The following is a 144,118-nucleotide window of genomic DNA, read 5'->3' as shown; positions in this document are numbered from 1 at the left end:
TTGGAACGGGGCCGGCGGCGTCCTCGTGCACGTGCGCGGTGCACACATGCGTACTAGCATCTGCGCGACGCTCCAGCTGCTCCTGGAGGATCGCGCAGGCACTGTATGCATCCTGCGCAAGCGTAGAAGCACAGAACTCGTCAAAACCGGGTAAGGACCATGGGCGGGCGGGCACGCCCTTCGCCGTTCCCGGAAGTTACTTACTTCCGGGTTCGCCGACCAACCGGTTCGCAGGGACCGCCGCGAACCGGTTGAAACCCACCCCTGGTTGGAGCCATGACAATTCGCTTCAGCCAACTCACTACGGGGAGGGGGGACTCACCCCAGGACAAGCGTTAACACTAATATCAAAGAAATAGTGGAATAGACTCATTTAAAGAAAGGATGCCAAAGGAGGGACAAAATGAAATGCGAGGGACAAAAATCAAAATAATGTTTACATCATTTTAAATAATTAAACTGGATTGTTGAATTGTCCCACAGCGAGGTGGCGAGTGGTGAGTTGGCCATAGCAAGTTGTCCCATAGCGACTTGGCCGTATTGAGTTGTCCGCAGCAAATTGGCCATGGCCAAGTTAACCATGACAAGTTGGCCGTGGTGAATTGGTTACAGTGAGTTGCCCCCACCCCCACCCCGGCTTGCCTCACCAATCTCTGCATTTAGGTTAGATGGCTACTGGGGATTTTCCCCACATCAGCCCCATGGAAGTGACTGGAGTCTATACAGGATTCCCTTTCTTTGCATTAGATTTGCAACAGACATTTTTGCCAATTTAGGCCTCTGAATTCATATACCTAATATTTTAGGTATTGGATCTATCTCTTTTCTCCTTTTTTAACGTATGACAATGTATTTTTTATTTCTTCAGAGCGTCTTTATATTATTTAATTTTATATAAAAGAGAGGAAAAAAATAATAGTGTGTGTTCTAGTGTAGCCTTTTTACACCTCTTCTCTATTGTGTCCCCCTTTTCCCCTTAACACAACTACCTCATGCTTGTTTTTTGTTTTTTTTTTAATGAAAATAAAATAGTAGATTTTGCTCTTTGGTCCCTCTTTCTTCTTTCTTTCTCTCTTCCACTTTAAATGTTTGTAGAATTCACTGACACATTATGATCAATGTTGCTAAATGATATCAGAAATGGCTTGTATTTTTAAAAAAATAATAATTGAAAGGCAATTACGGTAGTTAATAGGAAGACATTTAGATTACAGAGAAGATGGTTTTGTGACGTTGGGATAATTGCCTACTCTGTTTCAGTAGGTTATTCCTGGCTATGAATCATGGTTTGTTCATTCTTCATCTGTCATGTTTAGGTCTAATGCAGAAAGGATATGGAATGGATATTTGAAAGCCATATACTTTGGCAAGAGAATGCTGTTTTGTAGCTATCTGGAATCCCTCCAAGTGTCTAGACTGCAAGGACAGAAGATTTGATAGTAATTCCCTTTTCATATCTAAACTGTATCAAATAAGAGGGGTATGTTCATCCCTGGATTCCAGGTTACCAATACTTGGTACTCTATGAAATCTTCTCAGGCCACTTAACATACATGCTCTTGTTGTTTAGCTGGACTTAAATACAAGTTTACTGTAGGAAGAGAACTGTGTTTCATCATAAACAGAAATCTGAAGTCTGCTATCACTTTTTCAGAGTAACACACTGTGTATAGCTAATAGAACCTAAGGGACGCTGTGGCTCAATGGCTAAGACACTGAGCTTGTCAATCAGAAAGGTCCGCAGTTCGGCGGTTCAAATCCCTAGTGCCACATAATGGAGTGAGCTCCAGGTACTTGTCCCAGCTTCTGCCAACCTAGCAGTTTGAAAGCATGTAAAAAAAGCAAGTAGAAAAATAGGAACCAACTTTGGTGGGAAGGTAACAGCATTCCATGCGCCTTCGGCATTTAGTCATGCTGGCCACAGGACCATGGAGATGTCTTCAGACAGTTCTGGCTCTTCAGCTTTGCAACGGAGATGAGCACCGCCCCCTAGAGTCAGGAATGATTAGCACATGTGCAAGGGGAACCTTTACCTTTACCTTTAATAGAATCTAAAGCCTTTTAATAAATTCAGAGCATATCAAAAGATGTTACCAAACTCCTTAATTATGAATATTCTATTTCAGTTTTTCCTCCATCTCCCAAAAAATTAAAGTCATCTGAAGAGACTGCCACTTTTAACTCACTTCTGTTATGGGTTTTGTTTTGGTTTTTGATTAAGGAAACTGAACATTGGACAAATGTTTTAAAAAAATATAGAGAACAAGAAGTCATGTACCCAGAACAAAAACAAATTTCTAAAAAGTTTAAAATGTGTGGAATTTCCATTTACACACACACATACACACACACACACACCACACACACACACACAGAGAGAAATGGATACATCTATAGTGTTAGGGAGAAATACAGCTCCTTTAATATCCATATTCAATATTTCTACACACCATGGCTTTTGCATAGCAAAAATAAATTTCTTGGTGAAAAAATGCCAATTGGATTTGAATAAATCATGAATCTTTAAAGATTTTATACTTTAATACATCCTGTACTCTTAGTTGTAGGGGTTATCAATGTTTCTAAATTTGACCAATCCCATTACATGCACTTTTTTCGATTTCCAGTCTTCTACAATGACAAAGTTTTCAGGCAGCACAGAAACAAATCAGTTTCTCCCATCGTACACATAAAAATGCATTTGAAAATAGGAACAATAAACCAATAGAATTAACTGTGAAATACAATTTTCCAATTTCTTGAAATCCTCTGAACCGAAAGGAATGACTTGGGCTTTGACACACCCAAGTGTTTGCTTACAACTCTGACAATGACAGTTAGAGAGGCTGCAATTTATACAGGGTATTTCATAGTTTGATGCCCCTGTGTGATCTTTATGGCCAGATCATGAAACTCACTGAAGCAGATTTTAAAAGCGTGCTATGCTATAATTCGTTCCAATGAGATTCGTTGAGTTCAAATCTCAGTTCATTCTCTAAAAGTTTTATAGGGCTTCATCGTAACATCATACTGTTTGCCATCCAGAGTTCATTTAGTGGATGGGTGGTGATATAAGCAACAGAAAGAGAGAGAAAATTGATAATAGCAAGAGAGATTATATATGATAGAGATGTGAGATAGATGATAGATAGATGATAGATAGATAGATAGATAGATAGATAGATAGATAGATAGATAGATAGATGGATGGATGGATGGATGGATGGATGGATGGATGGATGGATGGATGGATGGATGGACGGACGGACGGACGGACGATAGATAATTGATAGCGGAAGAGATGATAAATGACAGATGATAAACAGATGATAGAAAGGAAGATTATAAAATTGATGATAGAAATGATAGAAATAGTGTAGTTAGATATGCAGATGGGGATGGATGGATGGATGGATGGATGGATGGGTGGGTAGGTAGGTAGGTAGGTAGGTAGGTAGGTAGGTAGGTAGGTAGATAGATAGATAGATAGATAGATAGATAGATAGATAGATAGATAGATAGATAGATAGATAGATAGATAGATAGATAGATAGATAGATAGATGATAGATAGAAGGTAGGTATTCAGCAGGTTCTGACCAGTTCTGGAGAACTGGTAGTGCAATGTTTGAGTAGTTCAGTGAACCGGTAAATACTACCTCTAACTGGCGTCACTCCCAGCTATTCCCTGCCTCTCGATTGGGAGGAAATGAGGATTTTGCAGTATCCTTCCCCCTGCCATGCCCACCAAATCATGCCATGCCCACCAAACCACACCCACAGAACCGGTAGTAAAAAAAATTTGAATTCCACCACTGGATGGATGGATGGATGACAGATAGACAGATGATAGATAATTGATAGCGGAAGAGATGATAAATGACAGGTGATAAACATGATAGAAAGTCAGATGATAAATAATTGATGATAGAAATTGGGTGGGTAGGTAGGCAAATAGATAGTTAGAATTGATGATTGATTGATAACATTTAAAGGAATTCCATTGAATTTAATTAGATATATCCCTGCCTTCAAACTCTGTACTGGTCAAAATAAACAAGATCTAATTAACATACAAAGGAATTATTTATCAAATTGTTTGAAAACAAGTTAAATAAAGTTACAGATCATTTTGCAACATGGATTCAGCTGTGACCTATTTCTAGCAATAATCATGTCTTAATTGTATAACATCCTTTATCTTCCGGTTGCTTGTATTAACCACATAAATATCCACATTTACAAAGATGATGTCAAGAAACAGGAATATCAAGAGTCAAAAATCATTTCACTTGAGATAATTGGTTGGGTTTGCATTGCTATTATCTATTCAGCCACAATTTAAGGTCTAATTCACGCTAGACTACCATGCCTAGCATTATACCATACCACAAATGCCCATAAACCACAAACAAATTGGACCCAGCTAATGCCTCCATTATTAAATTACTCCTTTAAAAAGAAATTGATGAAATGTAGAACTCATGCTAAGCAACTGCCTCTCGGGCTTTTCACATCTTCTCTAAGCCATTCCTCCAAGATTATACAAAGCATGACTTATCCCCATGTATGAAGCCTTAGGTGTAGTTCACACAAGTCAAAAAGCCAATAGGGGTGACGTGGTTTGGATATGTGTGTTGTGCTTACACAGTTGTTAAGGTTTCAGATTAGGGGTTCCCAGACTTGTAATGTTAAGATGTGTGGACCTCAATTCCCAGAATTGCTGACTGGGGAATTCTGGGAGTTGAAGTCCTAAAGTTGGCAAGTTTGGGAAGTCCTGCTTTAGGACATGCTTTGTGGTCCAGATGCTAAAACTGTAGCCCGCTGATATCCTGGTGGCTCAGTGGCTAAGACGCTGAGCTTGTCAATCAAAAAGGTCAGCAGTTCAGTGGTTTGAATCCCTAGCGCCCTAGAGCTCCCGTGACTTGTCCCAGCTTCTGCCAACCTAGCAGTCTGAAAGCACTTAAAAATGCAAGTAGAAAAATAGGGACCACCTTTGGTGTGAAGGTAGCAGCGTTCCATGCGCCTTCGTCGTTTATTCATGCCAGCCACATGACCACAGAGATGTCTTTGTACACCTCTGGCTCTTTGGCTTTGAAAACGGAGATGAACACTGGCCCCTAGAGTCAGGAACGACTAGCACATATGTGTGAGGGGAACTTTTACCTTACCTTAATATTTCTTGTATTTTAGTTGAGTAGATCTAAAAAGCTCTTTTTGGAGATCCACCAGGATCAGTTGCTTAAGGTCCCCTCTTCACTTTCTCATCCCACATACATTAAAAACCTTGATCTCTTCCAATAAGCTCTCAGAATCTATTTCATTTCAACGTCTACTGTCTTGTCAGTCAAAGTTGTACTGTCAAAGCATCCTTGTAGGAACAAGGACCATAAATCTACTTATTTCCATCAGGTTTTCTACACAAATCGAGTTTGGAATTTTTTTAAAAAAAAATCCAGTTAGAGTCCATTTAGGCTTGGCTATCATTTACTTGTGCAGATTTATTTGTTTGTTTGTCAAACACATAAAAGATAACAAGTATACGTATGTGTTAGGAAAGCTCCCCGTTGGGAGAGCAAGTACGTTCAGAGAAGCGTTGTGAGAGTGTTGTTGGAGAACACACAAACCAGCATACAGAGACACTGCAGTTTAAACAGACTTTTACTTTTGTGGAAATAGAGGTATCAGACTCCATCATACAGTCCAAGTCATACACGGATAAGACAGTCAGTCATCAATGTCTTTCAGTTAAGGGATAATCCAAATAACATAGTCCAGTATCATATAATCAGTTCAGTACTCAAAGTTTGCTAGCAGTTGCAAAACTTAAAATTGCTTACGGCACTTTCTAACAGCCAGCTTCCAAAACACTCAGATCAGATCAGCCCAGCATCTAACAAACAGAGAGCTAACAGTCATTCTGGCTCTCTCTTATGACCGATTGAGGAAAACAGCAATCACATTTTACAGTATGATTTAAAGAAACAGGTATAGCATTGCTATATGATTTATATATTGCAAACCCAACCGTTAGACTATATTCCTAACAGTATGAACATAAACATGAAGAAACGAAGTACATACAGATAAATGGGGACAGTAAGACAGGGACGATAGACATGCTTGTGCGTTTATGCACGCCCCCCTTACGGACCTCTTAAGAATGCGGTGAGATAACATAGTTCCCAGCTAATATTTTTGTAAATTGTAAATAAGTGCCGTCTTGGTCTGGGATTATAAAAGCAGAAACTTTACACATCTGGAGTCCCCAGCTGTTTTATGAAGTAGTGTGTACAGCTGGCAAATACTTTCCTACATTATGGTGAGCCATGTGTTTTATTCAGTTAGGGTTTGCATGTGATAGAAACCTATCTATTGTGATTTGTAAATCACGATTATAGCTTACAATGTAGCTAGTTATGATTTATTTAACTAGCCACTATTGGCAAAACAATGGCTTACTGTGATGCAAGAACTCACAACTGGGGGTTCCTCTCCATCTGTCAGGCGCAAAGAATCAGGGACCATCCATTAAGTTGCAGTTCAAAATGTTTATTGCTCAAGCCTACATCATCATTGTTGTCTTCTAATGACCCCATAATCCCTGGCGGGGTGGAGTCTGGGCAACTGAATGGAGCTGAGTGTTTACTGGCCAGATGCCTTTCCTGTCGTCAATGCGGAGTTATATTCAGCATTGATCTCAAGGTGCCCAGAGAGAGAAATATTGCTCAAGCTTACATATAGGAACCTATTCAACTAAAGTTCAACACTAAATGGGTACCAGATAAAGGTCAACAGATTCCAAGAGGGACCGTTTGTGGGAATGTAATGATTCTAGGCTTATGGCTTGTTTAACTCCCCCCTATCCTCAGCTCTCCCTGCTCTTCTCCTACACCATCTCCATTAAGCAGGTTGTTAATATTGGCACTGTACCCAAAAGTAGCCTATCATATTTTGGTGGAATGTATTTGTAGCCTCATGCAAGATTAGTACTTCCAACCCGCACACATCCAAAAGCAGCAACTGTTGCATTTTCTGCATTTTATTCCCTTTTCATTTGTTTTTGGGCTAATTATCCATCAAAGTACCTCTAATGCAGTTGGAATGGTTATTACCAGCTTGGGTCTAATCTGTTAGTGACGGGGGAGTGGAATTCAGTAGCCGTTCTGTGAAGCGAATTGTTTTCCTTGGCTATCTCCATCAAGGGAAGGAATCTGGTTTCAATGTTTGGTAATCTCCCCTCCCGCTAGGAAGGAATAGTATTGTATGTCCTCTCCTTAAGACGTTGGCACCTTTATAACGAGAACTGAGGCTGAAGCTAGAGGACCAAAGAAAATAACCCACAAATGTGTCATTTTCCGTATGAATACTTAAAATATTCTGATTGAAAGAAATTGGGCTATATCTGGAAACTCTTTTATATAGATCATGCAAATAGGCTCAACCACCAAATGACATTAAGTGGAAGCTTGTGCAAGAGAAAATCCTTTGCAGATTTTCTGTTCATAGAATTACAAGGTTTGGAAGGGACCCTAGAGGTCTTCTAGTCCAGCCTTCTGATCCCCATCCCTATCGTCAATCTTGATTTCATTGAAGGCCAAATCAGGGTTGTGTTTGTCCTCGGGTGGGGTGTGGCCAGGTTAGGGTGTGGGGGTAAACGACATTCAAATGTGGCTGATTCCTAGACTGTTTAGACAAACCACAGATTAAAACTGCCCTCTGATGCTGGCTTAGCTGGGAAGAAGTCCCACTGAAGAAAATGAAATTGACAGTATTTTGGAAGCAAAATGCCCAGGATTGGTTCAAAGCAATGCCTTATTGATTGGAAGATCTTCAAAGTAACCCCTGGGCTCAGAAAGTGTATTTGGTCGTTTGGAACATTCTCAGAAGTGGCAATAAAAAAAAAGTCAATTTATGTATAGGGAAGAAAATGTTCCTCCCTTAACTGCCAATTTCCAACTCTTAGGATTCTGCATGAATTAACTCTCAGCAAATGCTGGTCTCCACAGATCTCAGGAGTTTGAAAGGAGTGGGGGGGAAGGGATCCTGAAAGGAACTTTGCATGCCAAGGAGGTAGTAATGCCTAAGAAAATGCCAACATGCAACCTGAGCAGGGAGAAGGAAAAGCAGGCTACAGGTATACCTCGATTTGCAACAGTTCTTTCAGTGACGGTTCAAAGCAGGGGTGGGTTCCGGCCAGCTTTACTGCTGGTTCACTCGTGCGCGTGTATGCGTACTTCAATTAAAGTTGTTCTGCGCATGTGCAAAACTTAAAAACAAGATGGTGCTGCCGATGGGAGAACTGGTTCAGGTGCGTGGCAGGCCTGGGTCGCTGCCGAACTGGGCCGAACCGGTAGGAACCGTTCCTGATTGGACTGAGACTAATTCTTGAAAGTTGTTAAGCCGCTGCCTCTATTGCTAGACACCCAGCTTTCGGCAAAGTTATATTGCTTAGACTTGATGTGTCATATGCCGCCCATTGGTGTGATGTCTGCTGTCTTGTTCTGTGTTAAAGTCTAAGAAAGAGTGCAGAGAAGAGCAACAAAGAGGATTAGGGGACTGGACACTAAAACATATGAAGAACCGTTGCAGGTATGTTTAGTTTAATGAAAAGAAGGACTAGGGGAGACATGATAGCAGTCTTCCAATATCTCAGGGGTTGCCCAAAGAAGAAGGAGTCCAGCTATTCTCTGACGCATCTGAAAGCAGGACAAGAAGCAATGGGTGGAAACTAATCAAGGAGAGAAGCAACTTAGAACTGAGAAGAAATTCCCTGACAGAGGACAATTCATCGGTGGAACAACTTGCCTCCAGAAGTTGTGAATGCCCCAACACTGGAAGTCTTTAAGATGATGTTAGAAAACACTTTAACAGAGTACAAATAATAAAGGACAGACAAGACCACGTATGTCTAAGCAAAATATACTTACATATCTTGCAAAAACACACACAAATCGGGCTTCCCCATTACTCTCCCCCAAGGTGTGGGCGAACAGCCAGGTTTAAAAAATAACAACTTATGGTTCAACCATCAAGGTGAAAATCACGTGGAAAAAGTTAATACATTTAACCTTATTAACTGTATCCAATCTGTTCAAAGAGAAAGAGTGCAGAGAAGAGCAACAAAGATGATTAGGGGACTGGAGGCTAAAATATATGAAGAACGTTGCTGGAACTGGGTAGGTCTAGTTGAATGAAAAGAAGGACTAGGGGAGACATGATAGCAGTGTTCCAGGGGCTGCCGCAAAGAAGAGGGAGTCAAACTATTTTCCAAAGCCCCTGAGGGCAGGACAAGAAACAATGGGTGGAAACTAATCAAGGAGAGAAGCAATCTAGAACTAAGGAGAAATTCCCTGACAGTTAGAACAATTCATCCGTGGAACAACTTGTCTCCAGAGGTTGTGAATGCCCCAACACTGGAAGTCTTCCAAGAAGATGTTGGATAGCCATTTGTCTGAAATGGTATAAGGTTTCCTGCCTAGGCAGGGGGTTGGACTAGAAGACCTCCAAGGTCCCTTCCAGCTCTGTTATTATATTGTATTATGTGTAATAAAGTCTGTAAATCACTTGCCCTCATGAATTCGAGGACCAGCCTCTGACAGGGTGGGGATGGATGCTATCTCTACCTCCTGAGAAAACATGTAACAGGTGATACAAATCCTCTTCTCCAATGAGGTGGACATAACATTCCAGGCATGGGAAGTACCAAAGGGTAGGAACTGGTAGGAACCCACCTCTGGTTCAAAGTTACAGCGACACTGAAAAATGCGACTTTTGGCCGCTTTGTACAGTTATGACCTTTGCAGCATCTCCATGGATCATGTGATCAAAATCCAGAGGCCTGGCAACTGTTTCCTCTTTATGACCATTGCTGCTTCCCAAGATCACGCTTGGGAAAGTCACAGAAAGTCATCTTTTGCTACTTTCTGACCAGCAAAGTCAATTGGGGAGCCAGATTCACTTAACAACTGAGTTACTTACTTATCCACTGCAATGATTCACTTAAACAGCTGTGGCAAGAAAGGTCACAAAATGAGGCAAAACCTGCTTAAGAATAAAAAATATCCCACTTAATAACCTCCCTGGGCAGCTTACAAATATTAAAGACCCAAAGGTGCTTTTTTTCAAAAGGCAACTGGACTTTGTTTTTCCTTGAAGACCTTTCGCCTCTCATCCAAGAAGCTTCTTCAGTTCTGACTGAATGGTGGAGGATGGAAGGATTTCTCTTCCTTGCAGTCTCCAAAGATCTCCCTGGGAAGGCAGGGACCTCCCTCTAAGTTTGGGGGAGGGGGCTCACCTGGGCCACAATCTGGCCAAACCAAGTGCAGGCTTGCAACTCCCATAATCCCTACCCAACACAGGCACATGGGAACAGGAGTCCTGGCAAACAGCCACTCCAGCTCTTTCAGTTTTTCCCCCCCTCAGGTGCTTGCTGGGTTTTTTGGCCTCTTCGGAGCAGGGGCGATGGCTTTGCAATCTTGCGCAGCATTGCCCACCTCCCCAAATTGGCGAACAGAGTGGTCATCGCCTGGAATTGCACTACCCGACTCTGTGGTTTCTTCCCCAAACCCCCAAAACTTTAACCTTAAGATTGTCTACCTCCTCACTCCATTCCTAAGAGGGTGGGGAGTGCATAAGCGCACCAGCGTGCCCACCGTCCCTCTCCTAATGTTCCCCTTTTATTCGTATCGCTTTCATGTGTACAAAATCATGTTTATACATACCGGTACATATATATATGTTGTCTAACACATGCTTGCCGAAATAAATAAATAACTAAAATAAAATATAAAATAACTAAAATAACTAAAATAACTAAATAAAATAACTAAAATAACTAAAATAACTAAAATAACTAAAATAACTAAAATAAATGAAATAAATGAAATAAATGAAATAAATAAAATAAATAAAATAAATAAAATAAATAAAATAAATAATAAAATAAAATAAATAATCCAGGTATTTCAACTCCCCAGTTTCCAAGGACCGCCCCCCCCCGCAAGGAGGAGGAGGGCGAGGGAGTCCAGGGAGTATCCCATGCCCGGCTGCTGCACGTGCCCGCGGAAGGGTTGTGGGGAGGGGGGTCTCCGTTTTCGTTTGCGCCGCCTTTCGCCCCCCACAACCTCCCCCCCTCACTCGGAGTCCAGGAGCGCGGGCGCGCCGTTCGGCTTGTCCAGGAGCCCCTATAGCGCGGTGGGGGGGAGAGGAAAGAAGGGGGGTCACTTGCCCCTCCGGCCGTTGCTCGCCTTTGTTCTGCCCCTTCGCGGGCCTCCCGAGGGAGGGGCTTGGGCCGGGGGGCAGCGCGGGCGGGAGCGAGAGGCCAGGCTGGGCGAAGCAGCAGCAGCAGCCGGAGCGCACCACGCGAGGATGCTGCTGCCGCCGCCGCCCGGCAAGATGGCGCAAGGCGACCCCGGCCCTTCTTTGAGGAGGGGGCTCTAGCTCGGCCTTCGGGAGCCAAGCCCCGGACCCCCCTCCCCTTCCCGGCCGGCTTCTCTCCCCCTCCCCATCCCTGCGCTCGCAGCCTCGGACGGGCGCTTTGTCCGCAGCCTCGCCGGAGCCAGGCGCGCCCCACCCAGCCCCGCCGCCGCTCCTTCGGCCTCCGGGAGGTGCTGGGGTGGGGTGGGGGTGAATGGACCGCCGCCCTCCCCGCCCGGAGCCAATGGCTTCTCCGCGGCCGCCGGCTTGCTCGCTCGCCTTCCTGCTGCTGCTGCTGGCGCTGGGAGCAGGTAAGCGAGCGCCCCGGGGCGGAGGGTGGGAAGGGCGAGGCGCCCGGAGGAGCGGAGAGGGGGGGAGGTCAGGGGGCCGGTGGGAGTAAGGGCCCTCTATCATCCGCCCGAGGCTTTCTTTGAAGTTGGGGACTTGGATCAGGAGAGGGTTTCTTTCTTTCCTTCCTTTCTTCTTTCTTTCTTCCTTTCTTCTTTCTCTTTCTTTCTTTCTTTCTCGCTCTTTTCCTTCCTCCTTCTCTTACTCTCCCCTTTCACACCTTTCCTTGCTCCCTTCACTTCTTTCCTCTGTTCCCGTCCCTTCCCTCTTCCCTTCCTTCCTTCCCTCCCTCCGTTCGTTCGTTCGTTCATTCATTCATTCCTCTCTTGTTCTCCCCTTTCACAACTCTTTCCTTGCTTCCTTCGCCCGTCTCTTTCCTCTTTCCTTCCTTCTTTCCCTCCCTCTCACCCTCCTTCCCTCTCTTGCTCTCCTCTTCTACACCTCCTTCCTTCATTCCTTCCTTCCTCTCTTACTCTCCCCTTTCACACCTTTCCTTGCTTCCTTCACTTCCCATCCCTCCCCCTTCCTTCTCTCTCTCTCTTGCTCTCCTCTTCTACCCTTCCATCCCCCTCCTTTCCTAGCTCTTGCCTTTCTTCCCTTCCTTCCCTCCCTCTCACCCTCCCTCCCTCTCTTGCTCTCCCATTCTCCCCTTCCTTCCTTCCTTCCTTCCTTTCCTAGCTCTTTCTCGCCTTCCTTCCCTCCCTCTCACACCCCCTTCTTCCTTTTCTTGCTCTCCTCTTCTACACATCCTTCCTTCTTCCCTCCCTCCCTCCCTTCCTTTCCTAGCTTTTTCTCGCCTTCCTTCCCTCCCTCTCACCCTCCCTTCTTCCTTCTCTTGCTCTCCTCTTCTACACCTCATTCCTTCCTTCCCTAGCTCTTTCTCGCCTTTCTTCCCTTCCTTCCAGATCGGGGGTGGGGGTGGGCACCCACTCAGACACCCGCTCCACAGCCTGCCCGGCTGGTGCCCTGCTTCTCTCCCCCCCCCCCCCCCGCTCCTTTCCCGCTCCTCGTTGGTGGCTGCCGGGTTTGGGATCCCCCTCCCCTCCCCTTGCTAGAAAGCACATGGTTCTGTCAACAAGGCCTCTTTCCAAGGAGGGAAAAGTGCCAAGGAGCCGTAAATAATCCGCCTTCTGCGCTCCGCTTGGGCGCTGCCGGCAGGCTGGGCGCGCGTTGCTGACGCGCCTTTGGCGGCTCCGCTCTTGCCCTCGCCGGCCGCTCCTGCTTCTTCCCTCCACGGACGAGTTCACACAATCCGCTTAACCCAGTTCCCGGAATAGCCTGTGTTGCCTCGCTTGGCATAACGCGGGAAAGGCGTGAAATTAAGGGGCGGCGTGGCTCTGCGACTCAGGCTAAGCTGCAAAACCAGCCACGCTTAACGTGGAGGAAAAGTTCGCCTTTCGCTGTGGTTAAAAGCTGCCAGGTTTGCAGTGCGGAGTCCGGAATGCCTTCCCTGCTGGGCAAGTCAGCATTTGGGCAGTGCCCAGCCAGATCCAGATGTTTCCTTAGAGGCAGCTGGCAAGCAGATGCGCCAGGAGCACCTCAACCCTGGCAATGTAGCTGAAGAGATATATCCTCCTTTTGGACAAAGAAGATGGGATGAGCAGCTACTCATGGCTCCCTACTGCTGCTTCTCCTTGGATTATAAACGGGGCCTGTAGTAGTGGCACAGCCTTTGTTTTTTTGCCAATCCCCCCCATCCTTTGATCCCAAAGGGCTTTTCCCCAAAGCCAGCTGGGTTTTCTTGTTTTTTTTTTCTTTGAAAAAGTTTCCCTTCTCACCCAAGAAGCTTGTTCAGAACTGAAGAAGCTTCTTGGATGGGAAGCGAAACATTTTCAAAGAAGAGGGGCAAAACACAAGAAAATTCAGTTGTCTTTTTTTTGGGGGGGGGACTTACTTTGGAACAAGCTGGACTTGGATGATTTTAGAATCTCCATAGACATTCTTCTATCTCTTCTGTTCTTGGGACCTTCAGTAGCCCTGAGCATGTTAAGAGTTCCTCTCCCCTCCCGTCCCCTTCCCTTCCTTTTCCTTCTCTTCTCTCCTCTCTTCTTCCCTCCCCTCCTCTTCCCTTCTCCTCTCCTCTCTTCTTCCCTCCTCTCCACTTCTCTTCTTTCCTCTCCTCTTTTATTCCCTCACCTCCATCCTCTCTCCCTCTTTCTCGTTCTCATGCTTTGCTTACTTGAAGTTTATTGTGGAGTACAAATAAAAATAATCTAGATATTCCTGTAAATCCAGGAGATCCGATTCACACTCTTGCCTTTTAAGACAAATCAAGGAAACAGATCCAGCGGGGCCAATCCCAGTGGGTTGGTTATAGAACTGGCTTCTTTAGGGAAAAGGTGGAATCGGCTCCCCCCTCCAAAGGCCGATGAATTAGATTTTCCAATTCATGCTTTAGATAAGAAAAGGAGTGATTAATGGCACCCCTCACTGTCCTTTGGGTAATGGTGAATTAATTAATCCAGAATAAAAGGACACGAGGAGGAGGAGGAGGAGGAGGAGGTGGTGTATGCACGCATGCGTGTAAGGAAAAGGCGATTGGTGGTGATGGCCAAAGGGGGGAGGGCCATTCTCCCCCTCCCATCCCCGCTAGGCAGATTTTGGGGGGGAGGCATCTGGGCAACTTCTGTTGAAAACAGGATGGTGGACAGCACAGATTGTGTCTTGGTTTTGCAAGAAATCTTTAGGGTTGAACGGTACAGAATTTGGGAAGAAGATTGGGAAAATAATTCCAATCAAATGGACTTTGTTTGTTAAAAAGCCACTATTTTCTAAGGATATTTTTGGATGTGTGGATGTTTCGTTTTACGGTCTGTATATCATCCCGGTGGATGGTTGAACATTCAGTCAAATGGTGGATTTTTAATCATTTGTGCCCTGGAGAGTTTGTGAGTTGTATTCTTCAGTGTGCTCAGAGGCAGTCTCTTTTTCTCCATGATTACTTTGGGGTCTTACTTTATACAGGTGGTCTTCGACATATGACCACAATGGAGCCCAAAATTTATGTTGCTAAGTGAGACAAGTGAGTTTTGCCCCATTTTACAGCTTTCCTCGCCGCATGTGTTAAGTGAATCACTGCAGTTATTAAATTAGTCACATGGTTGTTAAGTGAATCTGGATTCCCCCATTGACTTTGCTTGACAGAAGGTCACAAAAAGTGATGATATTACACCAGCGTCATAAATGTGAGTCAACTGTCAAATATCTGAATGTGAATCACATAATCATGTGAATGCTGCAATGTTCCTAAGTGTGAAAATAGAATAGAAATAGAATAGAACAGAGAATAGAATAGAATAAAAAAACATAGAATAGAATATTGGAATGCAGAATAGAATAGAATAAGAAAGAATAGAATAGAATATTGGAATGCAGAATAGAATGGAATAGAATAGAATAAGAAAGAATAGAATAGAATAGAATAAAAAAGCATAGAATAGAATATTGAAATGCAGAATAGAATAGAATAAGAAAGAATAGAATAGAATATTGGAATGCAGAATAGAATGGAATAGAATAGAATAAGAAAGAATAGAATAGAATAAAAAAGAATAGAATAGAATATTGGAATGCAGAATAGAATAGAATAGAATATTGGAATGCAGAATAGAATAGAATGGAATAAAATAGAATAAGAAAGAATAGAATAGAATATTGGAATGCAGAATAGAATGGAATAGAATAGAATAAGAAAGAATAGAATAGAATAAAAAAGAATAGAATAGAATATTGGAATGCAGAATAGAATAGAATAGGAAAGAATAGAATAGAATATTGGAATGCAGAATAGAATAGAATGGAATAAAATAGAATAAGAAAGAATAGAATAGAATAAAAAAGAATAGAATAGAATATTGGAATTCAGAATAGAATAGAATAAGAAATAATAGAATAGAATAGAATAAGAAATAATAGAATAGGAATAGGAATAGAATAGAATTCTTTATTGGCCAAGTGTGATTGGACAATCAAAGAATTTGTCTTTTGTGCAGATGCTCTCAGTGTACACAAAAGACAAGATACATTCGTCAAGAATCATAAGGTTACAACACTTAATGATAGTCATAGGGTACAAATAAGCAATCAGGAAACAATATCAATATAAATTGTAAGGATACAAGCAACAAAGTTACAGTCCTGCAGTCTTAAGTGGGAGGAGATGGGTGTTAGGAAGATTAATAGTAATGCAGCCTTAGTGAATAGTTTGACAGTGTTGAGGGAATTATTTGTTTAGCAGAGTGATGGTATTCGGGGGGAAAACTCTCCTTGTGTTTAGTTGTCTTGGTGTGCAATGCTCTATAGTGTCATTTTGAGGGTAGAGTAGTTTATGTCCAGGATGTGAGGGGTCAGTAGATCTTTTCCCAGCCCTCTTTGTGGCTCATGCAGTGTGCAGGTCTTTAATGGAAGGCAGGTTGGCAATGATTGTTTTTTCTGCAGTCATTTTTTTCAATGCTGTTGTAACTTTCAATGGTCATTAAACGGACTGTTGTAAATCGAAGGCTACCTGGTACCTAAAAGGCTGCTGTCTTTTGGGGGAAAGAGCTTCGATCACAACCAAGGTGGTTTTAGTCTATGGTTCAGTCTTGCCAATCCATCCAGTGGTTTTTATCCGATTTAAGCTTTGATTCTAAACCAGGGATCTATAAAAAAGCATCTCGGGCAAACATAATTTAGGAAAGGCGAAAAGACAAAAGCTGCCAATGATGCCTTGCTCAGCTGAAAAGGAACTGAATTCAGCTGAGGTCCTGGCCGTCGGGGCCGTTAAGCCGGTGAACGTGTGAAAGTGGTAGAGTCCTAAGTAGCTAAACTAACATAATTGGGTGAAATGATGGCTTAAACTCTCCCTGGGAAAAGCAGACATTGAAAAGCTGCGTAGGAGATTACGATGTTTCCCCCACCCCACCCCAGCCCAGCCTGATCCTTGAAAGGGCCATGCTTTATATTGCAGGGCTGAGAATTATTCGGGACAAACGTAAGAGTTCTTTTTCCGATCCCCACCCACCAAAGCCCCCCACCCCAACACACACATACACACACACACACACACACACACAACAGCAGAGCATTAAAAAGGTTTTTCCTAGGAAACACTGAACAGAAAACTGGCTTGTTTTACAGCTGTTTGTTTGTTTGTTTGCTTATTTGTTTGCTCTGCCAATCGTTGCTGTTATCCAGCTTCTAAATATGTCGCCAATAGAAGTTTAACGGCAACAATGGAGCCCCAAAATTTTTGTCTCACATCTTTGGGAAAAGCAAAAATCAGATTTTTTTGGACAAAATGCCAAATCCATTCTAAACACCTGGCTGGCTGTGTGCCGAACCATTAACAAAAAAGAAAAAAAATAAGGATTGCCATCTGTCAGAAATGGTGTACAGTCTCCTGCTTGGGCGGAAGGGGTTGGACTAGATGACCTACAAAGTCCCTTCCAACTCTGTTAATCTGTTAAAATCCTAAAGCCTCCTAAAGGGCAATCGAGCCCGGCTCTTTCTTTTGCAATCCATCTGGCTAAGAATGATGGAAACATTTGTGCAGCCACGTCCTTGACTTATCACTGCAATCGAGCCCAAATTTGACTTTTGTTAAGCAAGGCAGTGGTTCAGTAAGCCACACCCCATTTTATGATCTTGTTTGCCATGTTGTTAAGTGATTCATGCAGCCGGTAAGTGAATCCGGCTCCCCACACTTGACTTTGCTTGTCAGAAGGTTCGCCAAAAGGGAACACATGAACCCAGGACACTGCAACTGTCATAAATGCAAAAGGTAAAGGCTCTCCTCGCACATATGTGCTAGTTGTTCCCAACTCTAGGGGGCGGTACTCATCTCCGTTTCAAAGCCAAAGAGCCAGCACTGTCCAAAGACGTCTCTGTGGTCATATGGCCTGCATGACTCAGTGCCGAAGACACACGGAACACTGTTCCCCAATCAGTATTTTGAGAGGGGAGCCCAGAGTTTCCCCCATAAGTATCACACCTTTCCCTCTAAGGTCAGTCTGGTTGATAGTGAGTTTATATATGTTCTCTTCTCTGTATAAAAGTGTATTGACACTGCATAAAGTAAAGGTAAAGGTTCCCCTCGCACATCTGTGCTAGTCGTTCCCAACTCCAGAGCTGTCCTAAGTATGGCTTTTCATTAGCCTAATCCAAAATCTTGGCTCATTCTTGAAAAAGGTAAAGAATTAAACAAAATAATGATGGGTGGTTTAGCTGAGTCCTCATTCCAGGAATCTAACACTAATGTTTTTTTTTGTTTTTATAGGTTGTTTATTTTGTGGTTTTAAAAAAGCTTTTGTATTGTAAGAGGACTATTATTTTATCAGTAAGGTAAAGGTAAAGGTTCCCCTCACGCATCTGTGCTAGTCGTTCCCGACTCCAGGGGGCAGTGCTCATCTCTGTTTCAAAGCCAAAGAGCCAGCGCTGTCCGAAGACGTCTCCGTGGTCATGTGGCCTGGATGACTAAACGCTGAAGGTGCACGGAACACTGTTACCTTCTCACCAAAGGTGGTTCCTATTTTTTCTACTCGCATTTTTTACATGCTTTCGAACTGCTAGGTTGGCAGAAGCTGGGGCAAGTAACGGGAGCTCACTCTGTTACGTAGCACTAGGGATTTAAATGTATGTATGTTAGTTGCCAAGTGCCTGGATTTTGATCACGTGACCATGGGGATGCTGCAACGGTCATAAAGTGTGAAAAATGGCCATACCTCACTTTTTTCCATTGCCATTGTAACTTTGTTTGCTAAACTAGATGGTTGTAAGTTGAGGAGTGGGTGAGGATGACCACAAAGGCATTCAAGGCAACAACCAGAAACTGTTCTCCATCAAATACATGTAGTCCTCGACTTACAACAGTTCATTTAGTGACCGTTTAAAGTTAAAACGGCACTGAAAAATGGGACGTATGACCGTTTTTCACAGTTACGACCTTCACAGGATTTCTCCACCATCACGAGATTAAAATTTGGATGCTTGGCAAATGGCTCACACTTATGATGGTGGCAGCATCCCAGATAATGTGATCCCCTTTTGCGACCTTCTGACCAGGGGGGAAGCCAGATTCACTTAACAACCCGCTTAGTAACTTATCAACGGTGTGGCAAGACAGATCGTAAAATGGAGCACAACCCACTTCACAGATGTCTCATTTAACCAGAGAAATATTGGGCTCAATGGAGGTCGTAAGTCGAGGACTACCTGTAATTCCTTCTTTTCCTCCTATGCTCCTTCATTATTCAGCCAATGGCATCCGAGAAATGGCGATCATACAGCCAATAGGCAGACCTTAATTTTATAGGCGTGAAGCTATTCTCGGGCCTTAAGAGGATTGGAGGTGCAAATGACCAGTTCGCCCACTAGAATGGACATGACACAGGTTGAGGTTGTCAACTCTTTTGACACAACAGTTGTGTGGGCAAGCTATTTTTGTAAGTTTTCAGCAAATCAAAACAAAAAACACCAGGTTGGCTACAATCACAGCAACAGCTAAGAGAAAAGGGCCAGTGAGGAAGATGAAAAGAAGGGAGCGATTAAGAGAGGCAGAGAAAAGAAACATACAGGGACCTTATGAAGTGGAGATCAGGGGCCTCCTGGAAAATAAACAATTAAAGGGGCCAGGGAGCTGATTTCAGCAAAATTAAATTCCTGAGGCTTGTACCTTTAGCCAACAAAGGTAGAAGGAGCATTTATGCTGGGTCCTGGCGAGGTATAAAGCACTGGTAATAATTAGGCAACTCTTGATTGTTAGCACCGGCCTGTCACCATGTCAGGGGAGATAATAGCATGCAATTAAGATGATTGAAATAATGCTGATCTCTCTCCCTCTCTCCCTGACAAACTCTCAAAAGCCAAAGCCTTCATAAATGTGAAGCACCAGACAGCTAGAATAGAATAGAATAGAATAGAATAGAATAGAATAGAATAGAATAGGGAATGGAATAGAATAGGGAATGGAATAGAATAGAATATGGAATGTAATGGAATAGAATAGAATAGAACAGAACAGAGTAGAATAGAATTCTTTATTGGCCAAGTGTGATTGGACACACAAGGAATTCGTCTTTGATGCAGATGCTTTCTGTACATAAAAAGACAAGATACCTTCGTCATGAATCATAAGGAACAACACTTAATGATAGTCAAAGGGTACAAATAAGCAATCAAATCATACTAGGAAACAATCAATATAAATCGTAAGGATAGACGCAACAAAGTTACAGTCATACAGTCGTAAGTGGGAGGAGATGGGTGATAGGAACGATGAGAAGATTAATAATAGTGCAAATTTATTAAATAGTTTGACAGTGTTGAGGGAATTATTTGTTTAGCAGAGTGATGGCATTTGGGGGAAACTGTCCTTGTGTCCAGTTATTCTGGTGTGCAGTGCTCTATAGCGCCCTTTTGAGGGTTGAAACAATTTATGTCCAGGTATTAGAACTGGTATTAGAAAGAATAATAACAGAATAATAGAGTTGAAAGGGATCTGGGAGGTCTTCTAGTCACAAGAGACCATCCAGACAGAAAGCCCAATATTTTACTGTTGCCTTTGTTACATTTGTGTAGTATTTGTGCTGATAAATAAATAAAGGGAGACTAGTATAGATCTATTTCAAGCTATTTAGCTCTCATCAGCTAGCCATACCCTTACTGGGATTCTAACCTGGGCTATATTACATATTAGGCAGAAGTGTTAACCACTATGTTAACCAGATGTGTTAACCACATTGGTGATGAGCCGATGGACAGAGAATGGAAGCAGTTAGCTTCCTCCCATAATTGGGGCATACCAGGGGTTGTGACTTTAAATATATACCTTTCTCCCTGGCTCAGCTGATAACAGATCAGAGCCTGTGGCTTGGTGGTTAACACATCTGCCTAATATGTAATATAGCTCAGGTTCGAATCCCAGTAAGGGTATGGCTAGCTGATGAGAGCTAAATAGCTTGAAATAGATCTATACTAGTTTCCCTGTATTTATTTATCAGCACAAATACTACACACACACACACACACACACACACACACACACACACACACACACAGATATAGATATAGATATAGAGGACAAGACTTTATTTCTGTTTTGGATTTTGTCTTCTGTTCCAGCATCAGGTTTCAGGCAAGAGTTTTCCCCACCACCCTGACGTAGTTCCAGCCTCGGAATTAAATGGTGTCATTTATATTTAAGTAGGGCCTCACTTTTTAAATTATTCAAAGGTTTTAGCTTTCATTAATTCCTCTGTCTATATAGGCTGAGTTTTGTTTTTTTCATGTTGAATGGGATTGCTTTCCTTTAAACTGATGTAATAAGCCATTATATGCTGCTTGGTTCTTCTGTCTCTTGCTTAAAATACAGTCAGGGTATCGTTTCACCAATAAATATGTTGACATGATATATGAAATTCAACCTGGCCTTCTGCGCAGAGTTTAAAAGGGCCAGGATTGGATCCGCTCTCGTTTCTAATCCAAACAGCCGAACAAACAAGGAGATTGGTTTACTAGGGTGCAAGCAGCTCTTGAATGAATGCTGAGGAGAAGGTATTAAAGAGTTCAGCTAGTTCTCCAGGATTTTCACCGATTATTTACACATTCAAACCCTGGCAGCCTTTGCAGATTCTCCCAGCCCACTAAGGACTACTGTCTCTGCAGTGAGTTTCTGCAACCTGGCGCCCTTCGGATAGGTAGGTAGGTAGGTAGACAGACAGACAGACAGATAAGATAGACAGACAATCTAGATGAGAGACACAGAGAGACAGAAAGTGGATGGATGGATGGATGGATGGATGGATGACAAACAAGGTAGATTAGATAGATAGATAGATAGATAGATAGATAGATAGATAGATAGATAGATAGATAGATAGATAGATGATAGATAGATAGATAGATAGATAGATAGATAGATAGATAGATAGATAGATAGATAGATAGATGATAGATAGATGATAGATAAATAGATAGATAAGCACCAGGTTGGAGAAGCTCACTGCAGACACACACTCGGACAAAACCATTGAGTCCCAAATTTCTGTTGAGACATTTGCAGCAAAAGTGTGAGAAATGATCATAACTCACTTTTTTCAGGATTACAGTGTTCTCATGGTCACGTGATTAAAATTCAGTCCTTTGACAACTGACTCACATTTATGGCGGTTGCTGTGTTCCAAGGTCATGTGATCCCTTCTTGTGATCTTACAACAAAGTCAATGGGGAAGCCACGCTGTCTTAACAACCGTGTCCCTAACTTAACAAACTGCAGTGATTCACAAAACAACTGTGGCATGAAAAGCCATGAAATGGGACACATTTCCCTTAACATATGACTCGCTTAGCAACATACATTGTATTTATTTATTTATTAGTAAAACTTGTATGCCGCCCACTCTCGGAAGACTCCGGGCGGCTGGGCCCAATTGCATCTTAATCTGAGGACTACCTGTACTCTCTTGTGTAAGGTAAGGTAAAGGTTCTCCCACACATATGTGCTAGTTGTTCCCGACTCTAGGGGGCGGTGCTCATCTCCGTTTCGAAGCCGAAGAGCCAGCACTGTCCAAAGACATCTCCGTGGTCATGTGACCAGTATAACTAAATGCCGAAGGCACCCAGAACGCTGTTATTTTCCCACCAAAAGTGGTTCCTATTTTCCTACTTACATTTTAAAGTGCTTTTGAACTGCTAGATTGGCAGAAGTTGGGACAAGTAACAGGAGCTCACTCTGTTACAGGGCGCTAGGGATTCGAACCGGCAAATTGCCGACCTTCTGATCAACAAGCTCAATGTCTTAGCCACTGAGCCACCGTGTCCCTGTACTCCCTTCTGTAGGTTACTTCAATTACCTAAATAATTAGGAGAACTTCCTTCTTACCCTCTTCCCTTGGTTAAACCCTTGGCAAGTCAGAAAGCAAGCTGATATATCGATGACCTGGACATCTGCCACCAGCCCAGGCAGAGAAGTGCAGGATCTTCAAGTCCTGAGCAACCCCAACCCTGAGCAACCCCAGCTTGTCAGCTCATTCACTTAAGAAGTCATCAAGTTGGGCTATTTATGGTGTCCCTGGTTGGCAGGGATGGGGAGCTGGGTTACGTCTCCTCCAGATGGTGCCAAGATAAGAAAGGCTGAGCCAAAGCCTTAAAAATACAAATTCAGCTCTCTTAAGATCCCAAGTTACACTGTAGATAGGTCAGATAAGGGGAATCCCAGTCTCTTTACAGTAGCAGTGAATAGTTTTCTTATGATAAAACCTCCTTCTGCACCTTCTGGAATCCCAGGTCAAGTCTTTGCAAATAGAAAGGTCAGAGCTGGCGGGTAAAAACCTTAGATATTGTTCTCTCTCTGTCTCTCTGTCTCTCTCTCTTCTCTGTCTCTGTCTGTCTCTCTGTCTCTTTTTCTCTGTCTCTCTCTGTCTCTGTCTCTCTTCTTTGTCTGTCTGTCTGTCTCTGTCTGTCTCTCTGTCTCTGTCCCCCCCACTCTCTCTCTCTCGTGTCTGGACTAGAAGACCACCAAGGTCCCTTCCAGCTTCCATTCCATTCTATTCTATTCTATTCTCCTATCCCATCCTATCCTAATCCTATACTTCCCATCTCACCTTGATTTTATTTGAAATAAAGTGGAGTAAGAGAAACTCTTAACAGGCTTTTAAAATTCACCCTCTCCCGTTTCGTGACTTGACCTACTTTAAAAGGCTTACAGATGTTCCAGTTTCCCATTTAATTTATCATTTTATTCGTAGTTATGAATGGAGCTGCGGTGCTTTCCACTTTCCATGCCCCTCCTCCTAAGTATCTTAAATATTAAGTGTGTCTCTGTGGTTAGGATGGAAGCATTGCAGGCAAACTCCGCCCCCTGCCAGCAGTTCGATTCTGACCAGCTCAAGGTTGACTCAGTCTTCTAGCCTTCCGAGGTGGATAACATGAGGATCCAGACTGTTGAGGGCAAGATGCAATTAAGGCTGATGTTGTAAACCACCAATGGTTGGTCGCAAGGAAGGTAATGAAATGCAGCCAAAAAAAAATCATTTAACAATTGTCTTGCTTATTAATGGGAATTTTGAGCTCAATCGAGGTTGCAATCGTAGGATTACCTGTTTTCTCTTAACGAAGACCAGTTGGTGATGAGAAAACTTGCACCTAACTGATTGCTGAAGAAATGGCCAAATATTTAAGAAATGCTAAGGGCTAAAGGGACGCAGTGCCTCAGTGGCTAAGATGCTGAGCTTGTCAATCAGAATAGTTGGCAGTTCAGTGGTTCGAACCCCTAGCGCCATGTAATGGAGCGAGCTTCACTTACTTGTCCCCGCTTCTGCCAACCTAGCAGTTTGAAAACAAGTAAAAATGCAAGTAGAAAAATAGGAACCACCTTTGGTGGGAAGGTAACAGCGTTCCGTGCCCCTTCGGCATTGAGTCATCCCGGCCACATGACCACAGAGACGTCTTCAGGCAGCGCTGGCTGTTCACCTTTGAAATGGAGATGAGCACCGCCTCCTAGAGTCGGGAACGACTAGCATATATGTGTGAGGGGAACCTTTACCTTTACCTTAAGGGCTGCAAGGCTGGCTGACTATTGAACTTGTTTCGGAATAAATGTGTGTAGACACGACATGTCATCCTTTCAACGTTGCAATGTGCTTTGATTTGAAAGGTATCATCTTGGCCAATCCGAGATGTTTTTCTCCCCTAGGCAGCTTAAGTAATATACAGCCAATAAGTGACTTATTAGGAAATGAGTGGCAATTCTCAATTAATCGTTTCATTGAATTTGTTTCCATTCGCTAGAAGAGGAAGCGGAGCCAACTCAATTTCATTTCTTCTTTTTATGGTTCTGGCGGTTTGACCTGGAGCTGTTTTTCGGGTCTTTGAGGAGAATTTCAGGTCTTTTTTTTTTTTCGTCTTTTTTAAAAAGCCAAACAGGGAAAGAATCCGTGTTTCCAGCTTGTCTCTTTGTGATGTTTCAGGCGTATTCCGCTGGGTCTGGGCTGGCCTCTCATGCAAACATTCTTCTGATTTTCCAAAGTGGCTTTCCCACCCCAGTGAGGTCCAGGTCAAAGGCCAAAGGTCTGCAGGGTTGCCTGCCCAGGAATGCTTTCTCTAACATTCCTCCTTCCTATAATTTGGAGTGTCAAACAACCTGAGTGGTTAAGATTCTGGAATCCGATAAGTAAGGCAGAATAATTGAGCCCAGAGCATTCTCTTGACGGGATGGTAGACCCCCTTCTTTTGACTCGCTGCTTAATTGTTTGTTGGATTGACTTGGGGAATTTCTGCCCCCCCCCCCCAATCAAGAGTTCAGAGGAGTCTTCTTAGCATCTCTTTCTCCAGTTTGCCGTCATCTCCCCCTGCCCTTTCCCCAAACAACCCTGTGAGGTAGTCTGGATTGAAAGAGGGTCATTGGTGTCCACTTGTTTTCCAAGGCATCCGAAGGCAAGACAACGGATAATGGATGGAAACTGAACAAGGAGAGATTCAACCCGGAAATAAGGAGGAACTTTCTGACAGTGAGAACAGTCAACCCATGGAACAGAAGTTGCCTTGGGAAGTTGTGGGAGCTTCAACACTGGAAGCTTTCAAGGAGAGATTGGACTGCAAACTTTCAGAAACGGTGTAGGGTCTTCTGCTTGGGCAGGGGGTGGGTTGGACTAGATAGCCTACAAGGTACCTTCCAATTGGATTAATCTGTGAAGGGGAGAACGGGAGAGAGGGTGGGGGAGGTCCTGATCTTTTGGGTCACAGATCAGTGAAGGGCAAATTCAGGTGTTTTCCAGATTCCTCCTCCTGCTTTTGATGGCAACCCAAGTTGGATTAAGAGGGGATCAATTTGGAGTGTAACCTGAGATGTGGCAGATGGAGAAATTGAGCAGGAAGGCAGGGATGATGAGTTGTGGGTCAAAAGTAAAGGCAAAACTTTTCCAAACTCAGAGACTCAGTTTACCTTTTGCAGTCGAGCTGAGAATAAACACACGTCTGCAGCTTTTATTAACCCATTAATAAGCATTTTAAAACATTGTCTTCCCCCAGCTATGGCAAATCTCCTGGCCTCTCTTATTTTGAAGAGCAGTATAAGTATATAAATATGAAGGAAAGAACTGGCATTTGACTGTGTCGACCTTTTACAGCAATACCTTGGTACTCATTGTTAATTGATTCTGGAAAGGCACAATGAGTACCAAAAATGATGAGTACCAGATAGGTTTTTCCCATAAGGAATGAAAAAAACAACACTTTTGGGATAAGCACCCAGTCCAGAACATTTTGCAAAACGGTTTGATTTTTCTTGGCAACGCCGAGGGCTAGAAATATGTTTTCTTTTTAGAGCCCGACAGTTTAAGACTTCAGATCCTTCAGGAAGCCTCTCTGGATTGCTTGTTTGATCTCCCATCTTCTGAACAGAAGCTCCTTGGCAAGTTTCCCCCAGCACAAACATTGTAGCTCCCCGCTCTCGTTGTTTCTTTTCTCCTGGGGGCTTCAAAAGAGCTTCTTCTCTTTCTCGGTAATACTGGAAATATAAACATAAAGGAGGGATTTTTTTAAAATCATTTATGCTAAATGATAAAGCAAAGCAAAGAAATATTGGTGTAGGATTCATATTCCAATACAGAAAATTCTTCAAAGTGAATATAAATATAAAACCAGAGACTTTTCTTTCGGGGTTAACGGAAAAAGACTTGGAAAATGAAATGGAACTTTGATGCTATATACTGTATATATGTGGGATGCAGTGGCTCAGTGGCTAAGACGCGGAGCTTGTCGATCAGAAAGGTTGGCAGTTTGGCGGTTCGAATCCCTAGCGCCGCATAACGGAGTGAGCTCCCATTACTTGTCCCAGCTTCTGCCAACCTAGCAGTTCGAAAGCACGTAAAAAATGCAAGTAGAAAAATAGGAACCACCTTTGGTGGAAAGGTAACATCATTCTGTGCTTTTTTGGCGGGAATGACTAGCACATATGTGTGAAGGGAACCTTTACCTTAGTGTGTGTGTGTGTGTGTGTGTGTGTGTGTGTGTGTGTGTTGACAACAGCAAGATTACGCTAAAAAAAATGGAAGGACACTTCAACCCTGACAACAGACAAATGGCTGCAAAAGTTGATGGAATTAGCAGACATGACTAAATTGAGTGCTTTGGTCAAAGAAAAAAGAAATACCTTTGTTTCTATCTGGAAACCGCTTCTGGACTTTGTGCTTGAGGTAGAAACCAAATGAAACTTTGATTTTGGGGCTTTACCGGTTAGATCAGGGGTGTCAAACTCAAGGCCTGCGGGGTCCTTAGATCTGGCCCATGGGGCTGCCCTGGAAACAGCGAAGGACCAGCCTGCAGTGCTTCTGCCAGCCAAAACGGAGCTCTGGAGGGCTGTGTATGGCTTTCCCAAGCTTCCTTTTTGGCTGGCAGTGGGTTGCAGGAGGCTCACAAGCCCTTTCTTGCTGGCACAGAGCTCAAACCGCCCTAGATGCTCCTGACACGAGTGACATTGAGCTTACCATGCCCCTCCCAGGCCCCCCGAGATCAGAAACAACCCTGATGTGGCCCTCAATGAAATCGAGTTTGACACCCCTAGATTAGATAGATAGGGTGTTACAGAAGTGGGCTAGTTTAAACTATTGTGTAAAACTAAAAAGTTGTGGTTTGGTGTTATTACCCTATCTTACTGCACCAAAGGGAGTCAGAAGGCAATGCCTTTTCTTTCTTTCTCTTTCTTTCTTTCTTTCTTTCTTTCTTTCTTTCTTTCTTTCTTTCTTCCTTCCTTCCTTCCTTCCTTCCTTCCTTCCTTTCTTTCTTTTTTTCTTTTTCCTTCTCTTCCACACTTTTCTCTTCCCCTTTTCCTTCCCGTTTTTTTGCTTTTGTATTGGTTTTTTTTTTTTGGTATGTCATAAATTAATAAAATTGTAACAGTCTATAAAAGGACATCTTCGCTTCTCTTTTATTCCAGATTTCGGCTTTGCCACTGAGCTGGCGTTCACCGTAGAGCCCAGCGACCAGATAGCTGTGCAGGAACAGCCCCTGGTCTTGGATTGCCAAGTGGAAGGGATTCCACCCATCAGCATCACGTGGCGAAAGAACGGGCTGCTGGTGGCGGAGGGCGAGGAGCCCTTGACGCTGGCCAATGGCTCCCTCTACTTCTCCCACTTCCGGAAGCGGAAGGAGGACGGCATTTCCGACGAAGGGGAATACGGCTGTGTGGCTCGGAACCGCTTCGGTTTGTTGGTGAGCCGGAAAGCTCGGATTCAGGCAGCAAGTAAGTTTTCCTTCATTCCCATCCTGAGGGACGTGTCCATGGAAAAGTTCAGTCATCCAGATATTCATGATTATCCCAAAGGTGCTTTTTCATGAGGCAACTGGACTTACCATATTTTTTGGAGTATAAGACGCAGCTTCCCCCCCAAAAGAGCATGGAAATGTTGGTGCGTCTTATATACCAAATACAGCCATTTTTGGCCTCCTGAAGCTCTGCCCCCACATCCCATTCTTGTGAAAAATGGGGTATTTTTCAGAAAAATGGGGGTGTTTTTGCCTTTCCCCATCCCCCAGAAGCACTCTGCAGGCTTCAGCAGGTCTGGGGGAAGGGGAAAATGCCCCCGTTTTGGTGAAAACAGCCTGTTTTTGCCTTCCCCCCAGCCCTGCTGAAGCCTGCAGAGTTCTCCTGAGGGCCGGGGAGGACAAAACGTTTTTTTTCTTACTTACGTCTTCAAAATCTTGGTGCGTCTTATAGTCCGAAAAATACGATACATTGTTTTTCCTTGAAGACGTTTCTCTTCTCATCCAAGAAGCTTCTTCAGCTCTGACTGGATGATGGTGGATGGAAGGTTTTATACTCCCTGCAGACAGCTGGTCATTGAAAGAGGGATCAAAGTGGCCATCTAGGTCAAAATTGAACAGCTCTCTCTCACGAGAGGAGGGCGGGATATGACACCTTTCTCTCCAGTCTACAAAATGGTCCTTTCATCAGTGGCTCCACACCCATTTGCACTACTCAGGACACAGACAAACCTCCAAGTAGCCTCAACGACTCTCTAAAAGGAATGCAAACAACCAGCTGTCTGCAAGGAGTATAAATCCTTACATTTCCTACCATCCAGTCAGAGCTGAAGAAGCTTCTTGGATGAGGGGCGAAATGTCTTCAAAGAAAAAAAGATGTGGAGACTCTAGAAAGAGAGCAGAGAAGAACAACAAGGATGATTAGGCGACTGGAGGCTAAAGGATATGAAGAACAGTTGCAGGAATTGGGTAGGTCTACTTTTGTTGAAAAGAAAAACTAGGGGATACATGATAGCAGTTTTCCAATATCTCAGGGGTTGCTAAAAAGAAGAGGGAGTCAAGCTATTCTCCAAAGCACCTGAGTGTAGAACAACAAGCAGTGGGTGGAAACTAATCAAGGAGAGAAGCAACTTAGAACTAAGGAGAAATTTCGTGACAGTTAGAACAATTAATCAGTGGAACAGAAGTTGCCTCCAGAAGTTGTGAATGCTCCAACACTGGAAGTTTTTAAGAAGATGTTGGATAGCCATTTGTCTGGAATGGTATAGGATTTCCTGCCTAGGCAGGGGGTTGGACTAGAAGACCTTCAAGGTCCCTTCCAACTCTGCTGTTCTATTCTATTTTATTTTAAAAACCAAAAAGTCCAGTTGCCTCTTGAAAAAAAGCACCCCGAGGGACAGTGGATGAATCCTGATGTCCACTTCTGACTGACAAGGTTTCCAGGTTTTCCATATACCATTCTGGACCAGTGGCTCTCTAGTCTCTTCTTAAAAGCCTCCAGTGATGCAAGACGTTCTACTGGTCAATTGTTCTCACTATTAGGAAATTTATCCTAATTCCAGGTTGCTTCTCTCCTTGATTAGTTTCCACCCACTGCTTCTTGTCCTGCCCTCGGGTGCTTTGAAGAATAGCTTAACTGCCTCTTCTTTCTAGCAGCCCCTGAGGTATTGGAACGCTGCCATCATGTCACCCCTAGTCCTTCTTTTCATTAAATTGGACATACCCAATTCCCGCAACTGTCCTTTATATGCTTCATCCTCCAGTCCCCTTACAGGGACACGGTGGCTCAGTGGCTAAGATGCTGAGTTTGTTGATCAGAAAGGTCAGCAGTTCGGCAGTTTGAATCCCAAGCGCCACGTAACAGAGTGAGCTCCCGTTCCTTGTCCCAGCTTCTGCCAACCTAGCAGTTCGAAAGCACGTACAAATGCAAGTAGAAAAGTAGGGACCATTTGAATGGGAAGGTAGCAGTGCTCCGTGCGCCTTTGACATTTAGTCATGCCAGCCACATGACCACGGAGACGTCTTCGGACAGCACTGGCTCTTCGACTTTGAAATGGTGATGAGCACCGCCCCCTAGAGTCAGGAACGGCTAACACATATGTGCGAGGGGAAGCGTTAGCTTTACCAGTCACCTAATCATTTTCTTTGCCCTTCTCTGTACTCTTTTCAGAGTCCCAACATCTTTTTTTTTATTCCTGAGTCAAAGGGTGTGAACTGGGGTATGTCTTCTTGCAATCTAAATGCGATGCCTTCAGATGACCTACTGCGGTAACTCAGTTTGTCTTCTAAATCTATCAACCGGCAAAAACGTACCCTGATTCTGTAATGTAAGAACATCTCGGCTTCTAACGGGATAGCAAAACAAGTGTCTGATCTTTGCGAGAGCAAAGGGATATGGAGAGATGTGTGAACAAGGCCTCTGGCAATCCCAGAACTCGTGTTAGCGTTAAAAGCAGCTTAGTGTTTGAAGATAAACGCTTCAATTTCTCAGGTACCTTCTCATGCATGATAAAATAGGCAAAAAGGAAAAGAGAAATTAGAAAAATCAGAAATGTAACTAGGTCATGGTTTCTGGAGAGCATAAGTACAGCTGCACATTTATATATGTAAAAATAGGCACGCTTCACTAACATTTCTTTTAATCCATTAACCACTCGGAATTCTGGGAGTTGAAGTCCGGACATCTTCAAGTTGCCAAGGTTGAGAAACACTGGTTTAGAATGACTGAATTAGCTGTCGGTCAACTTCCAATCTAAACTAACGTTATGAGACCATTGTTAATTCTTTTCTTCATCATTTCTGCATGGATCTACATTTTTAAAAAATCTGCATCAAACGTGCCTCTTAATACACAATATTCTGTTTCTTTTAAATCTCCATTTATAATGTATATGCTGACTGGGATTAAGGATGGGATTGGAACAAGGAGAGGTGTTATGGCCCGCCAGCGGAGCAGCAGATTCGGACAGTGAGGAGATTGGGGAGGAGCATGGGCCAGTCCTGGAGTCTGGGTAAGGCTCTGATGAGGGCTCTGTGTCGGAGGCAGAGAGGGGGCCAGAGCCGTCCGATAATCCTCAGCTGCCTTTAGAGTCAGACATCTGTGAGGCAGACGAACAGCTGGAGCTGTTCCCAGTGTACGTATGCACAGAGTTGGCTGACGAAGGGAACAGCTAAAGAACAGGGGTGACTTGGGAGTAAGGCCAGAGGTGGACAATGATTGGCCTCTCCCAGAGGAAATAAAAGAGGAGCGAAAGGAGTGGAGTTTGCAGGAGACTATTAGTTCATTTAATTGGTTCATGACTCTTCGAGACTCCTTGCCAAGTTTTGCAGATATCGGCCTGTCAGCTGTCCAAGTCAGATCAGGTCTGTGACTGTAAATCCTCCCTTGAAAGACTTTGCTGGATGCGAATGAGCAGAATTCACAGTCAATTAATAAAAGATGTTTTTGTCAGGACAAGGAGCTTGCGTCATGCTCTCGGGAAGCCTAGGTCAGAACAAGAGAAGTATAAAATCAGTGGCCAACAATATAGGGAGATGCAAATCTACTCTGCTGAACACTTTATTCCCCCAGCTGTTTTAGGCCTAAGAAATTTACCCAGCTAGTAGGCTATCATCATGTTTCTCATCTTCTCCTCTTTCCTACTATCTTCACCTATTGGTATCTTATAATTTGTCACTTGTTGTTTATGTTTAATGATTGCAACTGTGATTTATGATCTATGACCTATCATTTTGTTGCTGTATGTCTGTACACTGAAGAGCTTATATACCAAAGAAAAATTTCTTGTGTGTCCAATCATGCCAGGCTAATAAAGAATATTCTATTCTATTCTATTCTATTCTACTCTATTCTACTCTACTCTATTCTACCCTACTCTACTCTACTCTACTCTACTCTATACTACACTACATTCTACTTTCTATTCTACTCTATCTACTCTACTCTCTATTCTATTCTGCTCTGCTCTGCTCTGCTCTGCTCTGCTCTGCTCTGCTCTGCTCTGCTCTGCTCTACTCTCTGTTCTGTTCCGTTCCATTCCGTTCCATAGTAAAACTTCTATGAGGGTATGGCAGTGGTATATATGGTTGTTCAATTCAGCTATCCAGGCAATCACCTCTGGAATTGCTTCATTCAGAACTTCTAGGGGAACAGAGAATGCATCAATGATGTTGCTTAGTTGGGTAGCAAAACATCTGCAAGCAAACTCAGAGAACTCCAAGAACGTCACAAATCAACTCCGAACCACAACAATTCTCTTCTATTGGTACATGATAATCTTTGCAGTTCTTAATGTTCTCTGAACTTGGTTGTTGGTTTACCCTCATGGTACACTGATGATGTTTCCTAGTCTGGTAATAAAATGTCCGCAAGCTCAGAGAGCCCCCAGGTATCCCACTACTTGCTCTTCTCCTACTACAGGGATGGTAACAGTGGTGAAATTCATTTTTTTTTACTACTGGTTCTGTGGGTGTGGCTTGGTGGGTGTGGTGTAGCTTGCTGGGTGTGGCAGGGGAAGGATGCTGCAAAATCTCTATTCCCACCCCACTCGGGGGCCAGCCAGAGGTGGCATTTGCTGGTTCTCTGAACTACTCAAAATTTCCACTACCAGTTCTCCAAACTACTCAAAATTTCTGCTACCGGTTCTCTGAACTACTCAAAATTTCCCCTACCAATTCTCCAAACTACTCAAAATTTCTGTTACCGGTTCTCTGAACTACTCAAGATTTCCACTACTGGTTCTCCAGAAAGTGTCAGAACCTGCTGGATTTCACCCCTGGATGGTAGTGATCTCACCACCCCAGCATCATCTCTCTCTCTCTGGAGAACTCAATCAAAATTGCTTCTTTTTGGAAATCAGTTTCCAAGGCAAGTTCTCTTTCACCCAGCCAAATTGAAAACAGGTCCGGGGGTGGGGGAGCTAGGGGAATGCCAGATAATGTTTTCGCAGGGCACTAGGCTGCCCATGAGCAGATTGGGGGACAGGTTCTCCTCCTCTCCGTGGCCTGTTTGCCAACGAGAGAGGCAAGTGCTTGAAACTTAATTTTTTAACAGTTGGGTTGCTGTTGCCTGGGGAGAGGGAGGGAAGGGGGGAGGGGTCAGCGTCCCTTGCTAAATAGCCCCGATTAAGCCTGAACCTGGGATCTTCCCTTTGGTTCCTCCCTCCCCACCCTCTCCGCCCCTCTCCGCTGTCTTGGCAGGAGCAGATGGCCTCTTGAATGCAGCTCGGAGACGGCACAGTTTCCTCTGTTCCTTTGTGTCCCCCCCCCCATTCTTCGCAGCTGAATAGAGCCCTGCCAGAGGAGAGGCAAATTCTGCTCCCCGGGGCCCAGCCTGAGAGACGGTGACGCACCAAAGGATGCTGAGGCTCTGGAGAGGACTGAGAAAAAAAGAGGCCTCCTTCCATCCTTAAGAGGAGAGGGAAAATTCCCCAGAACACACACACACACACAAACACAAAAGTAGTATGTCATTTCATTGTCTCCACACACACCCATCCCACCTCCCTGCCCCTTCCTTTTCATTTTCCCCTGCTTAGAAAAGGTGTACAGGGCAGGATATTCTCCCCGCTTGCTCTTTCCCATGGCATTGATCGCTTCTGTAGCTCAGGGGAGAGGGCGGAGGGGGCAGACGGACACAGGAAGGTTGCAATGTAAACCAGATGTAGGTAGTTTTCTCTCCCGTCCCCTTCTGCTGCTCCAATCATGAGAAGGTGCAAACTGTAGGTTTATTTGTTTATTATATCAGGCGATGCCCCCCCCCCCCGCCAAAATCAGGCTGCCCTGAGTGAACAATAAAAATCAGGACAGAAAATGGAAGGGAGGAGGAGGAACTGCATGCATCTAGGAATAATGTTGATTTAGTTCAGAACCCTAAAGATGCTTCCACCCCTCACCCCCCCAAAAATACAACTGACTTTCGTTGGGTTTATCTCTGGAAACATCTCACTTCTCCTCCAAGAAGCTTCTTCAGGACTGAAGCGACTTCTTGGGTGAGAAGCGAAATGTTTTCAAAGGAAAAACCCCCCAAGAAAATCCAGTTTCCTTTTGGAAGATTGTGGGGGGGGGGAAGCATCTTTGGGATAACCATGACCTGGATGGCAGAGAATCCCCGTAGAGATTTAGCTCAGAAAATTTGCAGAAAAAGAAGATCTCCATCCGGTTCCTGACGGTGGAAAGAGAAAGAGGAGAATGTCAGGAGTCTTTCATAATTTGGAAGCAGTGCGGAGAGAAAAAAAGGGTTCTTCCCCTTGGCTGCAGATCAGCCTCAGACAGTAGCGGGGAATTTTGATAAGAGTTTCTTCCCCTGAATGTAGCGCTTGAAGAGTTTTCTAAGGAGCCTTCAGAGCAAAGTTAGACCCGAATTTTGTGCTGCTGGGAAGCAGAAATACGCCCCTCAATTCCCTGGTCCAAAGTCCCTCCCCTGCATTGTTTGGTTCCATTCCATTGTGTTGTGTTCTGAAGATGTGTTGAATTAAAATAATGAAATAGGATGCGGTGCCAGCAAAGCACCAACCCCTAGCAGGCATGGCTTATATAGCAGACTTTCTGCGCCTTAGGCCAGGATGTGTTCAACCAAGTCAAGATGCTGATCACACACACCTAAAAAGAGGCAAAACCTGATTAGACTTTTGTGATTGCCTTCTTGATTTATATGTCCACACTCCAAAGGGACGCAGTGGATAAGAGGCTGAGCTTCTCGATCAGAAAGGTCGGTAGTTCGCCGGTTCGAATCCCTAGCGCTGCATAATGGAGTGAGCTCCCGTGACTTGTCCCAGCTTCTGCCAACCTAGCAGTTCGAAAGCATGTAAAAATGCAAGTAAAAAAATAGGGACCATCTTTGGTGGGAAGGTAACAGCATTCCATGCGCCTTCGGCATTTAGTCATGCCGGCCACTTGACCACAGAGACATCTTCGGACAGCGCTGGATCTTCGGCTTAGAAGCGGAGATGAGCACCACCCCCTTGAGTCGGGAACGACTAGCACATACGTACGAGGGGAACCTTTGCCTTTACTCCAAAGACATCCCTGTGGCAGCTAGAGTACTAATGTGAGCCTAATCCTTTCAGCATTCATTAATTACCAACAGGAAGAACCCATGAAATTGATCGTAAAGTCAGAGGTTTCTGGTGAACCATGGTTAAGCGTGGCATTTTGCAGCCACATTTTGGGAGTTAAGGATCCTAACCATAACTTGAGTTTTCTGGCGAGACCAGTTACTTTCCCAGCGCTTAAGCCAGATGAAAAAAAAGAGCAGTTAAGCAGGGAAAGGACAGCGAATTCGATGTAGTGGTTTAAGCACAGGATTACAAATGGGGAGACCATGAATTCTAGTTGCATCTTAGATCGGAAGCCAGCTGGGTGACTTCCGACCTGTCCGTCTCTCTTCTAAGCCTTAGGCAGAAGCAGGGATGGGCATATCACTTCCAGAAAAATCTAGTCAAGAAGATAGTGTGGATTTGTACAGACAATCACCAGGAAGCAAGATCAAAAATAAAAGAAGGGAGGGAAGGAAGGGAGGGAGGGAGAGAGGGAGGGAAAAAGGAAGGGAAGGAAGGAGACAAATGTGGAAGGGAAGGAAAGAGGGGGAGAGAAGGAAGGAAAGCAGGGAGGCAGGGAAGGAGAAAGGAAGGGAAGGAAGGAGATAGGTGTGGAAGGGGGAGAGAGAGGGAAGGAAGGAAGGGAAGGAGGGAGGGAGAAGGAAAGGAAAGGAAGGAGGGAGGGAGAAGGAAAGGAAAGGAAGGAAGGAAGGAGGGAGGTGTGGGAGAGAGGGACGGCAGGAGGGCTAGTTGGGAATTTTAGTTTCTAGAGTTTCTAGTTTCTTTTACATTTATGTCACCCAGAGTCACCTTCTAGGGGAGAAGGACAGCATAATAATTTAATAAATAAAACTAAAAGGTACATTTGACCTAGAATTCACTTCATATCGAATTCCATCCCTATTTTAAAACTGAAGCCACACCACAACCAAAATATGGTCTTCCGTGTGTAGAAAGCTTAATATGACTGGGTATTGAAGACAAAACAGGTTCTTAGTAATACGTCTCATCGGGGCTGTCGTGATTGTTTAAAACATCTGGAGGGCATCCGTTTTGTGAGCCCCGACCTACGAAGGCCAGTGAGAAAACTTTTTCATGGTGCTGCAAACTGGAAGCTCCCTTTATCTGTTCCTCTGGAACCAGAAGCATCTTGGGAGGGGGAAGAATATTTTATTCTTCCGTGCTTTTAGACACTAATAAAAGGTACCTGGCAAATTTGAAGGGGGGGCAACCGTCAACTTTCAACGGCACATAATTTCTACCATATCTGGCTTTCCGCCAGCAGCAATAAATCCCTCGGTGTTGGAATAACAGACAAAGCGCATTTTCTGAGGCTCCCTGGCATAATTGCCAGAGGCTTTTTTTTATGGCAGCCCTTTTCTCTTGCAAATGCCACCTCACTTGCCAAAGTCAATCTCTCCCCCCTCCCTCCCCCCAAACATAATCATTGTGAGGGAGGGAGGGGGACAGATTAGTTGCCTGCGTTTCTTTATTGGGGGGGGGGAAACATGAGTGACATTTTGACAAGAAAGTACTTTCCTCAAAATGTAAAGTCCTTCATTTGAATCCCATTTAGGGCTTTTCAACGGGCCCTAAATAGAGGACCCTCTTTTTAAGGGTGACTTTTAAAACAGGACTTACATCCCCCCACCCAACTTCCCAGCTATTGAGCAGGGGAGGGGCGGGCACAGAATAATTCTCAGCCTCCCTCCCGATTCCCAGGACTTCCCCACTGCATCTGGGAGCTCTGAATGCTCCATTGAAAAGCTGCCATTTTTCTGACTCTTGTGTCGAAAAGGCAGTTGACGGAATTCCTTGTTAATCCCCCAAAGCTTAATTTAAAAAGAAAAGAGAAAGAGAAAGAGAAGTCATTTGAAGTCCCTCCTTCCTTTGGGTCTGAAAGTGACACTGCTTTTCAAAATAAAATGTTTTGCAGGAACGCAATGATGATGGTTTCGGCCTCATCACAGCAGCAGTCGCTGATATCATTTGCGTTCTGCAAAATTTGGCTTAGTTGTGTTTTGAGTCCTTCAGAAAATGACATCTCCATCTTCTTGTCTGTGGCGATTCTCTTGTCCTCCAGTTCTCCATGGTTGTCCCAAAGGTGCTCCTTTTTTTTTTCAGGAAGCAACTGGACTTTCTTGTTTTTTCCTTTCAAAGACGTTTCGCTTCCATTCCAAGAAGCTTCTTCAGTTCTGACAGAAAGGTGGGGAATGGAAGGACTGATGCTCCTTGCAGACAGCTAGTCATTTGCATCCTTTTAGAGGGTGGTTGAAGCACTTGGAGGTTTATCTCTGTCCTCAGGGTCACCTGAGTTAGTCCTCCTGGTTCCTGTCATCTGCAATTTCCTCCCCTCTGGGACTCCATTCCTACTCCCACACCGTTCCAAGGCTGTTCATCAGTTCAGCTGAATAGGTAGTAACTTGGCGGCCTGGGTCACTGGAACTGGTAGCAATGGGTTCTCCTATGGCGCCGCCATCTTGATTTTCGATCCTGTGCATGCGCAGAACAATTTTCATTGCAGAAATGTATTTCCCCCCTTTTTAATCTTTTGCACATGCGCAGACATTTTAGATGCAAATGCATGCATGCGCAGAGTGAACTGGCAGCAACCCACCCCTGGTGTTCATCCCAAATTGTACAGCTAAACCTCCGTAGAGATTCTCCGTCATCCAGGTCCTGGTTGTCCCAAAGGTGCTTTTTTGGCAGGAGGCAACTGGACTTTCTTGGTTTTTCTTTGAAGACGTTTCGCTTCTCACCCAAGAAGCTTCTTCAGCTTTGACTGCCACCACCACTCCACCCATACTTCCCACATCAGAGTCATTTATTGGAGTTTTCAATCCGATGGATAGATCTCTGGCTTCAACAGTGGAGGCAGAGTGCGGTCACCTCAACTCCTATGGTGAGCAGAAGGCCATCGGGGTGAAGGATGGAACATCTGCAGCCCCTGGTCAGCTGAGATCTCGGTTCTCTCGGATGGATACTAGGATGCAGGAGATCTTTGGGTTTGAAGGGGAAAAAATTGCACCAAATGCGTTTCTGAGCAGATATGTAGACCGTGCCTACAAGTCAGTGGTGAAATTCAATTTTTGTTTACTACCGTTTCTGTGGGCATGGCTTGGTGGGTGTGGTGCAGCTTGGTGGGTGTGCAGTGGAAGGATACTGTAAAATCTCCATTCCTTCCCCACTCCAGGGGAAGGATACTGCAAAATCCCCATTCCTTCCCCACTCCAGGGGAAGGATATTGCAAAATCCCCATTCCTACCCATTCCAGGAGAAGGATACTGCAAAATCCCCATTCCTTCCCCACTCCAGGGGAAGGATACTGTAAAATCCCCATTCCTACCCGTTCCAGGGGAAGGATACTTCAAAATCCCCATTCCAGGGGAAGGATACTGTAAAAATCCCAATTCCTACCCATTCCAGGGGAAGGATACTTCAAAATCCCCATTCTAGGGGAAGGATACTGTAAAAATCCCAATTCCTACCCATTCCAGGGACAGGATACTGCAAAATCTCCATTCCTTCCACACTCCAGGGAAGGATACTGCAAAATCTCTATTCCTTCCACACTCCAGGGTAAGGATACTGCAAAATCCCCATTGCTACCCATTCCAGGGGAAGGATACTGTAAAATCTCTGTTTCTTCCCCACTCCACGGAAGGATACTGCAAAATCTCCATTCCCACCCCAGTCTGGGGCCAGCCAGATTGCCGGTTCTCGGAACTACTCAAAATTTCTGCTAGCGGTTCTCCAGAACCTGTCAGAAGCTGCTGGATTTCACCCCTGCTACAAGTCTCCCCTGCTGGGATTGCACTGTAGCTGTGGACCAGTGTTTCTCAACCTGAGTAACTTTTAAGATGTTTGGATTAACCCAGGTAGCAGGAATTCAGGGAGTTAGGACATAGAATATAAAATAGTAGGATTGGAAGGGACTAAATCCAAGCCTTTACCCATGGCAGGACACCCTATAACTGTGATGGCGAACCTATAGCACATGTGCCACAGGTGGCAAGCAGAGTCTTCTTTGCAGCCATGCTAGCCGTTGCCGCAGCTCAGCTCCACTGTGTATGTGCACGTGTGTCCTGCCGGCAGCTGGTTTTTGTGTCTCTGCTGCGCATGTGTGGGTACGGGCTGCAGGTGGAACGGGGTTGCATGTGCATTGCATTATGGGTGCATGTGCGCATGTACTTTCGCCACATGACAACAAGCAGGTTAATTATCACTGCCCTATGTGATTTCCGAGAAATGTTTGTCCAATCTCTTCTCTTTCAGAAAAGTTTTTTTTATTTTTGTTCTCTTACATAGGTATACATTCACATCGTTATTCTTTTTTACATTCATCATTCTTAAGCATTTGTCGTTCCATTTACAGGATTATAACATGCCATTTGGTTTGCTTTGTTACCATCCCTCGCCTGTTTTGACACCATCTTTTTTTCCCTTTCTTTTCTCCCTCCCTCCCTTCTCTACTTCCTTCCTTCCTCCTCTCCTTTCCCTTCCTTCTTCCCTTACCTCTCCCCTACTCCTCTTTCTCTTCCCTTTCCTACCCTCTCTCTTCTCATTCTCCCTTCCATCTTCCTCTCTTTCACTCTATCTTCCTTCCCTCCTCTTCCTCTCCTCTCCTCCAACCTCTTCCTAAAATCCTCCAGTGATGGAGTAACCATAACTTTCAGAGGCAAACTTTTCCACTGATTAATTGTCCTCACTGTCAGTTAAATTTCTCCTTAGTTCCAGGTTGCTTCTCTCTTTAATCACTATCCACACATTACTTCTTATCCTGCCCTTTGGAGCATAAGTTGATCCCTTTTTCTCAGTAACAGCCCCTCAAGTATTGAAAGACTGCTATCATATCACCCCTAGTTCTGAGAATTGAAGTCTCTAAATTCTGGGGTGGAATGAAGTCCATGCACCTGAAAGATTTCAGATTTCAGATTTAATTTATTTGTATGCCGCCCTTCTCCAGGAGGGACTCAGGGCGGCGAACAACTCAAAAGGGGAAAGGGGATACAAACACAATACATATAGTTAAAATACACAAGAGTCATACAGCCATACAAGTTGAGAGGGGAGGGGAACTCATCAACCCCAGGCCTGCCGGCACAACCAGGTTTTGACGGCTTTCCGGAAGGCCTGGAGAGGGGTGAGGGTCCGGATCTCCGCGGGGAGTTCATTCCAAAGGGCCGGAGCTGCAACAGAGAAGGCCCTCCCCTGGGTAGTAGCCAGATGGCATTGGCTGGTAGACGGAACCCGGAGGAGGCCGACCCTGTGCGATCTAACGGGTCTGTGGGAGGTAATTGGCAGAAGGCGGTCTCTCAAGTACCCAGGTCCAGAAAGTTTCTGGGGATGGAAGAACACTGCTGTGGATGGTTCCTACGACTTCTACGGGAGCTGAATAACACAATATCTCAGATTAACAAACTTGGGTCCAGTTGCCACGATTTAACCTTTTTAGATACTTTTGGCCTGGAGGATTGAGTCTTCATTGACAATATTGCAATACATTTTGGGGAGAACCACATGCAGTGGGTATGGCAAGAGTTACTACGAGTTAGAAAGCAGAAGCAGTATGCTCCGTCCCATATTTGGGTAGACCCGGTACAAAAAACACTTAGTCTCTTCCCTGGTATAGCTGACAAAGCAAGGAGAACCTGTGGCTTAGAGGTTAATACATTTACCTAATATGCAAGCAGCCCAGGTTTGAATCCCAGAAGGATATGGCTAGTTGGCGAGAGCTAAATAGCTTGAAATAGATCTATACTAGTCTGCCTTTATTTCTTTGTAGGTAAATATAAATTCAACATAAGAGTTTAGTACATTCCAACAACTCTCCGCCAAACTATATTTTTTTAATATTTTGACTGATGAAGTTACTTGGATGAGTAATAAAATATCTCAGTTTAACAAACTTTTGCCCAGTTGCCCTGAGTTAACTCAACAAAGGAATTCTCAAAGCTTCCAGCTTTGATTTTAGTTTCCTTTTTTAGGTGGCCAAGCTTGTGTGAACTCACCTCTTGAGTTGGTTTATGGTTGATGGGTGTCCCTGGAAAAGCAGGGGATTCACTTAACGGAGAAGTGGGTTGTGTGAACTTGGGCGGTGTGTCCCTCTATCCTTCTTGCCAACTATCGTGGTCTCATCCACCTTCACATATGGCTTCACACATCCCCCTTTTGTTCTTGAAACTTCTCTCCTCTTACTCTTGCAAGGATCTCCTCAACCATGATGAAAGCCAGCCAACCATGTCTAAAAAGAGCATCTCCTTTTCTCCCTCCCCCTCCCCACAAATCCCCTTCTCCTCCCCCTCAAAAAAAAATGGTACCCCTGGAAACCTGCTGAAGAGGAGAACTCTTTTCAGTTTTATAATGTAGATGAGCCTCATCCCCCCCTCCCCTTAAAATCGAAGGCTGGGAAAAGGAAAGCAGCAGATTCACAAAGCTTTGAAGAGCTTTTGGGACGAGAGGGGGATTTGCAATATTAAACCAGGAAAGGCTCAAGAGGATCACCGTAATTTTAGGAATGAGGAAAGGGAGGGTGGGGTGGGGGAAAGGGTCCTTTCCTCCCAAATGAGCTGCTTTAGGGGGGGTGGAGGTTGGCAAAGGGGGGGTCCGGATGCTTCAGACCACCCTGCCCTGTGCAAATAAATGAACTGGTGCATAAATGGTCCATAATTACAAGGCTGCCTTTTAAGGATTCCTCTGGAGGGTTTCTGCATAATGGGATCACGTAAGGTCAACGGAGGAGCACCAGAGAATAAATGTGAAAGCACTAAGTCTCCCCCTCCCCTTTTAGAGCTCGGCATAAAAGGTTTATTTGTAGAAGGGCAGCTTGGGAACGGCACCTTCGCCGCCACTACACACACACACACACACACACATACACACACCCCTGACAGGCAAGTCGAGAGAATAAATAGCCGGAGGATCAGGCATGCAGCTTGTTGAAACCGTCGTCTTGAGGATGAGGAGAAAGAGCATGGTACAGGGGGTCCTCATCTTGGAGCCAAAACTTTCTTGATGCTGAGCATAACGGAGTGAGCTCCCATGACTTGTCCCAGCTTCTGCCAACCTAGCAGTTCGAAAGCACGTAAAAATGCAAGTAGGAAAATAGGGACTATTTTGGTGGGAAGGTAACAGCTCTCCATGCGCCTTCAACGTTTAGTCATACCGGCCACATAACCATGGAGACATCTTTGGACAGCGCTGGCTCTTCCGCTTTGAAACAGAGAGGAGCACCGCCCCCTAGAGTTGGGAACAACTAGTACGTATGTGCGAGGGAAAGCTTTACCTTTACCTTTTACAGCCATGCAGCTTGTTGAAACCATTATCTTGAGGATGAAGAGAAAGAGCATAGTACGTGGAATCCTCATCTTACAACCACAAACTATCTGTTGCTAAGCAAGACATTTGAAATGTGAATCTTCGCCCCGTTTTAGGAATTTTCTTAGTCAGGTGGTTAAGTTAGCCAACGCTGTTGGGAATCCCTACCCACTGGATTGGCTGCAGGAGGGAATCGCACGACGCTGCAACCATCCAAAATACAAGTCGGTGGCCAAGCGTGTAGGCTTATCACGTGACCATGAGGAGGCTGCAGTGGGTTGTAAGTGGGAACGACGGTTTTAAGACACTTTTTTCCAAGTACCATTGTAACTGAACAATCACTAAGCAAACTTTTTTGTAAACCAGTAGCAATGGCAGCCAGAACCCACCCCTGGATCCAACCGGTCAGTCCTAGAGGAGATCAACCCTGACTGCTCTTTAGAAGGCCAGATCCTGAAGAGGAAACTCAAGTACTTTGGCCACCTAATGAGAAGGAAGGACTTCCTGGAGAAGAGCCCAATGCTGGGAACGATTGAGGGCCAAAGAAGAAGGGATGGCAGAGAATGAGGTAGTTGGATGGAGTCACTGAAGCAGTAGAGCTTAAACGGACTCCAGAGGATGGTAGAGGACGTTGTCCATGGGGTTGCGATGGGTTGGACATGACTTTGCAACTACGTAACAACAACAACAACAATGATCTTGCCTTTTTTTAAAAAAAAATTAAAAGTTCAGATTCCAATATTTAATTTAAAAAATGACAAAAACTTTGCAGTTACATAGAGAGCCAATGGAGTAAAGAATTCTAGACTCTAATCGAAATGCCTTTGCTGTAATTCACTGTAGATGAACTAAGGAAAAGAGAATACCTTAATCCATTGCAAGTGTGCAAGACCGCAGGGTGGCCAAAGTTTGCAACTCAAGCGATGAAAAGATAGAGCGGTAGCATTCACACCCCCGTGCACACACCAAATCCGCCCACTTTCATATTTCAGTGGCATCTTACCAAAGCAGATGAAAACTCCTTTTCATTTCGCTTCAATCTTCTCTAAAGATAGATATTGTTATGAAGATTATGATCAAGGTATGTGTTTAATAATCTGCCAGTCCAGCTGAACATTGAAAGGTTCCCAAACAGTTTTGGAGGGCTCAGATTGTAATCTCTGTGATGGAAAAGTTGCAGTCAGTGTGTTGTCATTTGAAGAGCAAGAAAAACTCAGTTTAATTGTGCAAAAATTAAATACATACATACATACATACATACATACATACATACATACATACATACATACTTACTTACTTACTTACTTACTATTCTCCAAACCATTTGAGGACATAACACAGGGGGTTACAATCAAAAGCCTAACCACCTGTCCCTCCCCCCCCCCACACCACCTCAGGTTGACCCTTTGGCCCAATCCACAAATCTTGCTAAAGAAAATTCTGCAGGAATCGGGCTTGGAGAAGAGTTATGTTGGGTTTAGAGAGATGCTGCAAAGCCTGATCAGAGACTAGGAAAGATTTTTCTCTCTGGAACCATGAAGAAATCGCTGCTAAGCAAGGCAGGGAACAAGAACCAGGAACTTTCTATCTGATTTCAGAACCTCTGCAATGGATAAGTTTTGACTCTTGACCTCTGTCTACTCCCTCCAGGCTGGAGAGAAAGAAAAGGGTAAAAATGAGAGCCAGAGAAAGAGGGAAGGAGAGAGGGAGGGTATTTCTACCCAGATGAGGCTCTGCTCCCCTATACAGCTGTTTTAGCCCAGGGCTTCACGTAACTCATAACAGATGTCCACTAAAGGAATGCAGCCCTCAATCAGAAAGGCAGGTTATCCCACCCTGAAATAATCAACGCCGAGTTAATTGACCAAGGCCTCACTTGATATGGGCCCATTTCCTGGATCAGATAGATAGGAAACTCCCAAGTCTATTCCAGGTACGCCAACATGGGTGCATGGGAAAAGTGGTAGTTGCAACCACACCACACACATTAAAAGGGGGCGGGGCTTTGACTGCACAATCTGCTCCTCATCCGCACTTTATTGACTCCCCTCCCCATGGTGGTCCCAAATGCCAGGATGCCCTGGGGAAAGCTCCCTCTCCTTTCCCAGGTTGAAAGCTCTGCTTAGACAATGTGAAAGTATACAAGAGTACAATAGCAGAGTTGGAAGGGACCTTGGAGGTCTTCTAGTCCCACCCCCGGCTTATCATGATAGTGGAGCCCAACATTTCTGCTGCTTAAGCGAGGCAGTTTGTAAGTAGGTTTTGCCCCATTTCACCCTCTTCCTTGCCACAGCTGCTCAGTGAATTACTGCAGTTGCTAAGTTGGTAACACGGTTGTTAAGTGAAACTGGCTTCCCCCTTGACTCTGCTTGTCGGAAGGTCGCAAAAGTGAATCACATGGCCCCCACCGGGATACTGCAACCGTCATAAGTACAGAGCATCTGAATTTTGATCATGGGACCATGGGGTTGGGGCAACAGTCGTAAGTGTGGTAAAACAGCCATACGTTCCTTTCTCCAGACCCATCGTGACTTCAAAGGGTCATTAAATGAACTGTTGTAAGTCGAGAACTGCCTGTACTGAGCTACCTTGACCAAGCATGGAATCTGGGATAAGAGGGTACCTTTCAAAGCAAAATGAAAAACTCCAAAGATCAGAAGATGCAAAGAGACACAAGGAGGACCTATCCCTTTGGTGTCCTACTGTTCAGTTTTCTTGTTGGCTTTGGAGTTTTGTGCTTTACACATTTTGTGCAATTTAGCTCCTCTGCCTTTCTCCCAAGGAAACTGTGCAAATGGTGTCTTTAGTTCAGTGGTTTTAGGCATCCTCAAATACTGGAATACTGCTAGACAGCAGTGTTCCAGTATTTGAGGGGCTGGCACAATGAGGAGGAGGTCAACTTATTTTCCAAAGCACCAGAAGGCAAGACGAGAAACAATGGATGGAAACTCATCAAGGAGAGAAGCAACCTGGAATCAAGGAGAAACTTCCTAATGGTGAGGACAATTCACCAGTGGAACAGCTCGCCACAAGAAGTCGTGGGTGCCTTAATCACTGGAGGTTTTTAAGAAAAGACTGGACAGCAACTTATCTGAAATAGTATAGGGTCTCCTGTTTGAACAGGGGGCTGGACTAGAAGACCTCCAAGGCCCCTTCCTGTTCTATTCTAATGGTAGCAGAATTTGGATTTGGATAGTTTGGAGAAAAGAAAGTTTACGGGTGACATGATAGTAGTATTCCAGTATTTGAGGGTCTGTCATAAAGAAGAGGGAGGGTCAACTTATTTTCCAAAGTAGCAGAAGACAAAACAAGAAACAATGGATGGAAACTCATCAAGGAGAGAAGCAACCTGGAATCAAGGAGAAACTTCCTAACGCTGAGGACAATTAACCAGTGGAACAGCTGGCCTTCAGAAGTTGTGGGTGCCTTCATCACTGGAGGTTTTTAAAAAGAGGCTGGACATCCCTTTGTCAGAAATGGTGTAGGGTCTCCTATTTGAGCAGGGGGCTGGACTAGATGACTTTCAAGGTCCCTTCTGGCTCTATTCTGATTGAAATTGATTGGACTTGTAAGTGTTTCCTGAGCAGGGGGTTGGACTAGAAGACCACCAAAATCCCTCCTATCTCTCTTATTCTGTTATTCTGAAGAAGAAGAAAGAAGAAGAAGAAAGAAGAAGAAGAAGAAGAAGAGGAGGAGGAGGAGGAGGAGGAGGAGGCTTTTCCAACCAGCAGCTGCCAAGATGGGATGCGTCCGTACCAAGATGGTGGAAAAAGCGTGGCACGTCAAAACCGCGCTGGTCAAAATCGCGGCGATAAAATCGCGGCGATAAAGCCGCGACGTCATCGCCACACGTCATCACCGCCGCGACAACAGCGTGGCAACAGAAGGGTGCTTCAAAACGGCGCCGCGGCAGAAAGCCGACTTCATTTAAGGTAAGCGTTAGGATTAGGTTTAGGGGTTTGTTTTAGGGTTAGGTTTAGGGTTAGGTTTAGGGTTAGGTTTAGGGTTAGGTTTAGCGTTAGGGTTAGGTTTAGGGTTAGGTTTAGCGTTAGGTTTAGCGTTAGGTTTAGCGTTAGGGTTAGGGTTAGGGTACTAAGTGCTTGGGAATGCACGATTTTGCCCTCCGCGATTATGTCATCGTGGTAGGATCGCGTTTTTCCCTAGCGCTTAGAACAGCACGATTTAGTCTTCGTGCTTATGTCTCCGCGCAGAAGGGCTTCGCAGATTTGTGGTGGAACCGGAAAAAGCAGCACAAGTGATAATTGAAAAATATTACTCACTTTGGAAATGATGTCCACACAAACAAGCGAACGTGTGAGGAAATCGCCATCATCCCTAGCAAGAAACTACAGAACAGACTCACTGGGCATGTCACCCATCCGATGAAACACAGTCAACAAGGGCCAGTCAGAGGTATCTCTATCAAACTACAAGAAGAGGAAAGAGAAAGAAGGGATAACTATCTCCAAGAGGTCTCTGCCCTGGATCAGGAGATCATTGAAGTAGATCTAAGGAAATGTTGAAATTGCTGGACTTTGGCAGCCTGTCCAACCTGCAGGTCACATAGTAGGGATGAACCTCAAAACTCACAAGAGGTGCCATCTAAAGCCATTTCCATATTGTCATTTTTACAATAAATATATAGAAACGGAGGAGGAGGAGGAGGAGGAGGAGGAGAAAAAGAAGAAGAAGAAGAGGAGGGGGAGGGGAGGGGGAGGGGGGGGAGATAAGTGGCAAGTAAATTTATTCCCAACCTGCAATTGTGTTGGGTTGCAATTCCATCATCCCAAATTAGGTGTGTGTGTTTGTGTGTGGGGCAGAGATAGGTTCCTACCAGTTCGCACCTATTTGGTAGAACCGGTTCGTCAAATCTACCGAACTGGTTAGAAGAGGTTCCACCAGTGGACCTGGAAAGCAGGCCACACCTACAGAAGAGGTTCCAAATTTTTTTGAAAGCCACCACTGGTGTGGGGGATGATGGGGAACAGACTCATTGTGGTAGGAGAGAGTTGTGGACTTGGAAAATACGCACTCGGAGACAAGCTAGGCAATCCAGTAGCCGGGAGTGGAATGCTATGAAGCAAACACAATCGCAGGCCAAAGAGAAGGCCTCTCTCTGGGCTTTTCAGGATGAGCCACACATGACTGTTTCCACTTAGCCTTCTCGGGCTGGCCTGTCTCTCCACATCAGGGCTCGGCTTTCATCATGCAACTGTCCCGTCCCTTCCCCTCCCGCCCCCTCCCTCTTTAGAGGCCCTCGAAGCTAAAGGCTGATGGGCTGTGTGACGGGAGCAGTGACCTCTGAGTAAGTAGTCGAGCAGATGGCCACTCCTCCTTCCCCCAGGGCCCCTGAGGGCACCAGCCCCTGACCTCTGCCTTTGCAGAAAGCAAGTCGGATATGCACAGGAACTGGCTTCGTTTCATGAAAGCCCCAGCCAGCCCTGGCTCCTTTCAAGTGGAGGGGGTGGGAATTTGTCACGGTGAATCTTCTCCGGGGGTGGGGGGCACCAGGAACTTGGAAAACCTTCTGGCTCTTGTACCCTTAGGAATTCAGTATAGGTCTGGGCCAGGTCCATGGGCATGGCAGCCTGCCAGATGTTGACTTACTTGTTTGGAAAAAGCTGTCAGAGATCTCCCTAAATTTCCATAAATCAAGAACAGACTAAGAATAACAAAAATGACAGAGTTGGAAGGGACCTTGGAGGTCTTCTAGTCCAATCCCCCGCTCAAGCAAGAGTTCCTATACACCATTTCAGACAAATGGCCACCCAATCTCTTCTTTAAAAGGTCCATTGTTGGCGTACCCACAACTTCTGGAGGCAAACTGTTCCGCTGATGAATTGTTCTAACAGCCAGGAAATTTCTCTTTGGTTCAAGGTTGCTTCTCTCCTTGATTAGTTTCCTCCCATTGCTTCTTGTTCTACCTTCAGGTGCTTTGAAGAAGAGGTTGACTCCCTCTTCTTTGTGGCAACCCCTGAGATATTGGAAGACTGCTATCATGTCTCCCCTAGTCCTTCTTTTCATTAGACTAGGTAAGGTAAAGATTCCCCTCGCACATATGTGCTGGTCGTTCCCGACTGTAGGGGACGATGCTCATCTCTGTTTCAAAGCCGAAGAGCCAGCGCTGTCTGAAGACATCTCCATAGTCATGTGGCCGGCATGACTAAACACCCAAGGCGCACGGAACGCTGTAACCTTCCCACCAAAGGTGGTCCCTATTTTTCTACTTGCATTTTTACTAGACATACTAGACATACTCAATTCCAGCAACTGTTCTTAGCAGCCGTTCCTAGTACAGTTCTCTCAACAGTTCTAACCATTCCTAAGACCATTTTTACATATCATATTCTACTTGGCTACTAACATAAACCTATTTTCTGGGTTCACTTTCTACATTGAGCTAATTCAGTGGGGTTCCCATGATCTGCAAACCGTAAAAAGCTCTGCATTTGTTATGATTTGCGGCTTTTGCAAGCCAGCGTTTTTATTTATTTATTTGTTTTGCTAAGAATCTTGTGTAAAGAGTAATCCAGAAAGGGGCAGATAGAATCCACATTTGCTCATTTTATGATGGGTTTGGCAGGAGGGCTCAATTAAAATTTGAGACAATTTGAGTCATCACGACTCTTAGGTGTGTACAGTTTTTTTGGGAAGAAAGTGTAAGCATACCTTTCTTACACAGGTTACAAAATAGCTTGTGCTTTGAAATAAGCTACTAGGAAAATTTTGCCTCAACCGATTATGTATGTATAGGCATCGCCATCTGGTTCCCGTTAAGGTGTAAAATGTACTCAGCTTGTACTTCCTGAACCTAAAAGTGAGTGGAATGCAATTGTACTTTGCAATGTGTAGCTCACAACTCTGGGAGTGGGTGGGGTGGGGGGAATGCATACAGAAGTATGTTGTTGGAGGCTTGGGCCCCAAATTGGTCTATTTTAGAAATGCATGCTAAAATGTATGCAAATTTTATTGCAGACAGTTTCAACGAAGTGGCAAAGATGTGTCAAAGGGATGAGTCAGACTTAAGGCAGGAAAAAATAACTGAATGTGAACTTGAAATAATTCACAGTTTCATATTTGTAACCGCTAAAATAAATTTAACAGAACATGGATCGGAGAACATATGGGGGAGTAGATAACACTTTGCAATTGATAGATATCTATGAAATCGTATACAGAAATGATGTTGAGTATACAACATGTTCTTTGCTTTCAGCATTTTTGTTGACTATATAAAAAAGATGTTGAGATTTTGAAAAAAAAGTGCAGAGAAGAGCAACTAAGATGATTGAAGGCTTGAAGACCAAAATATATGAAGAATGGTTGCAGGAATTGGGTGTGGCTCGTCTAGAGAAAAGAAGGACTGGGGTGACATGGTAGCAGTGTTGCAATATTTGAGGGGCTGCCACAAAGACGAGGGGGTCAACTTATTTTCCAAAGCATCAGAAGTAAGGACAGAGAGAATTTTTATAAGATGTTTTATAGATGGCATTTAGACACTAAAAATCTGGCTAGCATGTATCCTAATTTACAACCTAAATGCTGGAGATGTGATTGTGTTGATGCTACATATATATGGTGGACTTGTAAAAAGGTTAAAGCATTTTGGATAAAAATGTGGTGGATTATGCAAAATGTTCTTAAAAAGAGGATAAAGTTTACCCCTTGGTTATTCCTGTTAGGCATAACTACTGATTGTACTGTTATAGAGACTAATTTGATTTTGTACTTAATAACGGCAGCAAGACTGCTGGTGGCGCAATACTGGAAGAAGGAAGATTTGCCTACTATTCAAGAATGGACATTAAAAGTAACAAACTTAGCAGAGATGGCTAAAATATCAGCATATCTTAAGGATCATTCAGATGAGAAATATAAACTGGAGTGGAGAAGATGGATTGATTATATCCAAAATAAATATGGGACTAAGAAATTCCAGATAGTTTATGACTGAAAAAGCGAGGAACGATATAATCTGTTTAGAGTTAGCCTAACAAAAGAGGAGTTAAAACTCAAATGAAAGATGATTCTAACTTCCTTTAAGTTTATTTTAGTATATGCTTGTTAAAGATTTATACCCTGTATTTGTTCTGGGAAGGGGGGAGGTTGGGGGGGGTTGGGTTCGGGTGGGTGGGTGGGTGGGGAGGGTGGGGGAGGGGAGGTAAATATTTGTAAAAGCTTTTAAAAAAAAATTCAATAAAAAAAGAAGCCAGGACAAGAAACAATGGATGGAAACTAACCAAGGAGAGAAGCAACCTGGAACTAAGGAGAAACTTCCTAACAGTGAGAACATTTAACCAGTGGAACTGAAGTTGCCTCCAGAAGTTGTGGGTGCTTCATTCCTGGAGGTTTTTAAGAAGAGACTGGACAGCCACCTATATCATTATATAGGGTCTCCTGCTTGAGCAGGGGGTTGGACTAGAAGACCTCCAGGGTCCCTTCCAACTCTGTCATTCTGTATTAGCTTTACAGCCATCTTGGAGCTTCCTTCACCATATCTCCACTTTTCTTTGCAAGTTGGCTGGAAGAGAGATCCCCCCCCCCCCTCTATCCTTTGATGACTCTAATTATGCAATTCCCTGTTTCCTTCTGCATTTGAAAAAGGAAGAATCTGTAAACCAAACGGCCCATCAATTGGTTAATAAGGCCTCCTTATCAAGTCTGTTTATCGGTGTTAGTTATGCCCTATAAAACCCCTGGTGGGCCACTTGGGAGAAATCATTTCAATTGTAGATCAGAGGGGGGTGAAGATCCACCCAGCGTATACATACCCCTATTTTGTGACACTGCGGGATCTGTGTGTCAGCCAGCGGTTTAAAGAAAAGTAAAGAAGAAATTAAGGTTGCAACCAGGTTTGTCTGATGGTAATTTAACCATTCTGAATTCGGCATTTCTGGTACTTCCCAGTCATCCCCACTGATCAGTAGGCAGTAGTAGACAAAGTAGAAAGTAGACAAAAAAGGACAAAATGTACTCATGATAAACATTGGTGATGTCTGCATATCATTAATGAATCTTTCTGCATTTCTATAGAATAGAATACAATACAATAGAATATAATAGAATACAATAGAATAGAGCTTGAAGAGACCTTGGAGGTCTTCTGGTCCAACCCCCTGCTTAAGCAGGAGAACCTATAGTATTTCAGATAAGTAACTGTCTAGTCTCTTCTTAAAAACCTCCAGTGATGGAGCACCCATGATTTCTGCAGGTATTCTGTTCCACTGGTTAATTGTCCTCACTGTTAGGAAGTATCTCCTTAATTCCAGGTTGCTTCTTTCTTTGGTTTCCATCCATTGTTCCTTGCCCTCAGGTGCTTTGGAAAATGTTCATTTCCCCCTCCCCTCTTCTTTGTGGCAGTCCCTCAAATACTGGAGTACTGCTATCATGTCACCCCTAGTCCTTCTTTTCTTTAGACTAGCCAAATTCAGATTCTGCAGCCGTTCCTCATATAGTTTCATCTCCAGAGATAGAAGCTTTTTTCACCCCACAGTCTTAACTTAATGGGATTAACCCATTATCTGGGTTTGCACAATGCACAAATCAGAAATCAATCAGGTTAAGTTTGCTGGAGCTCACAAGTTATAGCCTCCTTGTGACTTCAAATGCATCGTCATACCATTGTACAAATGATGCTAATGATATATTTCCTGTTACTCTGAGGCGCTCCATAATTATTTCTGCTAGTCAAGTTTCAAACCAGGATTACCAAGTCGGGCAAATGAATTTGCCTTACCTTTGGTGGTTCCTATTTTTCTACTTGCATTTTTACATGCTTTCGAACTGCTAGGTTGGCAGAAGCTGGGACAAGTCACGGGAGCTCACTCCTTTATGCAGCACCAGGGATTCGAACCACTGAACTGCCAACCTTTCTGATCGACAAGCTCAGCGTCTTAGCCACTGAGCCACTGTGGGGCTGCATTTGCTTATTAAAAGCCCATCATCATGTCGTATTAGTTTAATATGGGAAAGATAACGCTTGCCTTTGGCTGAGAATGCAAGAATCGGCCCAGAAGGGAGATTTATTCCTTGCACGCGGTCGGTCGCCTGTTGAGAGCCTAAAGATGGAGCTTAGCAGCAGCAATTCCTTAAGGTGAAAAAGGGGTGCCATTTTTAGCAGGCAGGAGAAGGGGGAAGGGAGTACAAGATGTCATTTTGTCATTAGCTCAGCTTCAAAGAGGACAGGCCCTAGGATGAAGGGGAGGGCAGGATGGAGGGCTGGGAAGCAATTAGAGTCCGTCTCCCATGGTAGAGACCCCTCCAATTTCTTTCACCCGGTAAACAGCTGCTGGGGAGGGGGCGCGGGGTAGCTGAGAGGAAGCTACCATGAAAAGGGGGGCACAAAAAGGGAAAATATGCATTTTTTCTCTCCCAAACCCCCTTTGGTTGAGGGAATCCAGGCATCCATTCCTGGTATTGTCCCTGGTGTGATTAATAGCAGTCATAGTCTTCCCATTCAGCAGACTTCCAAGAGAAAAATATGGGTTCCAAGTGCTGTATAAAAAAATGGGGAGGGATTTACATATCCTTTCAAAATACATGATTTCTGAAAAACTGGAGGAGATTCTGGTGAGCATCAGGTGGAAGATTCAGGTACGGTAATACCTCAGTACTCATCGTTAATTGGTTCCGGGAGGCACAATGAGTATAAAAAAATGATGAGTACCAAACACATTTTTTCCCATAAGGAATAATGTAGTGAGTCACAAGGCAGGTGACACTTGACAAGTTCTAGGTTGTGCGTTGAGTACCAAGCAAACAAACTGGGACAATGTTTTCGCATCAAAGTTAGTTGAGTATCAAATTCGATGAATTTCAAAGCAGTTGAGTAGCAATGTATCACTATATATTCCTTGTGATAAATTCCTTGTGTGTCCACACTTGGCTAATACTTGGCTGTTCTGTTCTATTCTACTCTACTCTAATCTACTCTACTCTCATTACACTCCACTTCACTCCACTCCTATTCTATTCTATTCTACTCTACTCTACGCTAGGCTAGGCTAGGCTAGGCTAGGCTAGGCTAGGCTAGGCTAGTCCATTCCATTCTATTGTATTCTATTCCATTCCATTCCTTTGCACTCTACTTCTATTCCTTTTCCTAGTCCTATTCTACTCTACTCTACTCTACTCCATTTCCTATCCTATCCTCTATTTGAATTTATGGTCAAAGCTGAAAGATAAGCCAGTTTCAGGTAGATGTGCAAAAAAGAAGATAAATTGGAAAGGGATAAAAAAAAGTAAAGATTTCCCTGTTCTGATCGTGTCCGACTTGAGGGGGCAGTTCTCATCTCCATTTCCTAGATACGGTTGTTAAGTGAATCTGGTTTCCCCATTGACGTTGCTTGTCAGAAGGTCACAAAAGGGGATCGCAGGAGCCCAGGATACTGCAGCCATCATAAATACGAACCAATTGCCAAGCACCTGAATTTTGATCACATGACCCTGGGGGACACTGCACGAAGGTCGTAAGTGCAAAAAATGGCCATAAGCCACTTTTCTCAGTACCAGTGGTGGGTTCCTACCGATTTGGACTGGTTCAGCTGAATTGGTAGTGGTTTGGTGGCCTGGATCGCTGGAACTGGCAGCGACCCAGGCCTGCCTGGCCCTGAAACGGTTCTCCAGGCGACACCTACGGTGCCGCCATCTTGTTTTTTGCTTCTGCACATACGCAGAGCAATTTTTATCATGGGCATGCCCATGAGCAAACTAACAGAAGAACCAGTGGTGGGACACGACCGGTACATCCCGGTACGGGTGTACTATTGCCTGCTGGGAGCACCAGGTACCGTTCCAGTACAGTGCTCCGGAGGACCTGCCCGCCCGCCCGGCCAGTCTCTTTACCACTATTTGCAACTTTAATAAGATTTATATGCCACTCACTCCCCAGGGACTCTGAGCCGATTGGGGCATTTGCGCATGCACATGGAGCATACAGCGTCTGCGTGATGCTCCACTGAGCAGCTGGAGCATCACGGGCGGTGGGTACGCATGCGTGCGTGTGCGCATGCTGCGTGCGTGCAGGTGGTGGGCGCACGGCCTTGTTGCACCGTACCGGTTGCACCGGGATCCAGAACCCACCACTGACCAGCACCCACCCCTGCTCAGTATCATTGTAACTTTGAATGGTGACTAAGCGAACTGTTGTTAAGTCGAAGACCTCCTGTAAAAGGGAGGTGGGTTGCATGTGGATTTCTCCCCATTTTTGCAATTTCTTGAGTGCTTCAAGATGCTGTAATATACCCGATCTGTTTTTGATCCCATAATTTTCCCTGGTTTTTTCTCGTTGCCAAAATAGGGAGCATTAAAGTGAACTAAATCATCGGGAGAGAATGGATATCGTAATTTTTCCCCCTTTTTAGGGGGCCCCGTGCTCACAGAAATCCTCATTAGTGACATCTTCACAGCCCATAAAGAATGCCCGGGGAGGGAGTTTTCACGCATTGTGGTAGCCATTAGCATGAGAAAGACGACTGGTTTGTGATAAAATGAATTTAATGGGGAGAGAGCACCGTGATAGGTTAGAGGGAAAACAAGGTGTTGTGGCCCGCCAGCAGACAGCGGAGTTGCCAGCAGATTCGGACAGTGAGGAGGTTGGGGAAGAACGTGGGCCAGTCCTGGAGTCTGGGAAAGGCTCTGATGAGGGCTCTGCATTGGAGGCCGAGATGGGGGGAGGGCCGTCCGATAGTTATTAGCTGCCTTCAGTGTCAGACATCACTGGGGCAGAAGAACAGCTGGAGCCTGTTCCCAGTGTGTGCATTCGCAGAGCTGCCAGGAGAAGGGAACAGCTAAAGAATAGGGGTCGACTTGGGAGTAAGGCCATAGGTGGACGATGAATGTCCCCTCCCAGAGGAAATAAAAGAGGAGCAAAAGGGGAGTGGAGTTTGCAGGAGACAATTAGTTCACTTAATTGGTTCGTGACTGTCAAAGACTTCTTTCCAAGAACAGCGTTGTGTTTTGAAGATATTGTCCTGGCAGCTCTCCAAGTCAGATAAGGTCTGTGTCTTTGAAAGACTTTGCTGGATATGAATGAGAAGGAATTCACAGTAACTTAATAAAAATGGGGTTTTATTAAGTTACTTTATCTGCTTCATCGTTTGGGGACATTTTGGGAAGTTAGGAAGCCTGGCTTTCTCCAGATATAATGGTACTACAGTTCCCAGTGTTCTCAGCTATGATGGGAATGGTGGTCTCAATACATCTGGAGGACAGCCCCGACCAACAACAGCTTTGCGTGAAGAGCTTCGTATACTTCTGGCTTTTCAAAGCAGCCACCACTTTTGCTACAAAACTAAAATGCATTTTTAAAAGGCTGTGGGCGGGGGGAGAACCACATCCTTGGCAGCATGAGCTTAACAATCCCTCTGGGTATTGCTTCAAATACAGGTAATAAATCTGGGCTAATTCACAAGGAGTTTACAAGCCTCTTAGAGATTTTTATGGGACAAAGGAATCTTGCTGGTTGAATTCTTCTTCCACTGAGTGTATTCACAGGAGGATTTTGAAGGAGCTGGCTTGGCAGGGCAAAGTCCCTCCTTCCCAGGGCTGAGAGAAAGTGACTGGCCCAAGATCTCCCAGCTGACTTTGTAGTTAAGGCAGACTAGAACTCACAGTCTCCCAGTTCCTGGCTTGAGGCCTCAATCACAGAGTAACAGAGCTGGAGTGGGATTTTGGAGGTCTTCTAGATTCAACCTGGAAAAAAGGTGGAATTTTCTGACAGTGAGGCTAAAATATACAATGAACGATTGCAGGAACCAGACATGGCTAGTCTAGTGAAGAGGAGGACCAGGGAAGACAGGATAGCATCTTCCAATATTTGAGGGGCTTCCACAGAGAGGAGGGGGTTAAGCTATTCTCCAAAGCACCCGAAGGCCAGACAAGGAACAATGGATGGAAAGTGATCAAGGAGAGATTCAACCTAGAAACAAGGAGGAATTTTCTGACAGTGAGAACAATCAACCCATGGAATAGAAGTTGCCTTCAGAAGTTGTGGGGGCTTCATCCCTAGAAGCTTTCAAGAAGAGACTGGACTGCCATTTGTCAGAAATGGTGTAGGATCTCCTGCTCAGGCGGGGGTTGGACTAGATGACCTACAAGGCCCCTTCCAACTGTGTTAATCTGTTACCCTCCTGCTCAAGCAGGAGACCCTATAGTATTTCAGACAAATAGCTGTTCAGTCTCTTCTAAAGCACTCACAACTTTTGGAGGTGAGCCTTCAACTGATTAATTGCTCTAATCTGTCAAGAAATCAACTTTTTGCTAGTGGTTCATCTGGAATATTTTTTTAAACATTTCCAGCCCCCCCCCCAAAAAAAGAGATATAGAGAAGGCAGTAAAAACAAAACCTTGCATTTCTTGCAAGAAAATATTCTAACACAGCAACTTTCCAAAGAAATAAGTAAATAAATAAACACTTGCCAAAGATCCTTGAGAAAAAAACAAGGGAAATCCATTTTCAAGGCCATGGCAATGAGACAAATGGTTGTCCAATATCTCCTTAAATACCTCCAGTGATGGAGCATCCACGATTTCTGAAGGTAAGCCATTCCACTGGTTAATTGTTCTAGCTGTCAGGAAATTCCTCCTTAGTTCTAAGTTGCTTCTCTCCTTGATTAGTTTCCATCTGTTACTTCTTGTCCTGGTTTCAGGTGCTTTGGAGAATAGCTTGACTCCCTCTTCTTTGTGACAGCCGCTAAGATATCAGAACACTGCTATCGTGTCACCCCTGGTCCTTCTTTTCATTAAACTAGACATACCCAATTCCAGCAACGGCTCTTCATATGTTTTTCCCCCCATATGTTTTAGCCTCCAGTCCTCTAATCATCCTTGTTGCTATTGCTGCCAGGGGAATTCTGGGAGTTGAAGTCCACAAGTCTTTAAAGTTGCCAAGTTTTGGAGGTGCCTGCACTAGAGCAAAATGGCTCTCATGGTTTTAAATTAAATTAGGATGCTACATCTCAGGGAACTGCAGCAGACATAGCTTGGCAGTATGCTGTCTATCATCCATGGATTAGCCCCGGCTGAGATTTATTGGATTCTTGAAGTAGCTTGTTGTTCAAAACTCAGCTTCGCTTCTGTTTGCTGAAGATGTCAGCATTGGAAATCTGAAGAAGGCTCCATTTAGTCTTCTTTTAGCCATCATCAGCAAAGCGTGAAATTGCCCTGGAACCGATAAATCGTTTCCCCAAACAACAGAATCTCTGTGCTGGCAAAACAGTAATTTGTGGGCTAATTAGGGAGTTAATTGTTCTAGATGCGAGTGAAGTAAAGAATTGCTTTGGACACAGTGAGTGATATTTCTGGAATAGACAGTTGGAAGATTCACCAAAAGGCATTGGACGATGTCTTGTTTTCGCTGTTTCTAATGTCTGAACCGAAAGAAATTTGGTTGATAGATGTCCCTAGAAAAAAAACACGTGTTTGTCAATGCTGCATGGAAAAAGCAGCCTGTTTTTTTTAACTAAACAGAGCATATGCCAGAAAAAAGTTGTTTAAAATCTTGCATTAAAATACATACTTCATTAAAGGCAGCATTGAGAAAACAGGTATTAAAAGGATTTTATGTTGACAGCGATATGCATTAGTGAACAGTGACTGCAGAATAAACACAAATATAAGTATGAGTTTTTAATCTTTTAAAATGATCTGTAAAAAAGTCCAACAGCCTGCTATATTTTCTGTTAAATTTCATCATATATTACATTCACCCACCCTCTGAAAACTAAGTTCAAACATTTCTCTATTGTATTGGCTTATACAATACTTACAGATCTAGAAAGTGAAGTCACACAATATATCTTAATCTTTGCTTTGCTTTTGATCCTGTTTTTGAAGCAAAAGTTATTATTTTTCAAGCACAATATTGCCAACTTTTTTTAAAGCAAGTTTTACTGAGGATCAATAAACAGGATAAACAAGCAAGCCAATGTATTGAGGATAAATAAGCAGGATTAATTTACAAGAAGTCTAGCAGCTGAACTTGTCCATTTGGAATCAATTTATCCCCATGTCAGTTAGAGTGTAGACTTCCTTCTTCTCTTTCTAAGAGTTTCTGTATGATACAGCTTCAGGCTAGTTGCTTACATAATGGCCTCCTGAAACTTGCCAGACTGACTACTCTTAAAGAATATTCAGAAGCTTTAACTGGTACAGAGTGTGTTGGGGCAGGAAATCATGTTTAATGAATAAACGATGATGATGATGATGATGATGATGATGATGTTGATGATGATGATGATGATGATGATGATGATAATGCCATGAAAGCAAAGATTAAAAAATCCACCGACAATCCAAACTGCCGACTTTGCAATGGCAAAGTTGAAATTGTTTCACATTTAATATTTGAATGCAGCAAAATCGCACAAACTGTGCGATTTTGCTGGACATGCTAGACATGACCGAGTTTCTAAATTAATCCACTGGTCATTATGTAAAAAATACGATTTACCTGTGTCAGCCAAGGTGGCGCAGTGGTTAAATGCAGCACTGCAGGCTACTGCTAGATCAGCAGGTCAGCGGTTCAAATCTCACCGGCTCAGGGTTGACTCAGCCTTCCATCCTTCCGAGGTGGGTAAAATGAGGACCCAGATTGTTGGGGGCAATATGCTGACTCTCTGTAAACCGCTTAGAGAGGCCTGAAAGGCCTATGAAGCGGTATATAAGTCTACTGCTATTGCTATTGTGTCCAGAAAGTCATGGGAACATAGAGTGGAAAAAGTTATCGAAAATGAGAAGGTGAAGATCTTGTGGGACTTTCAAATACAGATGGATGGTCATTTGGAACACAACACGCCAGATATCACAGTTGTCGAAAACCGAAACATACAATTTATTGACATTGCGGTACAATGAGATGCCAGAGTCAAAGAAAAAGAACTGGGGGGAAAAATCACAAAATACCGTGATCTGGCTATCAAAACTACATGGCTATGAATGAAACATGTAACAGTGATACCCATTGTCATTGGCACAGTACCATGTCCAAGAATTTTATAAGATACATCAACAAATTGCAGCTTCATGCAATAACACCAGCGAAACTGCAAAAAACTTTGCTGCTCAGAACATCATATATTTTAAGAAGGTACTTGGTTGATACCTAGAACGCTGGCAGCAAATCGTATCAACCATTAACACTAGCCAATGGTATTTGTGATACATTTTTGAATGTTCAGTTGACTGAGTTTCATATTTAATGAATAAACTATAATAAAAATATAATAATAATAATAACAACAACAATAACAACAACAACAACAACAACAGCAAAAATAATATATGTGAACCAAAGTACAGAAAAATTGCTGCAGGCTGTGAAAATGGAGAACAGCAGAAAAACAACAGAAACAAAGGCAGAATATAAGGAAAAACAGCTGGATGACAGATTAAATAGATGGAAAACCAAAGTTTTGCATGGACAGCGCTTGAAAAACATGAAGGAAAATGTGGTGGCAACTTGACATGGACATGGCTTAAGATGGGAACTATCAAGAGAGAAACGGAAGGTTTAATACTGGCTGCTCAAGAACAAGCACTACAAACTAATGCCATGAAAGCGAAGATACAAAAATCCACTGACAACCCAAACTGTTTCACATTTAATATGTGAATGCAGCAAATTTGCACAAACTGATTACAAAGTTAGACATGACCGAGTTGCTAAATTAATCCACTGGTCATTATGTAAAAAATATGATTTACCTGTATCCAGAAGGCCATGGGAACATAAAGTGGAAGAAGTTATTGAAAATGAGAAGGTGAAAATCTTTTGAATACAAACGGATCATCATTTGGAACACAACACTCGCTAGAGGGCCGAAGTGTACAGTTTATTGATATCATCGTTCCTGGAGATGCCGGAGTCGAGGAAAAAGAACTAGAAAAAATAATGAAATATCGCGACCTGGCCATCGAAACTACACGGCTATGGATGAAGCATGTAACCGGGATACCCGTTGTCATCAGGACACTTGGCACCATGTCCAAGAATTTTAGAAGATACATCAACAAATTGCAGCTTCCTGCAATAACACCAGTGGAACTGCAAAAAACTGCGCTACTCGGAACATCTTATATTTTAAGAAGGTCCTTGGTTGATATCTAGGATGCTGACAGCAAACCGTATCAACCATTAGCACCAGTCACTGGTATTTGTAATGCATTTTTGAATGTTCAGTTGGCTGAGTTTCATATTTAATGGATAAAGTAAATAATAATAACAACAACAACAACAACAACAACAAACTGGTGGGAACATCAGCCTGAAAAGGTCACCGAAAATCAGATGGTCAAGATCTTGTGGGATTTCCGTATACAAATGGACAAAATACTGGCGCATAATACACCAGACATCACACTGGTTGAGAAAAATAAGGTCACAATCATAGACATCGCAATACCAGGTGATAGCAGGGTCGCCGAGAAGGAACATGAGAAAATTGCAAAATACCAGGACTTAAAAATCGAAATTCAACGACTATGGCACAAACCAGCAGTGGTAATTCCAGTGGTAATTGGCACACTGGGTGCTATTCCAAAAGCACTGGAATTACATTTAAAATAGTTAAAAATTGACAAAATCTCCATCAGTCAAATGCAAAAAGCCGCACTGCTTGGATATGCACGCATATTACGAAAATATGTTACGATGTCCTAAGCCCCTGGGTGGGACCCGACTAGTAATCAATGCCAAATCCGGCGAAACAACTGGCCGCTGTGATACAATTCTGTTGTTGCGAATAATAATAATAATAATAATAAACCAAGTGTTATTGGTGTTGTGTGAACCCAACTGCTTCGCTTACCCCATGGATCACTATATTGTCTGAATGCAGAAGATAGGTTCACTTTGGATGATGCTTTGAATGTCCCCCTTTTGTTTTCTCGTTGATGAAGAGGCAAGAAATGTGTTTTATAATCCCAGCTCCCTTACAGCTAGAGAACTACGCTGATTTAGGACAGATTCACGGTCCCTGTGTGGAAGGAATGACCCTCGGTGCCTCCAAAAGCCTGGGAGAGGGAAGGTTGCAGCTTTGTTGACCTTAGCCTGCCTTCTCTGAAGGATGTTGCCAGGGGCCAGCTGGAGGGTAGGTAGATGAGAGTCAGCAGGGCAATAGCTGTGGTCACGGGCAGGCTGGAGGTCAGGCAGATGGGATCAGAGCCCCAGACACAAACAGAAGCGTGAATTCCAGAGCGGGGAGAGGGGAGAGGAGTCATTTAGGAGGCCATGGTTGGAGCAGATGCAGAAATACTGGGAGTCTCTGCTGTGTTGGATAAATTGGGTTGACCGCAAGAACTTAAGGAGAAATTTCTTGAGTGAAAATAATTAAGCAATGGAACACCTTTCCTTCAGAAGTTCTAGGTGCTCCATCACTGGAGGTTTTAAGATGAAATTGTGCATCCATTTGTCCGAAACAGTATAGAGTCTCCTGCTTAAACAGGGGGTTGGACTAGAAGACCTCCAAGGTACCTTCCAAGTATGTTATCCTGTTATTCTTTTAACTTGAATGGTGGCCTGTCAGCTTACAACAGACAGGTTACCTTTTTGTCGCCACATGCCGAAAGCAGCCGAGCACCCAAATTTCAAGGCGCCCCCACCCTGCGCATGCACGCTGAGCCCCCTGTGTGCGCCCTGCCCCCCTCCTCCCACATGCACATTTTATAATTCCTGATTGGTGTCATCCTTTACAACTTAGACGTCAGTCTCTTCCATGAGAGAATACCCAATGTTCCTCAGAATAACAGAGTTGGAAGTCTTCTAGTCCAACCCTCTGGTCAAGCCGGAGACCCACTAACAATCTGGACAAATGAGGGCCCGTTCTGTTCATCAACACCTCCAATGATGGAGCACCTACAACAGGGATGGCTAACCAGTTTGTCATCATGTCCTGAAAGCGTGTGCCCACTTCCATAATGCAGTGCCTGCACGACACACACACACCGTGCTCCCCCGCCCCTCCCACGCATGCCTGCATGACCCCCTCCCTTCCATCCCACGCATGTGTGCATGTCTCCCGCATGGTCCCTGCCCCCCCCATGCATCAAGGCAGAGACCTGAAAATCAGCTGGCCGGTGGGAGGCACGCACACATGCGGGTGGAGCTCAGCAGGGGCAACGGCTCGCCTGCCCGCAGAGAGGGCTATGCATGCCACCTGGGGCACGCATGCCATAGATTCGCCATCCCAGACTTAGAAAGTCAACTGTATCAGGATTGGTCACCAGCCTGCACCTCTGTTGGTCAAGGATGGTTATCTAGCTGTGCTGACAATAATATTTCTCAGCTGCTATGTGCATTTAATTTTTCTCCATGTGTTGTTTTTCCTCCCACTGATATTATTAATCCCCCCCCTTCCTCCAGTTATGAGCCAAAGGAACACAAGCCCACTGACAATTAAAATGGGCTCTCCTGGAAGTCATTGGCTTTGCTGTCCAAAGCTACTTCACCTTGCTAGAATTATGCTAAGCCTCAATATTGCCCCAAGCTTAGGTTTACCTAGATTTGATTTCTACTGTTATATTGGGATTCTGGTCATTCTTAACATACAGCTAGAGATGGGAAGGCCTGGGGGGGAATGGAAAAAAATAGTGGGGAAAACAGGTTTTTCCCCATCCCCCCCCCAATTTAATCTGTTTTCCCCCCCACAATCTTTCTGGTTTTTTTTCCAGGCCTACCTGTCTCTGTTTACAACCACAATTGAGCCCAAAGTTTATGTTGCTAAGTGAGTTTTGCCCCTTTTTACGACCTTCCTTGCCACTGTTGTTACGTGAATCACTGCAGTTGTTAGGTCAGTCACATGGTTGTTAACTGAGTCGGCTTTCTTCAAGGACTTTGCTTGTCAGAATATTGCAAAGGGCAATCGCATAACCCTGGGACAGACATTGCAACCGTCGTAAACAGGAGTCCGTTGCCAAGCATCTGTATTTGGATCGCAGGGTCAGGTGGATGGTGGTCAAGTGTGAAAAAATGGTCCCTTTTTTTCAGTGATGTTGCAGCTTTGAATAGTCACTAAACGAACTGCTTGTGACTGCTGTGATTTTCAGCAAAGGGTCCCAAAAGTGCTTTTTTTCAAGAGGCAACTGAACTAGGGTATCCTGCTTGGGGGGGGGGTTGGACTAGATGACCTACAAGGTCCCTTCCAACTCTGTTAGTCTGTTAACTCTGTAATTTTTTCTTTGAAGACGTTTCACTATTCATCCAAGAAGCTTCTTCAGCTCTGACTGACTTCAGCTCAGAGCTGAAAAAACTTCTTGGATGAGAAGCCAAATGTCTTTTAAAAAACCTTAGAAAGTCCAATTTGCCTCTTGGGGGAAAAAAAAAAAGCACCTTTGTGACAACTATGACCTGGATGACCAAGAATGTCCTTAGACATTTAAAGGTAAGGTTTCCCCTCACACATATGTGCTAGTTGTTCCCGACTCTAGGGGGCAGTGCTCATCTTCATTTCAAAACCAAAGAGCCAGCACTGTCCAAAGACGTCTTCATGGTCATGTGGGCGGCATGACTAAACGCCAAAGATGCACGGAACGCTGCTCCCTTCCCACCAAAAGTGGTTCCTATTTTTTCTACTTGCATTTTTACATGCTTTCAAACTGCTAGGTTGGCAGAAGCTGGGACAAGTCACGGGAGCTCACTCTGTTACACAGCGCTAGGGATTCGAACTACCGAACTGCCGGCCTTTCTGGTCAACAAGCTCAGCGTCTTAGCCACTGAGCCACCGCGTCCCACCCATAGACATTTAGCTTTCACCAAATAGCTTTGCAGCCCTGGCTGAAAACCAGCCCGGTTGAGTTCAAAAGGCGTATTTTACAGGAGCCAGGAGAGTAGCAAAAACCTCCAAAGCGGAGGCTGAAACTGCCCAGCATGACTGAGCCGATGAATTCCCGCATCTTGGCAGCTCTGGGCTTGGCCAGCCGCCAAGAGAAGCATAAGGCAGCGGGGAAGCTATTTTCAGTTAACAGGGCTTTCCCAGCACATAAATAGAATGAGGGGGGACCCCCCACCCCATGTCCGCAGTCACGTGACGCCTTGCCATATATTCCAAAGAGGGAGCTGACTCAACATGCTTTTCCTCACTTCGCTCTGAAGCTTTGCCAGAAAAATGCAGAAACCGTTTTAGGTGCCGTAGCAGCGACTGAGCGGTTAGAAAGACATTCGGTGTACAAGGTAGCCAGAGGTGGGTTCAGCCCAGTTCGGCCAAGTACGTACTAACTCGGCCGGACACACGCCTTAACCGGTTCTATGCTCACCGGCGCCATCTTGATTTTCTCTTCTGCACATGCACAGAACAATCTTTATTGGAAAAATGTACTTTTTTCTCCCCTTTCCTAATGCTTGTGCATATGCGCAGACCTTTTAAGGTGAAAATGTGCATCTGCACGGAGCACATTTTTTTTTGCGCGCAGAGCTAGTAGTAATGCCAGTTGACTTATTGAATTGAATTGAATTTATTGAATTGAATTTATTATATTTCTATGCTGCCCCTTTCCCCGAGGGGACTCGGGGACCACGCCCTTATGACCACGCCCTTGACCAGCCCTTGACTTATGACCATGTGTGAGCCCAGAATTTTCTTTTTTGCTAAGCGAGGCAGTTGTTAAGTGAGTTTTTCAGCATTGTTATAACTCATTGTTTGCCAGAGTGGTTAAGTGAATCCCTGCAGTTCTTAAGTTAGTAACACCGTTGTTAAGCTTCCTCGTTCGATTTGACTTCTTAGAATAACTTTATTGCCACTTTGAATGTACATTAATCGGCATACATTAAAATGAAATTACGTTGTATACAGCTCTCAAAGGGTCTCCACCTCTAATATAAACACAAACATGACAAGGTAAATAGATAAACACAAAATTATGCCTGTACCCACATATATTTGCTTGTCAGGAGGCACAAAAGGTGAACACGTCACCTCAGGACACTGCAACTGTCATAAACACAAGTCAGTTGCCAAGTGTCTGAATGTAAATCACACGACAAAAGGAGAGGCTGCAACGGTTGTCAGTGTGAAAATGATCATAAGTCATTTTTTTCGGAGCCATTTGAATGGTCACTAAATGAAATGTTGTAAATTGAGAACTACCTGTACTGCAAAAGGACCTGGACCATCCCTTAACTTGCATCACAGAATATTTATTGACACCTATAATAAATAAGGGGTGTGGTGGCTCAGAAAGGTCAGCAGTTCAGCAGTTCGAATCCCTAGCACTGTGTAACAGAGTGAGCTCCCATTCCTTGTCCCAGCTTCTGCCAACCTAGCAGTTTGAAAGCATGTAAAAATGCAAGTAAAAAAATAGGAACCACCTTTGGTGGGAAGGGAACAGCGTTCCGTGCACCTTCGGCATTTAATCAACAGCGCTGGCTCTTTGGCTTTGAAACGGAGATGAGCAGTGTCCCCTAGAGTCAGGAACAACTAGTACATATGTGAGAGGGGAACCTTTACCTTTATACAAGAATCCAGTCACCTAAAATTCAACACTAAATCAGTGCCAGATAAGAATCAGCAGAATTCAGGAGGGGCTGAATTTGAACCATTTGTGGGAACGTAACGACTCTAAGCTAATGATTCACTTAACTCCTTCGCCAGCTCTGCCTGCTCTTCTCCTACAAGTACAAGGGTGGGGGTGGGGAATGTAAAAATGCATTATTTGGGGGGGGGGGCATAGACTTCTCTGAAGCTGTCTTCCCCCCACTTTGGTCTGATGAGTTTTGCGCAAAAGGCCCAACCCTGGAGAATTCCAAATCTTCCCCCCTCTCTCTCACATCCTCCCTCCCTCCCTACCCCCCTCTCTCCCACAGAGCCCCTGACCCTTGAGAGGGGTCAGTCACGTGGCCCATCCCATAAATGAGAGCATGCATCTCCTGGGGTAGATAGCCAAGCTAAGCCTTGGCCTTACTGGAGGCTGAACAGACCAAAGATGGCATTTTTTGATTATCAAGAAAGAAAGAGGTAATTATCTCTAGCAGTGCCATTGGCTGCTCCTTTAATGAAAACAACACCTTGGCCGGGAGTTCTATAAATCACAGCTTTCTATTGGAAAGAGGCTTTTGGCAGTAATTAATGAAGCACTATAAAGACATTAAAAGTAGAGTGTGCATTGATAGACTACCCCGTCATTCATCTACCCATGTCATCTTATGCTTAGGTGGATACCTGCTCCAACAAAGGGGGAATTTCTTGTAGCTCAGAGCTGGCTGTTCTCTCTTGAGAGAGAGGGAGTGTGTGTGTGTGTGTGTGTGTGTGTGTGTGTGTGTGTGTGTGTTTGTTTGTTTGTTTGGATTTGGATGATTTGGATTTGGATTTATTCAATTTGTATGCCGCCCTATTCCCGAGAGACTCAGGGCGGCTAACAATCAAAGAGGGAAGGGGGTACAGAATAAAAATAAAATAAAAGACAAACACATTTTAAAAAACAACAACAGTCATACCCTCGAGTGGGGCTGAGAGATTCAACAGCCCCAGGCCTGCCGGAACAGCGAGGTCTTAATTGCTTTGTGGAAAGCCGGAAGGGTGGTGAGGGTCCGGTTTGTTTGTTTGTTTGTTTGTTTGTTTGTTTCTGGGTGTGAAGCAATACCAGAAAAACAACTGAAAAGACATGCAACCATTTTAGTTGAGAGAATGCAGACTTATGCATATGACTATCGTTTGCATCTATTGCATCCACATTATAAAAAGATGTTGAGACTCTAGAAAGATTACAGAGGAGAGCAACCAGAATGATTAAGGGACTGGAGACTAAAACATGCGAAGAACGGTTGCAGGAACTGGGCTTGACTAGTCTAGTGAAGAGAAGGACCAGGAGAGACAGGATAGCAGACTTCCAATATTTGAAAGGCTGACACAGAGAGGAGGAGGTCAGGCTATTCTCCAAAGGCCAGTCAAGGAATAATGGATACAAACTGAACAATGAGAGATTCAACCTGGAAACAAGGAGAAATTTTCTGACAGTGAGAGCCATCAACCCATGGAACAGAAGTTGCCTGTAGAAGTTGTGGGAGCTTCATCACTGGAGGCTTTCAAGAAGAGATTGGACCGCCATCTGTCAGAAATGGTGTAGGGTGTCCTGCTTGGGAGGGGGGTTGGACTAGATGACCTACAAGGTTCCTCCCAGCTCCGTTAATCTAATCTATTTGAAAATAAAGTTTTACGAGATGCATAGATCTTTTTTTTAAATGGTTTTTATTTTAAATTGATTTGAGAATCAAGGAGCAGCTGATGGGGTCACACTAAGCCAGCACTGGTGAAATCTTACACTGCTTCTGATGGTACAAAACTTTTGCCATCTGTCTCATGTTGAAATCTTTGGAACCGAAGCCTGCCCAGAGGGACATAGTTGGTAGATTATCTTACTACCCCCCCCCCCCCAATATATATAGTGAGGTTTAATGATTGCTGTCTTTGCTATTTAATTTTACATTTCACTTTTTTGACGTTTCAATTTTCGACAGCATTCAAGGCCTGCAATAAATGGTTTTCAAGTTGTGTGTTTGCGTGTTTGGCAGCCCTTCCTAAGATCTTTACGCTGTGATTTTGTGGTTCTTTTTCATTAGTTGTGGTTTGTTTTGGTATGAATCTGAGTTAAGCGAGGGCAATTGTGACCTGGTCACAGTTGGTTGTGATTAGAATAGCCGTGTAACCCTTACTAATAAGCAAACCAATAAAGGATGCTAGATATATAAACTTTGGGTCAGAAGTTATTCTCACTCTCCCCGTCTTTGCTCTTTTGTATCTATACATTTATCTTGGAACGTATATCGGATGAAAATCCAGTGCTGCTTTTGATCGTCTTTCTTTCCAGCATATTTCTACAAAAGTATTGAAACCAGGTGCACGGGGGGGGGGGCAGAATCAAAATTTTTGCACAAGGTGTGCAGTCATCGTGCTCGAAGTCTTGTCCTTTTATGCGCATGAACATGGAGAACGGTTGCAGGAGTTGGATCTGCCTAGTCTAGTGAAAGGAAGGACTGGGGGTGACATGATAGAAGTGTTCCAATATTTAAGAGGGGCTGCCACAAAGAAGAGGGGGGAGGGTCAACCTATTTACCAAAGCACCAGAAGTCAGGACAAGAAACGATGAATGGAAACTAATCAAAGAGAGAAGCAACCTAGAACTGAGGAGGAATTTCCTGACAATTAGAACAATTGATCAATGGAACTACTTGCCTTTAGAAGTTGTGAATGCTCCAACACGGAAAGTTTTTAAGAAGAGATTGGACAACCATTTGTCTGAAATGGGTTAGGGTTTCCTGCCTGGACAGGGGGATAGACTAGAAGACCTCCAAGGTCTCTTCCAACTCTGTTATTCTATTTTAGAAATGGGGCATCCCCCCCACAGACACAGAAAAGGGTTTAAATAGGTCGGCACCTATTCCAGTTTTCATGACAATGCACTCCAGAGAATTGCTTCCAATTCTGTGGAGTGCACCATTTGCCATTTTAAGAAAGAAGAAAAAAGTGCACTTCTTTTAAAGACACACACACACACAAAAACCAAAACATTGAAGTCTTCAAAAGTGGATGAAAGGGGAGGGAGGGAGGGTGGGAATCCTTCTCAGATTCATAGCAGTGAGAAGCCCAGTGGTGTGAGCACTCAAAGCTCTTTTCATTTGGAAGCAAATGGAGCACAACTTCCAAGGAACTCTGCTGATCTCAGCTCTTACAGAAGATAAATGCTCTGGTCTGGAATGCTATAGGGCAGCGTTGGCAAACCTTTTCGGCACTGAGTGCCAAAACAAGACTGGGTGCGTGCCGGAAACCAGAACAGGGCATGTGCACATGCACATGTTGGGAACGTGATCTTCCGGTTTCTGGCGTGTCACATGCTTACTGGCCACCTAGTCTTCCTGTGCACATACATGCAAGAAACCAGAAAACCAGATGGCTGGTGTGCATATGTGCACTAGAAATCGGAAGATCGTTTTCCCGGTGCATGCATGGTAAAGATGAGCTGGCTGGGGTGCTGGAACCTGGAATAGCAATGGGCGACGGCTCGTGTGCTCAGGGGTTCGCCCTCCTGGGTATAGGGTCACCTGCTTGAGCAGGGGGTTGGACTAGAAGACCTCCAAGGTCCCTTCCAACTCTGTTATTCTGTTATTCCAAACAAAAATGATGGACTTGTGAACGTTGCTCCCTGCCTACCAGGACATATAAATTTATATGCATGTGATAGATGCCTCTTGATGGCTACATTTGGCAGCCATAGCAGAGCTTCAGGACACTTCGGAAACGAGGGAGATGAAATTAGAATACAAGAATACAATAGCAGAGTTGGAAGGGACCTGGGAGGTCCTCTAGTCCAACCCCCTGCCTAGGCAAGAAACCCTACACCATTCCAGACAAATGGCTATCTAACATCTTAAAGACTTCCAGTGTTGGGGCATTCACAACTTCTGGAGGCAAATTCTGTTCCACTGATTAATTGTTCTCACTGTCAGGAAATTTCTCCTCAGTTCTAAGTCGCTTCTCTCCATGATTAGTTTCCACCCATTGTTTCTTGTCCTGCTCTCAGGGGCTTTGGAGAATAGCTTGACTCCCTCTTCTTTGGGGCAGTCCCTGAGATATTGGAAGACTGCTATCATGTCTAGCTTTCGTTCCTTTTTGCTTCTCCGTCGCTTGGTGAAAGGGATGATGATCAAGGCCTTTTTCTTTCTCGGCATCCTTTCCTGATGGGAGTAAACATGAAGATCCAAGAGTTTGTTTATTATTTCAAAACTCCCTGCTCAGTTTTGAAAGGCGTCTAGGCCTATCGGTCTAGATTGACCACTGCCAGACTGTGTAGGAGGTTAGCACCCAGCCCTTTCCTAGGAAAACAAGATATTTTAGGAAATATTAAAAAGACAGAATATTTTCCCTAAAAGGGAGGCAGAAACTCACCCCTGCCCTTTATCAATGGACCATTAAGGCCTGAGCCAGTCTATTCTACATAATGAAGATCAATCTCCTTCAGGCAGAGCCATAATAGGAATCCCAAAGCCCCTTCATTACATCATCACTCAGCAACAGCTCAACAAAGTTTGAGTCACAAACACAACCTACAGAGTTGACCCTGCATGGCAAGGCCCCATGGGAGTCTGACAACCAATCAGAATACAAGCTCAAATTCAAATCTCTCCCCCCCTCTCTCCCTCTCTCTCCCTCACCCATTGCCCAGGATCTCAAGCCATGTGGTCCTGTCCACCATTAAAACCTTCTTTCCAAGCAACTTCCAATGTCTTTTTCCCCACTTGGAACTGAATCCAGATGGACATTTCTTCCAACAATTATATAGTGAGAGAAAGGGGCCATTTAGTGCCTTCCATATTTCCCTACTCTCTTATTATATTATTATCTCCTCCTCATCCCGGAAAAATTCATGAGGCCCTGTGCCTTCCCATCCTCCCCCGTCCTACTCCCGATGCTCCTGGGGAATCAGAGGGCAGGGCTGTTCTTCACACTTGGCTACTCACAAAGAAGCCTCCATTCAAAGCGAGGCCTCCAGGCCCAGTCCGTGGCAGCTTTGGACAATAGCAACATTAGACACGCTGGCCGAAGCTCCAGTTTTATGGCGAGGTGGCCTGAATAACCAGTGGTCGTCTCCTTCTTCTGAGTGGTCTTTGCTGGGGGAGGGGAGAAAGGCCTTGTTGGAAGGAAGTCGACCTGTCTTTTTTCCTGAAGATGTCAAAAGCCTTATAAAACCCTTAGGTAAAGGCAAAGGTTCCTCTTGCACATATGTGCTAGTCGTTCCCGACTCTAGGGGGCGGTGCTCATCTCCGTTTCAATGTCGAAGAGCCAGTTCTGTCCAAAGACGTCTCCGTGGTCATGTGGCCGGCATGACTCAATCCCAAAGGCGCATGGACGGATGGACGGACGGAAGGAAGGAAGGGTACTTAGAAGGATTTGAAGACCCTTCCATCCATCTTGTGAACTTCCTTTCTGCACCTTTCATTTCACCTCCTTTCCTACCCTCCGACATCCCCCCTCCCCCAAAGGGATCCTTTCCCTAGAGAGAAATCTCTGCAGATGAGTTTATTGGAAGCAGTTGTGTGAAGGTTACTTAACAATAAAACATAAATGGAAGTGAGTTGCCACGGAAATGAGATCTTTGGGGAAACAATCAGAAGAGATGAAATCTGAAGTAAGATCCTAAGAGAAATCACTGGCATAGAACTAACCTTAATCGACATATAAAAACAGCATGGATGTGATCTTGGGATTCCATACTGATAAAGGTAGGTAGGCAGGTAAGATGATAGATATTATGATGGATGGATGAATGGATGCATGGATGCATGCAATAATGGGTGGGTGGATGGATGGATGGATGGATGGATAGATGAGAGAGACAGAGAGACAGACAGATACAGGTAGATGATAGAGACTGAGAGATGATAGAGATAAGTAGGTAGGTAGGTAGGTAGGTAGGTAGGTAGGTAGGTAGGTAGATAGATGATAGATAGATAGATAGATAGATAGATAGATAGATAGATAGATAGATAGATAGACAGACAGACAGACAGACAGACAGACAGACAGACATAGACAGAGATACAGGTAGATGATAGAGACTGAGAGATGATAGAGATAGGTAGGCAGACAGACAGACAGACAGACAGGGATGGACAGAGAGACAGAGATACAAGTAGATGATAGAGACTGAGAGATGATAGAGATAGGTAGGTAGGTAGGTAGGTAGGTAGGTAGGTAGGTGGGTGGGTGGGTGGGTGGGTGGATGGATGGATGGATGGATGGATGGAGGATAGATAGCAGTAGACTTATATACCGCTTCATAGGCCTTTCAGCCCTCTCTAAGCGGTTTACAGAGTCAGCATATTGCCCCCAACAATCTGGGTCCTCATTTTACCCACCTCGGAAGGATGGAAGGCTGAGTCAACCCTGAGCCGGTGAGATTTGAACCGCTGACCTGCTGATCTAGCAGTTGCCTGCAGTGCTGCATTTAACCACTGCGCCACCTTGGCTCTTTTAATAGATAGATAGATATTCTGACCAAATTCTGATGGTGTAACTGTGGGAACAATGAAGCAGCCATAACTGCGAGGACTGGTTGTAAGCCAGTCTCTTTTCAACGGTGTTGTGATTTTGGTCACTAAACTAATGGTATTAAGTCAAGTAACTACTTACATGGGTCGAGCTGACTTCTTGCATTTTCCAGTTGACATTTGGCACTGCAAACTCATCGTCTTGTTGCGGTTGCAGTTGTCAAACCACTGGATGTCTTTTGGAGGCTCCCCCCTCCCGATAAACATCTGCAGCTGGACCACAGGGTTCGTTTGCATCCAAATCACTTGGAACTAACTACTGGCACTGCAACAGTAAATAAAACATGTGCAGCGTCTGTGTCTTTTTTTTTTTTTTTTTGTAAATACAGCAGTATTTTATAACACAAGATATGAATGTTTAATGCAAGCTGCTTTGCCAACAGTGGTGGTTTTTCCCAGACGCTGTTCATGAAAGACGCATCAGAAGGTTGCAGGGAGGCATATTTAACATCCTCATCGCTGAATTATTTATGCTCTGCCTTGTTTTATTCATGATCAATATTAATACCGGTGTCTTTAAGAGGTGTGAGTCTTGCAAGCGTTTTTACCTGGGAGAATGAGAATATTGAAATGAAGCGATGGGTGCATTGTGTTGTTTTGTTACTGGGGGTGTCGCTGGTCTTGGGCCAAATAAAAGCTCCACTCAAGGAGTTCTCAGGGAACAGCGTTATGTCCTCCTCCACGATCTTTCCTAAGCAAACTTGTCAGAATCTAGCAGGTTTGGGACAAATTATCTTCACGCATGCTTTGTTGGTTAGCTTCTTATTCAGTGAATTCAGGAGCCAGCACAGATAGCATCTGGGAGTCTGAAAGCACTTTCATTCTCAACCTGCACTGCAAACTTCAGCTAAACCATCTAAAATTGCTGGATCCAGCGTGGGTCACTTACCAGGACCAGAGATTTAGTCTTCCAAGCTTCCTTTTACATGGGTTATTGAAGAACTTGGAGTTTTTTCTGTGTCCTCAGGGTCACCCTGAGCGGTGCAAATGGTTCCTGTCGTCTGCACTTTTCCCTCTGGAAATCCATTCCTCCTCCCACACCATTCCAAGACTCTCCATCCCAAATTGCAAAGCTAAAAGTCTATAGAGATTCTTAGTCATCCAGGTCATGGGTGTCCCAAAGATGCTTTTTTTTTTTTTCAGGAGGCACCTGGACTTTCTTGCTTTTTCTTCTTCGAAGACGTTTCGCTTCTCACCCAAGAGATTTCTTCAGCTCTGATCGGATACTGTGGAATGGAAGGATTTATATTCCTTGCAATATTGCAATTCCTTGCAATGTTTATATTCCTGAAGAAGCTTCTTGGATGAGAAGCGGAACGTCTTCCAAAAGGGAAAAAACAACAGAAAGTCGAAAAAAAGAAACCTTTAGAACAACCATGACTTCTGCAGACTTTTCGCCTATTGAAGAGGAACAGGGGCTGGAAGTGCTCAACCTCAGAATCCTTCCAAAGTCAGCGCCAAACATACGTTCAGAGGTGCCAGAAGGAAATTAAGTGATGAAGTAATATTAGATCCCCAAAAGGAAGCTTCCACCTCTACGCGCTGTGATTTATGCCAGCTGTAGACAAGGGAATTCTTGGCAGGTTACGTGTAAACAATAATACGAAATGACCATGGGTATCACACATTCAGAAGACAGACAGAATAGAAAATAAAGCCAGTCATAAAACAATCATAAAAATAGGGGAGGGAATGAAGACACCATACAAACCATCGTAGAACCAGAATAGGCTACCGGGAGTCCTCGACGTACGACCACACTTGAGGCTGAAATTTCTGGCATTGAATGAGACGTTTGTTCAGGGAGTTTTGCCCCATTTTGTGAGCTTCCTTGGCTCGGTCGTTCAGTCAATCGTTGGACTTGATAAGCGGGTAACCCACTTGTTAAGCGAATCCGGCTTCCTCCTTGATTTTGCTTGTGCAAAATGGGACCCAGCAACCATCATAACTATGAGTCAGTTGCCGAGCATCTGAATTTTGATCATGTCACCGCAGGGATACTGTAACGGTTGTACGTATGAAAAGGGGTCATTGGTCACTTTTTGGTTGTGCGGTTGTATGAGCCGCGGTGGCGCAGTGGTTAGAGTGCAGTACTTGCATGCTCCTTCTGCTGATCACCGGCTGCCAGCAGTTTGGCAGATCGAATCTCACCAGGCTCAAGTTGACTCAGCCTTCCACCCTTCAGAGGTGGGTCAAATGAGGACCCAGATTGTTGGGGACAATAAGCTGACTATTGCTATCTTTCTCCCTCCCTCCCTCCCTCCCTCCCTCCCTCCCTCCCTCCCTTCCTTCCCAGCAAGGGACAGAGGGGAAAATAAAACCACACAGCTGCTCTGACCTAGGCGTCCCCAAAAAGCAGGAGGCAGAGTCCTGGTCCCGACAAAACCTCTTTTATTAAACGAATGTAAATTCCTCTCATTCATCTTCAGCCAAGGCCTGGCAAACAGTCTTTCAAAGCAGTATTTATGCCCACAGACCTTATCTATCTTGGAAAGCTGCCATGGAAATATTTTCCCAATGAGATGCTGTGCAAGGAAAGACTAGGCACAGAGTCTCTGAGATTCACGGACAGATCTTCACACTCCTGAAACGAATCTAACGAAGGACCGAATTGTTTCCTGCAAAAGCCCCCTCCCCTTTCGCTCCTCTTTTATATCCTATAGGAGGGGCGAATCACCATCCACCTGTGACTTTACTCCCAAGTCGACCCTGGTTTCTGAGTTGTTCTTTTCTTCTGGCAGCTCTGCACATGCGCACACTGGGAACAGGCTCCAGCTCTTCTTCTGCCTCACTGCTGTAGCTCCGTAGACACCTGATCACTGTCGGACAGCCTCGGCCCCATCTCTGCCTCTGACCCAGAGCCCTCGTCCGAGCCTTCCCCAGCCTCCAGGACTAGCCCAGTTTCCTCCCCAACTTCCTCACTGTCCGACTCTGCTGCCAGGTCTGCCACAACAGCGACAATAATTCTATTGTGCTTCCCACCTCCTTTGGTTGATGCTCGGAGCTCTTTTCTTAATGCAATAAAACGCCATTAGTGTTGAAGGGACTTCTCTTAATTTAATAAACTCTTCCCAAATTGCATTAAAAGCGGGTTTGGGTTAGGTTTTCATCCTTCGGGATGAGAAGGAGGCAAGAGAAGAGCTGAGGCTGAATCAGCATGCAAGAAGGGCTTCTCCTGAAAATGCAGCGATCTGGCACTCAGAGCCCAGGAGGGGGCAGGGGGGTGGAGGGGCAGGCAGCCTATCTTTAATGTATGAACTGGACACGAGAAGCCTCCCATCTGTTGGAGCCCAATGGGACTCTGAAGATGAGTGATGAATCTTGTCTGACATCTTGGTCCTCTCCCTTGAGAGAGAGAGAGAAGGGGGGCACTAGTGTTTTCTTTGATGTACGTTGTGAGGGGAGGGAAGGTGGAGGCGCCCGCATGCACGCATGCACGCATGCACGCGTATTAACTCTGCCGCCTGAAGGCATCTTGCAGGGGACATGGAGTGGAGGCAGAACAAAAAGACATCCTTTTGTCAAGGGTGGGCAGGAAGGGGTGGACATCCAGCAGCCAAGAGTGGATTTCCCCATCCCCACAAGGTTGGGTTGAAAGTTGGGGAAGAGTTGGATGAGAGGAATTCCACCTTCCTTCAAAGCTTCTGCTTGTTTAAATCCTAAAGGAATTGAGAGGTGACCTTGAGAATGGAATGGAATGGAATAGAATAGAATAACAGAGTTGGAAGGGATCTTGGAGGTCTTCTAGTCCAACCCCCTGCTTAGGCAGGAAACCCTACACCACTTCAGACAAATGGTTATCCAACATCATGTTAAAAACTTCTAGTGTTGGAGCATTCACAACTTCTGGAGTCAAGTTGTTCCACTGATTAATTGTTCTGTCAGGAAACTTCTCCTTAGTTCTAAGTTGCTTCTCTCCTTGAGTAGCTTCCACCCATTACTTCTTGTTTTACCCTCAGGTGCTTTGGAGAATAACTTGATTCCCTCTTCTTTGTGGCAGCCCCTGAGTTATCAGAAGACACACTCTCCCTTTCCTCTTTCTCACCTTCCGTCCCCCTGCTCTCCCTCTCTCCTCTCCCTCGCCTTCTCTCTCTCTCTCCTCTCTTCTCCTTCTCCTATCCCACTCCTCTCCCTCTCTTTCTCCTTTCTCCTCTCTCTCTCTCTCCCATTTTTTTTACAAGTAAAAAAATTATGGCTGGCTTTAAAAATGTATTATATTTTCTCTACCATTTTTATGCTTTTTAATTCCAGCATCCCATGTGCGTTATTTTACTTTCAAGAAAGCAGTAACCTGGACAAACAGTCCATTTTATCACCCTCTTAATATGTTGCATGAACTTACCTGGTATCTCCAGGAAGCAAAGTTTGTTTATTATTTATTTATACAGCTAATATGGACGCCGATGTCAAATACATGACTCTGGGCCGATAACCATGGATCAAAGCAATGGTTCTGCCACATCAGGTAATCCCTTTTCAAAGAGATCCTTAATTCTGAACAACATGTCTTGTGTTTCTTCTCTTCTAGCGATGTCTGACTTCCATGTGCACCCCCAGAGTGCAGTCGTGGAGGAAGGAGGCGTTGCCCGCTTTCAGTGCCAGATCCATGGCTTGCCAGAGCCCATGATCATATGGCAGAAGAACCATCTCCCTATCAACACAGATAATGACAGGTAACCACACCTGAATAAACAAAACTGGGTGTGAGGTTTCCAAAAGATGCCCTAATTAAATTATGAGCCCCGAGACAAAGTTCAAAGAGTAAGGTATGTTCTGGGGTGAAATCAATTTACCTTTGCTACTGGTTCAAAAATGTGAGTGTATGCACATGCGCAGAGCATCAAAAACAGGACGTGATGATGAGCAGGTAGGCGGGGCCTCCCACCGCCACTGGCTCACCCGAACAGAGACAAAACCGGCTGAATTGCACCACTGGTATGTTCCCTTCCCAGAAATCTGCTGAGCCATGCTTGTACAGTGGACTTAAATGCCCGCCAGTCGTTTTATCCCTTAAAATCTCAGAAATGTCACCTCCCCGGCCTTAGAGGGACAGAGGGGCAAATTGTCCAAAACTGCTTTTGTAACCATGTTTTCAATCTGATTGAAGTGGGATAGACAGCATCCTTCCTGCTCTTTCTCTTCCTGCAAATGTTAGAATGCAATAGAATAACAGAGTTGGAAGGGGCCTTGGAGGTCTTCTAGTCCAACCCCCTGCTCAGGCAGGAAACCCTGCACCACTTCAGACAAATGGCTATCCAACCTCTTCTTAAAAACTTCCATGTTGGAGTGTTCCCAACTTCTGGAATATTTTTTTTTAAATTTAAAAAGGGAGAAAGGACAAAACATAGATCTATCAATTTGACCTATATACAGGTACCCTGTTTCCCTGAAAATAAGCCCTCCCTGAAAATATTGCAACACAGCAGCAGCTACCAGGTGACCACGCTCGCTGCCTCCCTCACCTCAAAAATAATAATGCCTCCCTGAAACAAGGCCAAGCGCTTATTTCGAGGGTCAGAATAAGACCCTGTGTTATTTTCAGGGAAACACCATAGTCCTTGACATACAACTACCATGGAGCCCAAAGTTTCTGTTGCTAAGTGAGACATCGGTTTTAAATGGGGTTTGCCCCATTTTATGACCTTTCTTGCCACTGTTGTTAAGTGAATTGCTGCCCATGGGAAGTTAGTGACCCAGCGGTTGAGCAAATCTGGCTTGCCCATTGACTGCTCCTCAGAAGGCCGCAAAAAGTGGGACCCCAGGGACACTGCAGACACCCTAAATAGGAGGCATTTATTTGCCAAGCGTCGGAATTTTGATCAATTTTGACCATGGAGAGGCTGCAATGGCCATATATCAGAAAAGGGGTCATAAGTCACATTTTTCAATGGTGTTGTATCTTTAAACGTTCACTAAATGAACTGTTGAAAACTATGGACTGCCTCTTTTGGGCAAGATGCAGAAGGAAATAAAGAATAGAATGGAATCGAAAATGGAATGGAATAGAATAGAATAAAGGTGGAGTGGAGTGGAGTGGAGTGGAGTGGAGTGGAGTGGAGTAGAGTAGAGTAGAGTAGAGTAGAGTAGAGTAGAGTAGAGTAGAGTAAAGTAGAAAATAGAATTGAGTAGAGGAGAATAGAAGAGAACAACAACAGAATCAGCATAGAGTAGAGTGGAGTAGAGTGGAGTGGAATTGAATGGAATGGAATGGAGTGGAGTAGAACAGAACAGAATAGAATAAACATGGAGTGGAGTGGAGTGGAGTGGAGTGGAGTAGAGTAGAGTAGAGTAGAGTAGAGTAGAGTAGAGTAGAGTAAAGTAGAAAATAGAATTGAGTAGAGGAGAATAGAAGAGAACAGAACAACAGAATCAGCATGGAGTGGAATGGAGTGGAGTGGAGTGGAGTAGAACAGAACAGAACAGAACAGAACAGAATAGAATCAGCATAGAGTAGAATAGAGTAGAGTAAAATAGAATAGAATAGAAAATAGAGTTTAGTAGAGTAGAGTAGAGCAAAAGAGAACAGAACAGAACAGAATCAGCATAGAGTGGAGGGGAGGAGAGGAAAGGAGAGGAGAGTATCTCATTCCATCCCACAAATGATGCCGGATTGAAATATTCCTTTGGATACCGTTGTGCTTATAAACAGGCAGAAAGCCCCACACTTACTCACACTGATGACATTACCGTGTTTCCCCCAAAATACGACATGTCCTGATAATAAGGCCATGCCACATTTTTCTGATGGGCAAAAATATAAGCCCTCCCCTGCAAATAGGCCCCCTGGACACACACACCCCACCTCCGGGCAGGCAGAACGCCGCTCACCAACCTAGCAGTATCCCGAAGGTGCCAAGCCGCGGGAAACGGGGGGAGGCAAAGGTGATTGCATTGCTTGGCGCCTTCAGGATACCGCTAGGTTGGTGAGCAGTGCTGTGCCCAGCTGAAGAGGGGGGTTGCCGGGCAGCTGTTCTCTTGCGACAGCCTCTTGCCCCCAACAATCTGGGTCCTCATTTTACCCACCTCGGAAGGATGGAAGGCTGAGTCAACCTTGAGCTGGTCAGGACCGATCTTCTGACAGTTGGCAGAGTTAGCTTTCAATACTGCCTTCTAACCACTGGGAAGGATGGATGGATGTATGGATGTATGGATGGATGGATGGGTGGGTGGGTGGGTGGGTGGGTGGGTGGAAGGAAGGAAGGAAGGAAGGAAGGAAAGAGAGGGAAGGAAAGTAGGAAGGAAGGAAGGAAGGAAGGAAGGAAGGAGGGAGGGAGGGAGATAGCAATAGCACTTAGACTTATATATTGCTTCATAGTGCTTTACAGCCCTTTCTAAGCGGTTTACAGAGTCAGCCTCTTGCCCCCAACAATCTGGGTCCTCATTTTACCCACCCTGGAAAGATGGAAGGCTGAGTCAACCTTGAGCCTGGTGTGGTTTGAACTTCTGACTGTGGGCACAGTTAGTCTGCAATATTGCATTCTAACCAGTAGGAGGGAGGGAGGGAGGGAGGGAGGGAAGGAAGGAAGGAAGGAAGGAAGGAAGGAAGGAAGGAAGGAAGGAAGGAAGGAATGGCAATAGCACTTAGATGTATATGCTGCTTTACGGTGCTTTTACAGCCCTCTCTAAGCGGTTTACAGAGTCAGCCTCTTGCCCCCAACAATCTGGGTCCTCATTTTACCTACCCCGGAAAGATGGAAGGCTGAGTCAACCTTGAGCCTGGTGAGGTTTGAACTGCCGAAGTGGAGCTAGCAGTCAGCTGAAGTAGCCTGCACTACTGCACTCTAACCTCTGTGCCAACATATGTATGTTTTCTGAATCCCTCAGGTATACATTGCTTCCCAAGGGAGTTTTGCAAATTACAGGACTCCGAGACGAAGATGCTGGGATCTTCCACTGTGTCGCCAGCAACATTGCGAATGTGAAATTTAGCCGAGGAGCCAGGCTCACCGTATCAGGTTGGTTGGAGAGGGTGTGTGGCATGTGGGGTGGGATGTGGGTAGATATTAAAGGTAGTCCTTGACTTACGACCACAATTGAGCCCCAAATTTCTGTTGCTAAGCAAGACATTTGTTAAGGGAAACTTGCCCCCATTTTACAACCTTTCTTGTCACAATTGTTAAGTGAATCACTGCAGTTGTTAAACGAATCTGGCTTTCCCATTGGCTTTGCTTGTCAGAAGCTTGCAAAAAGGGGATCCCATGACCCTGGGACACTGCAACTGTCATAAATACGTCAGTTGTCAAGCGCCACAATTTTGATCACCTGAGTATGGGGGGATGCTAGAATGGTCGTAAGTATGAAAAATGGTCATAAGTCATTTTTTCCTGGCGCTGTTATAACTTTGAATGGTTATTCATGGCAACTTTGAATGGTTACTAAGTGAACTTTTGTAAGTCAAGGACCATCCCTAAGGTGTTTCATCGGTCAAGTGTTATTGTTTTGCTTTGATATCTGCTTAGCATATTTTTTTTAATTTATATTTCACATTTCTGAACCGCCCATCTCCCTCCAAGAGGGACTCTGGTTGGTGTACGGCAGAATAAAAAAGCAATATAGAAAAACCTTAAACGATAGAGTTAAAATTTTAGAATTATTTTTTTAAATTATTAAAAATGTTTTAAGGAGGTAAGAATAATTAAGGTAAAGGTTCGCCTCGTACATACATGCTAGTCGTTCCTGACTCTAGGGGGCAGTGATCATCTCCGTTTCAAAGCCGAAGAGCCAGCACTGTTGAAGACGTCTCCGTGATCATGTGGCCGGCAGGCACGGAATACTGTTCCCTTCCCACCAAAGGTGGTCCCTATTTTTCTACTTGTATTTTTTATGTGCTTTCGAACTGATAGGTTGGCAGAAGCTGGGACAAGTAATAGGGGCTCACTCTGTTACCTGGCACTAGGGATTCGAACTGCCGAACTGCCGATCTTTCTGATCGACAAGCTCAGCGTCTTAGCCACTGAGCCACTGTGTCCCCAAGAATAATTAAAGCCTGTTAAAAATCAGTTGATAACGGTGAAGGGAGGGCTCTCCTGGCACCAACCAGCCCCATAATGGTGTTTTCCTTTGGGCTTCCCACGGAAGGCCACAAAACCACATGAAACCCTTTTTGGGAATGACAAGTTTATAGTTGCTGATTGGTGTCATCCTTTACAACTTAGACGTCAGTCTCTTCCATGAGAGAATACCCAATCTTCCTCAGAATAACAGAGTTGGAAGTCTTCTAGTCCAACCCTCTGGTCAAGACGGAGACCCACTAACAATCTGGACAAATGAGGGTCCGTTCTGTTCATCAACACCTCCAATGATGGAGCACCTACAACAGGGATGTCTAACCAGTTTGTCATCGTGTGCTGAAAGCGTGTGCCCACTCCCACAATGCAGTGCCTGCACGACACACACACCGTGCTCCCCCGCCTTTCCCATGCATACCCACTTGACCCCCCCTTCCATCCCACGCATGTGTGAATGTCTCCCGCATGGTTCCTGCCCCCCCCCATGCATGCACGTCAGAGACTCAAAAATCAGCTGGCCGGCGGGAGGCGCATGCACATACGGGTGGAGCTCAGCAGGGGCGATGGCTTGCCTGCCCGCAGAGAGGGTTATGCATACCACCTGGGGCACGCATGCTACAGGTTTGCTATCATAGGCTTACAACATCTGGAAGCAAGCCATTCCACTAGTTAATTGTTCTCTCTGCCAGGAATTTTTTCCTTATTTCTCGATCAGTTCTATCCTTGGTTAGTTTCCATCCATTGCTTCTCGTTCTGCTTTCAGGTGTTTTGGACAAGAGGTTGACCCCCTCTTCTTTGTGGCACCCTCTCAAATATTGGACCACTGCTATCCCGTTGCTCCTAGTCCGTCTTTTCATTAGACGTTTTATTTACTGAAAGTTTAGCAATAGCAATAGCAGTTAGACTTATATACCGCTTCATAGGGCTTTCAGCCCTCTCTAAGCGGTTTACAGAGTCAGCATATCGCCCCCACAGTCTAGGTCCTCATTTCACCCACCTCGGAAGGATGGAAGGCTGAGTCAACCTTGAGCCGGTGAGATTAGAACCGCTGAACTGCAGATAACAGTCAGCTGAAGTGGCCTGCAGTACTGCACCCTAACCACTGCACCACCTCTGGACTGATAGGATAAAACTGTATGATTTTTCTGTTCTTGGAAGGGAAGCCTCCTTCTTGTCCCTTCTGTTCTCCTATGGTCAAGGGAGCAGAACGTTCCCAATCAATCAGCTTTGTTACAATCAGAGACCAGGTCAAAGCATCAGTACAAGGCTTCGGATAGTCATTAAAAGCAAAAGATACGAGCTGCATAATATTCAGTAAAATCGATATAACGGACAGTAAGATATCGTCAGAAAGAAGGTGCCCACAAGATGTCTTATCTTCCCACATTCTGAAATCCCCTTTGTTATGTACAGTTTATTAAGAATGTTTACAGGGGGAAAGATAAAAACAAAGAAAAAGAGAGAAAGCGATGGGGAAACCAAAACAGCAAAAGGAAGAAAAAGAGATATAGATACGGTTAGAAAATATGAACAACCTTTAACCTTCTTTTTCTTCTTAAATATTACAAAAATCCCTTCCGCCACTTATTTTCAATCCTTTTGCAGACATCAAATCCAGAAGTCATTCCACTTTATGCAATTTTCAGTAAAAAGGTGCACTAGTCTGCTATGTTTCTACCTGAAAGTCCCCGTACATCTTGAAATTCCTTTCCTTAGAACCTCGGCTCCTCAACATTGCTAATATAAAATACTTGCAAAAGGGAAATAAGAAAAGTTTTGGTGTCTGCTCTTTACCGCACAGGCTCTCCTTCTGCTGTTTACAAAGACCCCATGATCCTTGTGGGACCTGAGAACCTGACTCTGACGGTGCACCAGACTGCCATTTTGGAATGCATTGCAACTGGGAATCCCAGGCCTATCGTCTCGTGGAGTCGACTTGGTAGGTATCCAAACTTTCTCTTCTCTTGGTGGTAGAGCTTGGTTATTACTTTTGTCCGAGTAGAGGATCTCCTGCTATCTTATTCTTTGATTGGGCAAAGAGTTTGCCTCATATTCATACTTGATATTGAAGTCGGCTGCATGTAAACATCTGGATTTAAGATGCATAGAGAATGTTTTTATTTATTGTTAGACTAGCTGATAACTTGGCATTGTCTGGGTATTTATTTATAGGAGGAAAATGTCTGGACCAAACATAATTTCTAATGTTGGATTTTCCCCCTTATCAGAGGGAGCCCCATTGTGGAGTACTGTGAGGCCATTACCATGGCAATTCCACTGTGCTGTACAGTAGAATCCATTTTACAGTGGTACAGTAGAAGCCATTTTAAGGCACAACAGGCTATATCTTAACAGAACACACACTCCAAGGGGTGTTAGGGGTGTCTTACCCCCACAATATTTTTTTCCAGAGAGTAAGTCAATTGCTCAAGGCATTCTAGAGTTATGCTGGGACAGACAGACAGACATACATACATACATACATACATACATACATACATACATATCCATCCCACCACAACTTGTGAAATAGGTTGAATTAGGAAAGAGGGAATCTAAAGTTATCAAATCAGCTTTCATATCCTAGAAAGAACTGGAACTCATGATTTTAATCCAGTGTCTTAAACCACTATACCAAACTGGATCTCCATATTTACTTTAGAATTGCTTTATTTTCTGTGTATTAAACTTGTTTGAAAATGTTTTGAGGCTAAATAATGAAGCTGTTCACCAGCTTCAGTTTATTTCTCTTCCAGCATGTTTTTTCAATGTGGTTGGTCTCTTTTCTCTTCTGTGTCTTATGGGAATGACCAGCATAGAGTGTATCTTGTAGGTGATGAATGATGAAGCTGGTTCAGAAACGGCTTCTCCAACCCTTTGCCCTCCAGGTGTCTGACCATATTGAATTGGAGTAGTGGGAACATTGTAGTGCATCAGATCAGGATTAGGATGGAAGAAACTGTCCTAGAAGATAAGTGAGCACTCCACTAAGTTCCTTGCTATAACTCACGTTCTTTGTGTAGATTAACTTCCAAAGTATAAGAATTTTCAGTGTTTTCATATCCCAGAATTCTGCAACCAACATGGCTATAGATGAGAATTCTGGGACTTGAAGTCTATGCACCTACCTGAACAATACCAAGGATGGCAAACAGTAGCCTAGCCTAGATTTAATACAACACACAAAGCAGAGCCTACCATTGTGTGAAGCCTTCAATGCCCATAAGGTAAAGGTAAAGGTTACCCTCGCACATATGTGCTAGTACTCATCTCCGTTTCAAAGCTGAAGAGCCAGCGCTGTCTGAAGATGTTCTCCGTGGTCATGTAGCCAGCATGACTAAATGCCGAAGGTACACGGAACACTGTTACCTTCCCACCAAAGGTGATTCCTATTTTTCTACTTGCATTTTTACCTGCTTTCGAACTGCTAGGTTGGCAGAAGCTGGGACAAGTAATGGGAGCTCACTCCGTTACGCGGCGCTAGGGATTCGAACTGCTGAACTGCCAACCTTTCTGATCGAGAAGCTCGGCATCTTATCCACTGAGCCACCACATCCCATTCAAGGCCCATAGAGACCTCAAAAAAAATCCTACGATATGAAATGGAAGAAGAGTTTGTTTTGCCTTTTGGAATGCAAGTATTTTTCAAGTATCCCACCTACTATAGCAGCCATTTTGTGAACGTGCCCATAACATGGTCTCAAAATGCTAAATGTGATCTCTGGTTCCCCAAAATTGAAGCAACCTGTCCTAGATGAATTTCAGAGGAAAATGGATTCAGTTTATACAAGAGGTTAAGCAAGATAGGAACTTGTTAAGTTGCTAAGTTTTAATTGATATTTTTTAAGTCATTGTAGGAGAAAAGCCAAGTTAATTTTTCATGGTAAAATACAAAAGGATTAGGTTGATCTTTTCCAAGTAACAGACCTTGCTAAAAGATCTGAGCTGCTCATGAAAGTTTATCCCTTTTAATAAAAAAAAATAGTTAGTTAGAAAAGGCCCTATCTGATTCTTGAATACGTTTTAGCTAAGCAAAGTCTATATTAACAATTTACTTGGGGGGCAGGAGCAAACTTACAAATACAAAGAATTTGTACTTGGAAGAATGGTGAGTTCTGTTTTTCCCTGGAAAAAAAAGAGAGAAAACTCTTTGCTATTCATGTTCGAATTGCATATTCATCTTTCTAACACCTTCTTCCCTTTGACAGATGTACACGAACCCAGGTGCCTCTCTCAGGATACATAGCAATTATTTGTGCTCCTTTTCTTTGAAAAGCTTGCAGATAAACGTTCCTCTTACAAGTTTCTTGGGGGTTTGACATCCATAAAAGGATCACAGACTTAACAGCTTTTTTTTTTAGAGAGAGAATTGGAAATGCGAGCAAAAAGACAAAAAAGACTCAGATTATTGGAATACTGTCAGACGGGGGCGGGGGAGGGATATAGTGAGAAGTAAATAACTAAGCATTACCCTCCTCTTCCAACACCCCTCCATATGACAGCACTAGAGCCCAATTAATTGGATAATGCATTGGCAACTGCAGACTACAGGACGCTGCCATTTCCCCCTCCTTCTGGCTGACGACTCTCTCAATTCCCCTAAATATTTTAGAAACAACAGCATCCATTTCAGCTCTGCTTTCGTCCAGCATTTCAACCCTTTTAATCACCTTTTTCCCTCCGCAGGCATAAAGAAGTGAGAGTTGGGTGTTGAGTGTAAACAATTTGTCCCGGGTTTTCCCGTTGAAAGGTGCGATTGAGCTGAATCTGAATTTTAAAGCAGGCCTTTTCGGCCGATGCTCCGGCAAACCAATTCCACTTTTTAAACCTTAGGTGGATTTTGCTTTTTTAACTTTTCTTTTTACTATGAGTTACAGTCAGCCAACTGTTTTAATGCCAGAGATTCTTGGACCATGCTTGGCCAACCTTCCCCAGAAACTAGAAAACTTAAAACAGCCTTCCCCAAGTTTTGCTGAACCCATTCACCCACCCACTGCCAAAATAGCTTTGAAATGGAAATAGTTTGAGGTGGGAGATAGGTTGGGGTCTGCACCAGCATTAAACTGAGCTGACAGATGTTTAATTCTTGAATTAATAAACGCTTTCTGAAATTGCAGAAAACACTGGATTGCAAACTAACTCGATAATTTTAAGTTTGTGTAACGTTTGGAGAGGGACGCAGTGACTCAGTGGCTAAGACCCCGAGCTTGTCGATCAGAAAGGTTAGCAGTTCGACGGTTCGAATCCCTAGTGTCACGTAACGGAGTGAGCTCCAGTTACTTGTCTCAGCTTCTGCCAACGTAGCAGTTCAAAAGCACGTAAAAATGCAAGTAGAAAAATAGGAACCACCTTTGGTGGGAAGGGAACAGCATTCTGTGCACCTTCAGCGTTTAGTTATGCCGGCCATATGACCATGGAGATGTCTTCAGAGAGCGCTGGCTCTTCGGCTTTCAAACTGAGATGAGCACCACCTGCTAAAGTCAGGAACGACTAGCACACATGTGCGAGGGGAACCTTTACTTTTAACCTTTTGAGGGGGCTTTCTGATCGACCAGCTCAGCGTCTTAGCCACTAATCCACTGCGTCCGCTTATTCTACTTTAAATTTAATTCTACTTTAAAGGAGAATAAATCCCAATTGGCTTGGTCAATGTATAAGCAAGGCAGGGAAAAATAATCTTACACCATTCTTTCCCATTCCAGACGGGCGTCCAATTGGTGTAGAAGGAATTCAGGTTCTTGGAACTGGCAATCTGATGATTTCAGACCTCACCGTCCAGCACTCTGGGATATACGTGTGTGCGGCCAATAAGCCTGGCACAAGGGTGAGGAGAACCGCCCAAGGAAGACTCGTGGTGCAAGGTAAGAGCTTTCTCACTACATCATTTCTTCTGGGAAGAGTTTGTCTGGTATTCATCATTTTTGGTACTCATTTCAGAACCAATTAACAATGAATACGAAGGTATAGCTGTAAAGGGCTGACACAGTCAAATGCCAATTCTTTCCTTCCTATTTATATAGTTACATAGAATTACATTCTATGGAATAAGGCTCTGTAGGAGAAGAGCTATGTTCTTCTATGGTTATTGTTGTAGTTAATTGCAAAGTCATGTCCGACCCATAGTGACCCCATGGACAACACTCCTCCAGGCCTTCCTGTCTTCTACCATCCTCTGGAGTCTATTTAAGCTTATGCTGACAGATTCAGAGACTCCATACTGCCACCTCCTTCTCTGTCGTCCCCTTCCTCTTTTGCCCTCAATCTTTCCCAGCATGAGGCTCTTCTCCAAGGAGTCCTTCCTTCTCATTAGGTGGCCAAAGTGTTTGAGTTTGCTCTTCAGGATCTGGCCTTCTAAAGAGCAGTAAGGATTGATCTCCTCTAGGACTGACCAGTTGGATCGTCTTGCCATCCAACGGACTCACAGGAGTCTTCTCCAGCACCAGAGTTCAAAGGCCTCCATTCTTTGGTGCTCAGCCTTCCTTATGGTCCAACTTTCATAGCCATCCATTGCAACTGGGAAAACCATAGCATTGACTATACACACTTTTGTTGGCAGAGTGATGTCTCTGCTTTTTAGTATGCTGTCTAGATTTGCCATAGTTTTCCTTCCCAGGAGCAAGTGTCTTTTAATTTCTTGGCTCCAGTCCCTATCTGTGATGATCTTGGAGTCCAGGAAAGTAAAATAAAATCTGTCTTCTATAGTAGCAATTTTTAAAAAAATGTGGTAATATTGTTCTCAACAGCCAAAAAACCCAACACAGTTCTAGGCTGCATAAACAAGAGGGATAGAATCAAGATCATGTGAAGTGTTATTACCACTTTATAATGTCTTGGTAAGGCCAAACTTGGAATCCTGCATCCAGGTTTGGTCACCACAATGTAAAAAAAAGTCATTGAGACTCTAGAAAGAGGGCAGAGAATAATAACAAAGATGATTAGGGGACTGGAGACTAAAACATATAAAGAATGGTTGCAGGAACTGGGTATGTCTAGTTTAATGAAAAAAAGGACTTGGGATGACATGATAGCAGTGTTCTAATATCTCAGAGGCTGTCACAAATAAAAAGGAGTCAAGCTGTTCTCCAAAGTACCAGAAGGCAGGACAAGAACAATGGATGTAAACTAATCAAGGAGAGAAGCAACTTAGAACTAAGGAGAAATTTCCTGACAGTGAGAACAATTAATCTGTGGGACAACTTCCCCCCCAGAAGTTGTAAATTCTCCAACACTAGAAGTTTTTAAGAAGAGATTGGCTAACCATTTGTCTGAAATGGTATAGGGTTTTCTGTCTAAGCAGGGAGTTGGACTAGAAGACCTCCAAGGTCCCTTCCAACTCTGTTATTCTAATTCTAATTCTGACATATTTGATTCAAAGCTTTCCAGACCTTGCCACGTAGAATCAGCCCTCAACGCATCTGATGAAGTGAGCTTCACTCATCAAAGCTAATGCTCTTTTCGTAAAATCCATCCACATAATTTTTTTCTAGTTGTGCTGAGACTAATCAGGTGAAATACTGCCTACGCAGGTGTATTTCTTAACCACTAGTAAAAGGACTAAAGAAAAGTTGGTTGGTTGGTTTATTTTTCTGGTTCTGTTCTGAAAAAAGAAGAAGAAGAGGAGGAGAGAAGGGGGAGAAGAAGAAGAAGAAGAAGAAGAAGAAGAAGAAGAAGAAGAAGAAGAAGAAGAAGAAGAAGAAGAAGAAGAGGAGGAGGAGGAGGAGGAGGAGGAGGAGGAGGAGGAGGAGGGGGAGGGGGAGGGGGAGGGGGAGGGGGAGGAGGGGGAGAAGGAAAAGAAGAAGAGAGGAAGAGGAAGAGGAGGAGGAAGAAGAAGAAAAGAAAGAGGAGGAGGAAGAGACGGAGGAGGAGAAGAGGAGGAGGGAGGAGAAGGAGGAGGAAACTTAAGAAGGGAGGTTATTCCCGCACTGCCTCTCCCCCTTTTCACTGCAGGATTGGAGCTGTACCCCTGATCTGGGAGTCGATGGAACTCCTTTGAAATCATGTGTGTGTTGTGCAAAAGAAAAACCTCCCCCCCCCCCGCACTGCCAACTCCTAATAACAATTCCAAAAAGCCACTTTTAATGACCATGGCCAGAAAAGGGGTTTCTTGAATGTTTGCTGAGTCTTCAGTCTCCATGGTGAAGTTTTGTGCCGAGAACTCCTTTTTACAAGGAAAAGGGGGGTGGGATAGAGGAGGTAGATAAAACAACCCAGCTGGCAGCCCAGCGTTGAATGGTGCCTTAATCCTTTCCTGATTACGAGCCCTCATTTTGTCTTTGAAGTCGGCCGCTTCCCCCCTTTCTCATCAGCTTTTCTTGGGAACCCTTTGGCCTTGACGAGCTTCAGAATCTAAAATTATATATATATATATATATATATATATATATATATATATATATATATATATATATATATATATATATATATATATATATATATATTTCCCTCACCCGAGCTCCCTAATTGGACATTTTCACAAGAGTGGAAAAATGCAAAGATTCGACGATCCTCTAGGCCTGGAAGTTCCTTCTTTCTGTCAGCTGGGCTCAAAATGATTCCCCTTCTCGAAAACGGCAAGATTTTGGCAGGATCTAACCTGGCTCAGTCACTGGGACCAGAATAGAATACAATAGCAGAGTTGGAAGGGACCTTGGAGGTCTTCTAGTCCAACCCCCTGCCTAGGCAGGAAACCCTATACCATTTCAGACAAATGGCTATCCAACATCTTCTTAAAGACTTCCAGTGTTGGGGCATTCGCAACTTCTGGAGGCAAATTGTTCCACTGATTAATTATTTTCACTGTCAGGAAATTTCTCCTCAGTTCTAAGTTGCTTCTCTCCTTGATTAGTTTCCACTCGTTGCTTCTTGTCCTGCCCTCAAGTGCTTTGGAGAATAGTTTGACTCCCCCTTCTTTGTGGCAGCCCCTGAGATATTGGAACACTGCTATCGTGTCTCCCCTGGTCCTTCTTTTCCTTAAACTAGACATTCCCAGTTCCTGCAATCATTCTTCATAGGTTTTAACCTCCAGTCCCCTAATCATCTTTGTTGCTCTTCTCTGCACTCTTTCTAGAGTCTCCACACAGAGGTTTAGTCTTCCGAGCTTTCGGACTCGTGCTGGAGACAATCCTCTAGTGCAGGGGTGTCATACTCAAGGCCCGGGGGGCAGATCTGGCCCATGGGGTGCTGAGATCTGGCCCGCTGGGCTGCCCTGGAAATAACGAAGGAACAGCCTGTGGGGCCTCTGCCGTAGGGGCCCCTCCCGTGGTCCATTTTCACTGGCAGAGGATTACAAAAGGCCATCCCAGCCGAAAACAGAGCTCGGAACCATGTTTTTGCTGACAGAGAGCTCAGGCTGCCACAGGGGCCCACCCAACACAAGTAACGGCAACCCCAGTCCCCTGAGTTCAAACACAGCCCTGATACGGCCCTCAATGAAAACAAGTTTGACACCCCCACTGTAGTGGATCCAATGTTCAGGCATCCTACTCGGTTCTTCTTCCCCAAAGACTCAAAATAATTTATCCTTTTAGCCATGTGCTGATGGTCCAGCCCTCAGTGTAGCACTGAGGAATGGCTCTTCTCAGCTTACAAGCTGTCAGGAGGCTGCAGATGGCATCTCGGAAAGGTGTTGGTGAAGTATTGCCTACTACATCATGTCAAAAGCAGGCAGCTGGAAGGGGTGTAGCAGTAAGTCACAGGAAATGATTGGAATGAACTGTTTGGAAAACCTGGTGGGGGCTACCAACATTTTCTTCTTTTCCTTGTATGTTGCTGAATTTATTAGACTGGCCTTCTATCATCCCTTCCTTCCTGCCTGCCTGCCTCCCTCCCTCCCTCCCTCCTTATTTATTTATTCTTTCTTTCTTTCTCTTCTTCTTTCTTTTTTCTTTCTTCCTTCCTTCTTTCTTTCTCACTCTCTTGTGAGGAGATAGAAAAAGTAAAGAAAAATAAAGATAAACAATATATAAAGAAGTGGCTTACAGTCTTGTTTTTTACCGCAGTTCCAAATAAATATATTATCTATCCCAGCCTCTTTAAAGTTACATCATAATTCCCTTCTCTCCGTGTTTTACTCTTTCTAATTATCAAATTCATTCATCATCCACTCATTATTTTTCTGTCTCTGCAAGGAGCCACACAGCTTCAGCATAAACCATGTCCAGTCACTGACAAATGTACTTGTTGTCTTTTCCTTAATCAAACAGGTCAGTTTTGCCTGTTGGTCTTTATTCCCGAGCCTCCCTGGATGGCAAATTACATCCATCTGTTCCCCCCATTTTGAAAACCGAATTGTGGCCACTTTCGTTCAACTTGCCTCTCCAACCTTTTCCTGAACTTCGGTTCTGTTTTCTCCCAGGGAAAAGAGCATGTTGCTTCCTCTGCTGTAAACGCAATGATTTTCCTATCCCAAATTTAAAAAGTTTACACCTTTAATTAACTCTCAGAGGTGTCTGCAGGATATGATCAAACATCAAGGTAGTAATTGGTAAGGCCACGTCTACAACGCTGTATCCAGTTTTGGTCACACACTATAAAAAAGATATTGAGACTTTAGAAAAAGTGCAGAGAAAAACAACCAGGATGATTAGAGGACTGGAGGCTGAAACATATGAATAACAATTGCAGGAATTGGGTCCTAGTATCTTTAATAAAAAGAACGAGTAGAGACATGATAGCAGAGTCCCTATATTTGAGGGGATGCCACAAAGAAGAGGGAGTCAAGCTATTCGCCAAAGCCCTTGAGGGCAGGACAAGAAACACTATGCGGAAACTAATCAAGGAGAGAAGCAATTTAGAACTAAGGAGAAATTTCCTGACAGTGAGAACAATTAATCAGTGGAACAACTTGCCTCCAGAAGTTGTGAATGCTCCAACAGTGGAAGTTTTTAAGAAGAGATTGAATAACCAGTTGTCTGAAGAGGTGTAGGGTTTCCTGCCTAAGCAGAGGGTTGGACTAGAAGACATTTAAGGTACATTCCAACTCTGTTATTCTAATTCTAATCATAATGATGAAGCTGCACCCATTTTTTCATCTGCACCCTACTGATATTCTTGGAGGGTAAAACCTGAGAAGGACCACTCAGATTCCTGGAGTCTCTGGTGAGAAGATTAGCCTGTGTGGTGGGTTTGATGAGGGACGTATTCCTGAGCAAACACCCAACTTGTCAATAGCCTCTACCAACTAAGTGTCCTTTAGAGGGGTTAAGAACAATGTTTCCTCTAAGCTGCGCCGGTGCGTGGCCGCGCACGTGGCAACAAAACACCGTGCGGCAGTTTCCAACTGCCGCGCAGTGGTTTTTGTGAGACGCCTTCCACGATAATAGGAGAGGAGAACCAGCCTGGAGACAACAATCAGTTCTAGGTCTACAAGGCAGAAAGTAGCTGAGAGAAGGGGTGTGGGGGTTGGGAGAAGGCATGGGATGAGCTCCCAGTAGCGGCTGCTCGGATTTGCCATTTGCGAGAGAGAGGGGGGGAGGGAGGGAGGGAGAGGGAGAGCGCAAGTGTGTGTATCCCTCCTTCCTTCAGCCCAACACTCTCGCTGGCATCCCGGCCAGACAAGAGGGACTGCAGAGGGTCTCCTCAAGTCTAGGGCAGCGAGTCATTCAATGGGAAAGTTGCCTCTTGGAAGGAATGACCCGGCTTGGCTCCCGCTTCATCTTTCCTGCCTCATCGCTTCTCCTTTTGGTCATTGGGCAGCAGATCAAAAGCGGGAGCCAAGCTGGGTCATTCCTTCTGGGTCATTCCTTTTACACACACACACACACACACACACACACACACACACACACACACACACACTAAGGCATGCATAAAACCAATTCTGATCCTATAAATCAATTGCTCTGTGAAACATCTGTGAAAAAAAATCAGGTGCTCAGGCGTGAAAATGTGCCGCTCAAACACTATACTTTTCCACACACACTGAAAAAAAATTAGAGGGAACATTGATTCAGAATACAATTCCACAAATTCCTCACCACAACTGCCAACAAATCATGGGGCAGGCAGGGGATAACCAACTTGTAGCAAACTTCTACGAGTTCCTTTCTGCAACTTTAGGCAGGGCTGGGATTGAAAAAAATTAGCAATCGGTGCTCTTCCTAGTTGGGGGTTTTTCCCTCTCCTTTTTTTGAGCCTCCAGGAGGGTGAAAACGGCCTCGCCCGGGCTCCAGAGGCCCAAAGCCCCACACCAGGAGGCTGAAGCAGACCCCAAGTTGGAATTTCCCCCCTCCGACTTGCACAAAAAGACCCCAAAGAGGGAAACTCTCTGCAGCAACACAAGCATTCATTGCACATATCCAGCCCAGGGGCTGTAGTTTGAGGACCCCAGATTTAGTGCAATATAAAAATGCAAATAATTTTTCTGCGGACCACCAACATTTTCTCGTGAATCCCCAGTGGTCCACGGACCACCAGTTAGTGACCTCAGGTCTATTTGCCTTGTGCTCTCTTTCCCGCTGGCTGTCAGTCTGCTTTTTGATGCCTCAGAACCATGATGGATGAACTGATTTCAAATGCCTCTGAAGAAACACTCATGCCCTTCCATGTTGAATGGGCTGCTCTTTGCATTCCTTCTCTCCACTATCTCCTTCAGCATAAAAGACCTGGGTGCCCCAGCAAGTGTTAGCAGCTCCACGGCTGCCCCAGAGTTGCCTGGGAGCTGCTGGACTCTGAAATCCCTTCTGTTTACCTTCCTTCCATTGTTCGCCCATCTTTGCTTTTCCATATGGAGTTCTGTGCCATGGTTTCAGGGCACCGTGGTGGGGAGATGTCCGTGGGATGCATTACAGTGGCTTCATTCACGCAATAAAGGTAAGCAGACCTGGGAAAAACCAAAGCCAATGAAAGTGCACAATTTGCTTACCTTGGTAAGGGTTAACCATGGTTAGTTTGTGGTTCAGTGTATTATGCAAATCCTTAGTTCCTCCTTAGTTTTCAGTTGCTTCTCTCCTTGATTAGTTTCCACCCATTGCTTTTTGTCCTGCCTTCAGGTGCCTTGGAGAATAGCTTGACTCCCTCTTCTTTGTGGCAGCCCCTGAGATATTGGAAGACTGCTACCATGTCTCCCCTAGTCCTTCTTTTCATTAAACCCAATTCCAGTAACTGTTATTTATATGTTTTTAGCCTCCAGTCCCCTAAGCATCTTTCTTGCTCTTCTCTGCACTCTTTCTAGAGTCTCAACATACTCAACATCCATTTGCGTATTTCTTTTAATGAGCCTGGGCTAGAAGCTCTTATTCATTTCCCTGTGTAGGAAAACCTGGATCAGTTCCTCTTCTCGAAGTCAAGCAAGCAAGGTGTCTTTCACTTTTTTCCCCCAGCTCCTGCAGAATTTGTCCAGCACCCGCAGTCAATCGCCAGGCCTGTGGGAACCTCTGCCATTTTTACCTGCTTGGCTCAAGGAGAACCTTCCCCGCAGATCACATGGTTGAAGAATGGACAGATTTTGGAGCCGAGCGGGCATATTAAATTGAAGAACAACAATAGGTAAGATTCTCTGAATCATTTGGTAATGATTCCCTGGGAGCAACCTTGTGAGATAGATGGGGCCAAGTATGGCTGATCCACAGTGAATCCTGGAGCTTCTGGGCCTGATGGAGGACTGGAGCATGGGGTCTCCCCATTTCTAACCCACCACCTTCATCACTGGACTACACTGGGTCTTATGCTAGTTAAGGATGAAATAAGATGAATCTTGGTTTAAGTTGCTTATGTAGTGATGTACCTGAGCTGTAAATGTGACTAGATATGAGAAGTGGGGTCTTGTTCTCAACCATGGAGTTAGATCCTGCTGGCCTCCAGAAGCTAAAGACTTCCTCCTCCTCTGCTCAACCCCCTTCCTTCACCCGGGAGATAGGTTACATTGAGGGGGGAAGAGAGGTCTGAAGTCCCTCCATTGTTTTTCAAGGTTTTTGTGTTCTGGTGAGGGGTGAAATGCTCTGAATTACCGGTTCGCTTCATGTGCGGATGCCAGGAGAACCAAAGGTAGAAAAAAAAAGTGCTTTAAAAAGGTTTTTCTAAAAGTTCCGACGATTGCTGATTGTCACACAACTGATAGTTGGATTTTTTTTTTTTTAACTTTTTTAAAGCATTTTTTTACTACCGGTTCTCCCGCCATGCGCACGCAAAGCGAACCGGTAGCAGACTTCAGAGCATTTCACCCCTGACCAAAACCCATAGTAAGAAAAAATCCTTTAAAGAAGTTTTTTAAAAGTTCCGATGATCAGCTATGCGACAATCAGCTGTGCCGTATGATCGTCGGGACTTTTCAAAAGTATTTTTTAGCATTTTTTAATTACAGGTTCTGTAGTAAAAAAAAAAAATGCTTCAAAAAGTTTTTTAAAAATGTTCCGATGATCGTGTGGCACAGCTGATTTTTGCACAGCTGATCGTGGGAACTTTTTAAAAGCATTTTTTAAATTGCCAGTTCTTTCAGCATGCGCACCTGAAATGAACCGGTAGCAGACTTCAGAGCATTTCACCCCTGACCAGAACCGGTAATAAAAAAAAATGCTTTAAAAAGTTTTTTAAAAATTCCAACGATCAGCTGTGCCACAAGATTTCTAGCGGATATAAATCGACCAGCACAGCTGATTGTCACACAGCTAACTACCAGTTTGCCCGAACAGTAGGGTTTTTTTTAATAGCGGTTTAGGTGAACCGGTAGCACTTCACCCCTGGTTCTGGTCCAATTCACTAACATATATATCATTCAGGCCCTAGAATGACTTCCGAGTGATATTCAGGAATTCTGTAGATCACGCTGAAGGAATGTCTCCTATTTATCATCTATCTGTTTCTAAACATTATCTTGAGTTTCAAAGCAACATATAAAGCTGAAGCATTGAATTCCTCAACACAGAAGTTGAAAATAAAGATTTCCCCAAATTAGAAAGTTTGAATAGCAGGATGCCCTGGTATCTGAGACCTGTAGGCAGAGTTAACCAAGGCCAAAGCTTCAACCAGACTTCTCCAAACTAATCCTTTCTGGAAATGTGGCAATACAATACAGAATTCCCTGTGCCTCAGTTTTCAAGAACCTTATTTTAAGCCATAGTGGTGCAGTGGTTAGAGTGCAGTCCTGCAGGCTGCCTCTGCTGACTGCCAGCTGACTGCAATTTGGTAGTTCAAACCTCACCAGGCTCAAGGTTGACTCAGCCTTCCATCCTTCTGAGGTAGATAAAATGAGGACCCAGATTGTTGGGGGCAAGAGGCTTTGAAGTGGTATATAAGTATACATTAAGTATATAAGTGCTATTGCCCTGCCCTGACTGCCTCCCTGACTGCAAGGCAGTATTGCAGGCTGACTCTGCCCACTGCCAGTAGTTCGATTCTAACCGGCTCAAGGTCGACTCAACTTTCCATCCTTCCGAAGTTGGTAAAATGAGGACCCAGATTGTTGGGGGGCAATACGCTGACTCTGTAAACCGCTTGGGGTGGGCTGTAAAGCACTGTGAAATGGTATATAAATCTAAGTGCCATTGCTATTAAATGATCCAGAAATAGAATTGGGGGCCGGCATGCCTTTGATTTCAGGTGCTCTTCCAGAATAGATTCATTATATTGCTTGCCACCTGTCTTTCTGACCAAAGGTGCTGAAGTCTCCATGTTCTTGGAGATCATTGTGATCTTGTGGGCTGAATCTCTCTGAAGGTGGCTCTCTTTATCTCCCCAGCACAATCTTGTTTCTCAGCAAAGCTTATGCAGCCCTAGTTTTTCTGTGCAATGTTTGTACCATGGAAATAGCAGGGTAGATTGAGCCTAGTGTGAAAATTGCCACTCAGGGGGCTTGGTTTCTATGGAAATAATACAGAACAATGCAAGGGAAATAACAGAGGGCAAGCTATAAATCTCTAGGTTATAGAATCCCCTAATGAAAGATAACAGGGTTAAGTATATGACTGGAAGTCTGTGATCACCAGCAAAAAGTTTAAAAAAGGAGTGAGAAAGATGCAGAATAGAGGGTGGTGCTCATCTCAATTTCAAAGCCGAAGAGCCAGCGCTATCCAAAGACGTTCTCTGTGGTCATGTGGACAGCATGACTAAACATCAAAGGCGCACAGAACACTGTTATCTTCCCACCAAAGGTAGTCCCTATTTTTCACTTGCATTTTTTAAGTGCTTTCGAACTGCTAGAGTGGCATAAGCTGGGACAAGTAATGGGAGCTCACTCTGTTGCACGGTGCTAGGGATTCAAACCGCTGAACTGCCGACCTTCCAATCGATAAGCTCAGTGTCTTAGCCACTGAGCCACTGCGTCCCTTTTTCCCCAAGGAGTAGCTCCCAAAAAATCAAGGTGATGGCCAGAAGAGGGTTACTGAAACCACAACATTGTTGTTATTGTGTTGTCGAAGTTGTGAAGCTTCAGGTGCAACCACTAACATTTCCCCACCATATGGATTGTTAGTCAGGTGCCCCAGTGGAAGGGGATATTAGGAACTGCAGTCCTGTCTGGAATACATCTGGTTGGTTAAGGTCTCAGGTCCATCTTGTCTTGACTCCTAACATGGTATAAGATCTCCTGCTTGAGCATGAGGTTGGACTAGAAGATTTCCAAAGTGCCTTCCAATCCTATTCTATGTTCTGTGAGATTAGAAATCTCGGCATAATCTATACAGATCTTTATTAAGTATGGGTCCTTGAAATTCAATTTTCAAGAGGTGTGGTAGGAATAAACTCATCCAAAGTAGGCAGGGCTGAGGCTGCAGTGGGAGTGGCCATATTTAGAATAACAGAGTTGGAAGGGACCTCAGAGGCCTTCTAGTCCAACACCCTGCTTAGGCAGGAAACCCCACACCACTTCAGGGAAATGGTTATCCAACACCTGAAAAAAGCCCCTTTGAGACTATTAAAGATAAAGGCAAAGGTTCCCCTTGCACATATGTGCTAGTTGTTCCCAACTCTAGGGGGTGGTGCTCATCACCCTTTCAAAGCTGAAGTGCCAGCGCAGTTCAAAGACGACTCCGTGGTCATGTGGACGACATGACTAAACGCCGAAGGCGCATGGAACGCTGTTCTCTTCCCACCAAAGGTAGTTCCTATTTTTCTACTTGCATTTTTTATGTGTTTTCGAACTGCTAGGTTGGCAGAAGCTGGGACATGTAACAGAAGCTTACTCCATTATGTGGCGCTAGGGATTCGAACCGCCAACCTGCCGATCTCTCTGATTGACAAGCTCAGGGTCTTAGCCACTGAGCCACTGCGTCTCTCTATAGACTATTAGGGAAATACAAATTTTAAAATCCCACTTTAGCTTCATTAAAAGTGGCATCAATCTGGCGTCGGCTTCTGGAGGGCCTCAGGGATCAGACCCAAAATTTTTGGACCGGCTTATAAAGCTAGTTGTAACTTGCGCAATCCCTTCCTCACACGGATACATCCCCAAACGAAACGTCGCAATCATCTCAGCTTCCCAAGCTTGCAAAGGCTGGTGGATTAATGCCTGCCTCCTTTTCACTGCTTTTTCCTCTCCTGCCAGCCTGTTCTCGGGTTTTCTGCTTTTGACTGGCCTGTCAGGAACATCGTGCCAACAAATGGAAGCTGGGGAGGGAGGAAAAGAGAACAAAAGAGAAGACGGAGCCAGGCAGGGGGAAAGCTAATTTTGATTTAAATTACATTTACAATTAATGGCGTCATCAGAATGGAAGCCATTTACTGAAAGAGAGTTGGTGCGATTGCTCCTAAATATTTGAACTTGTTTTTCTCCCCTCTCTTCGGTCACATTAAAACACACATACACACACACAATCCATCAGCATATTTTTGTTGTAGTGGAGAAGAGGTGGGGGAGGTCTAGGGGTGGGAAGGCAGCTTGTGATCTTGCAGTGTCCTGCCCAGAGGGGTGAGCTGCTATTGTAACACACTCAGAGCAGGAGCGAAAAGAATAAGAAGGGAAAAAAATTACAGCCGTCACCAAAGAAGGTTCCTTGTTTATCTGCCGCCGGGCTCAGTTGTGTGCATCAGGAGTGTGTGTGTGTGTGTGTGTGTGTGTGTGTGTGTGTGTGTGTGTGTGTACATGTGCATATGCTGGGGGACGTGATGTGCAAACTCGGAATATAAATTGCGTTAAAGGGCTTGTGTTCCTGGAATGCGTTTATCGCAACAGCAGGTAGCAAAAGCCAAGCCTGTACGGCGCGAAGGCGAGCTCCGAATATCGATTTTTCATTCCGTGCTGGGAGATTGTATTTACAAAATGGTAATTAAGTGGCTTTCATTCATTAATCCTGCCAAAAAGCAATTCAGAGCCTCGGCCCAGGGCTCAGGTGTCATTTGCTGTGCTCCATAAATTTGCATCTTACGAGCCCCTCCCCTTTCTCTCCCCGGAGACCCACAAATCCTAAATCCTCTTTTCTAAGTTGGCAGCGGCAGTGGTGTGTGTGTGTGTGTGTGTGTGTGTGTGTGTGTGTGTGTGTGTGTGTGTGTGTGTGTGATTTCTCCTTGAATGGATTGGGTTAAGAATACGTTGTAGCAGAAGCAATATTCCAGTTTCTGGTGTATTTCTGAGGCTACTTTCCTCCTAAACCATTGATAACTCACCTGTGCCTTTCAGCATGTTCATAATGGACTTCTGTTGCTGTGCAATTGGTATTAAAACCACAACCTCATTTTGTACCAGTTAAAACTTCCAGAAATCCTTCAGAAACAACTTTGAAAAATAGTCCTGCTGTAGTATTTATTTATTTATTTATTTATTTATTTATTTATTTATTTATTTATTTATTTATTTATTTATTTAAGAAAATGTGAATAGCTACCCCGTTGCTCACGATGACTCTGGGTGGCTTACAAAAATTAAAAACCCAACATACAGACAATAAAAGCAATAACAAGAGACACACACTGTCAGTTTCAGCTCTCTCGGGAAGAGGTGAAGCTGGCACACTACAGTAGATAATAAAAGGTAAAGGTTCCCCTCACACATATGTGTTAGTCGTTCCCAACTCTAGGGGGCGGTGCTCATCTCCATTTCAAAGCCGAAGAGCCAGCGCTGTCCAAAGACATCTTCATGGTCATGTGGCCGGCATGACAAAACGCCAAAGGTGCACGGAACACTGTTACCTTCCCACCAGAGGTGGTTCCTATTTTTTCTACTTGCATTTTTTACATGCTTTCGAACTGCTATGTTGGCAGAAGCTGGGACAAATAACCAGAGCTCACTCCATTATGCAGTGCTAGAGATTCGAACTACCAAACCTGGTGATCAACAAGCTCAGCGTCTTAGTCACTGAGCCACCATGTCCCTGTAGATACTATTGTGCAAATTGTACAATATTTCTATGTTCTTAAGTCTAGGGTAAGAGGGGGGGGGGAACTATTTGACTTCTTATTCTTTTTAGCACAGTACAACCTCAATTTTATACTTTTACATATTGACATCTACTAGCCATTTCTAGGATGAGAAAGCTATCTAATCAGCACAATCCAAAGTCAAAGTTCTATTTTTTTTCCATCTCAAGTGTGTCTCAGTGTTTTTTAAAAGGCAACTGGTCTGGTTTTTCTTTGAGGAGGAAGAAGAAGACATTTCGCTTTATCAGTTCTGATAGTGGGGTCATGGAAGAATAGGTTCTGATAGGTTCTTTAAATATGAGCCAGCCGCGTGCAGCAGTTACCAAAAAAGCCGACACAGTTCTAGGCTGCATAAATAGAGGGATAGAATCAAGATCACGTGAAGTGTTAATACCACTTTATAAGGCCTTGGTAAGGCCACACTTGGAATACTACATTCGGTTTTGGTCACCATGATGTAGAAAAGATGTGGAGACTCTAGAAAGAGTGCAGAGAAGAGCAACAAAGATGATTAGGGGACTGGAGACTAAAACATATGAAGAACGGTTGCAGGAACTGGGTATGTCTAGGGAGACATGATAGCAGTGTTCCAATATCTCAGGGGTTGCCACAAAGAAGAGGGAGTCAAACTATTCTCTAAGGCACCTGAGGGCAGGACAAGAAGCAATGGGTGGAAACTAATCAAGGAGAGAAGCAACTTAGAACTAAGGAGAAATTTCCTGACAGTTAGAACAATTAATCAGTGGAACAGAAGTTGCCTTCAGAAGTTGTGAATGTCCCAACACTGGAAGTCTTTAAGAAGATGTTGGATAGCCATTTCTCTGAAATGGTATAGGATTTCCTGCCTAGGCAGGGGGTTTGACTAGAAGACCTCCAAGGTCCCTTCCAACTCTGCTATTGTATTGTATTTTATTGATAGGATGGTGGTTTTGGGGTGGGGAATGGAAGGATCACATTTCTTTGCAGTCATCTGGATGTTAGCAGTCTCTCTGAGAGCTCTTGAGGCCTCTTGGGGGGGTTATCTGTGCCCTCAGGGTCATCTTGTCCTATTTATCCCCCTTTCCCTGTTTTATTGTGAGCCACCCGGAGTCCTTCGGGAGTGGGCGGCATACAAAACTAATCAAACACAAACACAAACACATCTGAATCAGGATGCAATTGGTTGTGGAATTAACCAATCAGGAGGAACCAGTTATATTTTTTTGCGGGGGGAGAAAAACACCTTGAGACAACTATGACCTGGATGGCTGAGAATCTCCACAGACATCTCAATTGTGAAATCCAGAAGTCCTCTTCGTTTTCTTCTTGTAGCATTGCAGGAGGAGCCATCATTGCTGAAAACAGATGCCAGCATTTCTCACTCTTCCAAGTGAGAACAGTGAAGGACCTTTGAACCAGAGCTCATCCAGCTCGAGAATCCAAATAAAACTCCCAAGTTCATTCCATTTCCCCAAATCTTACTGTTTATTGAATACACATCATGGTAATGTTGAAGCAAAACTAACTCTGAGGTTCCCAGACACAAGTTCATAGAATTAATTTCCCCAGCCAAAACCCCAAGCTTTCATGTAGTCCATGTAAACAAGTTCACTTCATTATGGAACCGTCTGCTTCAACTCTGCACCTGCTACAATGTCCTTTAAAAGGTTTCAGGCTCTCATGGTCTTCAGCAGAATCGTAGAAGTTTCGATTGCCCATCTAACACATTCTAGAGCAACACCTCCACCCCCTACTCTTAAGGTCTTCACGATACCACTGTGTAATTCTCTTGGCCATCATACAATGGCAGCATTAGCCATTGCTTTCTCACACCCTTGTTCAATTTCCTAGTGTAGCCAATTTTCCTAGTGGTATCCCATCCCTAATTACTCCAGCATTGTTGAGTTTTTCAAAATCTGCCTAAGTGATGACTAGACTTGTTATCTGTTTGGGTCAAAAACACTCACTCCAAAAACTAATCCCTGTCCACACTTGTGATGGTTTTCAGTTCCTTCCAAAGGTTACAGGCAGCATCTACTCATCAAAACCTTGCCAACTCTTTGTTGAAGCATCGATGTGTGAATAGGCTTCCTTTCAGTGAGGAAGGCTATCTTCTGTCTCTGCTTCTCTGCCCTGTTTTCCCCACCCTGGCTTACACGCTTTGCACAGCTGGATGTGACTCGCCAAAAGGATGAGCCTTCTGTACTTGCCAGCATTATTGCACACCAGCTATGTGCAAGATTTCTCCGGCTTGCTGGTCGCGCCTTTAGCAACTGGAGCATAAAAATATTAAGCAGTCCAGTGTGTGTTGGTTTTGCTGGCTATCAGTGCCTTAATCAGTCTGGCCTTGATAGCAAAGTTTGGAGAGAGATGGGGAGGGAGGGAGGGAGAGGGAGAGAGAGAGAGAGAGAGAGAGAGAGCGCAGATGTCCTAGCCTTTCATTCATCTTGGACAGCTGCTGCAGAAGGAGCATTGACTTCCTCTTGTGAAGCATCTTGTCTTGTACATGCGATAACATCTGGCTCTCCTTCGCCTCTTGTTTTCTTTTTCTCCTTTTCCATCTTTTTAGCAGAAGCAGGAAGTTTCTGCAAGCCGTTTAGGAAGTGGAAGGGAAGGACTGCTTCCTGACCTTGAGTATCTTCCAGATGGATAGTTAGCTTCTCATCAAAACCCAACCTTTAGCTCCTCCATTTATTTTCTTCCTTAGTCCATGTATCAGTCATCTTCGACCCTTCATTTAATGATCGTTCAAAGTTACAATAGCACTGAAACCATTTTTCACACTTACGACTGGTGCAGCATCTCCATGGCAGAATGGGACGACTTACCATAGCCAACTTGCTGTGGCCAATTTGCCATGGTGAACTCACCATGGCCAGCTCGGTGCAGGATGTTTTAAACATTCTGTTTAATTGTTTTTTTAAAAAAATTAAAATTAATTTTTGCACTTCACATTTCATTCTATCCCTCCTTTTGCATCTTTTCTTTCATGATTCTATTCCATCAATCCTTTGATATTTGTGTCCTTCTTGTCCCGCAACAAGTTGGCTGTGGTGAGCTGTGCCACAGTGAATTGGCCACGACAAGTTGGCCGTGTTGAATTGTTGTAGACCCTCCCCATGGATAAAAATTCAGAGGCTTGGCAACTGGCATGGTTACAGTGTCCCGGGATTTACGTGATTCTCTTTTGCAACCTTCTGACAAGCAAAGTCAATGGGGAAACCAGATGTACTTAAAAGCCGTGTTACTAATGTAACAATTGCAGTGATTCACTTAACCACTGTAGCAAGGAAGGTCATAAAATGGGAAAAAACTCACTTAACAAATAACTCACTATTACTACTACTATTACTACTACCACTACTACTACTACTACTACTACTACTTCTTCTTCTTCTTCTTCTTCTTCTTCTTCTTCTTCTTCTTCTTCTTCTTCTTCTTCTTCTTCTTCTTCTTCTTCTTCTTCTTCTTCTTCTGTCCTATTCGTCATCGGACATTGGCGATCATGTTGGCAATCCTATTTTTATCAACAGCCGCACGAACAAGAGCTCCCGAGCTTTGTCCAAACCGATCCCTTAGATTTTGAAGCCATGATGTTCTTCTTCTGCCTGGACCACATTGGCCTTCAATCTTTCTTTGGAGAGGATTAAGTGAAGGATGCCACATTTTTCTGGGTGCTGCATCACATGTCCAAAATATTCCAACTTTCGCTTTTCTATTATTATCATTTTATTTTAAAAGTTTTTTATTTTTCTCTTTTAAATTCATTCACAAATGTACACTCTTATAATTACTATTTAACATTTATCTATTCATCATTAATCATTATTGTTATTTTCTTACAAATATATAGAATACAGTTTGGGTCACTTTCTTGCCACCCCCATGTATCCATCTTATTTTGCAAGAACCTTGCTCCTTCTATCTTTTCAACCTCCTTTTTCTGCCTTCTTTCACTTTTTTATGGTTTTGATAATTTCGCTTGGCCTTCCCTGGCGGCTCATCACCTCCTCCTTTCTGATTTTGTCAACCCAGCCGATACGTAACAGCCGCCTGTCAATCCACATTTCAAATGCTTCTAGTTTCTTCAAGTTCGGTCTTTCTGTCAGAGACCAACTCTCCATTCCGAAGAGCAGGAGAAAAAAGATGTAGCATCTGACAAGCCCGATTTTCAATCTTACAACAAACTCACTCAACAGAAATGTTTGGCCTCAGTTGTGACCCTGTCTGTAAGTACTGGCTCCAAAATTGACCAGGACCAGAATTTGTATGAGAAATAAGTGGAACTCACAGCTGTCTAATTTGCTCCTAGTAATTTTATCAGCTTTGTTCGCTACCGTTTTCTATCATTCATAGTATACCCAACCTGGTTACTGAATTAACTCTTAAGAGGAGTTTAGGTTGAATAATACATTGAAATCTAGCAAACAAGATAGATTTTTACAAATAGTTTTGACTGCCTGGTAAAACAAACTAGAGTCCAAACTTATCATGTTATATGAAAAGTCTTCATGTGGATGGAACTTGCTGATCCTATTCCCCTCCCCCCCCCAATGATGTAACCAGGGATGCGGTGGCTCAAGGGATAAGATGTTGGGCTTGTCAATCAGAAAGGTCGGCAGTTCAGTGGTTCGAACCTCTAGCACTGCCTAACGGAGTGATGTCCCATTATTTGTCCCAGCTTCTGCCAACCTAGCAGTTTGAAAGCATGCACAAATGCAAGTAGAAAAATAGGGACTACTTTGGTGGGAAGGTAACAGTGTTCCGTGCCCCTTCCCCTTCATGCCAGCCACATGACTACCGAGACTTCTTTGGATAGCTCTTGCTCTTCGGCTTTGAAACGGAGATGAGCATGGCCCCCTAGAGTCGGGAACAACTAGCACATATGTGCGAGGGGAACCTTTCCCTTTTAATGATGTAACCCCATCTCCCTTCTTCCCATTTTCAACCTCCCACTGGGTCACATGGTCGGTGAACCCCAAAACGATGATAGAGACAACCTTGCTAGAGAAATCTCATTTCTATGTGGCCTCTCTAGGATCTCCTCCTGCCCTGGTTACCCATTTAAGTGGGCTTACTGGAAAGATTTAATCTTGCTTTCAAATGGAGTTTAACATGGCAAGCTTGATTCAGTTGGCTTTTTAGCTTGCACAGCAGCAAACCACGATTAGGCCAGTGCAATGTTGCTTGAGATGAGTGCATGGTCCTTCTAAGACAATGTTTTTCAACCTTAGTAGCTCTCAGATGGGTGGGCTCCAATTTCCAGAATGCTGGCTGGGGAATTCTGGGATTTGATGTCCACCTTCCAACTGAAAGCTGCCACAGCTGCTGTTCTAAGAGAAGAACATTTAAGAGCATTATTCGTCGAGGTTCTCTTCACCAGGTTCCTTCACCCTGTAGTGGAGTTGTCCATGGAGCATAAGAATGCAAGGTGTACTGACAGAGGAGAATATTTGTAGTCCAGGGTCTAAACGAGAGGTCCTCAATGCTTCCCAAGCTTGGTTGTTTTCTTGCAGATGTCTGATTCCCAAGCCACGTGACATCATCAGTACTAGTAGGATTTATTGTTGCTAGTTGTGTAGTCGTGTCTGACCAATCTCGACCCCATGGACAATGTTTGGAGTTCATTCAAGCTCATGCCAACTGCTTCAGTGATTCCATCCAGCCACCTCATTCTCTGTCGTCCCCTTCTTCTTTTGCCCTGCATCGTTCCCATTATTAGGCTCTTCTCCAGTCAGTCCTTCCTTCTTATTAGGTGGCCAAAATCTTTGAGTTTCCTCTTCAGGATCTGGCCTTCTAAAGAGAAGTCAGGGTTGATCTCCTCTAGGACTGACTGGTTGGATTGTCTTGCAGTCCAAGGAAGTTGCAGGAGTCTTCTCCAGCACCAGAGTTCAAAGGCCTCCATTCTTTGGTGCTCAGCCTTTCTTATGGTTCAACTTTCACAGCCATACATTGCAACTGGGAAAACCATAGCCTTGACTATACACACTTTTGTTGGCAGGGTGATGTCTCTACTTTTTAGTATGCTGTCTAGATTTGCCATAGCTTTCCTCCCCAGGAGCAAGACTCTTCTAATTTCTTGGCTGCAGTCCCTATCTGCGGTGATTTTGGAGCCCAGGAAAATAAAATCTGTCACTACCTCCATTTCTTCCCCCTCTATTAGCCAGGAATTGAGAGAGCTGGATGCCATAAACTTAGTTTTCTTAATGTTGAGTTTCAAGCCAACTATTGCACTCTCTTTCACCCACATCAAGAGGCTCTTTAGTTCTTCTTCACTTTCCGCCATTAGAGTGGTAGGATGTCTCACTCCCTTCCAACACTGATGATATTACCTAGTTTGGTAATGAAATGTCTGCAAGGAAACCGCCAGGCTCAGGGAGCATCAAGGACCCCTGAATGCCAGGTGTGCTTTTTGAAGCAAGCTGATGTCTTTCTGTCTGTCTACCATCTTCGGTTGCTCACTCACTTCCGCGTAGAACGCCATTCACAAGCCGGTTTGTTACTGTGCGATTTCCTGGACTTACCCAAAGCTGCTTGCAACGTTTTCCAAACCTTTGGGATTTCCACTGGGATTCGGTGTGGAAAGGTGCGACATTTCCCTTTTCTCTGCTGATGCTTCCTCGCCAGGTTTGCATACCAGCCAGATCTCCTTGGTTTGTGGGATGGGGGGGGGAGGAGAGGCGACAGCTGACATCCCCCCCTTCCTTTTACAGCCACATCGGCTTCATGGCTCTGTCATGTTTTATCACCCCTGCCCCCCCTCCCTTCACCCCACCCCCGCCCGGCTCTACGAGGCTGAGCCTCTTTACATAGAAACTGTTTCACACATGTGCCAGATGGAGCCTGCACATAAATTAGATACTGGCTGATTGCAAAAAGCTTGACATGAGGACTGCAATTCTCTGCCTTCCCTGGGGTGTTTTGCTGCGACCCACGAGAGGGAATTAATGTTGTGCTGTTGCGAAGGGGGAGGGCACACCGTTGGCACTCTGCCCTCCCCCTTTTCAGCTTGCATGCATGTCTGAGTGTGTGTGTGTGTGTGTGTGTATCTTTCTGTTTGTGTGTATTTCCATGCTAAAGGGAGAGGCCATGATGAAAAGCCCATCTGATTTTATGTCGCTTACCATACACGAAAACAATTAGCATTCACTGTCGATAGGACAAGTGAACTCGATGTTTTTCTTTTTTGCATGTCATGAAAAGAGGTTGGGAACAAGTTTTTGGAAGCCTGAACATTAGAATAACAAGAGTTGGATGGAACTTGGAGGTCTTCTGGTCCAACCCCCTGCTTACGCAGGAAATTCCACACCCATAATGGCGAAGCCATGGCACGCGTGCCAGAAGTGACACACAGAGCCCTCTTTGTGGGCATGCAGGCCGCCACCAGTTGCTCTTCGGGTTTTCAGTGCGCACATGTGCAGTAGCCAGCTGGTCTTTGTGTGCACTGGAGTGCTGGAAATCCGAAGACCAGTTGGGAAGTGCGCATGCGTGTGCCGGCCACCTGGTCTTTGGATTTCTGGCACTCTGGCACACATGCACATAGCAATAGCAATAGCAATAGCAGTTAGACTTATATACCGCTTCATAGGGCTTTCAGCCCTCTCTAAGCGGTTTACAGAGTCAGCATATCGCCCCCACAGTCTGGGTCCTCATTTCACCCACCTCGGAAGGATGGAAGGCTGAGTCAACCCTGAGCCGGTGAGATTTGAACAGCCGAACTGTAGAACTGCAGTCAGCTGAAGTAGCCTGCAGTGCTGCATTTAACCACTGCGCCACCTCGGCTCTCACATATGCACACACCTGTTCTGGTTTGGGTACTCAGTGCCGAAAAGGCTGGCCATCACTGTCCTATACCATTTCAGACAATTGGTTAACCAATCTGTTCTTAAAAGCTTCCAGTGTTGGCGCATTCACTACCTCTATTTGTAAATTGTGTTGGACCCCGAGGGTAGAGGCCTGTGGCTTGCAAGCCTCAACCCCGTGCTTCATTTTGGTGAAGATCCTGGCTTAGCTTCTTTCTGGCATGGTGGCAGATTCTCCCCATTTTGCAAACGTTTGTATAAAGCCAGGGGTGAGAATGGAGCTTTGGGATGCTCAGCCTCCAGAGACATGATTTATTCTCGGGGCTAGTGCATCGGGCAGGATGTTGAGCACAAAGGCCCCTCGTGTTCTGTGACATCTACTTCCAGGTCAGTGGCTTAACCGCCTTCCCTAAACCTATTGCCTTCCCGATATGCTTGACTTCCAACTCTCAAAAGCCTTGAGCAGCAGTAGGTCAAGATGTCTCCTTGGCTTCCTGCCATGCTTTAGTCCTGTTCAGAAAACCTGATGCGAAGATGACTTGGGCCTTCCCTGCTCCAGTAGGTGTTCTTCTTCCAAAGTTGCTACTATCATCTTAACAGAATAACAGACTTGGAAGGGACCATGGAGGTCTTCTAGTCCAACCCCCTGCTCAAGCCGGAGACTCTATACCAGTTCAGACAAATGGCTGTCCAATCTCTTCTTGGAAACCTCCAGTGATGGAGCACCTACAGCTTCTGGAGGCTAGCTGTTCCACTGATTAATTGTTCTCACTGTCAGGAAATTTCTTCTTACGATTAGTTTCCATCCATTGCATCTTGTTCTGCCTTCAGGTGCTTTAGCGAATAGGTTGATTCCCCTCTCTTCTTTGTAGCAACCCCTGAGATATTGGGACACTGCTATCATATCACCTTTAGTCTTCTTTTCATTAAACTAGACATGCTCAATTCCTGCTACAGTTCTTCATATGTTTTAGCTCCAGTCTCCTCCAAAGTCATGCAGAACAAAAGAATAGTTTTTGAAAAATAGCGTAAGCCATCTTTGCATCCTCTGTTTTGGTGGTCCCTGATGTTGCACTCATCTGGATTAAGAAATTGTTCCGCATGCCTAACATCCCCCAGCTTTTGATTTTTGGAAGAGAGGGAGTTTCATCAGATGCATCAAATCTGGCCCATCACAGAGATGCTTTCGGCCACGTTGCTAAAATCATCTCAGCGGTCAAATTTAATCCGGATGCATCCCGTACCCTCCGAAAGGATGATGTTGAACAAGGCAAACGTGATTATATGAAACTGGGATCCTAGGAAGAATTTGTGCTGATCTGGTATTTTGTTTATAGCCTGAATTGCTCAGTTATTTATTTTCTCCTTACACGAGCAATGGGAATGCCTCATTATATTTACTTTATTGATTAGCCTTTCAACCGTATCATCAAACAGTAAATATTAACTTGACTGCTTTTGTCCCGCAATTGCTGGCAGGGTTCAGATCGCTTGCTTAACCCTAAGCCTGTGCGAACCAAGCAGTGGTGCTTTGCTCACTTAGCATGTTCTGCCCAACAAATAAACCAGATAATGGTTTAAAATTATAGCCTGGTTCACACCACACACCAAAATACAAACTGTTCAGCACCATTCAGCCAAGTCTTGTTTGTTATGTGAATCCAGCCAGCCAGCCATCAGTCCTTCAAAGTAAATGAAAGAATCCGAAGTCATGCAGGTGAAACCATGTTTTTATAGAACTATTGTAGCATTCTTGCAAGTCTGAATTCACTTCTCTCTCCCCCTCTCTTTCTCCTTCTCTCTTTCTTTTTCTCTTTTTTCTTTCTTTCTCTCTCTTTCTCCTTCTCTCTCTTTCTTTTCTCTTTCTCTCTCCCTTTTTTCTCTCTTTTTCTGTCTCTCTTTTCTCTCTCTTTTCTCTCTTTCTCCTCTCTTTTTTTCTCTCTCTTTCTTTTTCTTTCTCTCTTTCTTTTCTCATTTATTCTCACTTTCTCTTTCTTTCTCTCTTTTTCTTTCTTTCTTTTCTTGTTTTCTCTCTCTCTCTTTCTCCTCTCTCTTTCTTTTCTCTTTCTGTTTCTCCAGTCTCTCCCCCCCCTCTCTCTCGTATTTTCTCCTTCTTTCTCCCCCTCCCTCTCTCCATTGTCTGAAATAGCAATAGCATTTAGGCTTTACAGCACTCTCTGGGCAGATGTAGAAGCATTATTTGCATATTGACCCCAACAATCTGGGTCCTCATTTTATCAACAGGATAGAAAGCCGAGTCAACTGTGAGCTGGTCAGGATTGAACTCCAGGCTGTGGGCAGAGCTTGCTTGCAATACTATACTTTTAACTACTGCATCATCAGGGCTCATACATATTTTGAGGGGTTATAGTTTTGGCCCTGACTCAAATTTATTTATTTTTTAATCTGACTCTTTCCTTGAGAACTACTGTTTCTTCAGTCCTTCAAGGCTTTCCCCTCTGTCCACTAGGTTGGCAAAGTGATGTTCATAGCAAGACCTAATAGTACTAGATAGTTTGGGATCAATTATGCAAAAAAAAAAAAACTCCTAATCTTCTAAAATATCGATATGCATTCACACAGCAGTGCATTCACACATGAAGAAACATGTCTTTCTATTTGTTCTGAACCCAAAGCCAGTCATTCCTAATTGGGAGAGTAAATGGAAGTGTTAAAAGAGAGAAGAAAGAGAGAAGAAAGAGAGGAAGGATTATATGTTCACACTACATCATTCTTTACTTTTTAATTTCCTGTAAAGAAAATTTCTCCAGAACCTGCTAAATTTTACCCCTGGTTGCGGGTGCAATTCAAGGAGTTGGTAAACACCTTTAGAGCCCTTCAGGGCATAAGTCCAGGTTACTTAAGGGAGCATCTCATCCCATTGGGATTGGCCCACCCCACCCGTGCTGGCAGAGGAGGCATACCGCGAGTCCCCTTAACCAGGGAGGTCTCCTGAGGTCCAGGAGAAGAGCCTTCTCTGCCATTGCACTTTCCCTTTGAAACAGGGATCTCTAACCTTGGCAACTTTAGGATTTGTGGACTTCAATTCCCAGAAAAGTTGGCTGGGGAATTCTGGCAGTTGAAGTCCACAAGTCTTAAAGTTGCCAAAATTGGAGACCTCTACTCTAGAACCTCTTGTCGTCCTGCCCTTAAGTGAAGTCCATTCCACTCCACCTGACCTTCCATAAGAGGCGCCTAAAGATCTGACTCTACCAGTTGGTTTGGTGCTCCAATGGAGGTGTTTCACAAGGGTTGGTAGTTTGTAGTTTAACACCAGATCCCCCCACCTCCTCTCATCCTACCTTCCCCACTCATGCCCCTCATCCTACTACTGTCAGCGTTCCAAATATCATCCAAAATTAAATCAGAGTCCGAGGCAGAGCTTTTCTCAAACTTCCAATTTATTAAGAGAGACATGTTGGCACATCTGTGGAAAACCCGAATCTGAAAGCTTCCTGGGTTTTCCACCCAGTTGAAAGTTCATGATCTTGCCCCCCATGACCCGACAAAAGTGTGCCGACAAAACCGCGTCGCTAAAACCACGACATCATCAACGCGCCGACAACAGCGCGTCGAAGGAAGGGCGATTTAAGTTAAGGTAAGGGTTAGGTTTAGGGTTAGGTTTAGGGTTAGGGTTAGCGTTACGTTTAGGGGTAGGGTTAGCATTACGTTTAGGGTTAGCGTTAGCGTTAGGGTTGGCGTTAGGGTTAGGGTTAGGTTTACAGTGCCCTTCTGTCAGCGCGCTGTTGTCGGCGCGATTCAGCACTCATTCGTCGGCGCGGTTCAGAACTCGCGGTTTTGTCACCGCGGTTTAGTTGGGCGCGCTTTTGTCAGTCGCCCTTTTGTCGGTGAACCCTTGCCCCCACACCCACAAATCCATCCCATGGTCCAATCTTCCACTGCCATGCTGGCAGCTTCCACCCATCCAGTTCCCGTCAGGCTCAGAGGTGCAGAGACAAAGGATGACCTTGGGCTTCTAGAAAGGAATTTTTCTTCTCCGTCCAGGAACGAAAGCTGAAACAAACGTAAATGAGAATGTTTTTTAATCAGTCCAGACTCTCGTTGGCTGAAAGCCACATAAACAAAGAGATAAGCACTCTGGCAGCAAGTCCTACAAACCTTGGCCGCAATGCCAACAAACTCTGGCAGCAACCCAGCCTGCCAAGTTTATTTCTCATTAGTCCCTAACGTTGACTTCTGCAAGAAGGGCGTGGCACAAGCAGTCTCTTTTATAATCAGGAGAGGATCTTAATGAGCATCAGCTGAGCGTAATTACCTCCTGTAATTACGTCATTCTTGACACTGAGTAGCCCTTTGACAGCGTGCATCCTGGAACAACTCACAGGTGGTTTCTGGATCATTCTCTCTTGTCTCCTCCCCACTGATCCAAGGCTCCGACACCACCTGGTGACCAACCAGTCTCTCTGCGCCCTGCTCGGAGTCGGAACCCTGTCCAGGGTCCTCCACATCCTCCAGGGCCGACTCATAAGGTCCCTCGCTGTTGGAGTCTGGTGGCAGCTCCAACGGCTCCTGCCAGGCCACAACAGTAAACTAATAAAGAGTGTGGCAGGCCAAAGATCCTAAAAGGAACCAGCTTCAGGCTTGACAACTACCTCCCTTCCCATCTTTTAGCTGGGATGCAGCATTTGGGTCTTTATAATGTTTTACTTGTGTCTTTTAGGTTTGGCATAGTTCATACAATCTTGAGATTGCATGAACTATGCCAGTTACCCTGTGGCAAGCAGGGCAGCTAATAAATTTTACAAATCAATGAATAAAAAGTTCCTCCCTCCACCCACTTTTTTTTTCATTCTAGCCAAACCTGACAGACTTCAGCCATCCCTTAACAAAGAGAGATTGTGTTTAGCCATCGTTAAACATTTAACCTTACATTACTGTAAATGCACAGCTACTTCAATAAACTGACTATTAAAGCAGCCGTGTCTGTCTTCAGGTTCTCATTTTTCAGGAGCCTGGGGGTGGGGAAAATGTGGTTGTTTTAAAGAGGTGCTATCATGGAATACTGCTTTTGAATCACTCTGAATAGCCTGGTTTATTTTATTTCTTTATATATTCAGATTAATGCTACTCCCTGCCACCTCCCAGCACTCAGCAACAATTATCCTACAACAGGGTGTAACGCTTGCAAATTACATTATGCATTTTTCACTGAACAGCTGCGAAGGAGCTGGAGTGAGCCCAGCCCATTTTAATTCCAACTTCTCAACTGCTCAACTCTTGCAGTCTGGAAGCTGGGGAAAAATAGGGTTGGGATAATGGATCGTATGATGGCTGGCAATCTCGGGCAAAATGTCTGCTCATCACCACTGAGATCAGTTCATGATGCACTGAACCTACAAGTTGGTTGTTGACTTGGGCGGCTATAGAAATCTAATAAATAAACCTGCAGAGCTTCGGGAGGTGTCCCCCCCACAGAATCTGGCCAAAAATGTCAGGAGGGCCACAATGGGACACTCTGCCCATTTGTGTGTATACAACACACACACACACACACACACACACACACACACACACACACAAAGCAAAAGCAGACCTTCCACTGCATTGTCTCAACTTTTTAGTACTTGTGTGGCAAAAGTTGTCCTAACAGAGAGATTTTCTCTGCTGTGCTTTTTCTGTGCTTGGAAGTTGGAAATGGCTTTTTTTTAAAAGTTAGCTGCCATACTTACGACTTGCTGTGAAGAATATCGGAAGGCACTGTTTTATATCATTTTTTCTTTCTTTTTTCTTTTTCTTTAGCTTGATTTATTTTCTTAAACTCTTTGTTTTCTTTTCTTTTTATTTATTCTTCATTTCTTTATATTGGCTTGCATTAGTTTTTATTTTTTTGTTTAAAAGTTTTAATGATTTCATAATAGAAGATAGATAGATAGATAGACAGACAGACAGAGAGACAGACAGATGATGATTTTATATATAGATAGACACACAGCCAGCACTAATCTACCAATCATGATACAACCACACAACCAATCATTCCACTTACTGAAACAAAGCCAGCACTCCACACCCCCACCAAGATTTATAGAAAGATGGCAGCTCTGACCAGGCTTTAAGCCCAAAACCCAGCCTGGATATGGCGAGTGAGACCTCATCGAAATCTCAATCTTACATGGGAAAAGACTCGAATACAACAAGACTAGCATACCTACACCCATTAAAATCTACGAAAGCAAATATATATATATACGAAAACACCCCCCCCCCACTGGCAGTTAAAAGGAAGAAACAGCTGCGATCTCATATTGCTCCTGGAAGCACGAAGCCGAGTAAACTAGCCTGAAGATGATGAATGAGACTTCGTCGAAACATTGCCAATTTTACATGGGAGAAAACCCAAATAACCAAACACACACACACAAACATATATATGAATGAATGAATGAATGAATGAATGAATGAATGAATGATAGATAGATAGATAGATAGATAGATAGATAGATAGATAGATAGATAGATAGATAAGGTAGACAGACAGACAGACAGACAGTGATAGACAGACAGACATTGATAGATAATGGATGGATGAGATGATGAATGCACAAGAAGAGATGGATGGATGGATGTTGGCTGGCAAAAGGTCACCTTATCATAACTATCAATTATCATGAATGTCAGTTTCAGCAAAACCTGACTGGTAATTTTCTGAGGGGTCCTTGGTGCTGTCTGAGCTTGGTTGTTCTCTTGACGTTTTATCACCCAAACTAGGTAACATCATCAGTGCTAGTCATTGCTAGCACAATGAAATGAAATTCAATGGTGAAAATGAAATTCAATGGTGAAAAGAGTAAGGTTCTACATTTAGGCAACAAAAACGAAATGCACAGGTACAGTGTAGGTGGTACCTTGCTCAATAGTAGTAACTGTGTGAGGGATCTTGGAGTCCTAATGGACAACCATTTAAATAGGAGTCAGCTGTGTGCAGCAGCTGCCAAAAAAGCCAGCATAGTTCTAGGCTACATAAACATGGAGAGAATCAAGATCACATGAAGTGTTAATACCACTTTATAATGCCTTGGCAAGGCCACACTTGGAATCCTGCATTCAGTTTTGGTCGCCACGATGTAGAAAAGATGTGGAGACTCTAGAAAGAGTGCAGAGAAGAGCAACAAAGATGATTAGGGGACTGGACACTAAAACATATGAAGAACGATTGCAGGTATGTCTAGTTTAATGAAAAGAAGGACTAGGGGAGACATGATAGCAGTGTTCCAATATCTCGGGGGTTGCCACAAAGAAGAGAGAGTCAAACTATTCTCCAAGCACCAGAGGGCAGGACAAGAAGCAATGGGTGGAAACTAATCAAGAAGGGAAGCAACTTAGAACTGAGGAGAAATTTCCTGACAGTTAGGACAATTAATCAGTGGAACAGCTTGCAGAAGTTTTGAATGTTCCAACACTGGAAGTCTTTAAGAAGGTGTTGGATAGCCATTTGTCTGAAATGGTGTAGGGGTTCCTGCCTAGGCCGGGGGTTAGACTAGAAGGCCTCCAAGGTACCTTCCAACTCTGCTATTGTATTGTACTAGCCTTGATGATGTTACCAGTAGTGAAACATCTGCAAAAGAACAAACAAACAAAAAAACCGACTAAGCTCAGAGAGCACCAAGAACCTCTAATTTCAATCCCGAGCTGCAAATATTCTATATTTTGGCCTCTGCTGAGATGTGGGCCAATTACAAGAGCCAATTAATTCCAACACCTCCTTCTCCTCCTCCTGCTCATTTCCTCTCTTTCCTTCAACACAATCCACTTGCTTTAGGGGATCCAAATTTTCACACTCAGCTAGAGACTACTGGGCTTTATCCCACCCTACACAAAACAAAGCCTGAAGGGGAGTCTCACCTGGGCAATCTAGATTTTCGTTACACCCTTTTCAAACACTGAAGGATTAACCTGGTCTGCCTGGGGCTGTGTGAACAGGGTCAGAGGAAGGCTGAGTCCGTAGGGGGCTTGCTAGAAAATGCTAATCTTGCCTGGTTTGATTGTTTTCCATCCAGCACGCTCACCATCTCCAACATTGGCCAGACCGATGAGGCCATCTACCAGTGCATCGCTGAGAACAGCGCGGGCTCCACCCAAGCCAGTGCTCGCTTGACGGTGCTGTGGGCCGACCGACTTCCGGGTCCTCCACAAGAAGTCAAAGCGGCTTCCGTCTCGGCTACCACCGTCCAACTGCAGTGGAGCGAGCCGTTGCAAAACACCAAGGAGATCATCGGCTACGTCCTGCACATTAGAAAAGCAGCAGGTAGGAGTGGCTGACAAGGACCCAAGGCTGCTCATATTCGCACTGTGTCTTTTCTTGCACTTCTGACTAGCGGTTCTCAAGCAGAAGGTTGGCAGTTATATTGTTTTTTCCAAGGAGAAGAGGTGATAAGAGACTTGCTTGAGGGTGGAGAGACATTGATGGAATGATGAGGGGCTCAAGGGAGATGCATCTGTCCTATTTTGCATTGCACCATCTAGCAGTCAGCATCCCCCTGCATTCCCAGGGATAGAGCAGAACAGAAGAATAGAATAGAATGTAGGAGATAGGAGATAGGAGATAGGATATAGGAGATAGGATATAGGATATAGGATATAGGATATAGGATATAGGATATAGGATATAGGATATAGGATATATATATATATATATATATATATATATATATATATATATATATATATATATATATATATATATATATATATATATATATATATATATATATATATATATTGTACTCTAGAGTAGAGTACAATATAAAATATAGAATAGAATGTAGAGTAAAGTAGAGTAGAATAGAATAGAATATAGAACATAGAGTAGAATAGAATGGAATGGAACATAGAATAGAATATAAAGTAGAGTAGAGTAGAATATAAAATATAGAATAGAATGTAGAGTAAAGTAGAGTAGAATAGAATAGAATATAGAACATAGAGTAGAATAGAATAGAATAGAACATAGAATAGAATAGAATATAGAACATAGAGTACAATATAATATAGAATTGAATTGAATTGAATATAGAATATAGAATATAGAATATAGAATATAGAATATAGAATATAGAATATAGAATATAGAATATAGAATATAGAATATAGAATATAGAATATAGAATATAGAATATAGAATATAGAATATAGAATATAGAATATAATATAGAATATAGAATAGAACATAGAATATAATATAGAACATAGAACGTAGAATAGAATATAGAACATAGAGTAGAATATAGAATGGAATAGAATAGAATAGAATAATTTATTGGCCAAGTGTGATTAATTCATGCCAAATGTTAAACGGTTGAAAGCCTTCTAGGAAACTTTTGAAGATCAAGGCAGGAAGCTAGGGCAGCTAGGAGGAGTGCAGAAAAATAAAAAGGATGCAGAGGGACTTGCATATCACGTTCAGCAAGAAAATTGGCAGAACAATTCTACCTGGAGAACTTTAATGCAAAGAGCAATTCTTGGTATCCTGAGAATAAAGGCAAAAGAACCAGAAACATATTTTTTTAAGAAATTGTAATGGCAGATTTCAGCAAAGTGCCGATTGATCTCCTTCTGTTGGGTGAAATAGCGGGATAAGATGGATGGATGGATGGATGGATGGATGGATGGATGGATGGATGGATGGATGGATGGATGGGTGGGTGGGTGGGTGGGTGGGTGGGTGGGTGGGTGGGTGGATGGATGGATGGATGGATGGAAAACCACACTGGGAACTGTAATTCAGGTCTACGTTGTCCAGGAATCTCTTATTTTCAAATATCATTCTTACTCCCTTACTCTTTGTTTCCAAATGTCCATTCTTACTGCTTGAACAGAGGGTTGGACTAAAAGACCTCAAGGTCCCTTCCAATTCTATTATTCTATGTTCCCGACTGCTCTTCTTACAGTTTAGCGGCAGAAACATTTGCAAGGTCCATCACTTTGGTCCAGGTGATGAAAGCAGGATCAAGCCATCACACCCCATTCCCCACCTGCTTTTTTATGGGTCTGCAGTCTGGCCCATATAAAGGGGGTGTCACTTTTCTGCAACATTGCTGTCTTCATTTGTCATTCGTAGCCCCTCTTTAGTGAGTCAAATAGTTCAGTGGGTCCTTTGCCTCGTGGCACAACAAGACCGCGCTCGACTAAAGCGCGCCTGATTAAACCGCGTCACTGACGTCATCAACAGGGCGACAACAGCGAGCGCGGGGAAAGAAGGGCGCTTTAAATAGCGCTTTGAAAGCAAGCCGATTCAAGTTAAGGTAAGGGTTAGCTTTAGGGTTAGGTTTAGGGTTAGGTTTAGGGTTAGGTTAAGGGTTAGGTTAAGGGTTAGGGTTAGGTTTAGCGTTAGGTTAAGGGTTAGGTTTAGGGTTAGGTTAAGGGTTAGGTTAAGGGTTAGGATTAGGTTTAGGATTAGGTTTAGGAGGGTTAGGTTTAGGTTTAGGTTTAGGGGTTAATTTTAGGTTTAGCGTTTACAGCGTGCTTCTGTCTCCACGCTGTTGTCGCCCTGTGATGACGTCAGCTACGTGGTTTCGGCGAGCACACTTTAGTCGAACACGGTTTTGTGGTGGAACCCCTTTGCCTTTCATGCCAGTTCTTTCCTCCAGGTGAAACATAATTAGCTGACTGGCTGCAGCATTAGTTTTGTCCTTGACTTACAACCCCATTTGAGCCCAACCCCTCGGTTGCCGAGCAAAACAGTTGGGATGGGCCATTTTTTGCTCCAATTTCTTGCCACCCGTTGGTAACTGAATCGCTGCAGTGTGTTAAAGTTAGCAACACAGTCGTTAAGTGAATCTGGCTTCCCCATTGACTTTTGCTTGTCGGAAGATCGCAAAAGAGGATCACGTGACCCTGGGATGCTGTGACCGTCGTAAATGTGGGTCAGTTGCCAAGCACCTGAATTTTGATCACATGACCATGGGGATGCTGCAACCGTCGTTAAATGTGAAAAACAGTCCTAAGTCACTTTTTCCAATGCCATTGTAACTTTGAATGGTCACTGAGTGAGCTGTTGTAAGTCGAGGACTTCCTGTATAATTATAGATTGGTGGGGGGAAACCCTTTGGTAAACTGCATAGATTAATGTACAGGCTTTGGAAAAAGTAGCTAGAGAACTAATGGGTTTCTATGCTGCGTTTCCTTCTATTTTTTTTCCTTAAGGACATGCTTTCTCCCCGATTTTATCCTTCCTTAGGGAGGATAATGAGGGCAAATAGTCTCAAAGGCATCCCATTTTGCTTAGGAATAGGATTAGGAATTTGAACTCTCTTTTCCCCATCTTAAATTTAGCACTCTCGGCCATGTAAGCTGCTTTGAGAATCTAAATGAATTAGGGCTGTGTGTGTAAGAGACAGGGGGTGGGGGAGAGGGAGGGAGGGAAATATATACTGGCATGCCTGACATCTAGTGGCAAAATACAACACGCCATGGGTTTTTTGTTTTTGCTTTTTTGACACCGAGCCTCTCAAGAAGGAAGCTGGCAGGCAGGCTGGCGATCAAATGGGAGAGAGTCCATCTCCAATATATAGAAATCAATTCATCACTTGATTCCAAGCAATTCTGTGGCCTGAATTCTCAAAATGACTTTCCAGGTGGCAGAGGATGTAAGGCATTGGAGGCAGATCTATAGGGCTCCTTGGTGCAAACTGAGGATTGGCAGCACATTTCTTCCTTCCTTCCTCCCTCCCTTCCTCCCATTTTTTCCTTCCTTCCTTTCTTCCTTCCTTCCTGTTTCTTTCTTTCTCCTTCCCTCCATTCCCCTTCCTTCCCTTCCTCTCTCTCTCCCTCCCTCTCTCCCTCCCTTCCCCTTCATTCCTCCCTCCCTCCCTCTCTTCCCTTCCACTCTTTTCCTTCCTCTCTTCCTCTCTCCCTCCCTTCGGCCCTACCACTCTTTTCCTTCCTTCCTTCCTCTTTCTCTCCCTCCCTCCCTTCCCTTCCACTCTTTTCCTTCCTTCCTCTCTCCCTCCCTTTCCCTTCATTCCTCCATCCCTCCCTTTCCTTCCACTTTTTTCCATTATTCCTCTCTCCTTCCCTTCCACTTTATCCCTCCATCCATCCATCCCTCCCTTCCCTCCCACTCTTTTCCTTCCTTCCTTCCTTCCTTCCTCTTTCTCTCCCTCCCTCCCTTCCTCTCTCTCTCTCCCTCCCTTCCTGATTCCTTCCTCTTGTATTTCAGACCCAGTGGAGATGGAATATCAGGAGGCCGTCAGTAAAAGCACCTTCCAGCAGCTGGTGACAGAGCTGGAGCCTTCCACCAGTTACAGTTTCTACATCAAAGCCTACACTTCCCGTGGGGCCAGCAAGGCCTCTGACATTGTGGTGGTGAGCACCTTGGGAGAAGGTAAGAAGGCTCCGCTTCAGGTTCAGGGGTTCTGCAGAGGGACGAGTATTGCACAGTGCTGGAGAGCAAATCACCTGGGCTTTGGGAACGTCCCAATTTCAGTCCTAGATGGGTGGAGGGACAGTTAGATCAAAGTCTTCAAGTCGTCCTTGCCTTATGACTGCAGTTGAACCCATGATTTCCAATGTTAAGTGAGTTTAGTCCCATTTACGACCTCCCTTGCCCGAGGGGTTAACTGAATGATTGCGGTTGTTGAGAGGGCAACATGGTTGTTAAGTCAAGCTGGCTTTGCCTGGGCTCGTTGCAACAAGGATCTCATGACCCGGTTGCATACTGCAACCGTCATTCACATAAGTGTAAAAAATGGTCATCGGTCATTGTTTTCAGGACCGTTGTGACGTTGAACGGTCACTAAGCAAACTGTTGTAAATCAAGGACCACCTGTATTTTGAGATGACCCATCTGTCCTTCTGCCAAAGTTTCTGGCTCCTCATAGAGAACACAGCAGGATTGGACAAGGAGTTCAGGACATTACCATGTTTCCCCGAAAATAAGACAGGGTCTTATTTTCTTTCGACCTCCCCGAAATAAGCACTTGGCCTTATTTTTTGGGAGGTGGGGGTGTCTTATTATTTATTTATTTATTTACATTTTTTGGACAAACAAAACATGAAACATGAAACCATCATCGATTATATATACATATAGCATGTCATTTGGTTACAAACATTTGTGCATCATCACTTTCAAATATATATATACATTATATACATACATATATACATATACATATATACATGTACATGTACATGTACATGTACATGTACATGTACATGTACATGTACATGTATATGTATATGTATATATATATATATATTTAGTGTCACAACCCCTGGTAAGCCCCAATTATGGGAGGAAGCTAACAGCTTCCATTATCTGTCAATCAGCTCGTCACAAGAGTCCATCACGACAGAAACCCAATATTTTTACTGTTGCCTTTGTTACACATTTTGTGTTATATTTGTGCTGATAAATAAATAAAGGGAGACTAGTATAGATCTATTTCAAGTTATTTAGCTCTCATCAGCTAGCCATATCCTTACTGGGATTCGAACCTGTGCTATATTACATCTTAGGCAAACGTCTTAGCCATTAAGCCACAAGTTCTCCTCCTTATCAGCTGAAGCCAGGGAAGAAGGTATATATTTAGTGTCACAACCCCTGGTAAGCCCCAATTATGGGAGGAAGCTAACAGCTTCCATTATCTGTCAATCGGCTCGTCACAAGAGTCCATCACGACAGAAACCCAATATTTTTACTGTTGGCTTATATTGGGTTTCTTTCCCCATAACATATATATCATCTATCTCGTTCTATTGTTCTTACAATATGAAAAAAAAATTATCCAACATTTTATACTTGTGCATCACCACTGTTAAATAAGCTCCCCATTGGGAGAGCGAGTGCGTTCAGAGAAGCATTGTGAGAGTTGTGTTGGAGAACACACAAACCAGCATACAGAGATACTGCCGTTTAAACAGACTTTTACTTTCGTGGAAATAGAGGTGTCAGAGTCTATCAAACTGTCCAAGTCATACACGGATAAGACAGTCAGTCATCAATGTCTTTCAGTTAAGGGATAATCCAAATAACATAGTCCAGTATCATATAATCAGTTCAGAACTCAAAGTTTGCTAGCAGTTGTAAAACTTACAATAGCTCATGGCACTCAGATCAGATCAGCCCAGCATCTAACGAACAGAGAGCTAACAGACATTCTGGCTCCCTCTTATGGCCGACTGAGGAAAACAGCAACCAATCACATTTTACAGTATGATTTAAAGAAACAGGTACAACATTGTTACATGATTTATATATTGCCAACCCAACCATTAGAATTATATTCCTAACAACCACTTTCAATTGCATATAAAATCACAGATTGTCCATCAAATATACATAGATACATTGTTATCATTGTACATCATATATTCAATCTTATTATTTTTGAGGTGCAGGAGGCGGCAAGAGTGGTCACCTCATGGCTGCTGCCGTGTTGCAATATTTTCAGGGAGGTCTTATTTTTGGGGAAACAGGGTAGCTTGCAGCCTCATAAAGTCTGGAGTTTCTCCATTTGTCATTTTTTTTAAAACACATTTTTTTCAACTCCTTCAATGTTACTATTATGGTTCTGGTAACAGTGTCAGAAATTATAGAGGCCACCCGATGCTCCAAGCCAACCCTTTATCTCCTCCCTGCCCCAAGCCCTGGCCTTTAAAAAAAAAAAATCAGAGGCATTAGTTTCTGTAATGGATGAGCAAACACAGTTAATCATTAACTCAGCACCCACCCACCCCATCCTAGCTTGCTTTATGATTTGTGGTTCCATCAAGAGTGTATCCAAAGTAGCATCTTGATGTTTGAGGTGTCAAGTTTCCAAGTAATAATCCCATAGCAAGCAAAACTCCGATGCAGGTGAACTCCTCAAAGAATAACTTTATTGGAAATATCATATTGGCACCAATCTGGTAGAAAACTGACTCTAAAGACTCCTGCCGGTTTTCACCTAATTAAAAGTAAAAGTAAAAGTTTTTTTCTCTTTCTCAAAACCATCAGTCACGTGGTCCAATCACGGAGCGGTCTGACAACTGGGTAGCATCTCTCCGCCTTCCTCCAACCAGGTGTGAGAATGTCCTTGGTTCCCAAGAGAAAGTACTTTGTTTTGGCTACATAATCCCCTCTATCTCAAATCCCCCCCCTTCCCTAGTGTGGCAACACTGAGGCGGTAAAAATGGCTTCAGTCAGGTCAGCTTCAGGGTTGACATGGGTGTTGACAGTTCCACATAAGCAATCACTGGCTTAAGGTGAGGGCTCACGGTGAAATAAATTTGATAAAATCTGAGGGACCGTCTCTTCTTGGTCACATCTACCCGATCCACTAGAGTGGGGAGGCATGTTGCAGATCCTGTCCCCTAAGGAGGTACATCTGGAGCAGGGGTGGGTCACTGCCAGCATTCCTGCTGACTTGCAACATGTGCGCTAGACACGTTCCTTGCGCGGGTGCACAGTTCAATGTAAATTGTTTTGCACACATGCTCAGAACAATTTACAGTGAACTGCGCATGCGCAGTCACTAAAATCCAAAATGGTGGCAGCAAGGGAACCGGTTCAGGGGCGTGGCAGGCTTGGGTCTCTGCCAGTTCTGCGACCCAGGCCTGAATTCCACTACCACTTCGGCCGAACTGGTAGCAACCCCCCTCTGATCTGGAGGGACGCAGAAGAAGGGCCTTCTCCGTGGTGGCTCCCTCCCTTTGGAACATCATCATTCTTGCAGAAATTAGACTGGCCCTCCATTTGGGCAAACTTTCGGAAGGCCCCGAAGATGTGGTTTTACCAGTGGGCCTGGGGAACCCAGAGCAGGATGGAGCCCATGAAATGGCTTTTTTAACCGTGTGCTGTCTCCAGGATGGGTGGATGGGAGGCTTATTGTTTTCTATCTTTTTAATTTGTATTTATTTATTTTCCTATTTTGTGTTTTTACTCTTTGTAAGTCGCCTAGAGTCGCTACAAGCGAGTAAGCGGCTAAATAAATAGCACTCGCACCAGTGGTGGGATTCAGTCAGTTCGCACCACTTTGGGAGAACCAGTTGTTACGTTTCTGAGCTGTTTGGTGAACTGGTTGTTGGAAGAAATCATTAGGGCAGAGAACTGGTTGTTAAATTATTTTAATAGCTTTCTTCTCTCTTTTAACACTTCCATTTAAGCAAGCAATTAGACTTATATACCGCTTCATAGGGCTTTCAGCCCTCTCTAAGCGGTTTACAGAGTCAGCATATTGCCCCCAACAATCCGGGTCCTCATTTTACCCACCTCAGAAGGATGGAAGGCTGAGTCAACCTTGAGCCGGTGAGATTTGAACAGCTGAACTACAGAACTGCAGTCAGCTGAAGTAGCCTGAAGTGCTGCATTTAACCACTGCACTACTCAGCTCACACCTTAGACCCATATGCTGCTTCATGGTGCTTTACAGCCCTCTTTAAGCAGTTTACAGAGTCAGACTCTTGCCCCCAACAATCTGGGCCCTCATTTTACCGACCTCGGAAGGAGGGAAGGCTGAGTCAACCTTGAGTTTGGTGAGATTCGAACTGCCAAATTGCAGACAGTAGAAGTAGCCTCCATCACTGGATTCTAATCACTGTGCCACAATGGCTCTTGTCTAAATATACCTTTGTATAAATGTTCTAAAATAAATAAATACGTTTATGATTTCATGGTTTTTTGGTCCAAAGTACCTTTGAGGTGCACTGACATGGACTTTAAGCTTGGAAGGAGAAAGAAGGCCTCTCCCAACCCTTCTCTGCTTTCTTCTTCCTTTCAGTACCAGCAGTGCCCTCCCTCTTCATTAAAGTCCTCAACAGCACTGCCGTTCAAGCCACGTGGGAACCTTCCATCAAACTGGGCCAACATGAAGGGTTCAAACTCTTCTACCGCAAAGTCCATCTTCCTCACTTCACGGGACCCATCCTTCTGCCCAGCAATGTTACCTCGTGCAACCTTACACATCTTGGTGAGTAGAGAAGAGGAATGTGGTAGAGAAAGAGGGAGGACTAGGGGCTACCACCCACCCACCCCAACATCATGCTCTTGGGTAGATTGATTGATGATTGATTATGTACCATCAGGCATTGTCATCTCTCAAGGAGCTCGCAGATACACTTTCTCCATGATGATGGGTCTCCAAGCTGATGGTCTAGGAAGATTCTGAGTCATTCAGGTCATGTTTGTCCCAAAGGAGTATTTTCAGGAAGCAACCGGAGTTTCTTAGTCCAGTTGCCTCCTTAAAAAACACCTTTGGGACTCTAAGCTGGTCTGTCTATCTTCCATTATTGCCTTCATTACATCTGTAAAGTAATCCATCAACCTTGTAGTTGGTTCTCCTCTTCTTTTCCCTTTCCCAGCATTACTGTTGTGGCCCGCCAGTGGCCAGCGGATCTGGAAGCAGATTCAGACAGTGAGGAGGTTGGGGAGGAATATGGGCCAGTCCTGGAGTCTGGGGAAGACTCTGATGAGGGCTTTGTGTCAGAGGCAGAGAGGGGGCCAGCGTTGTCCAACAGTTATCAGCTGCCTTCAGAGCCAGACATCAGTGAGGCAGACAAACAGCTGGAGCCTGTTCTCAGTGTGGGCATGTGCAGAGTTGCCAGATGAAGGGAAGAGCTAAAGAATAGGGGTCGACTTGGGAGTAAGGCCACAGATGGACTATGAATGGCCCCTCCCAGAGGAAAAAAAGAGGAGCAAAAAGGGAATGGAGTTTGCAGGAGACAATTAGTTCACTTCATTGGTTCATGACCCTCCGAGGCTCCTTGCCAAGTTCTGCAGGTATCGGCCTGGCAGCTCTCTAAGCCAGATAAGTTATGTGACAGTAATTCCACCCTTGAAAGACATTGTAGGATGTGAACGAGCAGAATTCACAGTCAATTAATAAAAAAAGTTTGTTGTCGGGACAAGGAGTTTGCTTCGTGCTCATCCGAACCGATCCAAACTGGCTGAATCTCACCCCTGAACACATCCTTCTTGTTGATTGACCTAACGTATTTCCCCCATCTCCATGTTGTCTCAGATCCATCCGTTGTGTACGAAGTCAAACTGCTTGCTTACAACCAACATGGTGATGGGAACTCCACCGTCCGTTTCGTGTCCCTTCGAGAAACTGTTGAAAAAACAGGTGAGGAGCTCAACTCACCCTGAGGAGTCTTGAGCTGTTTGGGTTGATGAATGAAAGGTGGGAAGAGCTGGGTGAACAAGGGAGAAAGGATCCAAACACAACTGGGAAAATTATGTATCTCTATTCTTTTCTTTTTTAAAAAGTTTTTTTTTATTTTTTTTTTCATTTTCATAACATATAACCATGTTATAATGTGTTTCATAACATGTATACTATTACATAGACAACATCATATTGTATTATTAAATGTGTACATCAATTCATCTTACCATCAACTCTCAAAAACGATTATTGGCTCTTCTGCTCTCCATACACCATATTTGTACCTTATCCATCACTTTCTTCTCCCTCTTTTCTCCCCCTCCCTCCCACCTTTCTTCCCTCTGTCGCCCTTCTCTTCTCTACTTCCCTTTCCTCTCTCCTTCTCCTCTCTCCCCTTTCCACTCCTTCTTTCTCTCCTCCTCTTCCCCCCCCCGCCCTCTCTCCTATCCCTCTCTCCTTCCCTTACCTCTCTCCTCTGCTTCACACTCTCCATCTCATTTGCTTGGTGTATTTCAGCTTCTGAGCGAGCTGCATTTTATGTTGATGGTATTTATAATTCCTTTTCTATATACATATTTAATTTTAACATATATTTTCCTTCTTTTTTTAAGAAATAGAACGAAAAGTATACATATATAGTGATACAAAATTATGTATATCTTGTACGTATTTATTGAAAAAGAATTGACACAGAATTTTAAAAATTTACAGCAACTTAAAAGAAAAGTAGGGGGGGAAATACTAATAGTTAAAAGAAAAGGAGGAAAAGTGATCTTTAAACATGACTTATATTCTTCTTTGTAGCAGCTACAAGCTTCCCTACCTCTCAAATGTCATATCCCGATTTCCAAGACTTTTTAATCAATAAATCCCAAGATCATTGATTCGTTCATATTTGTCTATTTTCAGCACACACACAAAAAGCATCCAGAAAATGTTTCCAGTCTTTTATAATGGTTGTTCCCATGTGTGTCTTTTATATTCAAGGTATCCAATAAAAGAGAAAGTCTGTAGCTCAGAGTTGAATTGTGCAGTGTTTGATGCTGAGTTTGGTTGTTTGAAGATGTTCCATCACCCAAATAATGAAACCCAGCCATCGACACTTAGATGTATGGCATGGGTCCCCAACTCCTGGTCCATGGACCATCTCTGTTCCACAACAGGCCAGAAATCAGGCCACACAAACAGGGGAAGCCCCATCTGTGGGATGCAGGCAGCACATGAAACCACACCCCCTCTGGCCCATGGAAAAACTTCTCTCTACGGAACCAATCCCTGGTGCCCAAAAGGTTGGGGGCCACTGATTTAGGGGTTTATAAATAGGCAGCAAGCATCACACTTACTCACACTGATGACATTACCTAGTTGGGTAATTAAACATTTTTTTGTTTTATATCACAAATTCTATTTATATATTGAATATTTATATTTAAATTCAACTATATATTGAGTGAGCTCCCGTTACTTGTCCCAACTTCTGCCAGGCTAGCAATTCAAAAGCATTTAAAAATGCAAGTAGAAAAAATAGGGACCACCTTTGGTGGGAAGGTAACAGCATTCTGTGCACCTTCGGTGTTGAGTCATGCCAGCCACATAACCATGGAGACGTCTTCAGACAGCGCTGGCTCCTTGGCTTTGAAACTTAAACTCCCTTTTTCAGTGCTATTGTAACCTTGAATGGTCACTACCTGTACTCCTCTTACCTATACGAGTGATGTGAGAAAGTGCTTGTTTTCCTGTCCCTACGATTCGTGTCACAGGTTCTCAGAAACGTAAAGGGTTTTCCCTTCGTCTTTCTCACCCCTTTAGACCTCAATCCACCCTGCAACTGCATGAAGGATGAGTCAGCCAACAAGACCTCAGCTACTGGGATCATCATTGGAATCCACATTGGGGTCACCTGTATCATCTTCTGTGTCCTTTTCCTCATGTTTGGCTACAGGGGACGGTAAGCTTCTCTTCCTGCCCAACATCTCTTCTCTAGCTACGTCACTGGGAAGTTTTAACAGACATGAGAGTTCCGTCAACCATGTGTATGGAGCAGAGGCGGTATTCAGCAGGTTCTCACCTGTTCTGGAGAACCGGTAGCGGAAATTTTGAGTAGTTCAGAGAATCAGTAAATACCACCTCTGGCTGGCCCCGCCCCCATCTATTCTCTTCCTCCTGAGTCCCATTTGATCGGGAAGGAATGGGGATTTTGCAGTATCCTTCCCCTGCCACACCCACCAAGCCATGTCACACCCACCAAGCCACGCCCATAGAACCGGTAGTAAAGACTTTGGAATCCCATCACTGGTATGGAGCTCTTCTTAACTTCACGTTGTCTGCATTAGCCAGTAGCACTTCTGCAGAGCTTCCTTTTTCTTATAGCAATAGCAGTAGACTTATATACCGCTTCATAGGCCTATCAGGCCTCTCTAAGCGGTTTACAGAGAGTCAGCATATTGCCCCCAACAATCTGGGTCCTCATTTTACCCACCTCGGAAGGATGGAAGGCTGAGTCAACCCTGAGCCGGTGAGATTTGAACCGCTGACCTGCTGATCTAGCAGTAGCCTGCAGTGCTGCATTTAACCACTGCGCCACCTTGGCTCTTTTCAGCCTGGCCTTACAATCTCCAAGACCAGAATGGATAGAAAATATTTTTTTTAAAAAAATCAGATTTTTTTATTTAAATAGGATTTTTTATTATTTTTATCAAATTTATTTGAATAAAATGCTTTTGGAGGAAAAAATCTATCTAAAGATAGTTTTCTATTTAAGATACAGATAATTTTTAGTTTATTCAGCATGAAATGGGGCTTAGTTATGTAGTATGAGCGGTGGTGGCGTAGTTGTTAGAGTGCAGTACTGGAGGCTGCTTCTGCTGCCTGCCGGCTATCTGCAAATTGATACTTCAAATCTCACCAGACTCAAGGTTGACTCAGCCTTCCATCCTTCGGAGGTGGGTAAATTGAGGACCCAGGTTGTTGGGGGAAAGAGGCTGACTCTGTAAACCGCTTAGAGAGGGCTGTAAAAGCACTATGAAGTGGTATATAAATCTTAAGTGCTATTGCAATTGCAGATTAGCTCTGCCCACAGCCAGGAGTTTGATCCTGACTGGCTCAAGATTGACTCAGCCTTCCATCCTTCCGAGGTGGGTAAAATGAGGATCCAGATTGTTGGGGGCAATAGGCTGACTCTGTAAACAGCTTAGAGAGGGATGTACGTAAGTCTAAAATGCTATTGCTGTGCTATACGGCTGTATATTCTACAATATTGGGACTGCTAGTGAGTCAACAGCAGGTCAGAGGAAGAGGCGCTGCGGGATGGAGATGACAGCCTTTTTACTAGTGGTTTAAATCATGATTTCATGCCCAACATAGTAATCTTTACAACACCTTGTGTTTGTGTGATGGAAGTTCTGGGAAACAAGAGAAAAAGCCCATTTCCTCCAAAAATGTGAGGAAAAATAGTAAACCCCAAAGCAACTTTGCTCATGAAAGTGCCTTCTGGCAGCTATTGGTCCTCTACCGAAAAGTAAAAAGCCCTGAAGAGATGATCCCTTCCCCTGGTTTGTACTGTCCAGTGATGGCTTCCCATGGTCTTAGATGAATTTTCTATCTCAATGAACCCAGGACCCCTTGCAAGTAAAGCCTGCCTTGATCCCCTTCCCACAAACCTTCTGACAGTGGGGGTCTTCTTTCATGTTTGGGAAAGGGACCCACCCTATTTGTCTCTATTGTGTATGTGGTGACCTGCTGAATTTAAGTATATTAGTTAGTGGAGGGGGAAAAAAACTACCAGGATTCCCTCAATAACAATGAGGGAAGAGCCCAGCACCGAATCCCCATCCCGTGGTGGGGTATGGGAAATGTGGCGCATGGAAGACGCACTCCCTGGCAGTGCGCCAGTGGGGGGCCCAAGTCCTTCTGATTGAGGCACAGCCAGTGGACGGTGTGAGGCTGGTGGCAGCCTCCAGTGCGCTGGGACCAGGTTTTTTCGGAGTCGGGTTGCTTGCAGCCCAAAGTGGGTGGTAAACTGCATCTAAACCAGTGGTTCTCAACTTGTGGGTCGGGACCCCTTTGGGAGTCGAACAACCCTTTCACAGGAGTCGCCTAAGACCATTGGAAAACACATATTTTTGAAAAAATACGGAAAACATAAAATAATTTTATGGTTGGGGGTCACCACAACATGAGGAACTGTGTTAAAGGGTTGCGGCATTAGGAAGCTTGATACCCACTGATCTAAACCTTAATACGCCACACTCTCTCTCTCATTTTTAGCAGACTGCTGATGTGCAAAAACGTTCAAGAGCAGCTGTCAACCCCGCAGATCTCGAGAGGACCAAGAAACACCCCTGGCCCAGCTCTAAACGGGTCTACTAAAAGGGACGATCCGGACGTCAATGGGAAACCACTGGATGTGAATGAACTGGAGAGGTTGTTCCCAGCTTTGCCTTCCCAACCCAGTTCCCAGACAAAGGGAATCACAGTAAGGAAAAGCAATGTGGAACTGGAATGGGGTTCAGCCTCCTTTTGTGGTACAGTTGTAAAATAGGGATGTCAAACTCTATTTCATTGAGGGCCACATCAGGGTTGTGTTTGACCTTGGGGGCTAGGTGGGCGTGGTGAGGGAGGGTGTGGCCAGCTTGATCTCACTTATGTTGGTGGCCCAAGTGCTCCACCAGCAAAAATGGGCTCCCGAGCTCCGTTTTCAGCTGCAACAGCTTCCTGCAACCTCTGCCAGTGAAAATAGAACTCAGGATGGCCAGCCGCGACCTTCTTGAGCTCTGTTTTTGGCTGAAAGGTGAAGCCAGGTGAAGGATTTCCTGGCCAGAGCTGCCACCACCGGAGTTGGGACTGGGATTCAAGGTCACTTGCTTTAAGGATAGACAGCCTTTGATGTGATGAGATGGCAAAGGTGTCCACATAGATGGGGAGTAGCACCATGAGTGGTATGGTACAATCCATGGAAAATAACACCATTTGAACGAATTCTTCATGTCCTACGATCCGACCTGAGTCCGTCACTGGGACCAGAGTTATTGTCTTCTGAACTTTCAGACTCATTCTGGAGTCCATCTTCAGGGAACTTCTTTCTAGCAGAATGTGTATTGTTCTGTGTGTGGTCTGTGTGGCCACGGGAATTTAATGACTCCAAACTGATGACATGTTTGATTCTGCCCTCGAGAACAATGAACCCATGGAACAAAAGTTGCCTTCAGAAGTTCTGAGAGCTTCATCACTGGAAACTTTCAAGAAGAAATTGGACTGCATTCTGGCAGAAATGGTGTAGGATTTCCTGCTTGGGTGGACGGCTGGACTAGATGACCTACAAGGTCCCTTCCAACTCTGTTAATCTATCTAGCGTTAACTTCATCATTTGTGAATTGCTATAACTTAATCTGACCCAAAGGTCATTGAATTGGCTTGAGCTTGTGGCAGTTGTGGGAGCTTCATCACTGGAAGCTTTCAAGAAGAGACTGGACTGCCATCTGTCAAAAATGGTGTAGGGTCTGCTTGGGCGGGGTTTGGGCTAGATGACCTACAAGATCCCTTCCAACTCTGTTAATCTGTATCTGGTCACACACACTGCTAGACAGAAATTCCTTGAAGATGGGCTTCAGAATGAGTCTGAAAGCTCAGAAGACAAAAACTCTGTTCCCAGTGACTGACCCAGATCGGAATCTAGAACATTATCCTGGGGCACGTAGATTTTGTCTTCATTCATCGTTGTGTTCTTCTTGTATGTTGTATCAAATATCATTGAGCAGGCTTTGTGGTTTCCAATCACAGTTTTTTTCCCTTCCTTCTCAGCTGGATCCCATTCCAAATACTTCACCTATTGAAATCCAGATGTCTACTCTTCCTCCAGAGGAGTTTAGCATCCTGGAGGAAGAGAACAACACCTTTCCAAATGTACCTTCTGGGCCCCGGGCCCAGCCTCTCCTCACCATCCGCCAAGAAGAACCAGCTTTGAAGCAAGCGCCGACCAATGAAGGATAAATTGCCAAGATAGGTCAGACTTCTTACGGGATATCCCAGCCGCTATCATGTCTTTTGTGCCTGGTTGATGTCTCTTTAAGATGACACGTAAATCTCAGGTTGATGTAAAAGTTCTGGTTTCTGCATAATCGTGTATGCAGCCTTTGTTGGAATCTGTTATGAAGTTGATCTTTCTGACCTGCCTCAGGCTTGTAGCCCATATCTACGCATTTGGATCTCCATCTTCATTCTACAGCTACCAAGCTAGTGACTTCTCTCAGGAGTAGCTCACACACCACTGCGGAATCCTTGACACCACATGGGATCAGTACCCTTGCCCATCTTGGGGCTCACCTTCGCTGGCAGCTTTAGAATGATCCTTTCTGGATCTACCTTGGCGATCTCGTTGAACAAACCCACGATGAAGGACCTCCCAACTTGGATCCACAACTGGGAATGTCCAATGGAGCCACAGATACCATTTTTTGTTGTGTCCATTCATAATTCTCAGGATATATGTTTGTTTGTTTTTTTCATGGATGAACTGCTTCAAAGACAAAGTGAGCGTGGCAAAAAATAAAAATAATGAAAATTAAAAAAATAAAAAAATAAAAAAAAACACCACCCGGGGCCTGGAAAAGGGCTCTTGAAAGAAAGAAAAGACTTAGATGAACCCCCGAAGTAAATTCAGAACCTACCTCAAACCGGAATTGAATGTCTTTTGGGAAGAGGCAAACGTATCTTGTGTCTTCCTTTTTTGTCTTCAACGCAAGTAGTGTAGCACTTGGTCAGTACGTGTTTTGGTACTACCTCAGAAGTCACACTCCATGTCCACCATGATGGTCATTGGTTAATATTTCCTTCCAACCCCCCAACCCCCCCCTCTTTAAAGTTACCCCTTGTTGTCATCCTTGTTCCAATGTAAAGCACTTCCAAAATCTTGAAAGCAATGTTCTACCTCAAAGACATTTTGTTTTTTAAAATAGAAGTATCGTTCCAGCCGATCTCCTCGCCTCTCCTTCCCTTCTTCCTGCTCGCTTCCAATATCCCAAGAAGACAGAAGAGCATTGTGAACTCATGTCGGATGTGATCACTGAGGACCAGTCCCCCTTAGTGTGATAAGCTTTACTTTTAGGCAAGTTGCTAGTTAACTTGTGTAGAGTTTTATTGTGTCGAGAATTGTTTTATATATCATGTCTTTTTTTTTTGGTCCAAACAAAGGAAACTCTAATGATTGTTAGAATTGTAGCAAAAGGCAGGCTGCCAATCACCTAAAAATAACTTCCACTATAAACGGGTTACTATGGAAGAACAGTTCGATGTTCAAGATACATTGTTCAAAGCTGGTTTGCCACATGCATGTTAATGGGGTGCTTGCTGATTTAAGGAAAATTGATTTGTTTTTTTTATAATGGAGGAGCTGAACTTTTATTTTTGCTTTGCACAAAGAAACCCTTGGATTTTCTGCAAAAAACAAAACAAAACCTGAGCTAGGACCGTCTTAAACAGTTAGGCTGGGTTGAAACAAAATGGTTAGCTTGGCTTTGGATTAGTAGCCAGCTACTATAGAAGGGCGGCCTAGTGGTTAAGATGCTGGGCTTGTCAACTGGAAGGTTGGCAGATCGAGATCTGAGTACCACATGACGGGTTGATTTCCTGTTCTTGCCTCAGCTCCTTCCCATCTAGCACTTCAAAAAGCATGCAAATACAAGTAGATTAATAGGTACCACTTTGGTGGGAAGGTAACAGCATTCCATGTATATAGTCATGCTAGCCACAGGACCATGGAAATGTCTTTGGACAACACTGTCTCCCTTCTCTACGAATGGAGATGAGATTCACCCCCTCGAGTTGGACACGATGGGTCAGGGTAAACCTTTAATTTTACCTTTTACCAGCTATTATGGTTGGCCAACCATGGCTTTGGCACATTGCGTGATCATCTCCAATACTAGTTAATGCAAGACAGTATTGTAAGCCAGGGCTCTCTGTGAGGCCAATGCTTCATAGTTCAGAGAACCTTCCTTCCAAGTTGTGTGTTTAAAGTTAGTGCATTGATCAAACCAGGGTTTGATGTGCGTCACGTGGCAGGCGATCTCTCCAGATCTCCCTTCAATCTCCGGATTGAAATCTTTTCATTGGAGATGAAAGGGAACAATCTTGGAATGTTGGGCTTATGTTCCATGCTGTCTTTCCATTCCTGCCCCCCCCCCCCCCCCCAAAATAATAGAAAGCTGTGAAATGTGCATATCCTATTTGGGTACAAAGGTCTCACTAACATAACCTCTGTACGGTGCATGTGTGCAAACCAGACATGACCAGCCTGTTTTAATAAGATGCCTCCAGCTGCCCCTCACAGTACTTGAAGCCACGGATGTGGTGTCCACTGTTTATTTCTTCCCGTTTCTTCTGCTAGTTGTTCTCTAGGTCGCTGGTGGCAGCACAGCTGGTAATAGACCACATGTTTAAAGCCTTAGCATGGCCTTTCCTAACCTGGTGACCTCCAGCTGTGTCAGGACTTCATTTCCCAGAATTCCTAGCTAGGTTGATTGGGAATGCTGGGAGCTGAAGTCCCAACCCATTAAGAGAAGGCCAGCTTGGGGGAAGGCTACCTTAGAATGTAGCATATTTTCTTTATAGAGTGACCTACCTCAGTTGAAGCAGTTCAAGTAGGCAATGCTATTCATAAGAAGAACCTCTCCAATAGGATTATTGGTGGGAGACTTTCAACATCTACCTACCTACCTACCTACCTACCTACCTACCTACCTACCTATCTATCCCAACCCGTTGATATAGGAAAAAGCACTTAACAGCATTTCAGTGAAAATTGAAATGGGACTCTTAAATTCAACTCCCCTTTCCCCTCCTAATGAATCCTGACACTGTATGGATGAAGTTCTTCCCCTCTAGAATAGCCACTTCATGGTCATGTCCTTCCTTTGTTTAATGTTGAATTCCTATAGCTATTTTTATATGCGGTAATTAAAAGGAAAATGTTTTTTAAACTCTGGGTCAAAAGAGAAACAGAAAGAAGTGACTGGGGATGGAGGAAAGAAGCAATGTCTAAAGAAACAGCCAGCTGCAGTATTAAGACTTCCAAGAAAGAAAGAAAGAAAGAAAGAAAGAAAGAAAGAAAGAAAGAAAGAAAGAAAGAAAGAAAGAAAGAAAGAAAGAAAGAAAGACTCAATTTTTCAGCCTGAAGATAATCTGTTGGCATTCCTGTCACTGTCACTCTCCTCATTATCGGATATTTTGTTGATATCATGGTGCGCCTCTCCATTAAAACAGGAAGAAGAAATAAAATGTATCTGGAATGATATCCCTTGTTTCAAGAGGGCCATTCAAACCTTTCTGGCATCACGAGAAGACAGGTGACAATGATCCTGAATGGGTGATGACTGAAGAAAACTGGATTTATTTCAAATGTTTGTGGAGATTCTCAACCATCCAGGTCATAGTTGTTCCAAAAGTGTTTTTTTTTTTTCCAAAGGCAGCTGAACTTGGTTTTTTCTTTGAAAACATTTTGCTTCTCACCCAAAAAGCTTCTGAAGTTAGAACCGAAGAAGCTTCTTGGAAGAGAAGGGAAACTTTTTCAAAGAAAAAAACAACCCAAGGAAGTTCCAGCTGCCTTTGGAAAAAGCGATGCATTTCGAACTTACATATAGTGATATAAACCAGAAGGTCCCAGATTTGGGGCTTCTTTGGCATTTTAAAAAGCCTTCACTGACTCTTGACCCAAGTAGTCACGAAAGAGTCTCTCTTATCAGAGAAAGTGGGGCAAAACTAGAATCTGGGGACGTTACAAAGGTTTGGTTTTAAGAGGGAGAACAGATACCTTAAATCAGTGATGGCTAACCTTTTTCTCCTCGCGTGCCGAAATCGTGCGCATGCGCCCTTTCGTGCACATGTGCATGCCCACACCCACAATGCAATGCGCCCGCCCCCTGCACATGCACGTGTGACACCCACTTGCGCATGCATGCATGAACTCCTCCCACGGCCTACTCGGCTTCCTGCACCACGGTGGGGGGACATTTTCACCTTCCCCAGACTCCAGGGGCTCTTCTCAAGTCTCCAGGAGGGTGAAAACGGCCTCCCCTGGGCTCCAGAAGCCCTCCCTGAAGCCTCCTGGCACCAAAAATGGAGTGTGGGGTGGGAGTACCATACCCCCTGCTCCAGGGGTGGGTTTCTCGCCCCGTTCCAACCGGTTCAGTTGGAACGGGGCCGGTGGCGTCCTCGTGCACACGCACGGTGCACGCATGCGTACTAGCATCTGCGCGACGCTCCAGCTGCTCCTGGAGGATCGCACAGGCGCTGTATGTGTCCTGCGCATGTGTGGAAGCGCAGAACTCATCAAAACCGGGTAAGGACCGCGGGCAGGCGGGCGCGCCCTTCGCCGTTCCCGGAAGTTACTTACTTCCGGGTTCACCGACCAACCGGTTCGCAGGGACCTCCGCGAACCGGTTGAAACCCACCCCTGCCCTGCTCCCCCTGCCCCCATGCATGTGTGTGACCCCTGCATATGTGTCTCCCATATGCATAGCAGAGACCTGAAAATCAGCTGGCCGGCGGGAGGCGCACACGCATGCAACCCTGCAAATCTTAAGATGTACTCCCAAAACAATCCCAAAATTGAGCTGATTTTTTCCTCGTGGGGATGTTGAAGAGAGGAAACGGATGCCTAACAGCGGTGAAGATTTCAAGTGTCCATTTTTCTCCTTAAATGTCCCCCCAAAAGAAGCCACCCAAAAGATGAATGTTCAGCCCTTTCAGTAATTTCACAACCTGGAAGGTCGTTCGACCTTAAAAACTGAAGAGATGCCGCCACTTAATTTTATATCTATCCGTGTCTCCGTCTATTGGAGACATGGATTTGATGGGTCTCCATTCAGCTGACTTTGAGAGCAAGCGATTCAATCTTACTTTGAACTTTACCTGCAACACCATCCTCAGAAAATGGACAGTGGTGGGATTCAAATAATTTAACAACCAGTTCTCTGCCCTAATGACCAGCTGGGTAGGTGGAGCTCAGTGGTCATGTGACTGGGTAGGCGTTGCCAACTCAACATCACTCAGGTCGATGGGCGCTTCACCTTAGCTGTTACAATGTAATAAGGGTTAACCGGAGAGGCAGTTTCTGTAAGCAGGACAATAAGATTAGGCTAGAAACAACACCAGAATGTTTCCTTCCTGCCTTCCTTACAGGTTTAGCCCTGTAAAGTGAAAAAAATTAACAAAATGAGATTTTTCCAACAACCAGTTTTCCGAACTGCTTAGAAAGTTAACAACTGGTTCTCCCGAATAGGTGCGAACTGGCTTAATCCCACCACTGATCTCAGTGGTTTCCAAAGCAGTCAGAAAAAAGGATGTAGATTACATCCTTTTGGATAGGTTTTGCAAATGATGGGAGCGCTTTTCACTAATTGGTCCACAAAACTGAGGTTTTACTCTACTGTCTATGGAGGCATTTCCTTCCTTTGCCCTTTTCTGGGAATGTAATGAGAATGTAGAAAATAATGGTCCCGTTTACAGAGAGGGAGATTAAATCGTCACTATGAAGGTCAGTTGGTGGAGGTGTGTTGCACCATCTCTTACTCTTAGTCTAGTCTAATTCCTTGGAGCTGTGTGTGCCAACATAAAAAAGAAATAAATGACACAGCCATGGATTCCCCTCCTCAAAAACCATCATGTTGTTGTTAGTTGCAAAGTCGTGTCTGACCCATCACGACCAACCACATGGACAACATTCCTCCAGGCCTTCCTGTCCTCTACCACTCTCTGGAGTCCATTTAAGCTCACTCCAACTGCTTCGGTGACTCCATCCAGCCACCTTATTCTCTGCCGTCCCCTTCTTCTTTTGTCCTCCATCTTTCAGGATCTGGCCTTCTAAAGAGAAGTCAGGGTTGATCTCCTCTAGGACTGACTGGTTGGATCGTCTTGCAGTCCAAGGGACTCACAGGAGTCTTCTCCAGCACCAGAGTTCAAAGGCCTCCATTCTTTGCACTCAGCCTTTCTTATGTCCAACTTTCACAGCCATACATTGCAATTGGAAAAACCATGATGCAAGATTAAAATCATATTATTATTAATAAACAAAATAACAAACTTGACCGCTGTTCTGCAGAACTGCAAAAAGTGCCAGTTTTGAAATATTTCTGGCAATAGTAGACTTTATTACTCTTGTTAGCATCCTAACTTTGAAATCCAGAGAAATTTCTGGTGTGGTTTACTTGAATTTTGTGAAATCCCAGATGCCGAATCCTAAAAATAGGAAGGGGTTGTTGTGATCCTCTGATTTTCTCTGTGAAGGATTACCAGCTGAAATATCCCCCCAAAATAATTGTGTGGCTTTTGCTTCCACACAACCAAGGAAGGGAACCCACCATTTCTCAGGGCACTGGGTTCTCTTCTGAAGGAAACTTTTAAAAAGTTAGGAAACTTTTTTTTCCTGAAAACAAATCTGCCTTCCTGTAACTTTAATCAATGATCTTGTCTCCTGTCATTTGGAAGAAGGGGTTTTGTGTAGCATCCCTTCAGGTACTTCACAAGCAATGATTTTATGGGTTTTTTCCCTAAGGTTAATAACAATAGCACTTAGAGTTATATACTGCTTCACAGTGCTTTACAGCCCTCTCTAAGTGGTTTACAGAGTCAGCCTCTTTTCCCCAGCAATCTGGGCCCTCATTTGACTCACCTTGGAAGGATGGAAGGTTGAGTCAACCTTGAGCCGATGGAAGGTTGAGTCAACCTTGAGCCGATCAGGATCGAACTCCTGGCAGTGGGCAGTTTGCCTACAATACTGCATTCTAACCCCTGCGCTACTACGACTCTCATCGGTGTTAAATCAGTGTTTCGCAGCATCAGCAAGTTGAAGATGTGTGGACTTCAACTCCCAGAATTCCCCAGCTGGGGAATGCCAGCTGGGGAATTCTGGGAGTCAGTCCACATATCTCCAAATTTGCTGAGGTTGATAAACACTGGATTAATTGGTCTGAATGTCTTCAGACCCTCTTCAAAAGATTTGAGTTTTAATCAGATTGAAAAGATTGAATCAGTTTCTGATTCAAAAGCACAGCTCCCAATGGAACAACTCTCGGTTATTTGAGAACCAGCATTTCTATGGATGCGACCTACAAACTCATTCATCTTTGTGGCTTAAACACACACACACACACACACACACTGCCGATTCACATTCTGCTTGGAGTCAAGTATGATTCCAATATCACTCTTCCCACTCCTCCTCCTGTTTGACAGCCCAGATTGGCACTTAGTGGCATCTTGAGAATTTTCCAAAAGAAAATTTAGTTCTCCCTCTTAGAAGTAGAAACCTCACCCTTGAGACTGAACTCACATGGACAATAACGAAAAATGGCTTCGTTTACATTGTGTAGCTGAGAAACGAAAGGGAAAGGAACAAAATGGGCGTTTAGCCCGATTGTACTTCTCTTTGTGATGCTACGAGGCTTCTTTGGAATGGCGAGCTCATTCTGCCACAGCATGTTTGAGCATAATCGTTAAAACAATGTGAAAACTTGGAAATCAATGAAGAACTGGGACCAAAGCAAAACCACATCTTTTTTTTAGGGTTAGCTTCAGCTCTTAAGCCCCCAGGGATGCATGAACCTGTTTTTAATTTAATATCATGCCCTGTTACTGTAAACAAATATTTGTCACGGTTTCCTTTAATTAAAAGGGAAAAAAATATTGTGCCATTTGATTGATGAGATTGTAACAGCCCATCATGGAGAAATTGTGTCCTTCCTCCGTCCCTTCATTTCCTTCCTCCCTTCCTTTCTTCCTTCCCTTCCCTTCCTTATAGATTTCTGTTGATATGAGACAACTGACATGAACCTCTAAGATTATTATAAGTATTATTACAAGTGTTATATTTTTATTCAGTGTTTTTAGATGATTAGTTTCTCCTTGGTTGGTTTGGGGTGGGGGAAGGGTCTCTTTATGTTTTGAAAAATTCTATAGCCATAGAGATTCCTAGCAGATCAATTCTCAAAACGTGCATCTTCTTTTTTTTCTGAATGTATCCTTGATTTTGACCCAAGGAAGTATGTATTGCTTTTCAGTCTTTCTGGGGATGTAAATTCCGCTGCCAATTCCACTTAATACGCCAAGGTCAGGGAAGCAAGAACAAAATTAGAAAATGCAATAATTGACGTTCTTGATACAACATGCCTACCTGTGTTTTAGAAAGAAAGGGAACAAAAGCCTGCAGAGGAGGTGGCAAGAGTTCATTAGAGACCAGGCAAGACGGTGGTGTGGTGTCAGATTTAACCACGCGGTGCTTCATTAGAAGAAAGAATGCAGAGAAGGCTTATTGTGCTGATAGTCACCTTTCAAACCTTACTTTAACTTGGCTGTCACTAGGTAAGTTAGCTCCACTTTCCTCCTCCTTATCATACTACTATGGGATATTATGAGAAATATAGAGGGACACAGTGCTCAGTGGCTAAGACACTGACCTTGTCGATGAGAAGGTCGGCAGTTCGAACCCCTAGCACTGCGTAACGGAGTGAGCTGCCGTTACTTGTCCCAGCTTCTGCCAACCTAGAAGTTCGAAAGCATGTAAAAATGCAAGTAGAAAAATAGGGACCACCTTTGGTGGGAAGGTAACAGCGTTCCGTGCGCCTTCGGCGTTGAGTCATGCTGGCCACATGACCACGGAGACGTCATCAGACAGCGCTGGCTCTTCGGCTTTGAAACGGAGAGGAGCACCGCCCTCTAGAGTCGGGAACAACTAGCACATATGTGCGAGGGAGCCTTTACCTTTACGTATGAGAAATATATTGGATGCTTTAGAAGGTATCATGTCATCGGGGTAACATGATAACAGTGTTCCCATATTTGAGGGGCTGCCAGAAAAAAAAGAGGAAGTCAACCTATCCTCTAAGCACCGGAAGGTGAGACAAGAAACAATGGATGGAAACTAATCAAGGCGAGAAGCAGCCTAGAACTAAGAAGAAATTTCCTGACAGAACAATTAACCAGTGGAACTCCTTGCCTCCAGAAGTTAGGGATGCTCCGTTACTGAAGGTTTTCAAGAAGAGATTGGACAGCCATTTGTCTGACATGTTACAGGCTTTCCTGCTTGAGCAGGGGGTGGACTAGAAGACCTCCAAGGTCCCTTTCAACTCTGTTATGCTGTTCATTGCAGGTAGTCCTTGACTTACAACCATCCATTTAGTGACCATACAAAGTTACAAAGGCCTTGGGGGGGAAAGCTTTCATAACTTCAAACAGTCATTAAATGAACTGTTGTAACTTGAGGACTACCTGTATTTTAAGTGTAAAGCACAAAATCTTGAAGAAGAAGAAAAACCCAAGGTGGTGATTTTGGGGAGCCAAAATATCTAGACCCAGCTCTGATATTTGGTTCATGATTGGGCAAGTTGTAGCAAGCTTAAGATGTGTGGACTTCAATTCCCAGAATGCCCCAGCCATCCATGCATCATAAAATTGCCAAGGTTGAGAAATACTAAGGTGGAGTTAGAGAGGATGCATCTGGAGGTAAGCTATGTGAGGAAAGAAGGTGGAGATTTGGACAAATGTCCTGGATGTAGTTTATTGAATCCACTTGGTGGCAGCACCAAGGAAATATTGGCTGATTTCAAAAATAGTGACCTGGTTAGTACTCGGATGGGAGACCACCAGGAAATTCTTGGGTTGCATGGCATCCTGCTGAGTGCCACCAAAACCCCTTCATCTAAGAAGATTGAGCAAAGTGGTAATTGCATCAACTAAACCAAGCTAGTTGATGAACCTTCCATTCCCAAAACTTTGACTGTTAACCTTTCCATACACGTTAACATGAAAGATAATTATTTGGGTCTTCTTTGGAATAATGCTCACCTCTGGGCACCCCCCCCCCACTCCTGTTTATTTTCTTTTTTCCCTTTCTTACCCTTTGAAATCTCACTGACCTTATGATTGTTAGTTCTGTGCTTACCAACGAACAAAAGAGAGGAGATTCTAGATTTCTTTTTTATCTTTTTTTATCTTTGATAGGATGATCTGTTTAGTGTTTTAGCTCATGGTTAGTCATACCAAGAACCAAAAAAAAATAAAGGCTAGAATAAACTAGAACTGCTTCTTTGTGTCTTTCTTTCTTCACAGCAGATCTGTTTGGCATTAATGATACCACTAAAAAATAGATACCGTATCTAAATACTCGATCCTCACTTTTAGACAGATTTAGAAGACAAATTTAGTACGCTGCACCAATGCATTTTCTAGGTGTTCACCTGATTGAGTTACATAAACACAGTGTAAATCTAGTAGAACAGCTATCAAATTTTATTCCCTTTGCTCTTCCCCATTTAACTTCCGAGTTCTGAAAATTTCAGGAAGCACTGTGCGCTTGAGAATATCATGATATTGAGACTCTGGAAAGAGTGCAGATAAAAGCAACAAAGATGATTAGGGAGCTGGAGGTTAAACACATGAAGAACGGTTGCAGGAATTGGATGCGGCTGGTCTAGAGAATGAAGAATCAGGGGCAACATGATAGCAGTCTTCCATTATTTGAGGGGCTCCTACAAAGACGAGGGGGGGGGGTGTCAACCTATTTTCCAAAGCACCAAAAGGTAAGACAAGAAACAATGGGTGGAAACTAAACAAGAAGAGAATCAACTTCGAACTAAGGAGAACTTTCCTGACAGAACAATTAATCCGTGGAACGACTTGCCTTCCGAAGTTGTGGGCACTCCATCACTGGAGGCTTTTAAGAAGAGATTGGACAGCCAAATGTCTGAAATGGTATAAGGTCTTCTGCTAGAGCTGGGGGTTGGACCAGATGATCTCCAAGGTCCCTTCCAACTCTGTTATTCTATGTCTTATGAAATACACTGCAGCTAAGTGTACTGCTCTCAGTGGATTAGAAGGGATTGGCACGGCAGTTCGTAGCAACGTCATTCCAATTATTTAGTCTAGACTTTGGGTATTGTGCAGTGGTGGGTTTAAAAAAAAATTAGAACCTATTCTGTAGGTGTGGCCTGCTTTGTAGGAGTGGCTTGCCAGCCATGTGACTGAGTGGGAGTGGCCAACTTGTAAAATGTGGTGAAACTCACTTAACAACGCTCTTGCTAAGCAACCAAAATGTTGGCTCAGAAACTCTGGCATTTGAAGCACGCAAGTCTTAAAGCTATCAAGTTACAAGACCCTCGCACCCCTAACCCTTTAGAAAAAAACCCCAGGGGTGTTCAAACTTGACGGCTTTAAGACTTGTGGATTTCAACTCCCAAAATTCCTCCTCTCGCTCTTCATCTTGATGTGCGGACGGGCAGGGGAGGGAGCTGGAACCGGTTCTAAATGGCACTGTAGATTTGTGGAACCTCTTCTATAGAAGAAGTTAGAACTGGCAGGAACCCACCCTGGTATTGTGTGAATCCAGACACTGTCCTTGCCAGCCATAATTGATAGTTTAGTGCCAAGTATGAAGCCAGCCAAACTGGCTTGTTTAACAAGCCATGATTAAAACAAAACTAACCTCACCACTCAGGCCATGGCTAAACAAAGCTTTAAAATCTGGTAGAATTTGAGGCTATGGGGAACAATAGTGAAGCGTTAGG

At 44.2% G+C, this 144,118-nt stretch overlaps 1 protein-coding gene across 1 annotated transcript; it reads left to right on the top strand.

Annotated features, from left to right (window-relative positions):
* Window positions 1-23,726: 23,726 nt before the first annotated feature.
* IGDCC3 (immunoglobulin superfamily DCC subclass member 3) lies at window positions 23,727-133,898 on the top strand. Its single transcript, XM_087707600.1, has 14 exons — window positions 23,727-23,745; window positions 27,676-27,981; window positions 76,915-77,059; window positions 80,211-80,341; window positions 83,196-83,333; window positions 87,097-87,255; window positions 94,714-94,879; window positions 116,478-116,725; window positions 120,638-120,802; window positions 125,181-125,369; window positions 126,420-126,524; window positions 128,376-128,514; window positions 130,836-131,040; window positions 132,366-133,898. The coding sequence occupies exons 1-14, from the start codon at window positions 23,727-23,729 to the stop codon at window positions 132,552-132,554; spliced, it is 2,304 nt and encodes a 767-aa protein (XP_087563726.1). The 3' UTR covers window positions 132,555-133,898.
* The last annotated feature ends 10,220 nt before the right edge of the window (window positions 133,899-144,118 follow it).

The sequence above is a fragment of the Thamnophis sirtalis genome, unplaced genomic scaffold (assembly GCF_051295495.1).
Source record: "Thamnophis sirtalis isolate CommonGarterSnake01/CBP01778 unplaced genomic scaffold, rThaSir2_p1.2 scaffold_2, whole genome shotgun sequence".
NCBI lineage: Eukaryota > Metazoa > Chordata > Lepidosauria > Squamata > Natricidae > Thamnophis > Thamnophis sirtalis.
This window is presented reverse-complemented; position numbering and strand designations above follow the sequence as displayed.

Bases quoted from the DNA above. Each gene is read 5' to 3' on its own strand.
- IGDCC3 (XM_087707600.1), top strand. The intron at 27,982-76,914 runs GTAAGTTTTCCT...CTTCTCTTCTAG, and splicing joins AGCTCGGATTCAGGCAGCAA to CGATGTCTGACTTCCATGTG. The intron at 120,803-125,180 runs GTAAGAAGGCTC...TCTTCCTTTCAG, and splicing joins GGTGAGCACCTTGGGAGAAG to TACCAGCAGTGCCCTCCCTC.